The sequence below is a fragment of the Scomber scombrus genome, chromosome 15 (assembly GCF_963691925.1).
Source record: "Scomber scombrus chromosome 15, fScoSco1.1, whole genome shotgun sequence".
NCBI lineage: Eukaryota > Metazoa > Chordata > Actinopteri > Scombriformes > Scombridae > Scomber > Scomber scombrus.
Genome location: NC_084984.1, coordinates 16802662 through 16919644, shown reverse-complemented (window position 1 = coordinate 16919644; position 116983 = coordinate 16802662). Strand labels below are relative to the sequence as shown.

Genomic DNA, 116983 nt, shown 5'->3' with positions numbered 1-116983 from the left:
TCTCTCTCTCTCTCTCGCCCTCTCTGCAATTGTTTTACGCATGGGCCTCTTCTACCTTCCCCTCTCTTGGTTATCAGCATTTATGCCCAGAAGGTCGGATGGCAGCCATACGTGTTGTTTCTCTTGGAAAACACCAAAGATCTGAGTCAACTCCAGATGGATTTTGAAAGAAGATCACTCATTAAATAATCATTCTAAGTGTAAATTCAAACAATACAAATTGTTGGGGGAAGTACGGTAAATACAGAAAAGACTGGAACTTGGCTTCTTGCCTGTAAAGGATTGCATTTGCAAAACATCACTCATCTGCTTGATTTCCTGGTTGTCTGTGTCTGTGTAAGCAACAAGACAGAGCTCTAATAAATAACTCAAGGCTGCTAGAATGTGCTATTGAGCTATTGTTTGCATAACGATACAGTAATGGCATATTCTCCTCAGTTCGTATGTCATTACATCCCCTCAGATTCCTCCACCCTTCCATATTGGAATATCCCAGACCACCCAACCCAAAATCTCAAAACATGCAACAAAGAATAACTATAATTATGGGATTTTTCTATTTTAAAAAGGCCTGATCTTCACATAAATATTGATTTTAATCGTTAAAATCTGGATCTGCTTTGCTCTCAGGGGTTGGAGTGGCTTTTAAGTTGATTTAATTCTTTATTATATTTTCAACAGAGATTACTCAGTGAAGGGAAACATGGATAGAAATCTTTTTTTCAGAGCAAACATGTCTCAGATATTGTGGTTCTACTCCATCTATTGGGAGTATTAGTTTATAACAAGTCATGAGGACCAAAGCGTTCAATAAATAAGTAAGAGTCTATGTAATAGGCTAAATCATATGAAAAATAAATGTATTACAGCCATGACATTCTGGAGTAATCAAATAAGATTTAAAAAAACCTCAATAATTCATCTGGCTTCTTTTCATAATAATAAAATTAACTGCAGATCATTTTTATTGACTTTCAGCAGATTTTATTTCACAATGTAATTTCAGTGATGCCTCTTTCTTAGTCTTTGTATATCAATCAAGACAGACATTGCGACTTATTTGATTACAACAGCAACTGCAAATCACAACTGGCTTTGCCGAGTAATACCAGTTTATTCAATTAAATTATATCATCAAGTTAATGTATAGAAAACTCTTTAGTAAATCAGTGAATCTGTACATATTTGGATTACATGAAAGATTTTAGAAATACTTTCACACTTATTATCTTCACATGTTCTGTATTGGTCATTTACAAATGGTTTCTTAATGTTTAACCCTAATGGTTTACTATTACAAAAGTGATCTAAAACTATACTTAACATTTAACAGTTTTGAATAATAGCCATCATTAATTAATTAGAAAAGTTAGTTGATTGATACATTGTAAAAATCTGTGGTGGCCTAAAGGTTATATAAATCTGGGTGAGGGAAAGTGAAAGAGCAGCACTAGCCCCTCTCTCATTACCTCTGCATACGTGCCCTCCAGTGGAGCCTCTCATTGGCCAGACGATAATATGGTTGTAGCATGGGCAGCTGCATGTGTGTATTTGTATAAAACAGAGAATTGCGATGAGTAAAATGTCCATGGTTACATAAAGGCTAATTAATGATGGATAAGTATTCCCCTGATATTAACTCTCCCCTTCCCATCCATTTGAAGAGCACCACCCACAGAGGGGCAGCAAACACAGACCCTGCAGGTACACATGGACCCAGACTATCTCATGAATGGATAAAAGCCTTCAGCATGTGTTTTTAAATTGAGGCCACATTTTTTTCTGCGTGATAAGAGATACACTGTAATGGGCTGTGATGAAACATTAATGTGTGTTAATGTCAGTAATGGGTGCGGTCTATGCTCACTGCGTGCCACATAACTAATGACAGAATACATACAGTATACCTTCATCCATGTATGCAGAGAGAGAGAGTGGCACAAATTATTGATGTCTCCTCTCAAAATAGAACAGTAGTGAGCTGGATGAAATATAGGCTGTGTGACGTGAGCTATGCCTGCAGCGGAGTGATAACATTACCTCAGATACACTCCGAAGACCTGATTCTACAATGTTGTACTCTATATTTTGGAGCTTTTTGATTGGTTCAGGAGAAATGTATCACATGTGCCTCCACGTTTACCCAAAGGTCCACAGCTTTTTTTAAGTATTTGTTTGTGTGGGATCAAAAATGTGTAGCTGCTGAGATGGCAAGAACAGATGGGTCAAGGAAGACAACTTTTGCACATCGGGTGTGTCAGAGAAGACCATAGCTGACAATAGTGGAACAAGCAAGTCCAGCTAACTGTCTTCTGTGCTTCCAATTGGGGATTTATTGGGACCAACATTTCGGTAGGCAGACCTTCATTAGGTTTTAGGAAATGTTTAATTTCTCCAAAGTTGAGCCGTCCATTAGGAGACATTTATTCATTTTCCATACCCCTTATCCTCTAGAGTGACGTGGGGGGCTGGAGCCAATTCCAACTGTCACTGGGTGAGAGGTGGTGTACAAGGGTACCCTGGATGTATCGCCAATCCATCACAGGTCTAACATATAATAGATGAACAACCAATCACACAATTTAATCTACGTTGCATGTTTTTGGTCTATGGGAGGAAGCTGGAGTACCCAGAGAGAACCCACACAGGCACAAAGAGAACATGCAAACTTAATATCTTTTGGGTTTCTTCAATGCTAACTTCAAATGTAGTTGCACAATTCATAGTGAGCGAATTGATTTCTTGAAATGAGCTCATTGTCACTTGCAAGTAAGCAGGGTATCAAATGTAAGAACCAAAAACTGCTTCAACTTAAACATCAAGGAGCAGAACTTTTGCACACTTGTAGATAGACAGGTACGTCAGAGAAAACCATGGGCTGACAATAGTGGAACAAAGATTATTATTTTCTAGAATAACCTGATTAAGGTATATGTATCAAAATGTTGTACCCAATGAATCTCCTCTAATATCAAGAACAGAAGACAGTGTGCATGAGTTCTTGGTTATACTAATAACAGACTCCACACTTTCACCAACCTCCATCATATGTTGTTGTCATGGTAACGGCTGTTCTGACGGAAGAGCGCACGTGACCTGTGTGAGAATATAGTACAGGGGCTCAACAATGTGTATTCACAGCCTTTATTGATCTGCTCTGTCAGGCTCTGCCAGGCCAGGAGTGACACTGAAACGTGGGAGTGAACATCGCCCCCTGCTTCACACTCCTCTCTGTACCATGATTCATTATTTTTTATCACACATATCAGACTTATTTCTATTTATCTTAAATATTTAATGGTTTTATCATTTCAAGTGTGGTTACCAGTTTGTTCAGTGGCTATTTTTGGGACATGTATCAGAAAAGGCACAGGTGTAACTAACAGCATTAATGATGGCTTCATTCTATTCAAGTGTCCGAGCAAGCTATGACAGTCTGACAGTGAGTCAACATGCACATACAGCAGTGCCCTGAATCCGAGGCAGCAAATGAAATTCAGCTTTGATTGCATTTATTATTTGCATCTGTGCTTTTCCTTCTGTGCCATGTCATAATTGTCATCATTATAACAACATATGAAAAGTACTTAGTATTAGCATTATTTATCTTTGATTAGCAGATCTCTAAATTCTATTATTTTTAGTATCACTTACACTTCCAATCACCAAACATGATACTACATTGGAGAGCAAAGATGAAAAAATTCAGTAGCCTCAGAACTTGCGAGGTGAGACTTGAGGCGTGTTTTGCAGCTAAAACAATAATGGTTTAACACTAAAAGTGGCTGTTGGATGTTGCATTTTATTAATAGTTTGGCTTATAATTAAAATATTCTAACAGTACATTTGACCTTTAATGAGAAAGGGTTTTGAGTGTCTGTCCCACTTTACCTCATGAATTAGGTAAAATGGGACAAACATTAAGCCAAAAATTAAGTGGGACATTTTTCTGATGCATGTTTCTAAGCTACCAGGTGCTATAAAATCATAATTATCATTATTAGTCAAGTTACTGTGCTATTGAGTGGGTTACAGAACAATTGTATTTCATGTTTGTTTTTTAATTATTAAATTCACAAGCAATTAATTAAATCATGAACCAACCTTTTTCTTTTTTTTAAACTGAACATTTCATTAGTCTACAGTTTTCAACCAGCCAATACACCACTGTCCCATTTTAGTGAGCTAGGGGTTCTTGGTCTGTTTAAAGCTCCAATTTCAGTTTCTAGCATTTAACTTGGAAACACATTATTTTACAGAGATCAATAACAAGTTCTATAAATAACACTTCAGGTAGTCTTCAGTGTTCTTTGAAATCTACCAAGAAGTGATCCACAGTCAGGTGAGAAACAGCGACACCCAATGTCAGATCGTGGGGGTTGCAGCAGGGTGTTTCACTCTGCGGGCTGCTGCTGATGGAGTAGGCGGATGAGGCCACACTCATGGCCGTAAAGAACTGTTTGTGCCTGCCCAGCCAGCATCGGCAGCGTTTGTAAAGGCGCTTTGTGCATCGCTAATCCGCTCTGATGTCACGGTGCAGGAGGAGGGGCTCCGATTAATCCCAGCAAATTGTCTGAAGGGACAAACCGAGCCAAACCAAGCCGATCCAAGCGAGCAGGCACTTGGGGGAGAGAGAGAGAGGGGGACGAGGATGCGTGCTGCAGCGATCGGACCCGGGCCTCTCCTCCACTGACATGCAGGTAAATGAGCAAATGTCATGTCCGGTAACGGGGTAGACTGGGTTTAGTAGAGGGCAAAGACGGTGGGAGAGTGCGGGCAGGTTGTTTTTGCTGATGGCTGATCCGACACCTGCGGAGATTTAACCTGTTCCGTGAGGATGGAGAGAAGGAGACATTTAGACAGGTGACAGTACATCTGCATCTTCTTATGCATCTTTTCTTGTAGGCGCTGTGTAGGATCCAGTGAAAGAGGCTGTATGTAATTCCCACTATATGAGCGTATTACAACCAGAACATTCTGATCACTTTGGGAATTGCACCATCGACTAAAAGCGTAATTTAAACACTATAGTAGTGGGCCTACTAGACTGATCGCTAATTGATATAATGAGCTCCAATCCCAAAAGGGAAGCTCTCAGTTTGACCCTTTTTAATATCATAAAATCGTTCAAGGCCATGGGAGGGATTTAAACCTTCAAATACACTTGACAGTTTGTATGTGGATTAATTCTCTCCCTCTGGATGGCGTAGTTTACATGTAAACACCATGCAAGCAATAAGACTATTGATCCATCAACATGGACCATATGCTTTCTGTATGAGTGTGTCTGTCTTGTGTGTGTCTGTCACTGTGTGTGTGTGTGTGTGTGTGTTTGTGTGTGTGTGTCTGTGTGTGTGTGAGACAGAGAGAGGATGAATCATGCGCTCAAGAATAGCAAGGTGTAGTGAATCCCTCAAATTGAGGACAGTTGCATCTAATGGCCGCTGTCACTGTGCATTAGTCTGCCAATTATTTTGTCCTTGTATTGTTTATATATATACGCAAAAATGTCAGACAGACAGTGAAAAATGTCTGTCAGATTTTCCCACAACCTAAGGCGATGTCTTCAGATCATTAGTTTTGTCTGACCAACAGTCCAATCCCAAAGATACTCTGTCAGACATCACATAAGATAAAGAAAAGCAGCAAATCATCATAAGTGGAAGGCTGGAATTAGGTAATGTCTCCCATTTTTGCCTGAAAAACATAAATGTGTAATTGATTAGCAGAAGTACTGATCAGTTTCTTGTTGATTGAATAGCTGACCATTTCAGCTGGGATTTAGGTAACTAGTGTGGACTGTCGTAATAGCAGTTTTAAGGTTAGTGTAGTATTGTGGTATGGGTTTGGGCTAATCACTGCATCACTATCAGTCTGTTAGTGTTTACACAATCATTTCAGTTTCTCACATTGTAAAATTATGGCTCAAGATCACAAAGTGTCATTTCTGAAAGTCTTAATCTAAATCTAGTTTTAATATAAATGGATTGGAGAAATTGCATCTTGCTCTCGTGGTAACTGTACTGGTTTTAAGTGTTGCACGGGGACTGCGTGTGTATACCAGCTTACGGGGACGTCATGGGATTTGCTCTGAATTTAACATGCTCCTCAATAAACAAGCAATCAAATAAGTTATATTTTATTTACATGGTAGCTTTCTCAGCTCATTTGACTGTTGAGGGTGATTAAAATGAACAGGGAATTTTCATCATACTCACATGACAGCTGAATGTTTGTAAAATATCATCATAGTATTGACATTGTCTTAAATTTGATGGTCATGTGTCACATTTTCGGGCATCTTATAGACTAAATGACTTATCGGTTAATTAAAACAGTTGATAGATTACTCAATAATTATAACAATAGTTAGAGACAATACTAATTCAAAAATATTCTGACATTGGTTATTGTCAATGTTATCCAGTCATGATTTTAGGCCTATACTGTAGAAGGCTGAATCAATATGAGAAGTGAAGGTCCCTCTAAGTACATATGGCACGTGTTGTTGTCAGTGTGTATTTATCACTATAAGATCAGCGAGTTAATGGGCTAGTAAATCCCCCTCCCTGCAGCTTTCACTGCAGCCTGACAGATGGAAGTGCAGTGCTCGGCTCACAGCTCTGCAGACTCACTGAAACGCTGCCAAGGGCCATCTGCGACCCGGGCAAGCCCTCCATCCTGACACTCTCTCCAGGGCACCCAACCTCTGCCATCCAGTCCTGAGCTCTGGGCAAAGAGTGACATTAGCCACCCTGGGAGTCCGCCCTCACTCCCCCTGCTGCGTCTCTCCATGTTCCCGCCTGTGCTTTGTCCTCAGATTACAGGATCAACATTAACCTTTGCCCTCTGTGTCCTCTCCCTCTGTCCACTGTCTTCGATTTTTTTCAAAGTCTAAAATGTATTTATCTGCACATGTAAGGTGACAAGCGCATCAGTAAACCTTCTGCCGCCTCTTAGTCCAATATGCAACGTGATGACTCATGAGCAGTTACGAGTTTATCATAGTGTCATTGCTGGTTACTAGAAATCCACTCACATTAATGCAATGTATCCAAAACACTGCAAATTACCTTATTATAAAGACAAAAACTAAGATTAAAGAATCTAACTAAGATTCAGTCCAGTGTTCACTTATAAACATGTGTAGAACATCTTTAAGAAATATTCCTGAATCAGTGATGTTATATTCCCAAGTATGTTTTAGAAAGTGATGAATTTCATAGTTTTCCATTGCACAGCTGTCCTTAAAATGATAGGAAACAAGTTTAAGCTTAATTCCATTTTAGTCCCATTTTTCACAGATTTTCATTAGACAATTACATTTACTCTGTACTCTACTCAAGATTACCCAAGTGATCTACAGTAACTGAGATATTCTTAAAGCCCCTGTTGAGTACTTTGCTAACATAAGAAATCTTCAAGAAAAATGCATATAGTCGCATACTTATGGGTTCTTGTGATGACTGAAGTATGTTTTTTTTCCCATTACTCAGCTGTCCTTTGTAACAAAAGTGAGAGAAAACACTAAAGTGAACCGCCTCCTCAGACAGGTTTTACTTCCATCTGTCTCGGATTTTGCTAGAAGTTTGTTATAATCTCAAGATAAACAACAGTTTCGTGTACAGTATTTGAGATATGCAGCCCCCATTATGTACAGAGCTTAGTTAAAGAATTGTAAGGAGAAAACTTTTACATTTCATGCATACAGTCATACATTTATGGATTCTCATGATAATTAAGGTCAGATAAATAACTTGAAAGCAGCTTTAGTGAAACATATGGAGTAGAAATAATAAGAAATGCTTTAATGTGTTTATGTAGGCTACATAAACAATCTTTAGCCTTGTTTTTCTTTAAATCAGACTGTAGTTTTCTTCATTGGTGACCTTTTCTGAAACAATTTTTTAATTCTTGGAACATCCAGTGTCCTTTTCTCAGCTTGTTGACCCCAGACACAGTTTAGACTGTGATAGGAGATAACTGATAGATACCCTGATAGCCTCGTCCTTTTAAGTAGATATCAAAAACTGGCTTTCTCAGTCATAGAGGGCATTTATTATTCAGATTGCTGCCCTATCCATCTCTCTCTGTCATGTCTTATCTGATACCAGAGAGATGTCCCTCCTTGTCCTCCTGTCTTGCCTCCTCCTTCTTTTCTCTTCTCCCGTCGTGTGCCATCTGCCAGCTGCTGGTGGACGGATGAATGTGGCGCAGATTAAAGTGCACTTCTCAACCAGATGAATCCCAGAGGATTTAGGTTTTTGCTATTAGAAGTATAAAGACAGGGAGTCCCCGGTCTGATACTCAATATGACCTTTGTTGTAGTTTGTGTGTAATCTCAAACTAGAGAGATGTTAGTTTGACAAAGTGTGAAAAACAAAACGACAACACTAAAGTGACTTCTGGAATAATCTTCTTTATTTCACCAACGTGTTTCAGCACTGGGCAATGCAAACTTGACGAAAGCAATGTAAGTTAAACCTGCAGTGTGGAACTTTTGTCTCCTCCTTCTGGAGGAGAGAGAAATTACATAAACACATGTCATTGCTAAAAATACCGCTTTTTACGTCAGCTGGTCCAAGCCCTGGTAACGTGCCGTGGTTGGGGTGCACTGAGGGTAGTCCATCCAGGTGGACAGTCGCAAGCCAACTGTTGCTGGTTGGCGTAAAAAACTCATCACTATGCAGGACAGTTGCCACAGCTACTAGATTTAATAACTCTGTATAGTGCATAATATAGAGATTTGGCGGTGATAGCCTCAATTTGCATTGTATTAAGACATTTGGCAAGATCTTGAATGTAACAGACATTCATTTATACATAAAAGTCCCACACTCCAGCTTTAAATACAGTGTAGCCTCACTTTCTGTATATATTGCCAGAAAGCAGGATAATTTTGATCTTCAATGTTCACCTTAGAAGTTCATATGACAAGTCAATTTAGATTTGCGAGAAATTAAATGCTGATGTGATTTTGACTGGTCAAACTGGAAGGAGGCGGGTTGAAGTTGGATAGAGGGTAGCCTCTAGTTGTGTTGGCTGCAAATAACAGCCACACTTTTTACTTTCCAGTTAATCAATTAAAGGCCTCAGTATGTATCAAAATAATTAGCTCGTGTGGTATGTCATCCAGTTGTCTAAAAGCAGAAGTGTTTATATCTGTCCTGAGTGGCCACACCCAAAGGCAGGGAAGATAGCCTGCCACCCTTCTGCTGCATCCCAGTGCCTCCCTGATCTCTTTCCAAGAACCCAATTTATATAATTAATTGCCCAAAGACATTGGCATACCCTTTTGGACAGACTGTACTCGAGGGCGTTCATTGTCTTGTGCTTGGTTGTACACATAAAAGGAAGTAGATGTGTGAATAATGAATATAGAGAAGTTCAGACCCTGCCTACTCTCAGACCTCCCCACACCTGTTCAGTATCTCAGGTTCCACAATTGGAAGACAATTTGTGAACCACTTTGTAGCATACTGAGGCTTCTATAGTGTATTTTTAAAAATGTGAAAAATTTGAAACAGTCACTATATCGCTGTCCAAAGGTGTTGTCTACAAATTGCTTGTTTTTATCTCAAACCCCAAAGATATTCAGTTTACAATGATATATTACAAGAGAGAAGCAGTAAATATTGACATTTGGGAAGCTGGAACCAGAGCATTTTTGACATTTTTAGCTATGTTAGCAACATGGCTCTCAGGATGGCAGCCCAGTCTGTCGATCAGTGGGTCTATCACTTTGGTCCACACTACTGTAAATTAAGATGATGAGCATGGTAAATGTGATACCTGCTTAGCATCAGTATGTTAACATTGTCATTGTTGCCACATTAGCATTCTGGTGTCATCTGATCAAAGGATACAGTAGGATACAGTAAGATTAATCAAGTGTTCAGTGCCTCGTCTCCATATGCAGTGCTTTTTAAACGTCTAAGTCTGTTTTCGAAAAGACCTTCAACCCTTCCTTGGACTACTCGTGTGTGATTTGACTGTTGACTGTTACATCCTGTCTCTGTTTCTTCCAGACTGTGTTGCTGTATGAGCGGGGTTTCCTTGGAGACGAAAGGAACATGTTCTGAAAATTGGAGTCAGATCACACCACAGCCATGAGCCATAAATATCAGGGAGAGGCAATAGGGGAAGCAGGTGAGGAGCACAAGGCGGCCTCAGTGCCTCAGAGGAGCCGTCAACCCAATGGGACGACACCCGGGGAACCTCCTGTACGTCGATCCTGGAGGCCATGTCAGATGCTCAACCAGGATGGGGAACCGAACCCTCATCATCATCACCATCATCACCATCACCATCCTCCTCACCACCACCACCACCCACCCACAAGTCGTGGGCCCCCACGGCATCGCCGACGGCCTACATCAGGACAAGGGCAGGGCCAAAGCCAGGCTCAGAGTCCTGGTTTTGTCCCGGAGGTGGCTCCTTCCAACGAAAGTCGTGACAATGAGCCTCGCCCTGTGCAGCTACCCCGCCCTGCTGTCGCCCGTTACCGCCGTCATGGTGACCCTAACCCCAGGTTCAGAGGTCACAGACAGAGGCAGCCAATCAGAGAGAAACAGGACTCTTCACCTGATGCAGACAAGAAAGAAGGTCCAGCAGATGAGCAGGTACAGGAAAGCCTACTAGAAAATCCTCTAAAGAACCAGTTGCAGGACAGGGGATCTCCTCACCAGACTCCCATCGCTGTTGTCACGCCCACCCACCTCTCACCAGGTCCAGAAACTTCTAACATGCAAGGAACTCCTCCTGCTGAGGTGGAGGAGGACCTCCAAGAGTGTCAAGTAGAGTGTGAAGAGGAGTCACAGGAAGTTGAGGAGAAGGACGAAGAACAAGAACAGGCAGAGGATGATGGAGACCAGCAATCAACCCCAGGTCACTCCAGCTGCAGCCATGACAACATGCAGACAGTTGATGAAGGAGCAGAGGAACATGCTGAGAGGGTGGAGGAGGATCAGGAAGAAGGAATGGATGATTTGGTGGAGGACATTGCAGTTCAGGGAAGTGAAATTACTGATCTCTGCTCTGACACGGAGAGCGCTGCTTCGCTCAGTATGGACGGACCTCTCCACAGTCCGCCACCGCTCCACTCACCCACTCCTCCTTCCTCCCCTGACGCTCCACCTTTCCCCCAGCTGGACCACTTCAGTGAGGACAACAGTATGAGCCCTCTGCCTGACCATGACCTGATACCTGAAGAAGAGGAGGAAGAAGAAGAAGAAGACGAAGAGGAAGAAGATGATGAGGATTGCTCTGAATCATGCTCACTGTCCCACTCCACTTCCTGCTCTGAATCTTATCCAAAAACCTATGCAGACTTTTATACAGAGTCCCACCAAAAGTCTTACTCTGAGCCGGACTTCGAGTCGTACTCGGAGCCAATATCCCATCCTAACTCTTTTCCTGAGCCCCTTAAGACCTCCTACCCTGAGTTACACAGAGAACCTCGCAGGCATTGTGGTTGGAGGACTGAGGCCGATGAGGCGCAGCAGGAGTCCCACCAAGAGCCCTTTTCCAGCCATAGACAGGAGAATGTACTAAAAGGTGCTCCAAACCCCTCCATCAAGGGCTCCCATCATGCCCCAAGGCAGGGCAGAGACCGCGGTTCGCATCACTCCCCTCTGGACCGCTCTGTTGGCTGCCGGCTGCACCACTATGACGGTCAGTCTGATGGAGAGGGGAACAGCGCCAATCAAAGCCCCATTCCCAAAAGTCGTAGGCATGCTTCCAGACAAGCAGAAACCCAGGCTAGGAGCCCCTCGTCTGGGCAGAGCAGCTCCGGTGAGGCCCAGGAAGAGCGAAACATGTTGGGTGTCACGGCTGGTGAGGAAGGTACGAAGGGCTCAGGAGACGCCATCAGCCTGGCGATTAAAGACATCAAGGAGGCAATTGAGGAGGTTAAGACGAAGACAATACGTTCCCCCTACACACCTGACCAGCCTGTGGAACCGATTTGGGTGATGAGGCAGGAGGCCAGCCCCACAGAGGATATATACCCACTGCAGCCATTGGTGGGCCATGTTAGTATTAGTTCTTTCATCATTGATGCTTCTTATTCTGTCTTTTAGTGAAAAATGTTTCGATCCGAAGGACTTTCTGCACTGTCATCAACATTTTTTATTTATTACACAAAGAAAATCTATATTTTAAGCCTCAGTTGGGTCTCCAACACCTGTTTAATTCCTCTGCACCTGATGTTGGACTTTTCTTCATCAAGCAATAAATACTTTCAGTGTGGAATATCCTTTGGGAAATACAAGTCTGAGTTGCAGTTTTATGGACTCAGCACCCAGACTCAATGAAAGAGTAGATGGGTTAAACACAGTCTTTGACCAGGTTGTGTGTTGTCCTGTGTTCCTGTTTTGTATGGTTTACAGTTAAGAGGGTCTCCTCATATTAATGGCAGCTCAGAATAAGATTCAACTTATAGTAACTGTCAGTCCCTCACAGTAAAAACCTTCTAACTGCATATTATTGTAATATTTGCCAGATACATAGTCCTACTTTATTTCAGCATCACAGATAACTTTGGTTTTTTTGAAAGATGCATGAGGCCATTAAAGGAACAATTCAATGGACTTATTCTCTTTCTTTTAAAGAAGAAGACCAATCAATTTCCCTGTGGTTAGTTTAGCTTAGCATGAAGACTGGCGGTAGGGGTCAACTACAAGCCTGGCTTTGTCCACAGTCTGCCTGCTGTATTATTTACACATGTATCTTGCTCATTTAGCACATTACATGTTTTCAGGGTTACATTTTGAAGTTATTTCTTAACATTTCTATGAGCTATTTCTATTAATTCCCCTAAATGTTGAGCTACTCCTTTAAGTTGTGCTGATGAGTGATATTGCCCAAGGAGTTTGGTCAGCAGTGCAGTAATAAATCAATTTGATTTGATTGCTTCCAGGAAGTTTTACTAGAAGATTTACATGCCCACCTTTAATTTCATTTTCTGTTACTTGGATTCATGCCCAAATCCTGAATCATGTATTGTCTGAATAAGGTGAATTGTTTTAGATGCATCACAATTTTAAAAATGTGATATTTTCTTTTATTTTGTCTCTGTTTCTTCCTCTCAGTCCTCTCCTCAGTCCCCCTCTCAGTCAGTGTCCGAGTCTCCGTCCCGATACGCTCCAGTTCCAGTGCGGGAGCCGGTTAGTCCTCTGAGAGCCGAATCATCCAGAGCCCTTCCTCCCCAACATTATCAACAACAGCAACCCCAGCACAATCATCATCACCACAAAGGCCACCAGTCACAGCAGCAGCAGAGGGAGACTGCGAGGCCGCCACAGACGTATGCGCAACCGCAACCTTATGCGCACATGCCGCCCAATCAGCATCAGCATCAGCATCAACAACGTCAACATCAACAGCACCATCAACAACACCATCAACAGCACCATCAACAGAACCATCAACAGCACCATCGACAGCACCATCAACAGCATCATCAACAGCATCAGCAGCTTCCACCTCAACAGCCACGGCCACAAGTACAGCCACAGTCGCCCCCAAAGCAGCCGTCTGTCCAGGAGGTGAGAGCTGAACCTGCCATTGTCCATAAGTTATGTTATGCAGACATCCCAACCTGCAAAAAGTCATTTAAGGGTGGTCCGTTCCGGGGTGTGTCTGTGTGTGTGTGCACTGGGTGTATAAGGACACTGTGCTCTCACACGCGCTGCATTGATAGTCACACAAACACACACACACAGTCACTCACTAGCTCCAGATTACGGGAGATTGGATCTCATTTGCGGGCGTCAGGGATCCGCTATCAATATGCAGGAGACTCCTGGAACTTCTGGGAGAGTTGGGATGTCTGTCTTATGTATAGCTTAATATCATATTTCAGTGAAGCTTAACAGGGCCCACAACTGCAGCAATAACTGATCCAGCGTGGATGGTTTATATAGTTGACATTAATTTGACAATGTTGAAATGATTATATACATCATACAAAATCACATATACGATAATCAAATTTGATTCATCACAGTTAATGTGCTGTGTTCATTTTGCTAGTTTTTGTTTAAGATTTGCCTGTTATTAAATTAGAACACAGAAATCCACTCAAGCTCCTTAAGCCCTCAAAGAAGGTTAAGAAGAAACAATCATACAACTAAACGTACTTAGAGAAAAGCTTTACATTCTTGTGTACTGATAATTTTCCCCATTTCAAATCTATGGACATTTTAAAAATTGTGTGGTTTTGGTAGAGACGGTGATAAGACTTATCTTCTACAGTGTGTTTATCGCTTAGCAGCTAAATGGCTGACAGCAGAATTTAAATGAGTTGAGAGAGAGAACTGCAGTGTGTGAGTAGAAATAATAAGGATTGTGATATAGCTTTTTTCTTTTTTGTGTCTTTATAGATTCGCAGATCTCTTCCCCCGTTTCCCACATTTGTGGACGGTAAGTGAAAATCATACTTTCAAAAGACAAGAATTGTGTCTGTTTATCTTTCCAATTTACCAATGGTGGCTGTAGTGGAAGATCAATGCTGTATATTCCGCTTTCAAATTTGTACATGTAGTATAAAGGTACTTTATTTGTCACACATACAGTTGTACAGTGAGATTCAGTCTTTGCATTTAACCCATCCTAAGTATTAGAAGCAGCAGGCAGCCACTATGCAGCACCCAGGGACCAACTCCAGTTCTATGTCAGTACCTTGGTCACGGGCACCGACAGGAGAATTAACCAAACGTGTGTATATGCATATGTAAGTTTATATGTTTACCTCATGGGGTGCGTTTGGTTACCACAGTCCCAGGACCATGTGACCCCGAAGACCTCATCGACGGGATCATCTTTGCAGCGACCTACCTGGGCTGCACCCACCTGCTGTCAGAGAGGACGCCTACAAAGAGCGCCCGCATGCAGCAGGCACAGGAGGCCATGAGCAGAGTCCGGGTGAGAGCCAGAGTCTGAACTCTAAAAATACACAGTTTTTCTGCTTCTGTCGACAAACGTATGCAATTTTAGAGCTTTTATCACCTTGACATAGAAATAAAATGTATAATTTCATATCTCTGAGAATCATAATCAAAATAACTCAACAGCATTTTCTTTCTTCTTATGTCAGCTATGTTTAAAAAGTACAAAACATGAAGTCTTAGGTCCGAATTTAAACGGAGGGACAAATTAAAGGAAAAACCTAAATAGATGAGTGGAAAAAGATGCTTCCACACAGGTGCACTGTATGGTACAATAAAGCAATTAAAATCCAATCATGCTCTGCGGCAGGTGTAAAAGCAACATTACAGCTTGTTAAACTGTAAATTAAGGGTTTACGCTCTTAAATTAATGTTACTAACAACAAACATCAAACAGCTCAAAGATGAGAGCCGCTGCTGTTTTCTTAGACATGAAGACACATCAGCAGTAGTGCATCTGAGGTTCACTTCATATTTGGGTCTTTTCACGTCAGAAATCCTCGCCCGGGTGACACAGCCAGCGGGCAAAAAAGTCCCCGGGTTCGTGCACAGCTCATCATCCACAGATCACTGCTCCTGATCCACAGTCACACAGGCTCCTCTCCTCAGCTCCACTGCATGTTATATAAACGGTATTTCAGGGCTGCGAGGCCCCCAGAGACTGCAGACTCCCGCTTTCTGCTCCCGTCACAGTGCATGATGTCAAACACTCATCACACGAGGGGTGAATACTTTTTGACTTTCCATCACAGCCATCAAACTAAGTATAACAGCGCTTATAAATGTGGCTCGTCTCGTTTCCTGATGACACAACGTAAATATCCAGAGAGGATATTCGCCAAACCAAAAAACGGGATTTGCACAGCCTGTGTGAACGTAGAGTCAGTTAAGGGGTCAGCGATGTAGAACCACTGGAGTATGAGAGATGAGCAGTTAGACGTGGCCGTTTTGGAGAGGCGTGCGAAGAAAGTCAGAGGCAGGAAGATGACGAGCTGAGCTGAACGCTGCTTTGTGGCCGTTTGACTGACAGATCCGGTACATCGTCTCCGTTAAGATCTGAGAGGAAAGAAACCTACAGTGAAGGAGAAAGTTAGAAACTATGTAATGATGAGAGGGGATGAAGAAGTCATTTTGTTTTCTTTTTTAATATGCTCTTTGTTGAGCTGATATCTCACTTAAGAGCCTGATATTAGTGCTGTTTTCTTCCCTAATTTAAAATCTGTAAAGCTGCTGTTTCTTGTATGTGTGAGGTAATGTGAGGCTGTAATTATATTGCATAAACATCGTTTTTTAGGCTTGTGCATATTGGAATTATATTGTTAGATTTATCCAGTTATTACAATGTTTCAAAGCAACCTCCCAATAAAAACTCAAAGAAACGTCTAAATGTAGTTAATTTCAGGTGATCTTTGGTAACATTAAATAAGTTGGGTTCACAGTGAAAGCTTTTACCTTCACATTATAATGCATGTATTGTGAAGCTCATGCAGGAAGTGATGATTGAGTATCAGTAGTGGCTTTATGAAACAACAAAATCTCATTATGCAAATGAACAGAACATTAAAATGTATTAATGAGGATTTGTCACGTCTGGCTGAGACCCGATCAGATGAATAAGGCCAGTATAAACCAGTATAAACTATACCGTCCTTTTACATGCTTTATCTTGTTGACTAGCAAAGTAATCACCTACAGTATACATCCAAGAATCACCTGGGTTCATTAAGAGTTAGAAAATGAGTGAAACTGCCTCTTTATGACATTAATTGCATGTCGGCATTTTCAGTAAAAGAAAAATGTGTAAAACTTCCCTCTGATTTAAACTGAAAAGAATAATAAAAATATATGCAGTGAACTTATATTAGATAATAGTAAATAATAACAGCAGCATGATTGTAAATGTTCTGCATATTCATAAATGCAGAAAAATGCATTTACATGTATAGAATATATAAATAAGATATTGTCAGTATGAAGCATAATAATAAAATATTTAGTTTTAAAATGTCTATAAAGAGCTGAATTAAAAAAAAAGTTAAATGAATAAATAAATAAATAAATAAGTAAATAAGTAAATAAAACGTTTAACTATTTGCCATTAAGGTAGTCCACTTGGAAGATGATCATTTGAAGCTAACAAACTGACAAACATGCAGATATAAAACACCAATATAAAGGTAAATTACACCAATATTTAAACAGGTAAAAACAAATGATATAAAAGTCTGTCTGTAAATCTCATTTCAATGACTTTATCATTTAACTCAGAGAGGCAGATTATTACACAGGTCGTCTGACAGCTATAAAATGAACTGAAATACTGAAGCTGACGTGACTGCTGTTAGCTGAGTGATGTACAGTGACGTGCAGCGCAGGTCAGGAGTCAGACTCCAGCTGGTGATGATGATGAGACGCACAGCCTGCAGAGCCGCTGAGCAGCGTTGTGTGAAATGAGCCTCTGTGAACCAACACACGCACACACACACACACACACACACACACACACACACACACACACACACACACACACACAAACACAAAGCGATTTTCTTGACCGCGGTAAATAAACACTTGTGAGAAATATGCTTCAATAGAGATCTGATTACAGTGACGCCTTTCAAATACAAGTGAGATTATACAAGCTGCTAATGTGTCATAGTAAAGCGGAAAAGTCAAAATGTTAAATGATGACAGATAAAAACTGCATCTGATTATTTGCTCACTTAATGTGAACCATAACTTGGCAGAGGTCGCTGATTTACTGGAAAAGTCTGTTCTTAATTCAGCCAACATGTTCAGGCACAGAGCCTTCATCAGTTTACTGTTTAATCAAGGCTGTTGTCATTACGTCATGTACTGATAGCTGTCGGTGTAACAGTACAATCTGTAATCATGAACAGCAAACAACTGAAATACAATGAGACAACAGTTTTGAGATGAATTAAATGTGGGTTATTCACTTTGGGTGAACTGACCTTTTAGAACTGAGGGATCTGGCTCCAAGTGTGTCTTGAGTGACCATTACATCATTTCTGTTTGCAAAGACCAAATTTATTGTTGTTTCTAACCAATGGGAGGACATGTATCCAAAGCTGTGCTCAATAACAGGATAAACAATTATAATAACAGTGCATTGTGTGACCCCTTATGAAAATCATAAATACTTGTGCTACTGATTTGCTCTAGCACCGCTTCTTAACATAAAACAAATCTAGAGTTAAATGCAGCAATCCCCCTACAGCTGCATCTCCCCATTGAGAAACATTGTACTCATTTACGCATTAACTTAATTCATTATTTAAATCTCCTGACACGCCAACAGGATTGGTCATAATCAATGTTAATTAATGTTCTGTGTTCTTCACACCCAGAAGGTCACACACACACACACTCATACCAGGTTCATACAGGGAAATTGTATTGGAGTAAAGCAGTCGTACTCCTGATAAACCCTGATCTCATGAAGTTGAGCAGCAGAGCAAAAGTACAAACTGTAGGTGTGAACTTGATGAGATGGAATAAACTACTCAGACGAAATATAATTAAATGTTTAGTTTCTGAAGTCATTTTTTTTTTAGACAGACAAGTGAAAGACTTGAAGTTATTTTCTGGGTTTGGGTTAATTTCTATTCCAATTGCTGATTTGAAGAAGCAAATGGATTAAGGTAACGGGAAATACAGGAAAAAACAGGAAGTGGATTTTGTTTTGTTAGTTCATAAGAAAACGGAAAAACAAAACAATGCATTTCTTTATCCTGTTTATCTTTATCTTTATCCTGTTATCAGACAAGTTGAACACAGCTTTGGATGGAGGGTCCCCGGGAGGCAGCAATGCACTTCCTGTGTCTAGTCTGTCAGAAACAGGAGGACATCGGTTTAGTAGGTGGTCTTTCAATGTGACCCATGACACATTGCCTTTCCACTGCTAAAACAATGTAGCCACATGTGGCCCAGACAACCTCCAAATGTGGATCTCAATGCGTCCTCATTAACACCTGTACTTAGATGATCTGAACACCTGAGATGCATGTTAATGACAGGTGTAAATTGGGCGAGTGAGGCTGTTTCTTTTAATAAAAGAGGCTGGCCTCCAAAAAAAAAAACTTGACTTCATGTTTTAGTCTATAAATATATTCAGGCAATTTATAAAAAAAAAAAAAGAAGTGTTTTTACTTTCACTTATTTCATTTACTTTCTTACCAATATTACAATTGCAACTGAAATCGCCATTATTGTCACTAAACTTCTGTGTTTGTGGTCTACATAGTGTTATCCAAGAAAAATGTGCCCCAATTATAATCACAAACTCATACCAGTTTAACCAGTACATTATGACCAGAGTTCTCTATCGACAGTACATCCATCATTAATACTTGACAACTACTGTTCTAACTGCTAACTGCCTGTCCGGATATAATGCAATGCAATTGACTAAAACACTCACCACTCTATTTAACAGTGGAAAGACACAGTCTGTCTTTTCAAACACATTAATGATACAGAGTGTTGTTTGTCTAGCTGAGTGTAAGCAGCACAAACACGCATGCAGAGAGCATATTAACCCGGCAAACTGCCAAAGATGAGATTTTGTGTTTTAAATCTTTTTCACAGACAACATTCTGACATGTCACAGCAGGAGAAGCACATGATTAAATTAATGATTTAATCTAAACTCCATTTCGTTGCTTCACTTTCACGGTCCTGGTATTGTGCGTGCTGGCTCAATGACACACTGTCATGACAAACCGGGACACCTGAGTAGAACAAAGCCATCATTAATGTTATTAGGAACATCTGTGCTTTTCCTGCTATGACATGCAAACATGTCTGTGGCAGAAAACACATATTCACAACAACAGTAATTAGCTACAGCAGTTTCACTATAATAACTTGAAATCACTCAACACTGAATATAGCTTTCAAAAAGTTGCCTAAATGGAATAAACTGTAGTGTCAATCCAGGTAAAAGCTGCAATCCTTTTTGATTTTTATTCAATCTGCTTTAATCACATCTTTACTGATGTAGGTGAGCAGACGGGTGGATTTTAAATCCTGAAACAGCACAGATGCAGTTTAGAGGGTAAACGGGGGCACAAGTCAAGATTCGGAAACGGGAACCCTGAGCCGTGATGAGACGTCTGCCATAAAACACACAAGGTCGCTTCTCTTCCTCCGGGGGTCGCTTGTGTCACATAGATGAAGGAGGAACTTTTGATAATATTTGCTGCAAAGGCCTCTGGCAGCCCGCTGTTGTCAGATGTGATAGACAGTAACATCACTGTCCTCCCACACACATATGCACACATACAAAACATACACCTTTAAGGTCTTTTTGTCCTTTAATTTGGCATTTGGAATAGAGACGGTCCACAGAGAATGTGGCGATCTGTTTTTTTGTCCATCCAACCTGAAAAGCTTTTTTCTGGAGCTGTTGTCTTGATTATTCTTTCTCTGAGTCTGTGTTCTGCTCTCTGATCACTACAGGCTGCTCAGAAACAGGCGAAGAACAGGAAAAAGGTAGGTTCTCTTTGTTCATTCACTACCTCTGTGACTGTGTCAGTTTCATTTCAAGCAGGACGTGTCTGTACAGATGTTTGTGGCTGAATGTTGACAAGGACAACATCAGTGTGCAAGTCTTTGTCTTTGTACAAAAGGCCTTTTGTATAGTGTTTGCTTATATTTTTGGTTTTCCTCTTGTCTTTATTTTTTATCTCCAGTTTCATTTTTGTTTGTTGCACGAGATGTTAGAATTTAGATGTGATGTGTTTCTACAGTAGTGACGCAGACTCTGTTCTCTTCCTTCACTGCTGTTCGTCAACCTGTTGCTTCCTCTGTTCACTTCCTTTATTGTCTATGCAGAGCCCCGACGGTGAGGGTCCATCTACCGCCGAGGTGGATCTGTTCATGTCCACGCAGAGGATCAAAGTCCTCAATGCAGACACTCAGGTATGGAAATAATAACTCCTTACCTTCTCTCATCAATCGATACATCATCACAACCTTCTGTACTGAAAAATTTGATAATACAAAGAGAGACTACAGTTTAGATTACCTCAGACGACTCAAAAGCATCATAGTCACATTTCCTCTGGGGTTAATTTAGGTTACCTCATGTCTGTGTTTGGCCACCAGGAGTCTATAATGGACCTGCCATTGAGGACAATCTCCTACATAGCAGACATCGGTAACATGGTGGTGCTGATGGCCCGGGGGAAGATGGTCCGATCCCGCAGCGCACAGGACAACCTGGACAACACCGCCGAGCAAACCACCATGACCCACGATGACAGGCGGCTGTACAGGATGATCTGCCACGTCTTCGAGTCTGAGGATGTGAGTGACTGAAATAAAATTTGGTACTAGTGTGTCAATGTCATTTATTAATATATGAATCATGCATTATATTGAAGCCCAAACATAAGAAGACCCCCTCCCTCCCTTTTACATCACCTGTTATTGAAAAAAAGATAAAACTTACTTTCATATCATCCTGTTGGGAAAATAAGACACTATTAATCCAAGAAGAGTCCTAATCTTGGAAGCCTTGTCTCTTGTAAAAATGAAACACTTCTATTAAAGCAGATTGTAAATTCCACATTGATGTATCTCGTCTGACAGTCACACACTCTCTTCTGTCAGGCTTTGGATGTGACAGCAGTTACTCTTTGCTGTTTAACAGATGTTTCATTCCTGCAGTAAAGAATATAGTAGTATATAGTGTGTGTATAGTGTATAGAATAGTGTGTTTAAAAGACACTTAACAGATTTAAAGGCCCTTGCTAGCTTAGCAATATTAAAGCTACAAACAACCCATAATGTAGCAGGTGTTTCATTGATACTCTCTCGATTCCTAAACATGTAATTGCATAGTCCTCAAATATTCAGGCTGGTGTGGTAATATTCTGGCACTTCTGGGAAGCATGTTAGTTATGATAGTTGTCTTGCTGGGAGTTAGGCGGACTACAGAGGGCATGATGGGACATGTTGAGCCTAGCTTAGCATAAACACTGGAAGCAGGGGAAAACTGAAGGAAGCCTTCAGCACAAGTGTAAAACTATACCGTCCTTTTACATGCTGTATCTTGTTGACTAGCAAAGTAATCACCTACACATCCAAGAATCACCTGGGTTCATTAAGAGTTATAAAATGAGTGAAACTGCCTCTTTATGACCAGAATACTAATATTCTCGGTGCAGTCAGTGGGCTCAGCTGTTATTGGTTAGTAAAAAGCACCAAAAATTGCTTTTAAGTGTCCCTTTTTCCAAGTGTAAGTATCACAACTTCGGAATTGTTAGCTAACACTAAGCTAGCAGTTTCCACCTGCTTCCAGAGCTTGTGCTAAGCTAGGCTACACACAAGAGAGCCACCTGTTTGTTTTAGAAGCACAAAGTAACTGATTCACATTAACAACTAACTCCTGCAAAGTACAGTAAGCAAAACTTATGGATGAAAAAATATTCACTGTGTAGTTTGAGAGAGACATTGAGGCTTTTAATTCTTACATAGGACAACCTGTCTTTATTTTTATTGATTCGTCCATCATTCTAATCAGTACCAGTAACATTGTACTCAAGTTCTAATTACCAGGAACAATCCTTTAAGACTTGGTTTGAAGGTTAAGGATAGAATTAGCTTAATGTTGGGGTGAGGGTTTTCTTAATGGGATGTAACTAAGCCTTTTAAACATGAGGCTTGCAGGCAAAACTCCCACAGGGACTCTGAAGTCCCCTTGTCTGTATCTTTCAGGCCCAGCTGATAGCTCAGTCCATCGGTCAGTCTTTCAGCGTCGCCTACCAGGAGTTCCTCAGGGCCAATGGCATCGACCCCAATGACCTGAGCCAGAGGGAGTACAGCGACCTGCTCAACACTCAGGACATGTACAACGACGACCTCATCCACTTCTCCAAGTCAGAGAACTGCAGAGATGTGAGTGTGCCAGCAGGTGGCAGCAGAGTCACAGGAGTTTTTTTTAATTTACTTGTGGTGCTGAAACTGAGATCATTTTTTCAATGGGGACATTTTACTTTCTTTCTATTTCACATTATATATTAATGACTTTTTATATGTGATTTTGCACATATAAAGATCACAGTACAGGTCAAATCATGCATATTTGTTTCCTTGGGAAGACAAGTAATTTAGATGGGAAAATCTCAATAAAGCACTTTTTGTATTTTAGTTTGAAACTGGTATCAAGTGTTGAAATAGAGCAGTCACATTGTCATAAATATTTGCATACAAAGGACAAAGTACTGGATTTTTTCTGCTCAGTTTGCTCTGTTAGTTTGCCTTCTAGGGGTTCAAATGAGCAGCTGGTTTTGTAGTCACAGCTGTGTGACGGTCCTGAAAAAAAGCCATATGGTTTTAAAAAAGTCTCCCAAACCCCAGTACGATGCGCAACCTGGTCTAACCTCAGACCTGCCTCCCTCTTCGCTGCATGTTGGAGCAGTTGGAGCTTGAACTGGGTGCAGCATTACTCAAGCATGTTGTTTGGATTGTGTTCTTTCACCAAGAGGTTTTAACAATTTAAATTTTAACAGTGAATGTTGATACATTTCCATAATTTATCCAGCAGCAGGAAAGTCTGTACAAAAATGGCCCAAAGTGATGACGTAACTGCTGTTTTCTCTTTTGTGACTCAGCTCAGTCTCTGAAAACAAAGTTGGGCTTGTTTCCCGGCAGGTTTACATTGAGAAGCAGAAGGGGGAGATCCTGGGTGTGGTGATAGTGGAGTCTGGCTGGGGCTCCATCCTCCCCACTGTCATCATCGCCAGCATGATGCACGCTGGTCCGGCTGAGAAGTCCGGTCGACTCAACATCGGAGACCAGATCATGACCATCAATGGGACGAGCCTGGTGGGTCTACCGCTCAGCACCTGTCAGAGCATAATCAAGGTACTGAAATGTTCTATTCTGAACTCAAACCTGCTTGATCGGCTCACTCAGAAGAACCTTTGATTTAGTTTATAATTACAATTTGGTTTTCTTGGCTGTAGACTCTTCATCTTGTAACTATCTCATATTGTTCCACTGTATATTATTGTGTCTGTTTAGCTTCCTGTAGATAACTTGACTCTGTTCTTCCTCAGGGTCTAAAGTCTCAGTCCAGGATCAAGATGAACATCGTCAGGTGCCCACCCGTCACCATGGTGCTCATCCGCAGGCCGGACCTCAGATACCAGCTGGGCTTCAGCGTCCAGAACGGCATCGTGAGTATCGAGACTGATCACAGAAGATGAGGTCGTCCTCATTAGTTTATAAGAAGTTTTAATTTAACTGTGCTGTAGTGACCCTTCATACACAATCAATGTAAAATGAAGCAGTAAATACTACTGTGGTTCTATATCCAAGACTTCTTTGACCTAAAAGTGAAAGAAAGGAACCAAAGCACCCTGATTGATCTAGAAGAAAGCACTTTTTCTGCTGCCTTGTTCTTATAAGTGTTGGTTTTATCAGCAGCATACATTTATATGTATGTGTTGTTTTTGATGATGTTCAAAGACACATTTACACATTTATCAGCTTTCACAAATTATTTAAAACATCATCACATCATTTTTCTGCTGCTGGAATGAGTCACGTCCCCCCCTGTGTTTTGAACTTTGGTGTGCAGATCTGCAGCCTGATGAGGGGGGGCATCGCTGAGAGAGGAGGCGTCCGTGTCGGTCACCGCATCATTGAGATCAACAGCCAGAGCGTCGTGGCGACGCCTCACGAGAAGATCGTTCAGATCCTGTCCAACGCCATGGGAGAGGTAGGAGGAGCGCTCAATGTCTCCTTTTGAAATCAAGATAACACATTTCTGGAATATATTTAAAACATTTGACATTTCTTCCAACGAAAGTTTTTTTGTCAATTTAACACAACACTTACGTTAAGAACCTTCCAGTAGCTCAAAGGATGTAGCAGAGTAATCAGTATAATAGTTTTTCTAGTCATTGTTTTGCATTTTTTTCAATATTGTACCAGAAAAAATGAAATTGGAAAAAGTATTATTCATGCATGAAAAGAAACCCTTTCTTCAAAATGTTGATATCTCTTTTCATGTTTCTGCCTTTTTAACCCTCACATACTGCCCAGGGTCAAATTTGACCCATTTATACATGTAAGAGCAGTAAAAACACCCTGAATACTTTTGACCTTTTAGACTACATTTTGATAACTTCTCCTAGTGTGACCCAGTGCATACAAAAATGAAAATGTTTCAACTTCTTAAGAATATTTGTGTGCAGCTAGTAGGTCTGCCATGAAATCTACTTTTGTTGGACGAATTTTTTAACTGTTACATTCCTCACATTTAATATAATCAGTTGAACTTATGTTCCTGTTTTATGCAACACTGGACCATTATATAGCATGATTGTAAATGTTTTTTCTCTATCGACGTAAAAACTGAAGAATACATTAATTTGTGGTGCAGAAATGTGTTATAGACTAATTATGAAGGGTTTGAATATGAACAGTACTTGAGGGTTAACTCCAATCATTTCCTTTATCTTGTGCTTCAGATCCACATGAAGACGATGCCTGCAGCCATGTACCGTCTGCTGACAGCACAGGAGCAACCTGTCTACATCTGAGCACGGCTCTCACGTTCTTTTTTTTTGCACCACGTCGACTCTTTACTACCGTCCATCCATCTTTCAGTTTGTTTGAATCCCTTTCTCCCTCTCTGTCTATCCCCTCTCCGTTTGATATCACTTGACTTGCCTTAATCTGTACAGTACACTGTCAATGTAAACATGTACATCTACAGTATGACAGCAGGAGGCAGATTATTTCACTTTAGGCCGAGTGTTAATGTGACGTGTTATGTTTGACCAAAGAGAAATCGTGGATTTTATTGTGTATATTTAGGTGACAAACAGACTTAAAATATTACCTTTGGTTTTAAATAGCTGTAATATCTGAATGTACTCTAATGATGTTGGACCTATAAGTTGTCAGGGCAACCCAAAACTTTAAACTGGACAAGTTCAAGGGGGAATGCATGTACAATTCTGCTGAATAAACAGAAGAAAAGAAAGCGAGAGGTAAATTGTGGTTTGTTTGTTTGTTACAGTTCCAATCCAAATCCAAATTAAATGGATTATGGTTTTCTATTCATTTTACTGCCTCAAAACCAGCTTATATTTTTAAATGTTCCGAGGGAAAAAATAACATGTTGATGTTTTTTTCTTGGAGTCGTGTGGATTGTTCTATTTGTTTAAACTGAAGTAAATATGTTGCGAGATGGATGAGTGACGTCAAAAATGCTCCAGAAACACCTCAAACCGATGTGGACTGCCCTTTACGTGTTAAATCTTAAAGCATTTAATCTCTCCAAACTGCTCCAACAACAAAAGTAGAACTTCACACTTCCAAACAAACATAATGTAAAAAAAAACTATTTATTTATTTATTAAAATTCCCATGAGTCTGTTCCATAATACTCAGGAGATCACAAACAAAAAAAGAAGAAAAAAAGGGAGAAAAATCACAAACTGACACTTTAAAAAGAAACTGATCAACCAACGTGATTGTCGTCACCACATCCCCGACACGCTCGTGTACAGAGACCTCAGAGGCTGATTTGAGCGTGAATTCAATATAAAAACAATTAAAAATGGTATTATCTCTGGTTACAAGCAGCTTACGTCCACCTCAGAGTCTGAATCATTGTCAAACATTGTAACAGGTGAAATCTTGAACATTTACCAGCTCTGTCTGTTCCAGTTGAATTCAATACAGAAATGCTGTGCAGGCAAATTCACCAAACACACAAAGGAGGAAACGTTTTCTTGTCATTTTAAACTAAACTTGTAGTGATTAGATCACATCTCATAATTAACAGAGATGACTATGTTTAAAAGATCCTCATGTTGTAATTATGACTTCATATCTCATAATTTGTACTCATTAAGACAGATTTCATGAATCTGGTAATATTCAGATCCTTTGAAACTTAATTATTTATGTGTTATTATGACTTCTAATCATTTTTCTTTGGTGAAGCGGATGTGCTTCCATACTAAAGAAGTTAGACGGTAAATTAAAAAAGAAAGGTTTCCAGTTAATTAAATCTAGAACTATTTTATCTGTCTCCATAAAAAAGTCACCTGTCTTCTATTGTTTGGTCCACATTATGGAACATGTTTCTATTTGAAGCAGTCTGATGCTTTTGTCCATTAAGAGCTACAAGGCACTTGAAAATGTGCTGCTTCCCCAAAAATGCACACATATATCACATAGCGCACTGTATATACAAATGTTCAGTTGGGAATGTAGAGATGAACAATTCATCAGAAGACTTGACATGAGAGTGAGGAAGAGGAGGAGGAGGAGGAAGTCCAACACCCACCTACTAACAGAGCAGCTGCTGACACGGAGCATGACCCAAACTGACACGCTAATTTTAACATTAGTGTTGAATAAACATGCTTGTTAATAGTGTGGAAAAATGTTATAAGCCATACATGGCTCATTAATAAAATGTAAAACCCAAACAGTCCAGATACACTGTGCAATCTGCAGTGGTTTGGGTGCAGCATGGTGTCATGTATTACCTGTTTTTATAAGGTTTTTCTAAAACATAAATACTCAGAAATCTTTAAAAAATGCAGGTCTTTGAACAACAACACGGTTCTGAGTTTCTAGAATCCTCAAAGACTCTTCAAATCATCTGGATGAACAAATATTCTGTCTACTGCATATTTAATAAACACTTCTGTTATTATTACCCATTGTTGAAGTTATGACTTTCTACATCTAAAACAAAGATGGTAACCAGACGTGACACACATTATTTTCTTGCTCAATTTGTACAAAAGTGAAACAAAATTTGAGTTATATTTGCCTATATTCATATTATTTTCATAGAATATATCATGATTATTATTTTCTTCTTTCTAAAAAGCAAGCAAAGAGACACAACAGCAGCTTCCAGGAAAGGAAACAGCAAGGTGACACTTAAACTACGTTTTTTTTTTTCATGTAGTGAAGAATAATCATTTTTAATCCCTGAGGGATTTTTGAGGATTCTGGATTATTAGTTATTCACATGGTATTTATCTTTCAGAAAAACAGATGCTTAACTCTGTGACTAAATAATTGTGATATGAGAGGAAGTAGAGCTCTGTATTTAGTGTAATGAGAGGAAACAAACCTCACTTGTAACAAAAAACTCTTCAGACACATTAAAAAACCAAATATATACAGTGAAATATCAGGTCTGAAAAAAGCACAAGAGAAAAAAAATCTCCCGTTCTTTTTTTTTTTTCGGGACGGGTGCGAAGGTAAAAAAAAAACAAAGAAACAACACAGTGTACTTGCACTTGTACTATCCAGGCTGATCAAACACTCTCTGTACAAACTTGTGTTGAAAAGTGTCTGAAATCAGAGTCTTCCCAGGAATCTCACTGCACATGCAAAAAACTTCTGAGAGTTTATATCGAGATGAGGCTGCATCACCTGTTACCGGGGTAACGGGTGCTGTAATGCTCATTGCATCAATGTGGAAGGACTTGAGCGGTCGTGTTGTGACGATGTCCTGACTATGAACCTACAGCTCAGTGTCTTTGTATTTTTGGTGATTGTAGTAGCCTCTCTTGTTCTGGTCGGCCAGCTGTCGGCGGTACTCGGCCTCCTCGTCTTCGTGTCCTCTCGTCTCCGAGTACGGTGGCCTGGAGGGAGTCTGTGGCTCGGGATTGGAGCTTGAACTGATGACACGAACACAGACAGCAGTCATCCAGCAGTTTATCTTTTATGAGACAAATGGATAATAAGCTACAACATCTTAATATAAAAGTAAATGATGAGGACTGATGCTCTCACCCTATTGGCTGAGGACGGTTGAGGTTGGGTTTTGGCAGTTTGACTGGGATGGCGTAGATGTCTGGATGCTTCTGGGCAATTTCCAACTGTGTGAGGAGAGGAACAAGACCCAGATATGTCAGAACTAATATAGAAAAAACACACAAGACATCCTGATGCACCCCAAGTAACTACAAGAGGTTTTATTAACTCTCAAGTTCTTAAACACTCAAGAAATCACAGAAAATTAAGATATTTTGAAGATATTATTAGATTAGTAGAGAACTTTTTAAAGTGACAATAACACATACTCGAGCATTTTCTGCCTCCTGCAGCTCCAGCATCCTCTGAGCTCGGGCCAGGTGGTCCATCTTCTCAAAGGCTTTAATCTAAAAGGAAATAAATACATCTTAACATTAATATTCCTTTTTTATTGATACATAATAGATGCATCTACATGGTGGTATGAGTCACATAAACTCAGACTGGCTGTTAAATGAAATATTCGAGTGAAGGTGACACTGAGGAGTAAAAACAGTTGAGCATCATCACAATGGATACAAATGAGTGATTTAAAAAGAGGACAACAAACACTGAAGGTAGAATGCAGACATGTTCAGTTACCTGGTCACCCATTTGCTATTTCATATTAGAAGCAAGGAAATTGACAGAAGAAGAAAGTTGGATAGAGAAGTATTAACATATCAGAAAAATGATTTTAAATGTTGGACGAGTCAGAAAAATGTGCAGTTTAACATATTAAGGTGAATCAGTAATAAAATAGCAATAAACAATAAAATAATAATAATAATAATACTAACCTTGCCCAGGAAGGACTTGTTGGCGGGGTCCGCCTCCTCCTTCCTCGGGCTCTGCTCCTCTGCCGGCTGGTTCAGACGTACGGTGGGCTTCAGGGCCACAGGAGGGGGAAGCGGTTTGTTGGCTCCGACCGCGTCGCTGCTGATGGTGCTGCTGGAGTGTGAGTCATAGCTGCGTGATGAGTCAGTCCGAGTATGAGGTCGCACCTGACGGAGGAAAAAGCCTGTTTAGTATATTCTGGTCCATTTGAAATGTTTCGGGACAATCCGCTTCTGTGTCCTGCGCATTCAAATTAAAACTTGCTCCAGAATTAAACCCACCAAAACAGGAAATGTTCACCTCCAGATAGAAAAACTGAACCGTAACCTGCCTTTTAAAAGTATGTTTAAATATTAATATAATATTTTTCAAAGTTTAAAAACGTCAGCCTTGGAAATAAAAAACTACTTCAAATAAAAACCTTTCAAAGGGAATGAAACATGCAAAATGTTAAAATTTGGAATTTACATTACTCCAACAGTTGTTTGTATTTCAATTTACACTTGTGTGCAAGTTCCTTTCTTCCTTTTCTCAACTCCAGAAACTGATCTATAATCTAAATTTGACAAATTTCATTAATATTTCAAATAAAAGGTCTATTTAAAAATGAATATGGGGCACTTTGATAGCCAAGTGGTTACACCACGCATTCTGCATAATCGCAGCGTCCCTGGTTCGACTCCCTGTTTGTTGTCAGCCTCTTTACCATCTACTGTCAAATAAAGGTAAAAAATGTTAATAAACATTACTTTTTCCCCCCCACCTGTTTCACTCAGTTTCAGCTCTCCATGAAAACATGGCCAACTTTTCTTACTCAAACCAAGTGGATAAACTAGGTGTTTTAATTTGCACCGAGCTATAACTTAGCTTTTGCAATGAGGACACAAGTTTATCCAGGCATGACTGGTGGTGGCAGTGGGGCAGTTAAGTTAAAAAGACAACCTTTCTCTTACCACAAATCAGCTGATCTCACACAGCTGTTATCTTGAACCTCTATTTCTGTTCTGTTTTAATGTTTTCAGGCGATCACTTGGGACATCTTGGGACGGACTGTTTGGTTAGATTAGAAGTAATATTCTACTAGTTTCATTGTCTGATAACAGAAACAGAAAATTGTGAGTTTGTCTCTATTAAAACAAGGTGTAGATGATGACAGGGAGAAGGGCACAGAATGGAGGTTTAATGTGTTTAGTCCTGCTCCAGATGTCCAGATGTTTGCTGTGATGCAGTTTTTTTTTTGGTTTTGTTCAGTGTGAATGGAGATCTTTACCAAAATATCCTGAAAATCTCCATCCACATTCTAAATCTTACTGTAGCTGTACTTTGATTCTACTTTATTTTTTGGGAGGGGGGAGTCGGGATTGAGGGCAGGTTCTCACCTTCGGGGGTTCAGGGACAAACGCAGGGGGAGGACTGGGCCCTCTGTTCAGCACCTCTCTGCTGCCTGCCCTCCTCATACGACCCCGGGGTTCAGGGTGAGGCTTCTACGCACACACACACAAAGACACACCAACACAGAGACACAGGAGGGTTGAAAGGGTCAGATTACACCTACACACACACTTTTAAAAACAACAAGTAATCAGTAGTGAAAGGGTGGACCCCAGCCCACCTCGTCTGGCAGCACGGGCTCTGAGGATCGACTGATGGCCGACACAGGCTGAGGTTCGTCCAGCGTCTCGTCCAGCTCATTGTCGGTGTACGCCCCGCCCTCGTCTGCCGTGTCTTCGTAGTCGCTGGTCAGCCGGCTGTCCATGCTCAGGTAGTCCGCGCTCATCGCCGACAGGTAAGACATGCGGTCGTCGTGGAGATCCAGGTCCTCCTCTGAGCCGTCAAGCTAAGAAGAAGAAACAACACAGAGGAAGGTGACTACACCTATCCAACCAACGCGTCACAGCAAAATTCATATTATTATGTGATGCAGCAATATGTCAGTCACACATAATAAGACTCACCTTGCCCTCACACACCCACACAGATCTGTCCTGCTGCTCCCGGATTGAATCTTTCATGCTGCCGTACCATGCGTCATGGGCTGAGTTCAGGTCGATGGATGCTAAACGTACCCAAAAACAACACGAGTTAGATTGGAATTCATCTACAATGTGTCTGTGGTGCTTCAGGTGGCTGCTTTTACTTGCTCATTCTTATTCCTATTTTCAGTCTTAAAAGCTGTAAAGCATCTTTTAACACCTACAAGTGAAAAGGTGGGTGCACGTCTTCCTCAGTTTGACGGACTGCTCGTACAGTTTGCGAGCGCTGCGGCTGGATCCGGGAGCCAGGCGGTTCCTCATGGTCTTGACGCCTTGCTTGCTGTCTGGGTTCATGAAAACGACGATGGGGTACCACTGGGTGTAGTTCAGGGTGTCCACGGCTTTGGGGGTCACGTCCAACAAGGCATGGCGGTCCTGAGAATAAGAGGAAGATGTAGTTGAATGTTAGATAACAGCTTTTTCATCCTGTGATGATGCTTTTTTTTTCCTGTTAAGAGAATACGCACCTGTTCAATGATTTGTCGAATGGTGTTTAGTCTCACCACTCCAGAGGATTTCTCGGTTCCTGCATCCTTGGGCTCCGTTTCTGAAAGAGGAAATAAATTATTCACAGAGCAGGATGAAGTATGTGTGTAACAATCTGTTTTTGTTGGCGCCGACTCCAGAAATACCTCCAATATTCAGTCAGTATGATATTTAACAGCACAGTTCAATGAAGTAATGATGTAAGCACTTACTGGCGACAACAAAGTCGTCTGGCATGTCGTTGGCCAGTTTCTCATTCACTATGTCAGAAATGGGCCCAAAGATCACCACAGGTCTCTTGAAACCAGCTGAAATAAAACAACAGAGAGGATGCAAGTTGAGCTACAGACATCCAGGAAAAACACAAGAAACTGCACAGCTGCCAGTGGATAATTTTTTACAGTACCTTCACGTAGGACCACCCTCTCGTAGGCTGGGAATCGTGTGGTGACCGGAGCAGCTGACAGGTCCTCTCGGCTCTTGCGGAGATCTTTCTTCTTTGCCGCCCTTTGACCTCTCAGCCTCCAGAAGTCTCCTCTGTCATTGCCCGATGCGGCCCGGGCAGCGTTCTGGACATTGGACATTTGCTCTGCTCTGTGATGTAAAACAAAAAGGAGCTTTGGTTAGCAGTGTGTCTTATAACCACTTCCGTTTAATTCAGAAAGTTTCACATTCCCATGATTCTTAATGACATTTTTGATTTCACCTGCTCTTGTTTGGGATGATCCCTTTCTCCAGCAGCTGGTTGTCTTTGTCCGTACGGATTGCCAGCCAGTTGCCCAGCTTGCCGTCGTAAAGAGTGTCTGTCACTTTGAAGATCTCTCCTCTGGTGAAAGGAAGGCTCTGAGGTGCTTCCTTCTCATACTCAAAGTGGGTCCTGATGAAGAAAGAGTCGCCTCTGCCAGATGCTAAAATGTCTTTGTACACTGAAACAGAAACCCAAAAACCATTATGTCATTCTGAGAAATAAGAGCATGAAACATAACTAAAAATCAAACATGACTTCTAGGTATTGGAGTGGATTTGGTGTACCACAAGGTTTGATCCTAGGCCCACTGCTTTTCTCTATCTACATGGTGTATCTGTGTGAATGTATGCAAAAATCTAGCACACATTTTTATTGAATTGTACCAATGATGTGAAACAATGAAGTGAATGAGCAAAATATTACTCACACATGTATGTATGTGTGAGTGGAATGGACGGAACGGAATGGATGTGAAACAATGGTGTGCAAACAGTATGGTTATGTGGCACAAGTATGAACCAGTGGACTACCAGTGGACACCTTATCTTTTTTAACATTCTTCTTATTCATAGTAAAAGTCTGTATTAGTTTGATTAGCATGCATTTACTCAGCATTGTTTAATCTTTGGTATTCAAATGCATATGTTTTTACTTTATTGGTATCATTTTAAATGTTTTATTGTACTGTTATCAAACTTTTTATTATCATTTACATTTTTGGCCTAACTTTCTTTTCTATCTTGTTTTGTAAAGCGCTTTGAGCTGCATCTTTGTATGAAATCTGCTCTACACATACATTTATTAGTATAATCATCAGTATTATTTATGCAGCACACAGTACCTTCAGGTTTGCTCTGAGCGAGAATGGTTACATCTTCTCCTTTGGGAACCTCCAGGAGGTAGAGGACCGCATCCTCACGCACCATACCTCTGAAGTCCATGTTGTTCACCTGAGACAGACATAACAGACAAGACATGCCATTCGGAAACAGTGAAATGGTATAGATGTCAAAACAACCTGAGACACAACACACAATTATCAGTTAAAGGTCCAATCTGTAAATCTCTAATAACTTACATTACTATTAATACATTTGGAGTGATAGCAGCTTCTAATCTGGCCTTTGGTATATATTTACTACACAAATTTTGCCTTTAATTACTTTACATTTACATATTAAAAAGGTTTGTCATCATGATATGTTCATAGTACCTTAATAATTAGTACCTACAGCCTAGACAGAGCCCTACTAGAGATCCTAATTCACATTTAATGTCTTGTGCTATTGGGTCATGTGAATGATTTTTTTTTTTTTTTTTTAACAGATTTTGAATGCTGGGATAAAAAGCCACCTCACCTTCATGATCTGATCTCCTGTGCGCAGACCCTCCTGCTCAGCTGCGCTGTCCTCCTGAACACCAGCAATGAAGATGCCCACATCGTTTCCTCCCGCCAGCCTCAGACCCACGCTGTCACCTTTCTGGAAACGCACCATCACTGTGTTCGGCCTGGATGATGTGAGCAGGATTTCATCATTCAGTCGCAAATGAGAGGGAGAAGAAAGAATGTCAAAGTCAGTTCTCTAAACTATGAGTCTCTGTCCAGGGAGAGATGATGCTCAAATATAACTTTATAATTCATGATGTACTAACCCGTATACTTCTTGGTCATGTATACTTGGCTTAAGAGGCACCTTTGGAGGAACGTGAAACTTTGGGCCTACCGCAATTGCTGGTGCTGGAGAAACAGTAAAGAAAACATGTTAACATTTCACATTAACAGGTGTATTATTAAAACTTTTGGATTTTCGGAAGCAGAAACCTGTTTACCTGGTGGCGTTTCTGCTCGTGGCTCCTCCTTCTCTGACTGCAGCGGGGGCAAGTCCTCCACCGCTCTCTCCAAACCTCTGAATGGTGTTGGCATGGCGCCCATTTTTGCCAACCTCTTAGGCGGATCCTCTCTAGAACAGTGAGAAATTCTATTTATTAGAATATGTTTTATCTTTATTAGAAACATTTAATTCATGAGTATCACTGTGGCAAATTCTCTTATTTGATGTGATGGATTGGCGAAGCTTCGTGAAGCATGAATCAACATAATCCTGCATTATCCTGATTTTCTTTCTGCTGTATTTAACAACACAGGGATAATAAAATATCACTGGAGATATCTCAGTAAATATGGACTCATATTTAGATGATCAAAGACACAAAATAAATGACAAACACAAAAATAAGAAAAACACAGTAGTACATGAACTTTCTAAGAAAAAATCTCTTAAAAATCTATTTTTTTTATGTTGCTGATTAAGAGATTTCAGTTGTTTGTTGTTGTGTTGTTTACATTTCTGTAGCTCCTGAGCACAATTAAGCTCTAACACAAGCAGTTAAATCTTTAGGTGTGAGTGAAGGTTTAACAACAGTTTACCTGGGCTTCTCTCTGAGCCTCTCATTGGAGGAATGGGAGGAGAGGTCGGAGTGGTGGCCCCGCCTGTCGTCCTGCGGAGAGTAGGAGCGGTACGACTCGATCTCAGAGATATCTGCAAAACAGACAAACACAAAAACACAAACAAACAAAAAAAACGGATTGAAAAATATAACTTTTCTGAAACTTTTCTCAAACTTCAGACTAAAGTGTATCTGATCCTGTATTGAAAATAATGAATCATTCATTTCTCCTTGATGCTCCAGTAAATGTTTTTCATTACATAACAGGGCTTTTACACAATTTAAATGGCCCACAGGTCATGCAGTAGAAAAATACACCAGTGCCAGATGAATGAAGGTCAGATCACTGCACAAAATGGAGTAAACCCACTAATTATATGTGTTAGAGGATCTTGATCATGACTAAGAGCACTGAAATGCAACAGAGAAAAATGTTTGATTATAGTAAATGAAGTGATAAATAACATCACAGGTGATTTGAGAGCTGAAAATTCTCTCTCACACACACACACACACACACACACACACACACACACACACACACACACACACACACACACACACACACACACACACACACACACACACACACACACACACACACACACACCTATTGTTGTCAGAGACCTTCACACAGAGGGATCCTGGATGGCAGAAACCAGACAGCTGCTGCAGCGCGAACCTTAACATAATGAAATTCTGTCATATCCAATAGTAGGATTATGGTGGTGGATTAGATCACCCTGCCAAAGGCGAGTAAGAACACACAAACACACACACACGCACACACAGTCCCAAAACCAGACAAAGTGGGTCACACGTCTTCTGGCTATTCCCCCCGCCTCCCTGCAGATGTTTGGTGCGTGAACAATCCACTCATACCACTTATCCAGATTGGCCCCAGCCAATCGCAGCTCTCCAGCTGGTCATGTGACATTAAAAATAGGTATAAAAGAGTGAGTTATCATGAAGGTGGAGGATTAATCATGATCATTTGGTGGATGTGTGGTTAGCTCACTGTTTTGTGAAATGTTTGTATAAAACATGTACAAATTTAAATAATACTAAAAACTGACATGTGAGTAAAAGCTTTATTGTATGAAGGGAAAACAGGTTTGATGGGTAAATACAAAACAACAACAACAGGCAACAACATTTCGGCATTTGAAGTTCATATGTAGTGGTTTTTTTTTTAAACATGATGATGATGGCCACATGCCACGTTTGCCTTTACACTGGGTAGGACCTGCTGCTTTTCAGTTTCGAGTATCTCTCACCATCGAGCTCTGAGTCGCTGTCCACCATCGGGGGGACACGGATCAACACCTGCTGTTTGTCTCTCTGCACCACCAGCTGCAGCTTCCCGCGAGACTTTTCGATTAGTTTCCCCGCGTCGCTGAGAGACAGGTTTTCTGTCACTGTGCCGTTAATCTGACAGAGAGGAGGAAATTAAAAGACGTTCAGGTACTTATTGCTGCAGAAAGTACCAAAGAAACAATACTGCAGTGTAGGAGCCTGTGAAATTATGCTTTCGAATAGTTTTTACAGATAGAGAGAGAGTGATCATGATGAAGATGAATCAATCCTATTCTGACATGAGACTCTTTCATGACTTTGAGGACACTACCTTCAGTATTATGTCTCCTTCCTGCAGGTTTCCATCTCTGCTGGCGAGTCCAGTGCTGGTCATCTCTTTGATGAAGAGCTGGCTGCCCAGACGAAGGCCGTACTCTGGAAAACAAGAAAAAAAAATGATATAATGATTTAATCTGTGTAACATTATATTAAAAAGGTACAAAATACATTTATCATACTAGACTTTGTTATAAATAGACTGTGTGTGACTTACTCGCACAGATTCTGTTATATGAAAAGGGAATTACTTTAGTCTTGTGTCAAAGTTGGCTTTATCTTGGGGTTGGAGATAAGTTAGGGTTCAGGTTAAGTCAAGGGGAAATGGGGGAGACATACTTCGAGACAAACTGAACCTCTTAATGTCACAGAACCTGGTAGGTCACAGAATTAGGAGTAACGACACTTTGTTCTAAAGGTAGTTTTCAACTATTTCTGTATAATTTAGAAATAATTTCACCCACCATCCCCTCAAAACAGGTCTTACTAGTTTTTGTGCTCTTGATTCTTTATAAAAGATGCTGTTTCCTATTTTGAAATGGTGGCTGTAAAATAAAACTAAAGTGTTAAACATGGAAACAGTTTCCAGATGAAGAGGAAAGAAGATTTGGCTGGACTGTCTTGGAAATTAGAAGTTTAACCTTTTTTTTTGGAGAAGTACCAACTTAGATTACAATAACTCCTCACCTTCGTTGGGCTGGTTCTTGAGCAGCAGCACGTTCATAGGTTTCTCCAGTGGCTCGTGGTCCCGGACAGGACGTGGCATAGGGATGGGCATGGCGACGGGTGATGGTGAGCGGTCCAGGCGGTCCCTGCTTCCGCTCCGCTTTATCGGCTCGTCGTACTTCCTCGGGTCACTGGGGAGGCGTTCCCGTCCCCGTTCGAAGCTGTGGTCGCGCCCGTGGCTGGGTGCCGGGCTTTGGTGGCGGTCCAGTGCTCGCTCGCTGCGGAAGCGCCGGTCCGGGCTGTACTCGCGGTCAAGGGTTCGCTCGCTGCGGTAGCGCCGGTCGGGACTGTGGTCTCGATCCAGCGCTCGCTCGCTGCGGTACCTTCTGTCTGGGCTGTAGTCGCGATCCAACATGTGGTCGCTCCTGTAGCGGCGATCCGGGCTGCGTTCTTTATCCAGCATTCGACCCCTGCTGCCGTCTCTCCTGGGCTGCCGGTCCGGGCTCAGTTCTCTCTCGGCGCTCCTGCCCCGCTCCCGCCGGTCATAGTCTCTGTCGTAGTCACGCTCGCGTGTTTGGTAGCCAGAATCCACGTAACCTCTGCCGCCTCGATCCCTGTCCGGGCTGTGCTCGCGCCCCCCACTGCGGGCGCTGTACACGCTGCGGCGGTCCTGATCGTAGTTGTAGTCGTCATTGTAGTCGTTGTTGAAGACTCTGTCATCGGGTGATGGGGGACCATTCAGAAGATTTACTGGAACCTTCCTGGGCCTCTTGACTGTCTGTTAGAGACAAAGAACAAAAGATTTAGATTATGCAACTTAAATAAACACTCATTTATTATTAAATGAGTAACAGAAAACAACAAACCAAATCTGTAACTTACTATTTTGGCTACTTTGCCACACTTCCTGAGGGTGTTCACGGCGAAGGAGTGGATGGCTCCATCCATGGGGATGGCGTTCACCTGCACCACTCGATCATTCTCACTAAACGCAGAAAAACGGAAATGTGAATGTTCAATTCAAAGATAAAGACAAAACTATTTTAGAATTTAATGTGAACTTTGAGTGAAAGGTGGAACATTAATGGCTTTGTGGGTAAGGTCTATAATATGTTTGGCGCAAGCAGAAAAATAAATCCTTTGATCCAGTATTCTTAGAAATTGTTGTGGTGTTGTGAACATTAGAGAAGAGATGAAATCCTAAAAAATTTCTGGCTAGCTTTTTATTTTTTGGCCTATAAAAGAAAAATAATTATTATTTTGTCATTCAAGGACTTTACTGACCCAAATATTTACAAGGGATCATTTAAGTGCTTTCACCACTGAAGGGGGACATGAAGTGTTGCCCTAATTTAATAAGAATGTATTCAACAACTTCATAAAAAAGTAATTTTGTTTGTCAGTAATGTAGCTGGTAAATAATTTAACTATTTTAAAGTTTGCTGAATGTAGGCATTCAAAGTAAAAGCTTAAAATCATTTATATGTAAACCTGTTATCTGTATCTGTAGTGAAATCTTAATCTCTCTTTTGACCTTCCTTTTAATAAATTTCATTTTCTCTTTTGTCTTTGATTAATGTAACCGTTGCATTGAAAGGTGCCCAGAATAAGCCCCTGTGAGGATCTTTTGCACTTCACCATCACATCGTAAGCTGCTTGTATGTATATAATCTGTATTACTTGTATACGTGTAAACTAATAAAAATCTAAAATCTAAATGAAGACCAAAAGTACGCACAACAACAAGCCATCAGCAGGTCCTCCTTGCAGGACGTCGGACACCACGATGGACGTCTCGCCACTTTCATCGTTGGGGTTGTCTCGTCCCCCTGACACTGCGATGCCAAAGCCCATTTTCGGATCCTGAGAACAAGAAAAAACATGTCAATCATGTGGAGTATCTATATATTCTGTGTCACAGTGTGTGTGTGTGTGTGTGTGTGTGTGTGTGTGTGTGTGTGTGTGTGTGTGTGTGGCCTGTAATCCCTGTGCTGTATGTCAGCTCACACTGTATTATCATGGCTATATATGCATTGTACATGCTGATTAAAGGGATTGTGATTACATGTCATGTATAACGATGCAGCAGGTCTGGGTCTGTGAGTCCATATTCTGTAGCTCTGTGTATTGTGTGTGTGAGAGTGAGTGAGTGAGTGTGTGAGTGAGTGAGAGAGAGAGAGAGAGTGTGTGTGTGTGATTAAAATCCATGCTAATCCTTGGCTTTATAATGTTCCCAAGTGTTAAATGTGAATGTGTGTGTGTGCTTGTCAGTGTACTGTGCACACGCACACACACACACACACACACACACACACACACACACACACACACACACACACACACACACACACACACACACACACACACACACACACACACACACACACACACACACACACACACACACACAGAAGTGGAGGCTCTTCTTGCTTCTTTGGGACTGTGTTGGAGCTCTGAGTGCTTCTACGTGTACCTGCCACTGCTCCAGTTTCCCCCAGATGAGATTAGGTCAGAGATTTGATGACCCTCTCTCTCTTTATCCCCCGCCCTTCCATCTGTACTTAAAAAACGCACAATTCACCACTTCCTTCTGTCTGTAGCAGATGGCCCGTCGGGAGGCGGAGGGAGGGTGAAAGTGGGAGCGGAGAGACGAATTGAGGCAACAAAAAAAAAATCAAGGAGCACAGAAGAAGACATGAGCAGTCCTAAATATTTAAAAAGATACTCCAAAAGGTTATGTTCCCTGTTATAAAAAAAATCTGTGGTGTAGAATCTAATACTGTCTCCAAAATGTCATGTCAGGATATTGGCCTCTTTTTTAAAGCTGGACCAAAAAAAAGCATGTTTGACATTATCTGATCTTTGAAAAGCTTTCATGAGAGGCTGGAAAATCAAGAAAAAAAAACATTTGATTTTTCAGTTAAGGTGAAACCTGAAAAAAAACCTACACCGGTATAAAAAGGGTTTAAAAATGACAGAAGAGAATGTCAAGCCTACCACTGATGATGGGATTTAATGGTGTGAAACAGGTTGTAAATGTGTGTGTGTGTGTGTGTGTGTGTGTGTGTGTGTGTGTGTGTGTGTGTGTGTGTTCTAGTATATCTGTTGTGCCCACGTAATAAATGCAGTGACAGAATGGCTCTCACACACTGCTACTTCCTGTTACTGTATGGGAACCAGCATGGACATCCTAATGCAATATTTATTGATTCTTCAGGTGCATTAACAGTATGATATATAGTTCAGTTATTAATGTGCAGTACTTGTGTGATACTACTTTTTCACTACACTGCTGAGCTGCTGACTGTCACTTTAAATCAATAGATCAGACCAGATCAGACCTATCAGGCATGTTTCAGTTCCCAGAGTCTGTTAGAAGGTAAAGCATATTACCTTTATTACTCAGTACCTACATGACTTTGCCAAAGTCAGAGTTAAAAAACATTTTTATCATACCAAGCACTCACTTTTCTTGTTTAAACTGCAGGATTCAGCTGCACCTCTTAAATCTCCTCTAAAAAAAACCTCCATGTTTGTTTCTGCATCTCATCTGAACAATTTAAAGTAAACATAACACTCACAGGAAGTTTATCTGCTGATTTGACCCCACATTTTTACAGAGTTAAAACTGATTTTAATGTAATAACAAACTTCTGTCCAGCCACATCCGTTTTCAGTTTATACTGCTTGATTGTTTTCCTCTATACAACCCACCTTTTATGTCTGTTTTACTTTTCTTTTACTTTTTTTTCTTTTACTATTATTTTTCTTTTCTTCTTATCGCTATGTTCCTTTTAATATCCCACCTCACATTTCTGGTTTTACCCATTTTATATTTCATAGTGACTTTATTTTATTATTTATATTAATTATTATATTATTTATTATTTATTATTATTATATTTTATTTATCTTTGATTTTACTTGGGTATTCTGAATTATTACATTGTGTTTCCTCATTGCAGATTCATCAGTTATGATGTTTTATTGAGTCATTAATTATCAAAATTATTTATTTTTTTTGTTTAATTTTTTCACAAAATAAAGCACTTCGAGTCACATTACTATGTATGAAAAGTGCTATAAAAATCAAATTGATTGATTGAATATACCTGCTGTATGTGGTGTTTAATATTTTTTTCCATGTGTGCTTCACATGTGTGTGTATGTGCTTACAACACTGTATTCTGCTGCCAACTGTAATGTTAAGTCTGCTAAGTTATTGATAAATGAGTCTGTCAGTTAATCGATTAGCCAAACAAAAGTAAATGTTTTGTTTTTGCCAGCCGTCAGCAACTCCCATATGTTTAGTTTACACTCACAGAGGCCTCAAAGAACCTGAAAATACTCACATTTAAGAAGCTACAACCAGAAAATGAAAAGAAGAAAGGACTAAAAAAAATGTTTAATTGATTATCAAAATAGTTTTCTGTCAATCTACTGACTGCTGCAGTTCTATTTTTTATGTGTTTGCTCCAAAAATGTTTAAAAGATTAATGTCTGTTCTTGTTTTATCCTGTTATAAGTGCTTCAGTGTTTTTCTGCTCTTTGTCTTTTTAAATTTGTTCACGTCAACCTGCAGATGAAAGTGAGCCAGCTGGCTAAATGTGGCACATTTACATGATAATACTGTCAATTCACGAGCAATGTCCTTGATAAATAAAGCACGTCTTCTAACAAAAAAGCAGTCCAAAAAGCAGATGAATATTGGGTGGTATTATGTAATGAATATATCCATAAATCTTAGGTTTGAGGTTGAGAGAAGCCTCATGGACTCTTGCTGTCTTTTTCTTAAACCAGGTGAGAAATATTCTGAGGGACACAAACAGGATAGAGAGGCAGCAGCAGCAGCTCATTTAATAAGACAGAACAAATAAAAGAATAAAAAGTGGATGTAAAAAGCAGAGTGACAGCTGGCTGTGCTGGGGTTAAGAGTCTGCTTTTTTGGCTTCAGTGGGGCGCAGCACGAGACAATGAGTTCATCAGGATGATTACCTAAGCTCAACTGGTTCTGCTCTGCTCACACAGTCGCACACGTGTTTACTATTCACAACAACGTAGAGCCTCATTCACTTGGCTGGTGGGGAGATGTCATATTAATGTGGTTAAGTGTTTTTATTTGTACTATTTATTTAAATGTGTCAGTGGCACAGAGGGTTGAAAACATGAAAGTACTCACAGCTGATACTGAATGTCTGGTCAGATTTATAATGTTTACTAATTCAACACATTATTTAAATCATAACTTTGCTAATGTTTATTTAGGTAACGTTCTTGAACAGCTGCTTGTGTTCACACATTTAATACTTTTTAAAATGTATTTTTAATTTATTATTTATTTATTGGTCGAGGCAAATGGCTGCCCACCTAGAGTCTGGTTCTGCTTGAGGTTTCTTCCCTTTAAAAAGGGATTTTTTCCTTCCTGTTGTTGCCAAGTGTCACTCATGGGGAATTGTTGGGTAGAAATGAAAGAGTACAGTCTAGACCTGCTCTGTGTGAAAAGTGCCTTGATTTGGCGCTATATAAATAAAGATTGACTGCTTGAAATTAACTGAATAAGGATTTTTCAAACAAACATGAAATATTGTCAAATGACAGCCCTCAACACAAGTTAGCAGATTACAAACATGTTATTTAAGTTTGTAAAAAAAATTACAATATTAATCTTTTATAAATTGTCTAATTTAAAAAAAAAGAAGATTATTTTTATTGGACTGTATTTTTATGTTTAGCTGTAAAGCACTTTGAGCTACATCCCTTGTATGAAAGGTGCTCTATAAATAAAGTTTATTATTATTATTATGAATAATATTATTAATAACATTATTGTTATCCTTTCTCTCTTAGTCTAAACATATTCATTTTGTAACAACATTCATTTTAATCATAATATTTTGAGAGCTGTAATGGGCAAAAATGTGTATTTTTGCTTAATAACTGACAAAAAACTATTGTATTTAAGTTTCTGTCAACTGGTTGATTGATTAATTGATTAACCACTTTAGAGCCATGTCAACCATATGTGACACACAGGGCTGCAGGCACTATTTATACAATATTAACAGAAGTTATAAAATACAGCAGAACCTTCTAAAAGTTCTAACAATTAAAGCAACAAGTATTTTCTTTACTTTACGAATGTAAACCTGCATTAATTTAATTTGTATTAGTTATTGGGGATATTTCGACACCATGTCTGAGCAAACACAGAGCAACTCTAAACTTCATCCGGTGTCATGTTTGTGTCCGACATCAGGAACCATCATTCCCACATTCACTGTCCTTCACTTCTTCTTTGATCTCCATCAACGCTTGAAGGAAAAACTTTTCACTTTAACTGTTATACGCTCAACTTTCTTCACTGTCTAGTTACTAACTTTATATGTAGTGTTGGGTAAGTAGCATACAATGGTTTTAAGAGCTTTATCAAATATTCATTCTCTTTTTAGTTTAATTCATTCAGATTTAGAAAAGCCTAGATATAGTTGATGTTTCTGTGTTTGTTTTTTAGTGCACCAGGGGCTCATCTGACTATTGTAATTCATCATAGCTCATTGCATAAGTTCACTGTGGCTGTGTCATTAAGAGACAGAGGAATGTGTCTCTATCATCTGTAGTCGGTTTGCTCTTTACTCTTTTAACTCTTGGTTTCATACATTTCAGTCATTTTCATTAAAAGCACTGACATTAACATTCTGATTTTATTGTTAATATTATAAATATATTCTAAATGAGCTGTGGTGCAGATGGGACTCACCCTCTGCAGGGTCACGGTGTACTGCTCCCACACGGTCTCCTCCATGACCGGGTTCTGCGGAGAGAGAGAGAGAAAGAGAAAGGAAAGATTACCACGGGTGGTTTCGTTCCGCTCAACAGATTATTAATATATTACGTGATGTAGCGACAAAGCCAGTTAATTAGCCTGCGCTGTCATTGCACAACTAGGAGCTCCCAAAAGAACAATGGCGGGTCCTCTGCTGCTGGGGGTGTTTACGACAGGTTTGACCAAAACAACGACAACAAACTTCAGGCTCTCGTTGATTAAAAATTCAACTAACATCCGTCTGCTTTCTTTAAAACGCACTTAGAATAATAATAATAACAATAATAATAATAATGATAAAGGATTAACGCTCCCAACTATAGGCTACATTAATAGACATTCAAATGTAATACCTGCTTAACTTCATGAGAGGTAACAACCAACATAGGGACGACTCAGCAAAGTCTACAGCTGCAACTAACAACTAGAAGAAGAATACATTTATCTATATGCCAAAACTTAAAGATATACAAGCGATCCAACAGATGTCTTTAAATCAGTTTTGTATTCAAACACACAATCAGATGAAACACACAAAAAGAACCAAATCTGAGTATTTGAGAAACTTAAACCGGCAAAACTGTTTAAATTAATTTCCTGTTAAGCAACTAACAAATAAATCATATCTGTGTATCAGTTCTAATGAAGGACAAAGTTCTGAAATCCTAAAACACAGATCATGTCTCAATTTCTGTAGTAAAGTGATCATAATTGTAATAAATAGTTACTTTTCTGAAAGTCTGACTCCTCTTTTTAAAGCAAAACTCAACTTAACTCAACTTAAACGTTCACAGAAACACAATAACATTAACAAACAGACACTTGAGTCCACATTAGAAGGTGCGGCTGCATGGTTGACCCACAGATCTTATCAATGAGCCAGAATGCCACTCACGAGTCCCTGCAGGATACGTATGGTCTTGACCGCGTGGGCCCATTTCCTGTGCAGGCTGAGGACGGTCTTCATCGTTGGGCGTTCTCTCAATCACTCTCACTCTCTCTCTTTCTTTCCGCGTCCTCTCCCTGTTCACCACCGGCGCTGCTCTGGCGGACTGATGTGCGCCACAGCCTCCTCCTCCTCCATGGCCACAGCTGCACTCACAAACTACCACCACTAGCAGCAGCAGCAGCGTCTGCAGCAGCTCTCTCCCTGCATCTGCCTGCCTGCCTTTGACGTAAGAGGGATTCTGCTGGCCTACATTCAGCACAAATCCCACCGTCTGCAGACAGTGTAAACACACGCGCGCACACACACACGGGCGTCCTGCACGGGCGTGCAGTGATTAAACTCCGGAGCGCTTATACACAAACGCTACAAATCTCACAACGCATTTCGGGGTTAGTTGCTCTAACATACATCAGAAACTCATCAAACTTTTACAGATGTTTCACACATCTGCAAAGACAAACTGACACCGAGACATGGACAGAGTGTAAATCTGAGCTGTAGCTGGGGTTTTAAATTGTTTGGGTTTTGGGTTTTTTTGGGTAACTTAAGTGGAGCGTTGAAAGCTCTGACATCTCAGGTCAGGCTTAGTGAAACAGGGGCACAACTTGGCACCTTTCATAACCCACTTTTACCATCTTCTGACTAGATCCAGATGTCCAGCAGCAGCAGAAGAACAGCAGAGAGCTGACAGGACTGTGTGAATGAAAACAGAGAGATGTTTTCTTTGGGCACTGATATTAAACTATCCTTCTCGGATCGAGATCAACAAAAATCTGAGTTCTTGAATTGTCCAAACAACCAACGACACACACGAGTGCTCACCAGCTCGACTACAACAGAAGAACTTTGTAGAGTATGTACTTGTTATGCTCATCTGAAGTGAAGAGTTTGTTGTATCAATAAAGATAAGAAGCGTGTCAAACACGGCTACTTCTCTTCTTGTTAATTTGACATGTCTCTGCATCAGAAAAAAGACAAAAACAAACTGTAACAGATGAGACACATTATCTACTGAAACAAAGATAATTACTCAGCTGGTGGGAAGCAGCAACAAGAAACTACAATGTACCGAGAGTTACAGCTGCAGTGAAGAAAAGAAAACGAAGAAGAAAACGAAGAAGAAGTGCTTGAGGCGAGGCCAGAACGGTGTCTTCTTGTACAATGAGATATGATTGTGATGGGTGTTTGCAGGCAGGCCTGCTGGATAAGTCCTGGTCTCCTGAGTTCGGGCCATTACATAACAAAACACAAATACGTTTGCACTAATGAGGAGAGAAGTTGAAATACTGGGTCATCCTCACCACGACGTGACTCACAAAATAAATTATTTAGAGAAGGAGACAAGTCGGTAGATTTTAGTCCAACTCAAGAAAAATACATTTAAATAAAGTCTGTTTGATTAACATTTAATAAAATACAAAGGTATTTTTTCTTGTTCTTTGTGTAAGTTGATTCAGATTCATTACTGAATAGGAAAGAACTTGTTTCCACTAATACAAATGTATTTTCATTTTCATTTCATCTATTGCTTTCCTTTTCCGGTCATTGTCAGGTTTTTCTTTGATGACAAAAAATCAAATATTAATAATTATAGTTACATAATTTGATAGTTAAGTATTTATTACAAGGCAAAAATAGTATTATTTATACCATACAGGATGTTTTTGACTTGGTTAGAGCTCAACAGATATATCGGTCCGCCGATATTATTGGCCGATATTGACCTATCAGAGATATGTTGTCCTATATGTGCTGATATTATTTTTTTTTAATTCTTTAAAGTTATATAGGCAGCATTTTAAATATATATTTGATTCTTTTTCTTAATTCAAATTTGATATATTCGTACATGTTTTTTGTTTATAGCTATTGATAATTATTCAATTCTCAGTTCACTCTTTTTGTTTACTGATGTCACTTAATATCATATGGTTTATACCCAAACTGTAAAATGTGTCTCCATTACATATCTTTGTCACAAGTGATGAGCAAATCTGATGAATCACTGTAAAAAAGTGTGTATTCATGTATATATTCTATAAATATATATCGGCTGATATATCGATATTGGAGTTGTTTTACTCCATAATATCGGTATCGTCATCAGCCGCAGAAATAATTGAAATTTTTATTAATGGATAGCCCCTTGAGATGAACCATCCAGTATGAGTCGGGCTCTAGACTTGGTAAACAGTAGGGCTGAAAATAACATCACAGTTTCTCAGAGTCTTAAGTCATGGCTTTAAATATCTTGTATACAATAATACAAAAGCAGCAAAGCCTCACACTGAAGAAGCTGCAACCAGAAACAGTTTGACATTAATAAAGTAAAAAGAACTCATATTATTACATATTAATTTTCTGTTAACCACAAATTAAAAATTAAACTTTCGACTATAGTTCACAGGTTTCTGTCTGAATATTGTCTGAAATGTTGCAATACTGGTTTTAGTACTGATACCGAGGCAGAAACTGTTTTGCGAAATTGTTGCCAAAATGTGTCATTGTACTGAACTTTTACTGACGTGAAGAATGCAGCTACAGATCTGTGGCTTCTAGATAAGAGATGTAACATGTGGAATCAAGGCTGTACTATTGTTTAATATCTGTTTGCCTGAAAGTAGTTTGTGACTGTTTAAGGGGAAAGTGTGTAAATATTTTTATAATTGTTACACTGTTTTCACATAAGAATCCCTGTCTGCCCTCCTGCTGTAATCCAATGTCTCTTAACCCTCATCCTACCAACATATTTAACATTCAAGGACTACAGACTGGGGGAGGACCCCAAAAATAAACTACTGTAAGAAACAAGCATCATAGCAAAATGTTAACTTATTTCAAAAACAAAACATTATTAGTTATATAATTAATGTCATTCTGAAAAACGATTATCATTTTAAGAAAGTTACAGTCAGTTTGCACTTTGTGTAAAATGAAAAATGTCCTTTAATGCAAATCACAGCTTTTATATCAAGTACAACCCTCTACAAAGCCTGCAACGAACAATCACACACTACCCCCCTGATAGTGTGTGATTCTTTGAATTAGGACACATTGGTGTTTTTAAAAAGCACTAAACAGATAACATTGATATTGTGTCATTTGCAACCTGCTGACTAAACAAAGTCATGAAAAATAAAGATCGTCGTGAATAAAGCACCTGTGGGATATGACAAACAGTATTTATTCTGGGATGTGAGTGGACCCCAGTCAGCAGGATTAAGGTTAAACTCATAACTAGCCCATAATCCAGCAGCAGACAGACAGATCGAATACACTGCTGGCTGCTGCTGAACTGATGAGTTGTACTTGTCTGCCTCCTACTGGACACACAGCTGAACTACACCGTGAAGCAACAACACACCAATACACGTACAACTGGAAAAAGTTGAGCGGGTTAGTAAATTTGGACATTTGTTGCCTTGAGTTTATAATATACTACAGACTACTACACTGTCAACAATTTCAGAGAATAACTTTTAAAAAAAGGGAAACAAAAATGTTGTTTTGACCACCAAAGGAGAAGACAAATAACGTAACGCGCACTATAATGAACCCATTCGGTCAAATACACAAAAAAACCCGACACATTCGCAGGAGTTATGGGGTCAAAACAGTATCAAAGCAATATGTATTAACTTTTAAACGTATTTCTAACGTAGTAAACTACACGTTAACGTTGATGTAGCTTTCAACAGCAGGTGCAGCAGGATGCAACAGGCTTCAACCTGCTTTTCCCTTACAAGCGTTAACATAAAAGCACTGTAACACGAGCAAGTTATATCAATTTTATTATATTTATTAAAACTTTGAATGTAGCTTTGTACTTACGGTACTAACGGTGAAATACTGAGTTGCATATCTGCTCAGGGAGAGCAGCCCCCCTCCGTTCACTGGCATCACGCACTTTGAACTGTCTGGCTGCTGAAGATTCAAACTAAAATGAGTCCAGTTTGATATTTCCAGTCGAGTTTAGGCCAAAGTGTAGAAGAAACTGAGGAATTCAAAGCGTAAAAAGTCTACAAGTCTCGTGTATTTCACTAGAAATGTCGCAGTTTACTAACTAAAAACATGAAGTTTGGACATCCAGGGCAAAAATTAGCGCCGACTACTCCTAGCTCGGGTCAGATTATACCAACATGGGAGCAGGAGGGGGGGTTTAAAAAGAACAACTGAGATAAACGACAGCAAACTAAAACAAGGTTTTACAACTTCAACCTCGATGGCTTTGTAGAACGATTTATTTTCTTTTTAGTAATAACGAAACGTTGATAACATTGTAGATACATGTAGAGAGAGGAATTGCACCTAATACCGCTGAGATGGATCCGTCCAAAATTCTCATTGATTTTTAGGGAGCCTGCTGTGAGGCTCCCAGACACACTGCACAATAACAGAGTGTATACAACACACTGGAGGAAGTCATAGAGACAGAAAATAATCCGAGTTGATGAAAGAAATTCATTTCAAATGTATTTTGGATTGAATAAAACATATTTTGGGTTGCTCATATTCAGAAAAACCCCCAAATTAAGTTTTATTGTGCTTAAAATATTAAAAGCACTTAAGAATAAAGTCAACAACACATAACAGATTAAGCCCATGCACATAATGGTTCTCCGGAGCAACCTGTAATACCAATATTTTGACAGGAAAAAATGTAGTTTCTGATATATCTATCTCTTAATCTCCTGCCTCTGCTTTATGGGATTTGTTTTACTCAGACTGCCGCAAACACATAACATGACTGAAAGTATTTATACACTCAAATATCGCAGATAATGTGATTGTTAAACATGTCATTCTAAAATCATGAGCATTAGAACAGCATCTACTCTTCTATCACACAGTGCTAATTTGCTAATGCCACAAGAGCATTACTGAGGTTGGCCACTGATGTTTGGCGCTAAGGTTTGCTCATCCCAAACATGTTGGATGGGGTTGAGGGTCAGGGCTCTGGGAAAACATCCCTTTATGGCTGGCCTTGTGTATTGTCATGGGGGGTATTGTCATGTTGACACAAGGTCACCAAACTGTTCCCACAAAGTTGGAAGCACACTGTTGTCTAAATTATAACTGAGCCCTGTAGTTTTAAGATTTCCCTTCATAGCAAAACCAAACCGAAAGGACACAAAAGTATGTGGACAGACTGTACAGCTATGTGAAAAAATGTAAGGCTCTTATGAATGAGTAGCTAAAGCAAAGGTCCATGTGCAGCTGTTCAACAACAACCTATTGTTGTGTGTGTGTGCGTGTGTGCGTGTGTGTGTAATACTATCCATTGAAGCCTGCCTTGCCTTTATCTGGTATTTTACCAGCACGGGACAAATCACAGATAAGCACGCCAGCTGACCCCGAAAATGTTCAAAATATTTAATACCATGTACCACTAAAATATTTCCTTTCAAAATCTACCCTTTTAACAAATGACAGACTATTTTCTGCAGCTAAAAAGGACAACACTTTATCCACATTTTTAATACCACAGCAATGCCATACAAAGGATATAATAACAATAACATTTCAGAGGGAATAAATCCTATGATATCAGCTAAGCAAAATCACAACAACACACATTGACTGAAGTAGGACTTAAAATAGGCCACCCTAATGCAAACAGCCTCACTAGGCTGAATAATTTGTGTGACATTGTTAAAACAATGAAGTTTCCAGGACGTGACATGTCTCTCTGGTTAATCATCATCCTGGATGCAGGAGAGGTCACTAGAGCGTACTTTTATTCAAATCAGGTCGGAGAAAAGAAGTCTGGGAAATACTGAGTCATTAAACCTCATCTACCTCCCCAAATAGTCAGCGTGTCAGGACAGAACTATTTTTGGATAACATGTAAGGAAAAAAGCCCCCAAAGAACAAATGCATGCATTTTTCAGCTTATCTAATGAAGAGAATATGACAGGGTTTCATAAAATAAAATTTCATGAAATTCTCATCAAGACAGAAACACGCAAAGTCAAAATAAACCTGGGGTGGTCTTCAAATTCAAAATTAAATACAGTATAATAAACGCTAAAGTTTCAATACATTAGCAACCTCACAGTAGGGGGTCATCAGGACTACACATGACAATGTAGAGAGACATGACATCACTCACACAGCATCAGCATTTAGCATCATGTAAATAACTTACCATCATAATAGCCGAGTAGCTGCGTGAAGAGAGGCGGCGCAGGTACAGGTATTTGGCTTCTCTAGACCAACACAACTTTCGGTTTGACTTGAGTAGATCAGTGCTGGTCTGGTCCGAACCAGGCTGTTCCCTTTGTACACAGAGAGAAACACAAACTCTTAACTACTAGCGTGTTACACATACTAATAAAAATAATTCAATAAGATCCTTCAAAACCTCACATATACTTGGTGGAAGTGACATGTAGTGACATGAGTACAGTGTTATTACCCTTAATATTAAGGAATATTTTTCAATGCATGAGTGAGCTTTACATTTTTAAATTCAGGAGTAGTTCTGAAAAATTATATAGGTATAGGTAGGTTTAAATGTTGTGTTTTGTACTACTTAGCCAGTAAAAACAGTCATATGATGTCTTCTGGAGAGATTTGTCAAGTCTGGAGAAAGAACCCTAATGATATCAAAAGTGATGTCATCAGTGCTGTCTCAGTTTACACAATTTCAATGGAAAGCCTGTGTTACAAAAGATGTGGCCATTAACCAGGCAGGGAGGGTCTAGATGGACAAGAGGAAATGAGTGAGAGACAAAATACCCCCCTGGACCTAAAAGCAGGGACATTGTGGTTCCTGTGATCTTAACTTGTAAGTCACAGGGTCACCCTTTTTAATATTAGTAATGTGCCTTGTGAGATGAAACGTGAATGGATTTTGGAAACCAATCAGACGTCACCTTGGCCTGTGGGTTCTTGTGACAGACATTTTTAATGTAAAAAGAAATGGTAAGCCAGAGACTATATACTTGAACAGACATTAAAAATGAAAAACTGACAACTCAATGTCTGACTGCTAGGAAATGTTAGAAACCCAAACATTTAAAAAAGATAAATCGGATGAATCGGATCGGATGAAGAAAAGCAGAGCTACAAATGGTGAGTAAAATGAGCCACGTGTTTCATAGAACTAAGCCATCTGTTTATGGCTGAGTAAATCCACATTCACCTGTGGAGACCATGCACACTCACACAGATACTACTGAATACTGTTAATACTATAATCTGTAGTCTCCCTTTAAGAGCACCATCCCTAACCTTATTACTGACAACATGTTCAAACATGAGGCATTCTCTGCTGAGCTGAAACAACTTTTTTTCTCAACTTCATGGCAGCGAGTCAGAAATGAGGTACCTAACGCATTCAAATGGTCTGACTGGATATAGTCAGATATTGCAGCGTTTCTGTGAGTGAGGAAAAACAGATTGCCACTGCATGACTAAACCTGCTGCCCTTCACACATTAAACACAGACTTGTAGATTCAGGAAAAGCATGAGGAAGGGCTTGGTATCCCCAGCTACAAATGAAGTAATCCAACACCTAGCTCACTTAATTCCAAGACAAAGAAAAATATTTGTTTTAAGATGTAGGGCTGGGCACGGCCGGATTAATAGAATGTTTATGTACCCTAGCACTCGAACAATTCAGTTGTGCACTCCTATAAATTTTGGGGACTCACAAGAGATATTTCAAAAAGAATGTGTGAAATCCGTGCAGCAGAGACCGAGACATCCTGTCTCTTAATCCATAGTAAAGGTCAAGATCCAAAAACTGATGGATCATATATTCTCCAGCCATACAATGCAAATCAGCAGTATATTTCATTGAACTCTCCCTGCCTGGTAAATTGGGACCAAACCCTAACCCTACTTAGACCAAGCCTCTGGTCAATTAGTTGTAAGTACTCTAATGGCGCTTTTCCACTACACAGTTCCAGCACGACTCGCCTCGACTTGCCTCGGTTCTTTTTGCGTTTCCACTAGGGATAGTACCTGGTACCTGGTACTTTTTTAGTACCTGCTCTGGTGAGGTTCCAAGCGAGCCAAGCCGGTACTAAAATGTGACGTCGACACACTGCTGGCCGCTGATTGGTCAGAAGAGTTGTCGCTGGAAGAGTCATGAGCCGTCCCACACAAGAATAAAACCCGGCATTTTTAAATACCGGCAGCAGCGTTACAGCCATACGGCTCAATTTTCTTGCTTTGTGTGTGACAGAAAGCCACATACAGCAGCAAGTACACCACTGCCTCAATGTCCTCCATTGTTTATGTGTCTTGTGTCGCGTATAAAACGAAGTCACGGCAGTTTTGCGGAGCCGTGCTATGACGACCCCGCCCACGTTGAGTAGGTACTAAGGTCTGTTCTGAAACCGTACCGAGGCGAGGCGAGTCGTGCTGAAACTGTGTAGTGGAAAAGCGCCATAACACTGAGGTTCAACAGATGACATTTTACATGTTTTACAGGTGATGCATTTCACAAACTGAAATCATACTTTACATAATGTCAGTATGTTTTTAAATGTATTATTAGAATAATGAAAACAGAGAGCAAATCCACAAAAAATCTGCAAAAATCTGCAGTAATCAACCATTGGAAACTGACCCGGCCCGCAAACTGCAACGTTTTTTCTTTTACAAACCGTGTTTACTGAACACCGGTAGGGTCAGTGAGCTTTTAATTAACTAATCAGTGAAAATAGGTTTAATTTAAACAAACTAAACATTAAAGGGGGGCCTACTATGTTCTTCCTTATTTTCAGTCATACATATGATGTTACAATGTCAGATATTCATATTATGCGTGGCCATAGTGTCAAATAATGAGGTAAACGTATGTAGTAAGTAATCCCTGTAAGAACCAGCTTCAGACTTCTAACACTTTTCATTGAACTTCAGCTAATTGACGATGACAGCAGGTAACAAACCATACTCATCTGCCAGCAACATGCAAGTAGACAATGGGCACAAAATGTGGAAGAACACAGAAACCGGGACATGCACTAGCTGGGGCTCACAGCTGGACATAGCCAGAGCTTTGGAAGATGTGCTGGAGCTGAACAATGAAGACAAAGACAAAGACAAAGAGTCAAGTTATATAGCTCCAAATCACAACTGATTGTGCCTGACAGCATTTTCAGCACTGCTCTGACCTGGCAGTGGTTTTTGAATGGTCTCTCTGGTCCTCCTTTTGAACCACTGGAGGAAAATGACTTCAAATATCTGTCTCTGAAGACAGTGTCATTGCTGACTTTGGCATCTGCTACACAGGTCAGTGATATTCCTGCACTTTCGGTGCACCCTTCATGAGTATCACTAAAACCCAACTCTGCCTTTGTGCCCTCGGTGGTTGGCTCATGCTCCCCCATTGACCTTATGAAGTTCTCTTCACCGCCTTTTTTTTCTCCTGGCGAACAGCGGTTGCAAATGCTGTGTCCAGTTTATGCCTAACGCACCTATGTGGACAGAATTAATCCCCATATGGGAAAACCTTTTACAAAGCAACGGCTCTCTCATTTGGTTGTGAGGGCACCCTCACCGGTATGCGCCAGGGACTGCAGGCACCAGTGGGCCTGCAAGCTCATTCCACTCATGGCCTGGCCACATCCTTGGCCTTCTAAGCTGCTTACTTTTGTTTGGTTTTATAAACTGGACGTCTCTGTGTGGTTCGCGCAGTACTGGCCCCTAGACCCTCTGGAATGGTGTTTGACTGCTTGATTGCGGGTGGCCACTGAGATAAGCTTGTCTGGCAACATGGGAGTCTCCATATCGGATAGTGAGACATCAAAAACCAATGCTATGAATGATAACTTTGGGTTGCTTGCATAACCCTGGTTCCTCAGATTAGCATGAGCTAAATGTCTCACCAAACAACCCTTCTTACTGAGGCGAAGCGAGAAGAGATACTTATTTTGAATGACACCTATATCAAAGCATAAGCTATTTTAAAGGAAGTTGGGGATCACAGGGAACTACTTGACACGGATGTCACAATCACCAGCCAATCAGGATTGACGTACTGAGATAACTGCTTTTGAGGAATACACAGGGGGCGTATGCCATAGTTTGACATCTCATGCTACTATGAAAACCAGGACTTACACAACTAAAGTTTGTTATGTTTATGGTTGACAGTCCCCAAATGAGGGTATTAAAAAAGCTACACTTTTTTCATTTACTTCTAGAGGTATCTACCTGGATTTATTTGCGCAGATTTTGAGATACCGATCTCTGAGATGTCTGCTTCTACTGCTCCACCTGTGGATTATCCATTGGATTATTATTTCTGAAAAGACACAATGATGTTGATGTAATTACTTAAAGCTGTGAAGACCTCAAACAAAATCCCCTTCACCCCCATTGTATTGGGGTGAAGAAAGACATCTCAAGATCTTGACAAATAAAATCAAAACTGTCTACACTACTAGATACCTCTAGAAATAAACAAGAAAATGTTTTGTTCACGTGAGTCAACAGACCCTTTAAAAACATATTTTTCAAAATCCATCTGTTGCTTCTCTAAGCAAGACACTTATTTCTGAAACATTGCCAGGATTTTGGAATTAAAAGGTACAGCAGTTGTTACAACATGCAGTACAATACTACTATGCACAAGCTCTGTGCAGGTTTAAGATAATGACACACAGTCACACATAGTCACACACGGTAATTGAACTCACCCTGGGGGTCTCCACAGTTTCCTGCCTGGTGGCAGAAGCTCTCGTTTGTTTAGGGGTACGATCCCTATAGCTGCCTGCATGATCGTGATGAACTTCTTAAACTTCATCTTCTAATTCTTCTCTACACAGAGAGCATTACACACGCGGCACGGCTCTGACTGCTGTTACACTTCATGATCCATCCTCTAACAAAGTGCAAAATGAGAAACAGACTCAACATCTCCACATGCGTGCTCATCTCTTTCTGCACCATCAAGACTACAAAATAGTCCTTTGTCCCCGCTTCAGTGCATCAGTCTCTCCATGACAACGAGCCACAGCTTCAGCACCCGGAGCGGTGAGATCCCTGTAGTGTGGCTACAACAAGTCCTATCCTCTACCGCTGACTCTGGCAGATGTCCTTTTCGCGTTCCTGAGCGAGTGAGGATAAAAGGAAAACAAATGGCCACGTTCCTGCCAGGCGGTGGGCTGGCCGAGAGAGGATGACAGCACGTCACTCTTACATAATTCTGGAGCTTCTTTGGACATTACACTAATGAAAACGCAGCCCTTGCCACCATTACCACCACCATTGCTGCTGATGCTGCCGCTGGGATAATTGTGGTACTAAGCCCTGACAGATCATGTATGCTCCCCGCCCCCTTCTCCTATAATCCCCCCATCCAAGCTTAGTTTTCTCACCATTTACACCCGGACAGACCCATCCACTTCCCTCTCACATCCACACACACACCCCATCCACCAGGGCTAACCCCTTAGGGAGGTTTATTAATGACAAGACTACTGCTTACACATTTCCAACTGTAATTAATCTGTACTTCAAGATCTGACTGTGCACAGGGACAGCCTTGTGAATGCAAATCACGTTTTGAGAGCAATGTCGTGATTATGTACATGCTTCATTTGAAATCTGCTCTCACTATTTTCTCCAGCTGCTTTTGTATATTCTGAGGAATTTAATGTTACAAATTCAAAAATGATCCAGTGTTGGCATTTCTCTAGACTCTTTGATACCCTTTCATAATCGCATTACTGAATGAAAACAAATGATGTGCTAGTCCATCTCTACATTATTTCTGAGTTGTATATCCTGCATGTGGAAGTCAGCCCCAAGCCCATTGTTTCCTACTGCACTTACATTTTTAAAAATAGGTCACATGTATGTAGTTATATTTTAAAGGCTCAGTAATGTCCTAAGACAGCTGGGCATTGTAGATTTTGGCAAACGCTTCATAGCAGGAGTAAACTATGCATTTGTTATGGACTATTTTCAGCTGAGGATTAATATACGTTTGTTCTCTAGTGAATATTTATGTGAGTGGGCTTGACTCAAATTAAACCACATTGGCCATACACATGGTAATGCAAGAACATGTCACCTAGTGTAAATTTGGCTTTTTAATGCGTTTTTAGTACTTGCAATACAGCAATGGAGCTCTGGAGGAATAAAATGTATTAGGCTATCACAGTTAGCATTCATTGCTCGTTTGGGTCCACTCATGGGATTTGACTTAAGAAAAATACAGAATATCACCAGACTTATGCCACACAGATTCAACCAATCAACAGAATAATTGTTGGCTCTTGCAAAGCTTTCAGATGGCTTCTAATCAATACATACAATCAAATTCAGAACCACCAAATACTAATAAAAAATCATTCTCCACAAGTAAACGTTGTTTGACTTCCTCAGGTTTCTTAAACACGTCCTTTCTAACAGAACTTTTGCCTGGGTTGTGTATTACTTCAACCAAACCAAATGAACTAGTTGAATGCTTCTGAATAGAACAAAACGTAAACATTTAAATCAATAAGTTCTTATTTACTTTAATCACAAACCAACAAAAATGTAGACAAATTCTGGGGCACCCTAGTAGCCTACTGGTTAAGACACTTACTGTACCACATAATATGGTCTGATTCCAGCCACAGACCTTTCTTGCATTTTATACCCCTCTCTCTACTCACAATTCCCATGTCTCTGAACTATCATCTACCAAATGAAGACCGAAATGTCCAAAAAATTATATCTAAAGGATTTTTGGAGGAGTTTTTGGCTAAAGTTGTGGAAAGTTAAGCCATTTTAAGCCACAATCATTTCAAAAATAGGAAGGACTTTCTAATACTTTCCATCTAAGGTCATTTTTAGACAAACAATAACAGTGTTAGTGTCTGAAGGCAATACAACAGGACACGGGATCATTTTGAAAAATGCCTGATGTAATAATGAAGATGGGGTGCAAATCTAACCTCACTTGAAAGCTGACAGTGTGCTTACTACATACTATAAATGACATGAAGAAGGAAAAGGTCAGGCTGTTCACTATAATTTACAGAATTTCTCTTGAATGTGTAAATGTGTCCACTCCTTCTACATTACAAACCTTTCTAGATGCAATGAACAACAAACATCATGTGTTAAACTGTGACTTAATTTCTCTTGGATCTCAAAAACAGCATTTTTTTCATGGTCAAAGCGGCTTACCTTCACAAAAGTGAGAATTTATAAATTTATAAAAATAAGATACAGTATGATGCTTTAACTTGCAGTTTGCAATGCAATAACCTTTTTAAATTATGTTTTGCATTAGCTGAATACTTTTGTTATTACTGGACTTCCACAGAACATCTCCAACTCCTCCCTGCTGATAAGGAGTGCACTCCTCCACTGAAACACTCATGTGAGCCCCAGGCGTGCATGTCACGCCACAGCACAGATTAAATGTCTGTATCTTGTCGTCCTCGGGTCACCAGCTGACAGCAGGCTTCCATGCCCTGAGAGGTTTGAAACAAATAAATAAATAATCTCTGTGGCCTCTTGATCAGCTGCCAGCCAATGCAAACTCCGGACGGGATTTATATTCCAGCAGCTTGGATGTCTGGATTACGGCTCTGGATGGTTGTGCCATGAGAGCTGCTGCAGATTTCACTGAGCAGCAGAAATCCCTCTGAACTCCAAGGGGGGAAAATAAAATACCAGGAGCACAGCAGGGGAGACACAAAAATAACAAGCGGCTATTTTTGACAAAATGTTGGGTAACAACAGCACAAAGGAACAAGAAGAAAAAGGAAGGAGAGGGGTTTTTTAAGTTCAGTCTGTCTGTCGTCTTTGTCAGAGAAGCCTAGATTAGGAGCCTTGTCTGGTTTGAAAACACCAAGGAGACCAAACCTCTAAGCTGTGCATAACTCACACAGCAGCATGCCATTCACAGGCTGTTTTTATCATAATTCAGCACCTTACAGTAATCACACTGCCCAAACTCTATCCTGACAGAGGAGAGAGTGTATGTTTGTGTATGTAGGATACAAATACAACATGGATGAGCATGCACAAACATGACACACAAAGGTAAACACCTGTGTACACCTGGTGCTTGCTGTGTAAAGGTGTCAGCAATGAGTCCTTCACACGGCAGACATTTTCATCTGTCAAAGTAGGAAAAGCACAGGTGTAAATACTAACGTTAATGACTCCAATCCATTAATTGTCCCAGTAAGACATATTAGTGAGTGAGCATGCACAATACCAAAGCCCTGAAACTGGCTCACCTAAATCTAATACAGTTATCATTAATATTATTTACACCTGTGCAAAATGTCTGCAGACGACATGTATGGCAAACACTGAGCTCTACAAAACACTTCATCGTCTTTCTGCACATTGTTTTGATTTTTCAGTCATAACTTTACTCTTGATTCAGTATCACACGCGGTCACATCCTCTACTGCTGTGGCAGTGATTTGGTTTTGCATGGATGGTTGCACAATGGTGACTTGTACTTGTTTCCTTGTCAAGATATGATGTCTTACGTATTAGGATCAATGTTAAGCTTCTTTTACTCTTTTTGGCTCTGCTACATTTTCATAACTACATAAATAGTTTAATCTTTTAAACTTGGGAATTGTTTATTATGCATATATACATACACATACATACACACACACACATCACATAGCAGACCTGCATTAGTCAATAAAGTGGCAGCTATTTTGATAATGGAATAATTGTTTTAGTCCATTTTCTTAAGCAAAAAACAAAATATTCAGTAGTTGCAACTTCTCAAATGTGAGAATTTGAAGCTTTTCTTTGTCATATGATGATAGTAAACTGGATATTTTTAGATTAAGACTCTCACCTTAAAATTATAACTGCATTTTTCTTTATTTTCTGACATTTTATAAACAAAATGATTGATGAATGATAGTCTCAATAATGAAAATAACTTGTAGCAGTTGCAGCCCTAATATAAAGAGCTGTACTCCTTTTAAAATGTGTACTTTATTTTAACTTCAGCAGCAAAATTATGTCCAAAAAAGCAGCTTGACATACTGATTACATATATATATTTGTATTATGGTGGTTTTTTTTTTTTTTTTTTTTTTTAAATATTATGAATCACAAACCTCACAACCAGCACTTGAACAGCATCAAACCTACAGGTTGGAGCTTTTACTTTTTTAAAAAGGCTCAGATTTAAAATATGAAAGAAGACGGAGAGTGATTCACTCTTGAAGCTAATTCCTTCATCACGGCATGTCTTCACTATTTAATGGACTCTGAAAATGCTTTCTATTTTCTCTTCTTTTCCCACAGGATGGGCAAATGAAGCGGGAGTTGTTTGGTCGTCTTAATGCTTTTACATAAGCAGTTTGTTTCTCTGCCCCTTGTCACGGCCCCACGTGTTGTAGTAGTGCTGTAGTGCTGCATTACTAAGGCTCGAGACCATTATGCAATGTGCATATGCAGTGCATGTGCGAGCCAGATGCAAGGACACATGCCACTCACAAATCTGCGATGTGTGTGTAGATAAAGAGAGAGGGAGAGATTGACGGACAGAGGAAAGAAAATCAGTGAGGGCATGTGCCCTGCACAACAGGTATAATCTGCATCATTTGGGACATGAAGCAATCTAGAGACGCAAACTCACTAAGCACCATCAAAAATATATGTATATGTAGCAGTTTTGCAGAGAACAAATGTATAATCTCCCTGTTGCAGGTTTTTCTTGTCAAAAGATTCCAAAGCGAAATGCTGCAGCTGAGGATTGAGAGGACGGCTCAGCTTCAATACTGAACACCAGTGTGTCCTTCACTGCTGAATCCTGCCAAAATGGACCCGAGTTTACATTCCATTGCACACAGATTACACCTGGTTAGTTTTTTTAGGTCGATACTGATATTTGTTAGAATCAATATTAGCTAACAAGACAGCAGGACAAAGGGCTTTACGGTGCCTACTATTATCCTGTCATTCATGGAGCTGGATCATTGAAAGCAATTTCGGGCTTTTGATAAGGGAGACTTTTAAGACATGACCATTAAGAGCCAAAACCACTAAACCAGCAATCCTTCAGTAACCTACTTTACCTCCTGACAAATAGTCTACACCAGTAAATATATCTGGTGAAGACTTCTTTTTTTTTAAAGGAAGACATTCAAATGCCTAGGGGCTCCCTGTCACACTGTTTTTACTGGGACACTGAATAAAGTTGTTGTTAATGTTATTAGTAACACCTGCTCCTTTCCTATTGTTGTGAAGAAAGCCTATTAAGCTGATTATGATTCATACCAATGCCTAAAATAAAAACAAATATAACCTGAAAATGCTGTTACACATTTTTGTTTACTGTAATTTATCAGTAAGAGTAAGACTAAATATTAAAAGCATCATATTTCTCAGTATAATGTAATAGGATACACCCTTTTCAGGGCAGACATTTGACAAGTTGAAACAGGAAAAACAGCTGTGTAAATGATAACATTAATGATGACTGTATTCCATTTCGGTGAACTAGTTTCAGGGCTCTGGTATTGTGCATGCTCACTCAACATAGCTCACTGAGACAAATCATGGAATGAAGTCATTGTTGTTTACACCTGTGCTTAACCTGCTTCGATAAAGCAAAATGTCTGCAGTGAAAAACAGCAACATTAATACAGCCTCCATACACACCATTGACCTAAGGCCTGGGAAATGTATTGATATTATATCTTTATCATGATATGGGACTAGATATCATCTTAGATCTTGTTTATTGTAATACTGTCATAAAAGTGTTTAAAGGTTGCATTACATAAAGGTAATGTAATTTTCTGAAGTTACCAGACTTTTCCAGCTGTTTTAGTATTTGCCTTTACCCACTTAGTCATTATATCAACATTACTGATGATTATTTATCAAAAATCTCATGAATAAATATGTATATTCAGTATGAATATTTTGTGAAAACACTGATAGTCATCCCTAGAATATTGTTGCAATATTGATATTTATTATTAAATATTGGAATATTTGCTTTTGTCCATATGACCCAGCTTTAATTCACCTTTATTGCTGATAAAGTGAATGTTTAACCAGTAAGTGCTGTAAGATAAATACTGGAATAAATGACAATATTTCCCTCTAAAATTGAAAATGTAAAAGTGTCACAAGAAAGGAAACACTGTGAATTCGCCTGGAGATTACTTCAATGACGGTAGAATTTTTTACATTTCTAGTCGCCTGCTGTTAACTGAGAACAGCTTTAAACAAATGTGGCTGCTCGATACACAAGCTGTTTGTCTCACTTACAGTAAAACACACACAGTAACAGTGAGTGCTCGAACTCAACGCAGACAGAAACAGGCCTGGGCACACTGGGGCTCACATTTCACGTTTGTTTAATGAGAAACTTTCGGCTTAAAAACACAAATTAAACTCTGTGGTCACTATTTGGCGCAAAAAGTTGCCTAAACATGAACGTTTTGAACTATTCAAATACTAAACGATAGTACAATGCCCTAATATGGCTGTGGCGCACGGAAACACGGTGGAAACATTTCGACATTCAGAGCAAACACGGAACTACTTACCAGGTAAAACTGCGTCTAGTCCCTGTTTTTTGTCAATCCCCAAAGTAGAAGCGAGTGTGAGAAAGGCAGAGGTGAATATTGGCTTCAACTGGACGAAATTTCGATTAGTATTTTGATTTAGCCAGGTACCAAAAAAACGGCGACTTCCTGGTTCTCGCAGGTATGTGGGCGTGGTTTTGAAACTGCAGGTGTGTTGTGTGTACAGGTCGTGCTGCGGCCTAACTGCCTGGGCGCGGAAGGTTTTGTCATTTCCCCTGAGTCACCCGTCCTGTAACCTTTGCAACACAGTGACTCAGTTTACTCTGCTCAATGACAGAAACTGAAATAATTACTTGACCAAAAAAGGTAAATGGGAAAAGGATGTGACACTCAAGACATTGCACAAGGCTGCTTTTTCATTGTAGACTAATGGGAAGTAGTATAAGTGCGGTAATGCTTCATGTTATTAACCCTCAGTAATTTATGCATAACTAAAATAGATCCTCAAAGTAGACATTTGTTGTCTGCACCGTCAGATTATAAAGATATAGAACTTGAGTGTAAAATAAGTGTTGGAGTGCTAAATCACAACTTGGGTTACACTACAGTGAATTAAAGTCAAGACTAAAAAAGCAACAATTTCATGTTTAAAATAAAATAAACATTCCAATAAAATAACAAATAAACATATTAAAGACAGTGAATTTTCACATTTGATTTCTTACATTTTACGATGAAACATATAATAACGTGTGAAATCTCATATCTGATCATGTGAATCACATGAAATAGAGCAATAGAATTACATTTTCTGTCTTTCTTTCTTTCTTTCTTTCTTCAAATCTACATAAAGAAAGAGTTATTATATTGAGAATTATATTGTAAATATTTGCCTGAGTATACATACATAGTCTATTAATGTTCACATTAGTCGAAAGGAAAATAGACTTTGTTCTTAATACTAATATGAAGTTCAATTTTGCCCTCCAATATATAAGCTTCAGTATCTCAACTTACTTGACTTCTACCTACAAATCACTTTTAATGCCAACACAATTACTGACTGATGGTGAGTGAACCAGATGATCCCATCTCTGCACACATCTGTTATCATGTTACTGTGCTGCTACCCACACAGGGTACATGCACATGTTATAAATGCAATATATAGTTATTTAAAATACACAGCATTATATGTGCATTTTTCATCAATAAGGCGCAAATGTTAAGTTCCACAACATGTAAATCCACCAGTCAGGTGCTACTTACTTTAAAAATCACACCGACTAAATGTACTTTGTTAATTTTTTCATCGAGTGAGATTGACATAAATCCTTTAAACCTGCAGTGTTGGCTTCACACTCTGCTCAGTAAAACCATCAGAGGGAGAAGACACACACATAGGATTTTTTTGTACATTAGAAATGAATTTAACAAGTCAGATAGATTCACACAGAATGAAAATACAATCATTTTCTTTACTCTGACGTTTAAATAATTCAGAAACATGGTAAAGTCAGCCTGTTAACTAAAAATATGACTTTAATATAATATAGAGAAAAGGACACATGATACATACATAAGAAGTAAAGACACACCTTAACTTTATCATCCATTGTAGCATCTTAACACACTTGACTGAATCATTGCTGTGCCCCCTTGTGTCTAAATAAAATATAACAATAGATGGCAATCTGGTTTTGTAAAACATTGAACTTATATATAAAAACTTGATAGAGTTAAATTAACACACATTTACTACTAATGCCAGAGCAACAATTAACTGTTGGAACAAGAAGGGGGAAAAAAGAGTTACCCTAATCCTAACCCTAACCCTTTAAATATACAAGAATACATTCAACATATTTTCAATTTGTTCATTCACTTCAGTTTTCTATTAAACAATGAAACCACTGACTGGATTTATGTGCATATGTTTTTGTGAGTTTTTTTTGTAATTTCCTTCAATCACAAAAAAGAAGAAGGGGATCAACATAAGGACATTAAATATTAATTTATTTCACAGATATAAGTTCAAAATATTGCTATAACACAGTTGTAGGCCTATAAAACACATTAAAGCACTGATTTCAAAAGTTTTAAGGCATGTTGACAGAGAATATGAATTGAAATAACATACAATATGCTCATTATTTACCTCTGGGATACAGAAGGGTTTATAACAGCCATTAGTTTTATTAAAGATGAAAGCTGAATCTAATGGCACTCTCTTTCCTCAGGGATCCAGCCGCTGAGAGATCCTCAACATTTGTACAGAACGTCCAAAAATAAAAGCATAAGAGGAGAAGGACAATTTTTTTTTCTTAAGCACTGTTGTTAAATTAGCAGCAAAGTGCACAGTAACAGGAGCAAAAGAAGCAGCTTCATAGTGTTTTAACACACGGTGTTCAGTGATTTTTTTTAACACACATAAACACATACTGTATCAACATCTGTTACCAACAGATGTTACTACTACAAAAGAACCAGTGATTTGGCACATTTACTTTGACCTGGAAAGGAAAGTCAGAGGCACAGCGTCACAGCGGAGAAACTGACATGAACATTTTACTGTCTGTAGTTTGTGTCACATTTACACTGCTGGAAGGTCTTGATGTCTTTGAGGTCTTTCTCCTGTAGCGATACAGCCGGCGGGAGCGAGACATCATTTCTCATTTCTCCTCACTAGAAAACAAAGAGGAGTATTATTTTCATCCTTTGTCATTTAGATAACAGAGGACAACTGCTGATGTTAAGAGTCTGTATGGGAATGGGAATTTACAATCTAGGCAATTCTATTACACATACAATGGGTATGGGTTTAAGTTACTGTTTCACTGTATATATTAAATGTTAAATGGACTGTACTTATATAGTGCCTTTCTAGTCCTTCAACCACTCAAAGCGCTTTTACATTACATGTCACATTCAACCATTCACCCATTCATACACACATTCATACACTGATGACAGGGGCTGCCACACAGGATGCCAACCTGCCCATCAGAGCCTACATATAAAGCCTTCATATTAAGCCTACATTAAAATTAGTGAAGCAATTTAAGTTCAAAAACGAAAAGCTATATATAACCTAAAATAACATTTTTGCATAGTGTCATATAGTACTTTTTTATAATAGCTGTGGAGTGAAGTGACAGTGTTAACCTGCAGAATGTCACTCAAAAGAAGCTCACAAAAAAGTATTTTGACATTTAAATAATGCTTCACGCAGTGGTCGATGGTCTGAGTGAATAACTACTCGTGCCTTGTGTTTTAGTTCTGTGCCATTTAAAGGACCACGCCACTGTTTTTGCATGATTTAGCCCACTTGTTTAAAGTAAAGAAGGCGGACATAGAGCACACTGATGAGCGTGATATGCAGTCCACACTAGATGTCTGCGAACCCAGTCTGAACCTGACAAAGTACCAAGCTGAGGTATTTTAAATGTAATCTATTAAGAAATGTATTTTGACCATTCCAATCATCTGTGTTCATGTGTGTGATAATTACACAATGTCCAGTTAGGAACACATAGGTGACAGAGTGTAGCCAATGCAGCAACAGGGCAAAAAAAAAATTTGGTCTCAGGTCGGGTTCAGGTCTCCAATTTGGATATACAAGTCTGGTTTACTAATTAGGTCCAAAAAATGAGGCTGGGTTTGGGTCTCAGTTTTAGGCCCAAATCCAGCCTCATTTTTTGGACCTAATTTTTCTCACACTTCTTCACACTGAATATTTCGAGCTTTCCATTCTCTGACAAACATCCATGAAGAAAAACAGGCTATATCTAAAATTATAAATATGATCAAATCAATGAATTCCACAGAACATGGCATCTCCTTCATTGTTTTTGATGAGATGTCTTATTCTGGTACCAAACCCTTTACATATTTTCCCACTGTAAATTTCTCAAAATGTGTAATGTATGTTTCATGTAAATAATGAATCACTTTTTGGATTATGGGAGTATGTTTGTATTGCATCATCGCCTTTCTGTTGGTATAGCTGTCAGTTTTTGGATGCATATAATATGTTTTCCTTTGCATGGATGTTTGAGACTTTGCTAGTTTAAATATCAGCTCATTTTATTGGGAGCTTGAAAAAAATGCTTTTCTTCAGCACCTCCAAAACATAGTATTTTATATTTCCTGGTGTATTTTTCCTTCCTGCCTGACAATTGACAATTGTCTGTTAAAGGGACATTTAACAGTATTTATTTTTCATTTCTTACCACCTTATTGTATGGGTCAGAAACAGTTGGCAACATACAGACCATCTATTCAAATAAACAGCTACAAAAGAATAATTAGGAGAACAAATAGAGGCTGGCAGATACGTTCAAAGTCTTTCCTTTTCATCCTCACTATAGAGTTTGAATCCTACTGTCTTCTGTCAAGAGGCTTTGAGATTAGATTAACCCCGACGTCTGCGGGCTTCCCACAGAGCCTGAGTGAAACTGCTTAATGTAGGCTGACGAACAGCTTCATATAAGCCTGAATGAGGATTTTGTGGTTATGTAAGCGAAATGCTGTAGAAAAATTCAGGGAATTCAAAGACCTTAGGCTTTCACAGGCTGACATGGACATGAGGACTGAGAGGGAGTGGAGGGTGCAGAACTCAGCTTAGTCATACAGTCTAGACGTCACACGATGCCAATGGTGTCTCTGGGACCCAAAAGCTACCAACCAAAGAATAAAGTTCCAAAAAGACGAGAGATAGCATGCTGGGAGAGTGGTGAGTGACAAGTAGAAAAAGTGTGTAAAGGATAGTAAGGGCTTTAGATAAAGGTTAGTTTGTTATGATTCACTCTTAGTCCACATGTTTCTACTAAGTCCAGTCAGCTTCTGCTGCAGCAGCTGAAACTGACAACACTTGCAGAAACAGTGTCTTTGCCCACAAGAAAAGATTAATGAAAAAATCAAAAAAGTAGTTTATGGATCATTTGCTGCTTACACTTTATGGATGCTTGGACACAAACGACTGATCAACTCCAGCTGGGTCGCCTGGGTGAGATTTTGTGAGGCTGAAAATGCAGAGACACCCAGTGACCCCTAAGTTCATTGTGATTGGTGTACCCAAATACACCAGTACCACACAGTATGAAGGCCACTGTTGGGGATAAAACATCTGAGAGTGAAGCTGAAGCCTAATTTTATGAGAAAAAAAAGAATATAGTTGTATATTTATTTATTTATTTTAAATATTGTTATAATTTTGGGGGGAAACTATTAATATACTGTTAATGAACAAACCATTTTAGAATTGTAATTAAGTAAATGGGTGACAGCAGTCTTTTCGCTTCTTCTGTGTATCTGTATCTATTGACGGTGGCTCGTAATCAGGGTTTTAGGACCTGATAACTCCCAACATTTTGTCCCCCATTCAACATATTAAAATAAATTACATCATTTGAAGTTTTTAAACTCCAGTGAGCAGTGGGATTGTGACTTTTTTTCACCAAATATTACAACTTTAAACTCAATTTTCTTCCCATAACTGTGTCTTCCAATACTCTGTTGTACACCAGTAGTAAAAAATTGTTGGACATTTTGCGATGTAAACTTGTCGGTGTCTTTAATTGAGAAGATTGATACCACTTTCATGTGGTAGCAAACCACAGCCAGCAGCTGGTTAGCTTAGCAACTGCTCTGAGCCAGCTAGCTGTTTCTTTGTTCCCAGATGGTAAACTAAGCTAAGCTAATGGCTGCTGGCTCTAGCGTCTAGCCTTATATTATATATTATTATAATATTTACTATATCTAGTAGATATGAGAGTGGTATCAATCAGCTTCTATAAATCTTGACAAGACAAGTGTATTTTGCCAAATGTTCAATTATTGCATAAAGGTAGCTTTTTAAATTAGCACAAAGGAAAAGCAAAAGTACATAAAAACAAACAGCAGGGATTCCGCAGGAGAAGTTAGAATCACTAACGGGCTTTACAATTTATCAGTATGGATACTTGTAATTTATTATATTTAGACTGTTATTCATGATGGTCATCTGTATTTTATGGTATATTGTCCAAAAGTTGTTTGATAATAAGATTAATATTCTTTGCTTGTCTGGTTGGATATGAATGAACAAAAGAAGTTCAAATTTCACTTAATGGGTGTCTTGGTGACTAGCAAAGTTTTAGCTACTCAGCCATAGTATTTGCTGCTTGCTTGTCCCTCCTTAGCGCTACTTTGACTAAATTTACATTTTTGTACCCTCCACTCCCTCTCATTTTTATTTACATAAATCCTACACTTCAGAAACCTATAGGTGATGTCACATCCATTTTAATTTATTTTTAATCTATAATAATAATATTAAAAATACATAAAAATCTTACAGTAACAGGTGAAGGTTCAGATTAGTTTGATTAGAAATGTGTTATTTCTCTTGGTGCTGAGTTCCACAGACATGTTAAGAGAAATATAGAGAAACAGACTAATGTATCGTTGGTTTTGTTGGTTGGCTTTTTTTTAAGGGATTTGTTGATAGTAAGAAAAATACAGAAGACCTTGTAATTGGAAATGTTTTGCATGTAGATCATAAAACAGAATATTTCATACCAGGTAGACATCCAGTTCAGATTCTGACTGGCTTCGGCTGAGGGACGGCAGAGGATCGTCCAGAGCGATGGTTGAACTGGAGGCTCGTCTGTATTCACTGCAACATAAATACAAATAAATACAGTGTAAATAAGTATATAAGTACTAAATGACCGTTTTCTGCTTGTGGCTCCACTTCTGATGATATTCATGATTTCACTCAAGACTTACATTCACTCACAATTGAAGAAAGCCTCCAAACTCATGTTTGCATTACAAAATGACCCATATGACTATGAGCTTCATTTGCTTGAGTGTTGTCTGATCTGCCACTTCTGTCATCAAGGGGTGGTCATATTTAAAAGACAACAATGCTAAATCTTGGAGATGGGATGCTGACAGCGCTCTCCTTTGATTGTGAGAGATAGCAGTCATTATTCACACAACCACGGGGGGTCACTTATTTACAATTTTTAAGTGTTTAAACAAATGACTAACACTGGTGTTTTTCTGATGAGTCTCATATATGAGCTCCCTCTCAACCCAACTAGTCAGTCTTTTTAAATTCTATGTACATCTTGATCACATTGGGCCTTTTTTTTAAGAAGAAAGATTTAAAAAACTATAAAATATGTATCTAACTACAAAGCTGTTTTCTGATGTCAAGTGATGAAACTACTTTAACTTTTCTCAATTCCCAGAAAGCTGACTTGTAAAGAAGCCACACATGTATGCTACCTGTTGTCAATGTCCTCTTCATCATTAAGGTCGCACTCAAAAGAAACAGTAGTCCTTGGCAGAAGATCTGGCTGCTGTGAGGAACTGTAAACTGCTGGGACAAGCAGACAACAAATCAGTGAATCAAATACAAGTTTGCCCTAAAAATGACAGAAATGCCTTAATAAAAAGTATTCAATTAATCTTACGATTTCCATCCAGGTTATCCATGCTTTGAGCTCTCTTCTCCGCCTTCTCCTCCTTTTGTGGGGAAAGAAACTCCTGAGAGGCTGACTTTGCTGCATACAGGGAATTCTTCTTCCTCTTTGAAGACGCTCCTCTTAGAGCTGAAACACACAAAGGAGGTAAGTGTTAAAAATAAACCTGACTGTTTATATAGGATACAGAATACAAAGGAGTTATGTTAGCCGAGTGACTTACGATGGATCTTTTTGAATACGGTTGAACCCATGAACTTCAGAAATCTGTCTGCATAAAAACCGGGCCTGTGAACTGAAACCTTGTCCTGAAAAGGAAACAAAGCTATAAGTTATACACATCCATACACACAGAGACAATGAGGAGGAGGGGGACAATCTGAACTTACATACCCCATCATGTACAAGAGCTTTCCAGGAGTGTTCCACCTTCTTAATGAACCTGAAAATAACAAATATCAATTAAAAACATCATCTGTTTAATTATAGTCATAACATAGCACATATTCTGTATGTCCGCCTATGGAGTCTGGAGTGAACCGACCAAATAATCCTACATTTTTTCAATTTTAATTTGAATAAATGAACACATTTTTAAAAAAGAAAACACATAACTAAAGTGACTATGAACTGTAAATATTAAAGCAGGACACACATTAATTGTGAAATATCATATGGCAACACATTAGTAAATGGTAATTCAATTTTAAATTTTTATCTTAACCAATAATTTAAATACAGAATATAAAAGCAAGCAAAACTATCATTATAACCTTTTTATTTCAGAATTTAAATGATAATTTCATCAGTTAAAGGTGCAGTGTGTAGAATTTAGTGGGATCTAGTGGAACAGAATTGAATAAAATATGTATAAGTATGTTTTAATTAGTGTATAATCAGCTGAAAATGAGGACTGTTGTGTTTTTGTTACCTTAGATTTAGCGTTTTATATCTACATAGGGAGCAGGTCCCCTTCCATGGAGCCCACCATGTTTCTACAGTAGCCCAGCATGGACAAACCAAACAATGACTCAAGAGAGGGCTTTTAGGGCACGCAGGTGGTTGAGTGGTTAGAGCGCATGCCATATATACAGCCGCCCCCGGTTCAAATCCTGGCCGAAAGGTCCTTTGCTGCATGTCACACCCCTCTCTCTCTCCCATGTTTCCTGTCTGTCTACTGCCAAATAAAGGTGTCTATGCCAACAAAATCTTAAAAAAAAAAAAGAAAAGAAAAGAGCATTTTTGACAATTTTTATGGCCACCATAGGTTCTCCTAGAGGCTTGGAAAAGAGGTAGAGGTTCAGGGGTTTTCAGCTAGTTGCAATCTGCAACCTTACCACTAGATGCCACTGAATCCTACACAATGCACCTTTAACGGCTATCTGTTGTAAATGTATCCATTTATTAGTTGATTATAATTAAATACTGAAACAGATTATAATTAAATACTGAAACAGTATTTACTTATAAGTAATGTCTGCCTCAAAACTACTAACAGCCTCTGGTCAAATGTGAATGTGTCTGTGGACATTTACTAAAAGTAAAACTAAAGGCTAAAAGTGACTTGCAACAAAACCCAAACACATTCCTGTGTGTGTGTGTGTGTGTGTGTGTGTGTGTGTGTGTGTGTGTGTGTGTGTGTGTGTGTGTGTGTGTGTGTGTGTGAGAATGTGTCATACTGCAAGCTCACCTGTAGGACTGCAGGATGTCAATAATTCCTAAAAAGATGAGCAGGTTCTCATCTTTATGTCTGGCAGGAATTCCACCCAATCTGTAATAAAAAGATTTTGATGGTTTTCAAAAAAAAATTATAAAATCTTTGTGAAAAACAACATCAGTTCCTCTTCAGGGTGCAGTGTGTGACAGCTTCTCCACAGTTGTTGCAACAGTTAAATGAAATATTCAAAGCTGTCGCACACATGACACATGTGAATTTTGTAATTTGGTTGCTATGGCGACACTATCAGGACAATCTTGCCCACATTTGAGTGTATGTTATTTGGACCGTGTCAGACTGACAGAAAATTTCACAACACTGAGTTTTTGTTCGTGGGAAAGCAGTTTGTGTAAGAGGACAGAAGAAAAAGCAGAAGAAGACACTTTTTAAACTCAACAGAGAAAATAGCAGGTGAGACATTGGAGAAAAACAGACACACCTCCTACAAACAGAATTGCATCAGTAAAGCCATCACTCCATATATCAAATGTTTATTTCACTATGAAACACTTTGAATTTGTTTGGAGACCCTTTGATTTGTAAGTGAGTAAAGAAAGTGTTACTTTAAAAATGACAGTCTCCTTTACATTCGTTATGGTAATGCTTTTGCACACAGCATTAAATCATCCATATGGCAGTGATCTGTTTGCAGGTAGCGTTAAATATCATTCCTAAAATATTTACAAAAAGATGCTTAATGTGCAAAAAGTTTTCTCACGTTTCGTCATCTGCCACTGGTTCGGGGTCCTTCACGTTCCCCTGGATGGACTCGAGGGCAGTGGAGTAGAGGACTTTCTGTCCTTTCCTGCTGTCGCATCGGTTTCCCCGGTTCAGTGGCTTCCGGTCCAAAACGTGGATCCCCAACAGGAGACTGTAGTCCATGATCTTAAAGCTCTCAAGGACCTGATGAAAGATGGAAACCCATAAGTAGGCAGTAAGAAGTTAGATATCCTGGTATACGTTTTGTTACCTGACCATCATGTATTGAAACTAAAGGTTGCTGTTTATATTATAATCTTGTATCATAGAATTTGCTCCAGTTAATTATCACTGTGTCACCATTAGAAGGCATTTTTTAACATTAATGACCAAATTGTTAAAATATACTAACATTTGTAGTATGCAGTTGGTATGTTAGGTTATAATTATTAAATAATTGTAAACACACTCTATTTTGAAATGATAGAAGGCATGCATGTCCCTCCTCATTAACCCCAACACACGTTCATTTATACTGAAAACATGGTTATGGCTATGTAGTATGAAATTGGGAAAAATGTCCCAATGGCAGTAAACAGTCTCAAACAGTTATTATTGCTGGGTATTATGTCTAACTCTTTTTTCTACAGATGCAGTCAATTTAGTGATGTGCATCTTATTAATGTGATAAGGCATTTGACTGGTAAATAACACATAAATGTACTTTTTAAACCATCCACAGAAAACGTCTCTTAAAGAGCCCCCTCAGACATGATTTAGGACATATACAAAATAATTAGTTACCCGGTAAAACAGTTCTTAAAATTGCTTCATCTCCTTCTCACTATAAAAAAATTCAGAATCTACAAATATGCAAACATTTGAACTGCTTCACCCAATATTTCTCTTACTTCTCTGTAAAGTACAGTAAAGCCTTTCACAGTGTATGTGAACTGGAGGCATCAAGTTTCCACATCACACTTGTGTAAGTTGTATGCAGGCCTTCAATTGGCTCCAAACTAGTTGTGATTTCGCAAATCTTGCTCGTAAGTACACGCCTTTAACTCAGACTTTAGATGAGGTCATAAAAACTTTTCACTATCAGCAACCTTCAACTTTCATGAAAGTGAAAACAGCTTCCAGTGTCACACTCTGCATGTACGTCGTTCTGCACAGCGAAGCTCAAACATTCAACTAAAGTAAGAAGAAGAACCACTTTGCTGACTGGAGGGCTTCAAAACATAAGCAGGTCCCAGTTAAAGGGGCTAAAACTGGATCTGGGAGTTCAGTCAAACATAAGCCTCAATCCCTGTGACCAAACACTGATGTTATGAAATAACTCACAAACAAAAGAGGCATTTAATACGCACTGAGTTACCTAACACACTAATTGCCCAGTAAGAACACAGTACACTCAGATGGGCCTGTTTGTGCTCCAGAGTCCAGCTGCTCAGCCTGATCATATGAGTCAGGTGCTCCTCTCTGCTGGGTGTTAATCCCCCCTCCCTCATCAAGTGGCCACTGTTGGTTCACACTAATCAAATACCAGGCAGGCACTAATGAGGTCATCATAACAGCTCAAGACTGAACTGTACTGTGGGGGCGTGAATCATAGAAATGGGCTGTCATGGTTGCATAATGTTATCGAAGTGGTGCGCTGATCACCTGCCGAATTCAGCTCAGGCTGCATTGAGGAAAGATTAAAGCCACAAGTGAGTGCTGCAGTGAAATGTTGATTACTTGATTGGAAAGGAAACATTTTGATCATACATTTATCACTTAGCATTGCTGCTTATCTGTTTTTATATAATTATCCATGTGTTTTGGACTATTCTTGTGGGGGGGAGTTTGCAAATATTTTTTGATATATATACTTAATTTAGTCTATATTTCCACAGATTTAACAGTTATGATAATAATATGTACAGGTCTAGACGTATTCCAAATAATTTTAGATATTATATATTCATGGTATATGAATTTTCCTTTTGCGCAACTCAGGTCAAAATGTCAAATTCAGCACGAGATATCTTACAAACAAATGAGCAGATTTCCATCAAAGTTTTGTATCAAATTCCTGCCTCTCGGATGACAAAGACCTTTAATTTAATAATCAAATTTCTTTACCTCCAGCACCACCACTACCTCAGGGCTAATTTTAAACGTTTACTTACTAGGAATGCTCCAAAAAAACATAAAAATCACCAGTAGATGATTTAGATTGTTGTTGTTCTGTCCAATACATTTTGAAGTATAATGAACACTGTAGTCTCTAGAATCTTTCATTAAACAAATACTTTGTGTTTAAGTGTTTAAATAATTGAAATATCTAACAGGATTTTGTGAACACACAACGTTATTAGAAAGATAACCAAGTAAAAATAATGATTTCTCCACCAAACGTCTGTAATTCTGCTTGAATTTTGAAGTATGCACTTTCCCTAAAACGATTCTGAAGTTTAAATTAATCATAATACCAACATAATATCCCACTGTGTGAATAGATAGAAGATTTTAACGTGAACACACCCGACAGTCCCTCTGTAGAGTCTTCATCAGGCAGTTGTAGGTGTCCAGGTCGAAGTGCAGACCCTCGTGCATCTCCTGGAAGTCCAGGTCTTTGAAGGTGGGTGAGGACTTTGTGCGCTCTTTGCGTGAGGCACGGCGTTTGTACGAGGAACCCTTCAGGTCGTACTTGTAGTGCATCTTCATGGCGCGCGGCAGCACGTTGTTCATCACCACCACGCGGAGGGTAACACCGCCTAACTGGATGCAGTAGAGGCCGTAGAATTTGGGCAGCAAAGTCCTTGGGTTCTGATTCAGATTCTGCAATAACGAAGACAAAGCAGGTTGTTTATTCAGGGTAAAATGTTAAGTATGATGTTGAGTTTTTCCATCCATAAAAAAGCAAAAGTCATAATGTCTTGAGAATAATATTGGGATCATCCCAAAGTCTCACATGCTATCCCTTTGCTTTGATATCAGTTTAAACCATGAAACCTCGATTCTTTACGTTAGACATGGATCCATAAAAAAGCCAATGAAACCAGTGCAGAGGAATGGAAGTAAAGATCAGTACTTGTCCAAAATAATTAAATGAAAAGCCTGAAACAAAAAAGGAAACTGCAACTTCAAAAAAATAACCACAAACAGGCCAGAAACAACAGCTGAACAGTAAGTCATCTGCAAAATTCAAGGACACACCCACACAGGAAAACCTGTGCTCTCTAACCACAGAACCTGCTCAAAAACAGGAGAAATGATCATCACCCAGCTGCATGTAAATGCACATCTTTAGGGTTACTGCAGTACATGTATATGTATTCTCAGATATACTGCCACATCCATGTGTTACTCTAGTTAATCTAGATTTAGGAAATAACAATGACATGTAAGCCTTCAAAAGCTGTACATGATCTTTTTCTTGTTGTTATTTTTTAGTTATTTATGGAAAATTTCTAAAACTTTTGCAGCAAACAATGTTGGGAACTTTAAAAAACGTGGATGAAAGTCTTCTACTGCAAAGTGAGTTATGCTGTATAGTAGAAAATATACAACAAGGGGAATTTATGGCAACTGCAGTCAAAACAGATGCATGAAGAGAGATTGCAAACAACATCAAAGCCAGATGCATGTATGAATCTTGTTTGCACCACAGAGGAAGGTGCAAGAAAAGTGATGTAACATCCTATCAAAAGCGCATCTTGAGAAAACCACTTACGAGACTGCAGCAAGCTAAAACTGCCCTTCTCTGAATTATACATATCGCTTCATAGTATCGGTCAATGTGACTCTGAAATTGTCTCTTTTTTTTGGCTTGCAGCCCATTTTTAAACTACCATGTGACATGTATTCCTGCTGCTTGTTTCAAATTATTCTGCTGATCAATTGGTGGCAATAACAGGCAAAGAAATGAAGTAATGCACCAACAAAGGCTGGGAAGAGGAAGATTGCCAAACAAGGATGTAAAAAATGCAGGATTTAAAGGTGCAGTGTATAACCAGAAATTACAGATTGCAACCAAATGAATACCGAACCCCTCCCATTCCAAACATGTAGGCAGGTATGTCCAAACTATCTTATCAAGGGCTGTGTATCTGCAGGTTTTTGTTTCAATCAATCAAGAGCATATGATTCGATCAATTAACTGTCTGAAGACTGAGATCAGTTGATTAAATGAGCCTGGTGTGCTCCTGCTTGGTTGGAATGAAAACCTGCAGCCACATGATCCTTTATGGAATAGTTTGAACATGCATGATTGGGGAACCTACAGTGGTCACGAAACTTGTGAAAAACATGAAAGGCCCTCTCTAGAACCAGTGTTTGGTTTGTCCATTCTGGGCTACTGTAAAAACATGGTGGTGCAACATGGTGGCATCAGTGGATGAGGACTCACCCCCCATGTAGATGTAATGAACTCATTTTAAGGTATTGACAGCACAAGTCTTATTGTTTAAAACATAGTTATGAATATTATATTTCATTTCTGCCAAGTCCGTTGCTTTATATGCCACTAAATTCTACAAACTGCACCTTTAAAATAGGAATTTCAACAGTGTTTTGTGTGGAATTAAATGTTCACAAGGCAGCTTTAAGTCCAAATTGTCACTTTTACCTTTAACCCTTTGACAAAAATATATGCTGGTGTGCATATAAATATAGAGAGAGTGTTTGTTTACCATGTAGTAACCAGGAAGCAGCTTTTGCAGGAACTCAGCCTCTTTATGCTGCACAGTCTTAATGATGAACTCATCATCGCTGGTAAGGTAGAACCAGGAACTGCTGGCACCGGGGTTGGTGAGCTCGATCAGAGGCTCGTTGCACATGGAGTACTGAAATTCAGAATAACACAACAGTCTTACCATAACAATGTGTTGCAATCATATCAACTGAAACTTCCGACCAAATGCTGCTGAATCAGAATGATGAAGTGAATTCAACTGGGCGTCGACACTCACCAGATAGTCGTCCGGTTTGATGCCAAACAGCTCTCTGAAGTAGCGAAAGGCCAGCGGTGCGTACGTTTTCAGACGGAAATCTGGGAAGTGATGTGCTGGGGTCATGTTGCTGCCCTCACTGGAAGACAAATAAAATGTATTGAAGTTAGTGTGAGAAAAACATCAGTAGCTGTTTGCAACATATTACTGCTGAAATGTATGGGTTGCTTACTAAAACCACAAATATTCATGTTGTGTCTGAAAAGGACTTCCCTATTTTTATTAACATACACGATACATCTGTATACTGCTGTTTTTGAGGGATAAAGGAAGGTTAAATATTTGATGCTTTGTTTTATGGACACATAGGAACTGATCTGTTTTTGTAAATTCTTAGCAGGCTTCCTGGAAAAACACAGTATTCAGTTGGTACACTTCCTATAATTGTATTCTAATTCATTGCTAGTGTAATATAGTGAGTCTAGCCCAGAGAGCACTAACTAAACTCAAATAACTGTTTTAGAACATAGTCCCATTTGCACAGATAAAGAAATACCAATTATTAAGGACTTACAGACCTGTAAAATAAGCCAAAGCAAATATAATAAGGCCTGTCTAGGTCAGCTCACTCACATTGAAAAAAATGTTTGCTAAGATTAAGTGATTAAAAGGAGACACATGTTGTTTTTTCGGTTTTTCAAATGTGAGAAGAACAAACGACATGCCCATTAGCCACCATTGTACTGACGTGGGCATAAAAACAAAATTCTTTTTCTTTAATATAGGTGAATATATGTGTTAGTGAGTGTGTACCTGGGCAAGAAGACACTCTCCACCACAGAGAAGTCCTGCATGAGAACATCTCTGTCTGGTTTGGAGCTGCGGTTTCCCACTGCATAGCCAATCCCCAGCTGAATAGCTCCTTTCAGGGCAGCAGCTGTGGGCTAACAAACCATAACAAGGATGAAAAAAAGACATATTTGTAAAAAAAAAAAAAAGAAAAAAAAAAAAGAAGAAAAAAAAAGGAAACTCTTTTCCATATTACCAGGCCTACAATTCTAACCAAACTGTATTCAATTCTAAGATGTATAAACTGTGTCTGAAATGTCACATTGACAGGTTATTTTGGGGTTGGTTTCCGTGGTTGTACGTTGATACAGCCATGCTTTGCGCCTAAAAGGTAACACCAATACAGTGAAATAAAATGCAAAGCCAAACACTAATTTTAGAATGTTCCATCAACAAAATGTACTGCACTGAAATATCTCTGTAAGCCAGAAACTGAAGCTGATCAACCTAATCACCTCGTTATTCACCACCGCTCTGTTCCCTCCATCACCATACAGCTCTGTTATATAACGCACATGTGTTACTCATTGTTTTACTGATATTTCTCATCATTATTTATACTGTATATTCATAGAACTGTACTGTGTGTCCCATGTGGCCTTAAAAAGCCTATATTTTAAAACATAAAACTTGATATCAAGGATTTTGTAATAGTAAGCGTCACATTCTTCGCTCTCTGGAATGAATTTCATCATTAACAATGACATCCTTACCTTTTTATGATCTTTTGACACTTTAGACGTTTTGGTTCCACTTCCTATACTGTCAGAGCTGGCGTTTGACATCTTTTGGACAGAGAGAACTTGATAAGAGGGAAGCTCGGATGTCGTTCCTCCAACTGTGAGGCGGACTGAGTTCCTTTTTTACTCTCAATGATGACGGACGCTGTGATTTACCTTGAACGAACTTTACCGAAACTGCATTTTCCAGGTAGACCGCTCCTGTAGATAAGGTAGAGAGAAGAGCAGTTACAAAGTGTGAAGCATTTGAATGTCCAAGCAAAGCACATTAGTTAGTAAAGAACTTACAGAGCCTTAAAGTGTGCAGACCTTTCAGTCTGGGGCACTGCTATGTTCTGAAGGACCTTCAGTGTTTGTGTGAGTCTTTAACTCTATAGTCCTTCACAATAACCCTTGATCCTAATTAAGAAGGATTGGAAAATCATTACCAAATCCCCCTGTTTTATAACAGTACATAGAGGGAACTCAGTACTCAAAAGGAGAGGGTGATGACCAAAACAGAAAAAAAGAAGTGGAAAGAACAAATAAACAGTCAGCTGCTTCATGAAGACATAGTCTAGCTGTTGGCATTTGCTACTGAAATATTGCTGATCTATCCACTAGTTCATAAGAATGGTAACATTTACTTCTGTTTTCCAGTGAAATTAATTTTTGTTTCTAACTTTTTGGAGCATGAAAGCTGATCCAAAAAGTTTTAGAGGGGCATATATTTAAAACCTAATATTTTTAATTAACCCTCTTGTTGTCTTCCTGTAGACCATGGAACTTTTGTCCTTCCTGGTCAAAATTGTTCCAGTCTGGTTTGACTGTTTGTAAAACATATGGTATAAATTATCATCCAAGACAACTTCATGCCAACTTCATTCCAACTTATTACCACAGGTTTACATATTTTTGGAAATTATGGGCCTCATTTACATGAAATGATATCTCATTTTTGAGTTAATGCCTGTTGTCTTGGGTCAAAATCGACCTGAGATCAACAGGAGGGTTAAAATACCGAAATGAAATACCAATGTATGCAGTATACTAGATTCTAAAGGTACTCTACGTCACATTGGACTGTAAATGATGTAGAGTCGACCAATTAATGTCTACCAAGTACAGACAAAAACCCAAAAAGGATTCACTGTATCATGATTAAAACCATATCATCTGCAATTTTACTGTATGTAACTTCGATCACAAAACATATGCTGCAACAACGAGCTGTTATTAGCAGCTATAAAAGATTTGGCAGTCAGCACTTTGATAATATAACACAATTAAGACTCCACAAAGGCCAAATCATTGTCCTCACTGTATGTGGATCAGTAATAAAAACTGCTAAATTACTTATTAAGTCAATGATGTCTATGATGAACATCTACAATGAAAATGTTCTGTCCCAACAGCGACTACAATTGTCAAAACTCAAAATGACTGATGGACCAGAGGGGCTGATGTTGGTCCAAAGCTGATATAATTATTTATTCAAAGTCAATAATCAATCAATCATGTCAATATCAACAGTCTTAAATCCTGGCAGCAGCTAAATAAAATAGGTGAATATACTCACACATACGTACTGAATAGTTTGTTATTGTTTAGGCCCTGTATAGATGCAAACATTAGTGTACCAAACATGAAAAGTTACATTCCCACCGAAAAACTTTTTGCATCTCAAGTGAAGCAGCAAAATCCAGCACAGATCTGACAGACAAGCCGACAATGTTTATTTTAAGAAACTGCTTCAGGATGTGGTATTGTGGTCTGAATCGAGGGGAATGAAACTCATGGGGAGGGAGGGGCGCATTCATAAGAAGGTTTGTTTCTCAAGCATCTGCTTAGCAATTCTCCAGGTTGCAGTATTCAAATTAGAGGTATTTACACCAAAAGGCTTTGCGATTAGCGGCGACAGTAGCGCATGGGGTTAATTATACAGTATGTACGCACAGTCCTTTGCTGGTTCATTTCAGGTTTCCTCTGCTGAAAACACACCAAGTGATGTAACAACACAACGTGGGTGTTAACATATCGGATTAAGAATTCATACGTGCATTAGTGTTCTAACTTCTGCATAGTTTGCATAGCATGGCTTTCTACTCAAAACAATGACAACAAACAAAAAACTCTCAAAAATGCACTAGAAATGCTAAAATAAACATGCATATAACAAAAAAACAGGAAAAAAACCCAGTCAACTGTGGATGTAAAACAGGTAGTGTTTGGTAGACTGTAACAAATACAGAACTGCAAGGTCTTAGCTGTATCTGAAGATGTAGATTTAACTTGGACTGCATGTCATAGCGTAGTTTAGTTTAGTTTAGTTCTGTCTACATTTCCAAGAGTTCTCCCCGGCCATTTAGCATTATACTGTACAACATAATGGACTGTTCTTTAAAAAAAATGTATGAATGAAGTGATGCTAGTAGCTGCCAACGTGGCCTGGAGTTGCTAATCTGAATCAGATATGAGGAGTGGGCTACAGAGGTTTAGTCATCTCACTTTTTTCTAAACTTCACACCCCCTGATTTTATTCACTTTCACTCTTGTAAATCTTCAGCCCCAATCAACACTCACTCAAGGGACACCACGATAGAGCAATTGAACAGACATTTCCCTGTGGAACCACAAAATGCTTCATACCACTTTAATTTCCCCACTTACCACAGGATGGTATTGCCCAATGCCTGTAAACATACTCTGATGTTTTTTGGTGGACTTCCCCTTTAAACATGCCGCCTGTTTAATGTGTATTAGTCAGATTAAGACATCTACATAAAGGTTTTGCATTTTCAGGTTTAGTTTTCGTGTCTGTCCATTCATTTACTTAATTATGTTTTTATGGTGGCCAGCATGCTTCATTTGATTTATGATATTAAATTTAGATCAGGTAGGTTATTCTTAGCAATTATACTACAATCACATCAGCTGAACTGTCATAAATAATAATTACCATGATGTAAAAGCATGATTTGTCGGTTAATGATCAGTTTTTCAGTTATTACATAATCCCCAACCATTTTAATAACTGATTAATAGATATTTGAGTATTTTCTGGTTTCTTTAGCTCTCTTTGGAAACAGTGGTCAACAATTTTCGCGTTTTCTGACATTTTAAGAATGACACAACTAATCAATTAATCGATAATGAAAATAATAATCATTAGCAGCATTGATCATGAACCCTGAATCCACATCCCTCTAAAATAGTTCATTCTGAGCCTCACAGGTGTCACACAGGTATTCATCACAGGTGTGTTGTTTTAGACACATTGTTCGTTTTAGAGAAGTGTGCGTGTGTGTCTATGTGTGTGTGCGCGTGTGCGTGTGTGAGATAGAGACACCTGTCAGGCTCAGGTGAACACAGGAGGGGGGATGATGTTTTAAACCTCTCTCACGACACGCTCACCGCGGCTCTCTCTCTCTTTTTTTTTGCATACATGTAAAACAAACGGCGACCTCCTCCAGTTTATGATTTCCGACATTTTACTTTCTGTCTCTTGACACTGAAGGGACTGAAGGGAAGTGGAGCTATAGTTTCCTCTTCTGATATCATCACCAACTCATCTTCCTCATTCTTCCTCCTGAGCGACGCACAGACTGCCAACACGCTGTCTGGCAGTGTCATCATCATCATCATCATCAGCATCATCATCATCATCATCATCATCATTATTATTATTATTATTATTATTATTATTATTATTATTCACAACAGCAAATAAAATAAGCACGTACGATATACTTACAGCGGTGTGTCATTCACGCAGTAAACTGAAGTTAAAAGTTAATACAAGTTGGTCTTTCTCTCTTTCTCTCAGGATGACGTTGACAGGAAGAAAAGCGTGGTCTGATGATGAGAAATGAACGCTGTCTGCCCTCTTACCTGAACAGCACACACCGGTGTTTGTGATAAAAAACTCTGTGGCAGGCTGACGATGGTGAGATGAAATGTGAAATGCTGCTGCTGCGACTAAAGCATCCTCACCACTTCCTCCCTCTCTCTCTCTCTCTCTCTCTCTCTCTCTCTCTCTCTCTCTCTCTCTCTCTCTCTCTCTCTCTCTCTCTCTCTCTCTCTCTCTCTCTGCTGTCTCTCTCTCTCCGCCTACCTGTTGTGTTCCCCTCTGCCTACGTGAGTTGTACTTGTTAGTATTGCACAGCCTACAGGAATCAGAAGAAAAAAACTGTTAGAAAGGCCTGAGTTCACATTTAGGTATGTATTTGTGTTTCAGTTTGATAATATTTTAATTTGTTTCATGTCTTTATGTGACCTTTTCAAAGTGTAAAACGTATAAAAGTGTATTATTAACCTTCCAGTTGTCCTCAGGTCAGTTTTGACCCGGGAGGACAACAGGTGTTAAGACAAAAATGAGGTATAATTTAATTTAAATGAGGCCACTTGACTAAAATTTCCAAACATATTTGTAAAACCTGTGGTATTAAGTAGGAATAAAGTTGGCTATAAAGGTATAACACAGAACTGGGGCATAATTTACACATTATCCTTTATAAACAATCAAACCAGACCCAGTCAGTTTTGACCCAGGAGGCAACGGGAAGACAGCAGGAGGGTTAAAGACACCCTATATAATATTTTAAGACATATCAAAAATTGTTAGAAGAGTTATGTGTCTGACATGGTTTTTCAACAAATCCTTAAAATGGCATTTTCCCCTTTTCCCTCATTAACAATTCAATAATCTATAAACATGTGGATATATTTCATCATACATACTCTGCTTCATATTTCCACATCACTCTTTCTTTATTTGCAAACTGGAACAGGACTGGCTTCCAAATTAGTAGTAATGTCACAAATTGTGCTGAAAGGTGCCCTCCCACGTCGCTTTCAAGTGTGTAGGAGGATCAACACTGGCAGTGAAACTTGAAAAAAAAATTACAAAGGGCCGTCTCTAGTGCCAGTGTTTTTATCCATTCTGGGCCTCTGTAGAAACATGGCAGTGCCCCATGGTAGGCTTCTTGCCTATGTAGATATAAAGTGCTTATTCTAAGCTAACAAACACACAACAATTCTTATTTTCAGGAGATCATACACTAATTAAAACATTCTTATGGATATTATATTCAATTTCTGCCAAGTCCGTTTTGCTTAGATGCTGGTAAATTCTACACACTGCACCTTTAAAATCAGATTTTCAGTGGGAACAGAGGACATTTCCCCCTTCTGCAGATGACTTCAGAAACAGTCCTCCTGTGTGAAGCTCAAACACTGAAACATTTGCCCATGTCATTCCAAATGTATTTAATTTTTTTGGGGGGACTTTTCCCTAATATTTGCCTTTTTAATGAAATATTGCATACTTTTACATCTTTTGGTCTCAAAATGTAGTGTTTAAATTGAATGAATAAAGTTTAGAGAAGAAATCTTTCTCATCACTTGGTGGAGCTGCTGACCTGTGACAAAACACCCTAACCAGAATGTTTAAAAGCCCGCAATGTTGGGAACTACTGTAAAATATCGAAGTAAAATCTCAATCTAGAAAGTAAAAAGGAGTAAAAAAGTTTTCCCTCTCAAAATTAGTGGAGTTCATTTATAAAGGTCCTAAAAAATGTACATTTACTTAGTTATTGTCCACCATTCGGTGTTTCCTCTGAGCTCTGAACAAAAATGACTCCAGTGGAGAAAGGATAAAAGTTATATTACATTATATTACAGAATATGATGTGAAAATGTGCCTTTTTTGTAGGATAGTCATGAGAGTACTTTAAATGTTGACATGCACAGAAGCAGGCCTATAAACATAAATCAGTGTTTCTTTCTGACCTCTGGGGAGTGCTATTGCAGCACTGGCACACATGCCAAACCGTCTCCTTCTATACCAGCACTGTGTCATATTCAGTAATAATATGAGCTGCTGTGTATCGCATGTTGCAGGAAATCTAAACCACTCTGCAGGAATTAATAGGATTTTGTTCCAGTCATTGCATTTAAAATATAGATTTATTCATACAGGGGTTTTGGTTTGAATACTGCATGACATATTTTCAACCACAGTGATGTTAACATCTATAAAGAGATGTTCTGACTGTGTAGTCTGCTCTGAATCCCATGACTTCATACTTTTTCTTCATAAAGACAAACCTCCTGATAGCAGCCCGTTGTGTTAGCTGTTCAACCCAGTGCTTTACTTGTACTTACTGGTATATAGTTAGTCCTGACACACACTCCCTGCACCAACCCACTTCACTTGTTTTTATTTTTGCTTTTTGAGTTCAAATTTCTGTTCTTTCTCCTCTCGCTTTGTTTGCTTTGTGGGTCCTTCCTCATTTTTTGTACTCGCTTTTGTATTGTGATTATTTACTCCTGAAAACAATTTGTTTTTCTCACTGCCTTACTTCCTCTTTTTTTCTCTCTCCACAACTCTTTGGTTGTCTCTCTCTTGTCCTGTAAGTGGGCCAGAGTTCGAGTTGTTGGAGGTTTGTTTGGGAACACCAGAGGGGACAGACTGCCTGCTCATTGGCGGTGACTTGAGGCCATCAGATACCAGCTCGGCCCTCCAAGATTCAACACATAACCTTTGTCACATTTGGCTGAAAGACAGCTGTGAAGGTGCAGAGCTGCTGGCTTGGGCTTGAAGCTGTAAGATTTCCAGTTTATATGATCATATATGGGAAAATCTTTCACCTCTTCTGCGGTAGAGACTTTTATCAGATCTAAATGAGTGTCATTTCCTGCAATAGTTAGACCCTATAATGAGGTGTAGATATTTAAGGCTAGCTTGGCCCTAATCTTATACAGTTCTGTTTCTGTTTTTTGCAGTTTTGTAAGTTTTAATATGAGGATCCCAGAGTGATTCAAATATATAAGTGCTTATCATAATAAGGTCATGGCTCTGAATCCTTTAACTGTTGTGCCAAAGGGATTTTGTTGAGCTAAAATGTGTTTTTTTTTCTTTTAAATGTATTTTACTTAAAAAAAAAAAAAAAAAAAGAAAAAAAGAAAAAAAAAAAGTAAAGAATATATGAGATATGATGTATGGTATGGATATTAACCCCTCCATAAATCCTCTTTTGACATTTTTCCTGTGATATTTCTCTATCTTAACCATTCTCTAACAATGAATGGATTAGTGAACAAGCCTACTGGGACAGTAACATGATTTTTCATCAGAGAACCAAACAGTCAGTTTAATGTCATGTTTTCTTCTTCACTTGATTTAAATCCAAGTCTTTTAATATTGAGTATGTGCCAATATTGAGTCAGATATTTATTTTTAGAATGGTTTTGTGTTGGTTATGTTTTCCTTCAGTAAATAACATAGCTGGATAAACACTCATGCTACAGTGAAGCTACAATCAACTGTAGTTATGTCATGTCAATTACAAAATCTGCTACCTCAGTCGTGACCAAGGATAACGTACAAACAACTTAATTTCCAGCCGGTTACCTTACTGTAGCTTTAAGAATTGCTTGGATTTAATGTAATTTCATGAAATCTCGCAAAACAGTTTAAACTACTTTGAGAAAAGACGTTTCACTTCTTTTTTCTTTTTTTTGGGCACTCTTTAAAAAAAATAAAAAAAATAAATCATTTTTGTAGAAATATTATTTCAAATGTGCAAGTAGGAGCAAATTTTTTTTTTTTAGTTTTTTTTTGCAGGGTCAAACATTATCTATAACTCCAGAGTATCTTGAACTTAACATTTGACCTGTAAGGACATTTAGATAAACATATCCAACAATGTGAGGTTATGTAATGGTTATGCCATTTTATGTATGTAGACTGGAATATCTGCTTGTACAAACACACACACACATATATATGTATATATATATATATACATATATATTTTGAAACCTGCTAAAAGAATATTCAACTGTCTTTAATGGACATTATTCAACATTTTTATAAACCACTTTCATCATGCATATTACTGTGTTCTTCCATGGCACATAACCTGAGTGTACAGTTCAACAAACAATCAGTTTGAATTCATTCAGCAAACACATTAAAAACACAAATTAGTCCTGATTTTGATTATTATAATGATACCCAGTAATCCCATAAACAATCTAAATTTTGGTCTCTAAAAATGTAAAATGTGGTTATTCTACTATAACTATAACTATAACTTGATTAGAGTACTTATTTTTTAGATGATTGAACGCTAAGCTGCTGTTAGTCTGAAGGTTCCTCTGACTCCAGTGAGTGTCTGTTTATTTAGGTGTATATCCGTAAAATATCTTCACAAGACGCATTACCACTGCTGTCAACCACAATATTGTGGAAATCAGAGCCACAACAACATGACTCAGGAACAGGAACATTTTATTTCTGAATAAAGTCACGTCTCACTGAGGACAACACACAAAAATAACCCAATTGTGTATTTTGCCAATCTGGACAAACAGGACGACTTGATTGTGGCGCATCTATTTGTGAGTGTCAGAGCAGTTTATTTTGTCAGCTTGAAAAAAATAGTGAAAAATTATTGCAGCTTGTGAGTGGATTCGCTCAGAGTTACTGTGTTGATGCAGCTGTGCTCATTGGACACAGTTGGTGTCACAATCTGCCTGCAGCACTGCTGGGAGGTTCTCAGACACCTGAAACAAGCACACAGGGACAAGTCAGAAATACAGTGAAGATGCTTTATTGTATAGCCATAGACAACTACAACATACTATAGTGCAAACACAAGGCTCTATTAAAGCTCTATCTTTAACTTTAAATCATTTCTATAATCACCTACACATTTAATGAGCTATGTGGCAATTATAAAATAACACAAAACATAAATATTTCAACTTTTAATACTAATAATAAGAGTAATTCTGCTACTATTAATAACAATGATGTGAAACTGTGTAATGTGATGTGAAACTCTAGATGGTGTGTTATACATTTTGGACTAAACATTTTAACCATACATTGAAAGTCAAAGAATTGCAAGCAAGAGAGCAAATTCCATTCATATAGAACTTCATATACAGCTTTAAAGCAAAAAGGAAGGAGTAAAGAGGTAGATAAGACCACATCCGAGACCAATATGTATATATGTATGTTAAAATACAGAACTAAGCTTAAAGAAGAAAATACCTGTTTCTCCAGGTTTTCAATGTGCTTCAGGCGTCTGTCAATCATTCTATCTCGGGCTGAAACCTCAGAGGTCAGACTGGCAAGCCGTCTCGACTGTTTATCTACGATCACCTATAATATATCAAAGATATGAAAGGGCAGAAATGGTCAAATCTATCACTTCCACTGAAAAATTTGAAGCAACTACAGCACATCAACTACAAAAAATACCAGAAAAGTCTATTGTTACCTCATATTTGATTGTTATATTTAATATTTAAAGTTTTAGACACTACTGTCCACATACATTTGGCCATATAGTGTATCTGTAAAAGGTTTTTCTGGGATGAAAAACAATTCCTTCCTTTCACCTGCAGTCATACTATCTATAGTATATTCTACACCTGTTCAATAACGCAAAACTCTAACAAATTCCTACTTCCCCTCTTAGTTATGATTTTTCCTACTTCCCCTCACCTTCATGGCTCTGATATTGAGCTGTCTTCGACCCTCTGATCTAGGCTCGGTCAGGCTCTTCACTCCCTGGAGGATCCGGTTCATCTGTTGCTGCATGGCTTCCTGCTCCGTCTCCAGTTCCTCCATCCCTTTCTGCAGATCTCTGACTGCCCTCCGCATCCTGTCACCCCTGGCACTCATCACCTGCAGGTCCTTCCTCACCTGAAGAACAATACATCATATCACATTATTCACAGCAATAAAATGTTTCACAGTATCTGTATGCACACACAAATATAGAGGATGAAAGGAAAGGTTCACTTGAACAGCTACTGGTTGACATGGTCCATATTTGCCATATTTATGTTGAAGGAGACAAAATCCACACGCAAAAATGCTTTCTTATGTTCAGATGAAGATAATAAGAGGCTTCTGAGTGAATATCTACCAAAGACACTGACTTGTCAGCACTGAAGTCCCTCTTTGTGCTTCCATGGAATGTGTTTTCTTCCTGAGCTGCACTTGAGGTAATAATGACACAATGAAAGAATGTTGTTCTTACTTAGGAAAGAATCCACAGAGGCCTAATATTCAGGGCTGTAGAATGGACTAGAGGAGTGATTATAGTTACTAATCACTATTTCATTGTACAAAGGGGCATGTGAGCATTGTTTTAAGACAGACTTAGAAAAAGAACAATGTGAACCCAAAAAGTGAATAAAAATGATGAAAGTGAAAATTAAACATTTTTTTAAAAATCAATAAAAGCTGAAAATCTACTAATGTCCACAAAAGTGAGCCTTGAGCAGACTGCTTCAACAGTTAAAAGCATAAAAACTTGTGGTTAGTGGTTATGGTATTTGAGGGTTTTCTTTATTAATCATTTTACATGCATTACCCACAATATACACCACATAAACATCAAAAAACAAACCACATCAACCAGAAAAACATCAAAACAGCAAACATGATCAGATTATTATTGAATAAATATTTTAATAAGCTCCACAGTACTTCTAATGACCCATAGTTTTCTTGTACAACTGGAACTGCTCTGTCCACACATAATAAGTCTAAAAAGTGGATGTGGACTATTTAACCCAGCAGAAAGAGCTTAAATGAAGTGCCTTAACAAGTGGATACAGAACACAGTATGATACACTGTTGTGTTGATAAGGGCTTCAAAGAGGTTAACATTTATGAAAGAATTATTCTTTTCAAATGTTAAAGTCAAAAATGTATAAGTGAAACAAAAGGTTGTGGGTTTGTGGCTCAGACAAACAGGCCAAGATTTGTATTGTCTCCAAAGTGAATGTTCGTTTTGTATTTGATTTTTCAGAAATGTGGTTCTTCCTCACCTGCCTGTGAGTCCGTCCTGTCTGCAAACTCTGCTTTCGGAGGCTCTCCAGACTCCTGGTGGCCCCGTCCAACTCTGTTGCCACTCGCTCTCCCTGCTGCTCCAGCTTCCCAGCGTTCTCCTCCACCCCCTTCAGCAGGTGAGCCAGACCCAGCGAGAGCATTTTGAGCTGGGACACAGGGACCTCACCTGACTCCTGTGATGCAGAGGGATCGCCTGGTGGATGGTCTCGGCGGGCCTGACAGAGTCCCATCAGCACGAAGGACAGCTGCAGCATTCGACTCACCCTTATATTCCTCATATCATCAGTTCACTTTCAGCAGATGGATGGGACTGAAGATCTGGATCTTAAATCTTGAGAGCCCACAACCAGATCTGATCAACATAACAAGATCTGTGGACTCACACAGTGGCTACTCGAAAGCTCATGCAGAGATGAATCCACATCCGCCAGGCCTCTAGAGTCCTGATGTGCCTCAGATGTTCCCTTAGGAGGTCTGGAGTTCAGAGTGTCGAAGAATAGAGGGATGAGGAGAGGGAGGAGAACCAGACAGTGAGACAAGGAGGGAGTTCCCAGACTGACGCCTGAACTATAAAAATTAAAACCAGAGTTCTGAATATTATATTTAAAAATACCATACTTTTGAACAATCTATTCAACATTATGATTTAATAGATTTTATGTGGGCAATACACCAAAAACAAATGTGTTTATTTGTGATTATGTCCCACATCACATATCCAAATGGATTTCTGTGAGAAGGATTAACACAATTCTGTGGAACTAAAATCCTAATAAAGTTTATAAATGGAACTGAAAGGCGCAGGTGTACAGTGATCAACACCTTCCTGAACTTTGGACACTTAATGAGCCTGTTTTGCATTTATATGTAAAGCAAGAGAGAAAGTAAAGCAAGAGAGACATCTGCTGGTCGTCTGAGGAGCTGCAATCAGCTTCTTTTATTCAAGGAGTGAATTCAGTAAACAGGATGTCCTCCCTCCCCTGTACGACAGTACCATTGAGAAAGCCACATTAAACCTTTATCTCTCTTCATGTTTCCATGATATTTTGTGCAGACCTGCATGGTCTGGGAACTTGGAAATTCTGACTTCTGAGTACAATAAGAACACACCATTAAGACCATAGCCTGTCTTGTCATCATGTCTTTCCTCCATGTTATTTTTGTTCTTATCAGTCTTGTCATCAATGTTTCTGTGTAATTTGTCTATTTGTTGCCCCAGGGCTCCTTTTAAATGAGATTTTAATATCTCAATGGGACTTCGCCTGGTTAAATAAAGGATAAATAAAAAAAATAAAATAAATAGAGTGTGCATAAAGATGATCACAACTTTGGGCCAAAGTGAACGCTAGATTACTGGGAATACCAAGTGGTGCACACAGTGTTAACATTGGCTACCTTAGCTAAATTTTGCTAACAGGGCTGAATTTAGAGATTGAGACCATAAAGACTCCTTGAAAACAATTATTGACTTAGTATTGCTAGTGTTGAAGCTTTTTGGGTGGGAGTCTAGCTGTTGCTTGGTTCAGACAGAACGTGAAACAAATTTCAAAGGTGATGCACTTGCATAAGTCAATGGAAAAAACATGATTATATACAAATTTGGTGCAAGTTGACATGAAGACATTTAAGTTTAAGTAGCTAGCTAGCTTATATCTCTGTATTGGGTAATCTTGACCAACACTGAAATGTCCAAAGTTGACTTTATTAAGACTTGATTAAGAGTGTTTTTGTTGACTGAAAATTCAGTTTTGAAGTTCGAAACATGGACTTTTGATCTAAGTAAGAAAACTAGCTGACAAAATTAACACAAATCCACTTTGCTGTAGGTTATATTTTCTGCAGTTCCTCTGGGTTTGCATTTATCAAACCCTGCAGTCTAATCTGCTGTTCAGTACACCTCACAGGAAATGATAAGACACAGAGCCACACAGGATATTTACATTTTTTTTACACTTTAAATCTTATTTTCACAGCTGTGTCTATCATTTCTTACTGTTTAATTTTCTACTTTCTTTGACAGCTTGTCTAACTTTGAGGAAAGTGTGACCCATTTCACATAACACAGGAGTTATATATTTGTGGAGCTGTAAAAGCTATATCAGTAGCTATCAGTTGTACTTTTTTTTGTATTCCTCTCTATTTATTATTTACCATCATGCATGCCAGTAAAGCTGATTTGAATTTAATTGAGAGAAATGGGGTACAAAACATGACTTCCTACACACAGACTAAGGCTGAAAGAGCTGCTTTGTACCAGTGAGGGGCGGACTGACAAACCGTCCTTTGAATTGTTTTGGATTTGGCAGGCCAAATTCACAAACGACACTATGTCAACTCATAAAGCCTGATTTATAAATGAGAGAAAGGCAGCCTCAGCCCACTGTTTCCTCCTGCATGAGGCACTCTGGACACAGGAGCAAGCTGCAGGAAGGAGGTGCCACTGCATGAGTGAGGAGAACTGCGTTAGGTTTACAGTAAGTCAACATGGTTTTTACTATTTTAAGATACATTTGAGTCATTTCTGATCATTATAATTAAAGATTGAGAGGAGTACAATGTAATAACAGTTTCAAGATAATCCAATCACTGTTGAGTTGTCAGATTAACTTCTTGTATCTCCAAAATGCGAAAGTAAACTAAACTTTCTTTAAGCATTTGTATATCCAGTCCATGTTTCAGTTGTTTTACAATTGCGGAGCATCACTGAAATGTCTTTATCTTTCTATTTGAGCATTAGAGCAGCTGGCTGTTTTTCATCTTGAATTAAAATATAAGACTAAACCTAAGATGACTCACTGGTGAGAAATAAAAAACAGATCAAGGTTGTACTCAAGCTGTCAGTTTTACGATGCAATGTGGTAACAAATGCTAGTTTTAAGTTTGTTTTTTTTAAATAAAAAAAGCAAAAAAACAAGTTTTCTGTTCTTATGAGCAGGAAGCCTTATGGAAGACAGGATACAGTAAAACAAACTTTAAGCGGTTGCATTACATAACTTGTTTATAGGACAAAAAGAAAAAAAGGAAAAAAAAGAAGAATCCAACCTGTTCTAGCTTTGGCTTCATGAGGGCAACATATTACAAATGTTACATTACTCAATAGCTCCCTTGTCTTTATGTTAAGTACTTTAGGATAAAGACCGGATAAATTGTTTCATTTAAATCATACACATTAACACATTAAGTTCTCGCTCCAGATGATGCGTAAAAATGGTCTTGTCAGCCATAAATCGTGTCCTGGTTGCCATAACATTGATTGTGGATATTTGTTTACTACATTAAAAGGTGTTCATATGTAAAATGTCATATTTCAACTTATTCTGTGTTGAAAATGTCATATCAATGTCAATATCATTCATCATTCCTGCTGCTCAGAAATGATGCAGGTGGTGAAATGACATTTGGTTACAAATACCCAAGATTTGATTTGCATGTTATGCCATGAAAACACCTTGTGACTTTGTTCCTGGTAGTGATGTTTCAGAGTCAATGAGCTGTGGAAATTGGAGCACAGGCAGTGGGTTCATTCAGTAGGTCAACCACACAGGATGTGATGCCTCATTTGTGATTTTAGAAGAAGTGGGCATGCAAAGACATAAATGCTGCTGCAACTTGGCCAAATCTTTAGCACACAAACATCTTGTGTGTGCATGCACAAAGGCCTGCATGCATGTGTAGATCCTGCCTGGATGCATTCATTGTATGTATGTGTGTGTGTGTGTGTGTGTGTGTGTGTGTGTGTGTGTGTGTGTGTGTGTGTGTGTGTGTGTGTGGGGGGGGGGGGGGTCTTAGCTGTGTGTGGGTCTTAGCTGTGTGTCAAACACTGGCAGGGTGAGATGGAGCGCAAATCAGTGAGGTCCCAGCACACAGACATATGATCAAAGCACTGTCACATGATCCCGAGGTGCCAACAGGGACCACTGATGGGTGCAGGGCTGCTGGTGTTCTGCATTCAGGTTAAGCCTTCAGGGTTGGTGAACACAGAGAAACAAATGAAAGGCATGCAGTGTTAAAAATGGGTTTTTAAATACAAAATACACTTAATTTACAGCATATTTAGCAGGAAAAGAACAGGTGTTACTAATGACATTAACAATGGCTCAGTTCTACTTTACTGATTTGTGACAGTGAGCCAGTTTACACAATACCAGGACCCTTAAAGTGAAGCAGCTAAATGGTATTCAGTCAGTATTATTTACACCCATGGCTGTAGCTACCATTGAGGACACCGAGGTCATGTCCTCGGTATTTTTTTTCTTGAAGTTTCGTTTAATCGTGGAAGTGAAAATAGCCGACGAGACAATTATCCTTGCATCAACGGACCGTCATGTGACACGTACTTGAAGATTCCGCTGCCATGTCAAAGCTAAAGTATCCGGCTATAGCCAGCGGTGGAGTGAAGCCTTGAAATCGCCAGAAATAAGTTGTCTACATTTGTGAATTGGACTTGACCCGATTTTGCAAACTGTTCAATCATTGGATGAGCCCTTTTCTCCCTTTCCCAGCAGGCCGTGATCCATTCCACATTTTAAGAACAAACAAAGAAAATAATATATTGCAGTTATACTTTTTAAATATGCAACCATGGAAGTTGTAGAATACTGAAATAGGAGTTGATTTAAGTTGCAAAATTGGAATTGATGAGAAAGAACTGGACCACAAGAATGACCATGACTGAAAAATGCACAGCAAGAAAGCAGTATGAATACATCATGGATTGAATGATATAGTCATATAAATTGTGGTCTTATTTTTGACCTCGGTATTTGAAAAATCCTGGCTACGGCCTTGTTTACACCTGTGCTTCTCAGACAGTTACATGTCAAAATCACCACCTGAAACAGACTTATGATGATTCTGGAGCTATGGTGAGGATGGGAAGTGTGTCTGCATTGTGTATGGTTGGTAATGGGATTGGAATGTGAATATAGGAACCAAAGAGAGCCAATGAAACTAGACAAAATGAAGGTGAAACAAACCAAAAAACGCATTTTGTATCGATTAAATATCTTGCCAGTGACTGCATATAGTTAAATTGCTAAATCCACTGCAAATAATCTATTTTGTTCGAAATTAAACGAATAGGTCGACATTCTGGGATATGCGCATTTTCACTTTCTTGCCACAACTTAATGTAGTAAATTAATTTCATGATCAATATCATTAGATTAGCTTAGCATCAAGACTAAAGGCAAGGGAAACAGTTCATCTTGCTTGGTAAAAAATAAATAAATAACTAAAGGAACTATTCCTTTGATGTTTTATTTTGAAAATGGTAATTTACAAATAAATGTAAGAAAATATATGTTAACATTTAGATAGTGTCATAATCAAAATATTATTTGTGATCAATTATTTATAGAGCACTTATCAAACCATTGTGCAAGATATTTTAAATGGATATATTTAACAATAACACACAATCACATAATATAATTTATTGCAAGGGAGGTGCTACAATGTTTTTAAAAGTAAGTGATAATATGTTACTGCATATTCTCGCATGTTACTACTAATAATGCAAGAATGCCTGTTATATCTATTGTGACAGTGGCTTTTACCCATTACCTCATTAATACTGGTGGCATGTGCTGTGGCAATCCAGGAATGCAGAGCTTTTCTTCCACCAAGTTGCCCTAATACTTCTCCTACAATCCTCCAGTCACCGGGTCTCCACCTTTCATAAAAGGCCCCACCAAGTCAAGCGTTATTTGAATTGGGCTCCCAGGGGTTTGGAGGTCAAAGGTCGGGCGCTGAACAGCTGGCGAGGGTCACATGCCAAGATCACGCTCGGCATGCCCTGCCTCTGTAGATCAAACATACAAAGTGAAACCTCAGCTAGCGGGATCGAGCGTGTTATTGTAGCATGATTCCCATTAAATAAGCTCCAGCGGTCACACACACTGCTAAACCCTTGGCATACAGCTGCCCGACCATGTTGTGTTCACTTTTTTAGCGTGAACTCTCTCAAACTGTGAACGCAATGTCTCGCAGGGATTGAGTAAGAGCTGAAAATGTATTATGAAAATCATTTATGTGACATGAGAAACCGGGATGAATGACAGCTTTAAAGAGGCAACTGTGAAGTGCAGCCATGATCCACAAATCAACACTGATGATTTATGGTTGAAGAGATACTTTATTCAGCGCTGGCTCTGCATTTCAATAATCTTCCAGCACCTGACAGCGATTCTGTGCTCAGTGCAAACAATCATGCACACACACCCATTCTGTCACCAAATCTGCTTTCTATCAAATCAAAAATATCTCTGAGGTGCAACCATTTCTCTCTCTGAGTGATACAGAGACACTAATTCAACTTTTTATACCAAGCAGGCTGGAATACTGCAGTGCTCTCCTATCTGGTCTACCCCCATAAAATTATAAATCAGCTACATCTGATTCACAATTCTGTAGCTCGAGTGCTGACCTGGACCACGAGATTACATTGGTTACATTGGTTGCTCTATAGATTTTAGAATGATTTTACTTGTTTTTAAAGCACTTCATAGTCTTGCACATGTCTCAAATACTTCAAATATATGAAACAGTACAGCCCCTCAGGTCCTCTGGCACCTACCTCCTTAGCCTGACTTTTGATTAAGAATGATTTTAAGAGATTGGTCCTCATGCAGCAACATTCTCTTACATTCCTGTTAAGAGAAAAAATAAGAAAAGTCAACCCCAGATGCAACAAATGTTCTTAAACACCGAAAGCTGCTCTTACCCAGGTGTGCTGAATGACGAATCTGTTCTTAAAGTGGAGACGTGTAGCAGATTGTTTGTTATAAGCACAGGTAACGCCCCGTAAACACTATATAAGGGCAGGTGTTGTGGTTGTGCTGTGTGCAAATAATCTGGCACATGTCCAAGAATCATGGATCCTGTTAACACCTGGAATTTCAACATGTGTTTCAGGTGATCTGATCACAAGTGGACAGCTGTAAATAAAGTGTAAAAACTCATTTTGATCCAATCACTCAAAACGCTTGCTTCTATTTTTATCTTTATTTTTATTAATATTATTTTTTCCTTATTACATTCTCATCATTTTATTTCTCATGTGCATATTGTTCTACTGTTAACTGTCTACATTTGATTTATTGTATTGATACTGATTGTATCTTTACATAAATACATAATGAGCCAAACAGCATTGTTGCATTAGCTTCAGGCTCAGACTGATAATACGATTACAGCCTGAAAGATCTCTATCAGCCCTGCAGGATCATGTCTTCACTTGCAAATCAGCCAACGTCATCATTCCCACCAAGTATTTAACATGAGGTCATTTAAAAGTTCTTATCGGTGAATGCATCCATCACCATCACATATGAAGACACCCATCAATACTCATTAAAAAAGTTTTGAGGCGAAAACTTAAATGAATCAACCTGGCTTTGCATTGAATTGTTCTAGTGGGAAAGTTATTTACGACTTTACTTTTCTCTCAGAGTACAGCTCAGTAACCTCCTGCTGAGGACATGTGTTGCCACTTGGAAACTTGTGCTTATCGTTAGATGGTGTAGGTGGCGCTCCCTCGCACCGCAAGTCCTCCGTCAGGACCAATAAAAGGCAGTGATGGAAGCCACAGTCTCAGGAGAAAGACAGCCAAGCACAGATGGGTTTGACTTGCTGGTATGTGGCAACAGTATTGTTTGGGAGTAACAATGCATGCTCACCATATACTTATTCAATGCTTTTAAAATTAAAAACAACCCAGAGTTCATTTGATGGCACAGTATGTTTCTTCACCATAAGAACACTAACTGTAACCCAAACCCTTCTAGCCTCAATCCCTGGCCCCATTTGGGACTGTCTCCCACTGAAAGGCTTAGCCACTAGTCCTCATCCTTGAAACCTTTTCCTGAGTAAAACAGAAACATACAGTTTGAAAAGACTTCAAATTGAGTGCAAATCTCGCTTTTGTGTGTCTTTTCCAAGCAAGTTTTCCACTGTGGCCTTTTCTCTTTTTTTAGTTCACCATGCCGTGATAGGCTGACTGCCATTTGTGGCAAATGAGAGGAAAAAACACCCACTCCAACACAAGTTGGTAAGTTGGAGCTATTCCTCCATTCGACACATGAGACAGCAATGAGACAATTGCAGCTAGAATTTAAAGGTATACTACGCAGGATTTGTCAGTTGGAGTTTGTAAATACAGAATTCAAAGTTGGGCCCCACTCCCCAGATTAACAAGCGAGCTGAGAGCAGCGAGAGAGCAGTGGTCCACGTGAGCTAGAGAGTGAATGAAGAGAGTGAGCACCACTGGCGAGAACTAAACCGTGAATTAGATAAATACGCACAACCCTGAAGGAATGCTGACCCTGAGCTTCATGTTGTCCACTGTGGCCACTCTGCTCTGTGTGTGTAGCTCAGCTCCCCCCTCGGTCAAACAGACAACACAGACCTGCTGCTCTTTATATAGTCATGACACAGAGACAGAGAGCAGAGCGGAGCAGAGGAGAAAGACGGAGACAACGATGTAATCTGGTTGCTATGTTACGAGTCCTGACCTCACACCCTGTGTGCTGTTATTGGCTGGGGGCTACAAACCTACTGCCCAAAGGTTGACGCCCAGAAACGTCCTTAACACAAACCAATAATAAAATACAGGCAGAAGGCAGAGTCTCTGCAGATAAATACACCATCACACATGTCTGGTGGGTCATGTGTCATGTGATGATTGAGAGGGATTATTTTTGTATGAGATGATACATTGTTTTTTTTTAGGAAAATCCTGCCTAGTGTACCTTTTAAAACAATAATTATTTTTTTTAAATTAAGGCATGCAGTGGAGAAAGCTGAAAAACTAAGAAGTGGTTCAAAATGGGCCGTACTTAATGTAAATCGTACAATTTTGAAGACTACTTCCAGCAGTGGATTAATACACTTTTGGAGCTGTAGCATTTACATTATCAGGACAAAAAACATGTTACCCATACATACAACTATGTTACATGTTTAATAGTTTCTGATGTACCAGGTTATTCAGTTCATTGTTGGTTTTGGTCTTTTTGTGGGTTTTAGCAACGATTAGAAAAAATCTACCAGACTAATCCTTTCAGATCCTGCAGTAGAAAAGGGTTAGTGGTCACATGCAAGCTAAACACTTTTCAAACAGTAGGCAGTAAAGTCCACTAATGTTTACATTTTGAGTATTTATCTTACTATTGATGTAAAGGAAATCTTTGTTTATCTCCCTCCTGTGTTAAAATAAAAGTAGGCAACAGTCAAGCTAACAAAAGAGAAAAGAAGCATGAGAATCAATGACTTCTGAAGCATGTGTCCCCATTTACCCTCACACCTGCCAAGAGACTTGACCAACCAGCAGAACGGGGTGGTGATTACCATTAGTTACTATCAGAGGAGCATGCTGTCATTTTATTTCAGAGCCAGACTTCCTCAGCCCTCTCTCAGGAGTTCCTGATATAGGCGTAGCAGTTAATGAGGGAAATACCCAAAGTTAAACCGAGCATGGGAGCCTGAGAGCCTGAGGAGGTGGAGCGGGGGTGGAGGGAGGACCGGAGGGACTGGAACGTGAGAGAAAAGGTAGCAAGAGAAAAAGAGAGGGATGACTCTACAGAGAGGGAAGGAGAGCTGTGAGTTTTTCCTGGAGGACTCGGTCGTGTCTTTGCTGTGGCTGTGTGGGTCCCTGGCATGATGATTTGGGACAGAATAGAAAAATCACATTGCCAGGGATTACTACACTGCTACGGTGTCCGCTGCTGTTGCTGGAGCTGCTGAAGGAGGATAAGTGTTTTCCAATTTCCAGGAGAGTGTCACACTTTTTTCCTGCCTTTTTAAACATCTCTAAGAAGGGAATTCTTCCAGCTGCCAGTTCGTGGATCACTCCAAAAGAACAAGTCTTCTGAGGCAAGATGAGTGGATTAGTGTGTTTGTGTTGTGTCTGCTGTTTCTGATCAGGTGCAGAGCTTAGTCGACTGCTGAACAGGGAGTCTTAGCAATTTGTTCACAGTGGCTAAGTTCTTCACTTGTTATGAATTTGGATACAAACATCTGCAGCTACTTACTCACTGGAACTTTATATACTCTTGTCAAAAACAGTTAAAATTAAAGGTTTAATTATATTTTTTTATAATATAGTTTTTTTCACAAACAATGAAAACTAAAGCAGAGGATCTTGTGCTCAAACTGTAAAAAGTGAGAATCTGGGGATTTATTTTGAACGTCACTTAAGTTAACTTTAACTCTTTTTGTCATTAAAGGATAAGGCTGATGTTTTTTAGTAGTCTTTTTTTATTGCCAACAAAAAAAGACCAAAACCCACAATTATTTGATACTACTAATAAGTATTGTCTTTGTAGCAATGACAAAAGCCAGATACATCTTATTCCTCTGAGCTCCACTGTTGTCCATAAACCATTAAAACATATCAGTTAGCCACACTGTTTCACTGGCTGACATCATTATCGTGAACATATAAAATATGTTTTTGTGGTCTGCTAACAAATACTTAGCAGACCACAAAATGTGTATTAATACAACTGAAAATGCACCATGTCCGAAGTTGGAGTAACATTGGCTAAAAACGGCATTGCTCAGCTGTTTGAGGGGAATTACTGAGTTTAAAGAAAATGAAAAAATATATTTGTACTTGTTTAAAACATAAAAGCACAGGCACAAGCACAAGTGCTTTTAAAAGATTTATGTCCTGATTAGGGACCAATAAAATAAGGCTAAATGCCACAGCCATAGTAGGGAAATAGGAAAGTATTAGGCACTAACACATTGTTGGTTTTGGTCTTTTAATGGGATTTGATGACTTTAAGAAAAATTTAGACAGACAGCAGCCTTATCCTTTACGGGGTACTCACTGCCTGACAACACTACATTCAATAACGGCCACAATCTCAGGTTTGATATAAGTCTACCCCTATTCCTGGAATAAATCTAATCTTGTGGTGAATTTGATGCAGAGTATGGACTGTAGGAACATTCTTGAGCTATTTTAAGACCTGTTAGTGGAAGGGAACCCAAATTAAAAGTGACAGTACAGTCGAAAACTACATTTTTCTTAAAAGAGAATCAAAGAGCCAGTGGGTCTTGTATTTAAAATACTTCATCAACGTTTTAGAGGTCCTATGTTGATAAAGTATGTTGGTAATGCTTTTGTAAGTTATGATTTTATATGCAACTTAGAAATTATGGATACTTGTTACTACAAATATATATATGAAGATGAAGACATGTTCCCATTTGTCCAGTGCATTTACAGGTGCATTAGCATCTCGGTTTTAGATCTTATCCTGATTTTGATCATATTCAGGATATTAATAATATTACATGGAACATAAGAGACCTGGATATTTAGTCCCCTGTGACTAACAGTATCCAGATTGTGATCATCTGTGTTCAGCTATGTCTTAATTCCTCAACATCTAAGACTCTCATTCCTCTACCAATAGAAGGATAAGGTGTTTACATGCCACTGCATCCTGATTTCTATTTGAGTACTTCATGTAGAATATCCAGATTTCTCAAAACTGGGATTTGATGTTTACAGTTACAACACATAACTGGGAAGGTTTTGAGTATCAGTCAGAGGTTTGGACACAGTTTTCTATTCCCTTGAATGAGAAGGTGTGTCCAAACTTTTGACCGGTATTCTGTATGTGTATGATTTAGCAGTGATTTGCAATAGATAAAAAATACACCCACACAATTTGGTTTTGGAAAAATAAACACAAAGAAAATGGGCTTATCACACACACACACACACACACACACACACACACACACACACACACACACACACACACACACACACACACACACACACACACACACACACACACACACACACACACACACAAAACACAAACGGTTAACCAGCACACCTCTCAGTTTCCCACCAAGCCTGAGACTATGACAAAAAAAACCAAACATAATGGATAAAAGGTTGGGTGTGTAGGTTGGAACAGGTTCAACCACTCTAAAAAAGGAGTATGAGCTAATTTGATTAGGCCGCTGGGGACAAAAAGGTTTGGAAACGCAGCAATAAATTATCTACGATTATCTCAACAGTGTCAAAACAAGGCAGATAACGCACTGCATTTGTATCTGTGGCATGTTGGATCAACTTTAGGGTTGTCACTTTCATCTAACAAGATCCACATGTGAGTCATGAAAGGCTCTGATCTGTCCTGTCTCTGCCTTTTATTGACATCTTATTTTTTATTTTATCTGACATTTATCTGAGCTTTTGGAACTACTCTCCCTTTGTTGTCAGAATAAGTTGCAATTTGCACTGTTGCCAGTTGATCTCATCCATTAAATATTTCCAATTAAGTGTCTCATAAGTAATCAGAGGATTATATTTAATGACAATGCTGCATTTACTTTTCCTTAGGGCTGATGCTATCGGATAATATCATTATGTAAAAAAATATAAATATTATGAAGTTTGGTTGCGTGCAAGGTATTACAATGTAGGTAATGTGTTTTCTTATGAGCATTTAATTCCTACCATGTTTTATTTACCATGCAGAATTTCACACCTGTCTTGGCAAGCTTTGAATGGCGCCACCAGAGCGACACATCATGTGGAGTCTTTGGCCAATGGGCTTGACAGCACTCTGAGGAAACATCTGGCCTCCCTCTTGTGCCTTCTGAGCTGACAGCAGTTGAAATCAAACACACTGGCTCAGTTCAGCAGGAACAGGAGTCCCGTCAGCACTCAACATGTCGTGAATACCAAGCAAAGGATCTGTGGAGACATTTCAAAGAGGAACAGTACAGTGAACATTGCATCATGCAAGAGTTTCTGGATCTGGATTGAAAACTAACTAGGATATGGCTATTGTATTGTATTAAGGAAGGACTGACATTAGACAACAGAGGAATACCTTTCCCCCCTAAAAATTCTCACTGTGTTTGGTATGATTTAAGGATAGTTCATGCACATGTAATACTATTTAAGAATCAGCCCATAAATGAAACTTACTTAATGTGTTTGCCTTCATACTAGTGGAGTCTGACTAGTGGAATCAGGTGTGTTCACCACCCTCTAGTGTTTACAATGCTGAAGTACAGCAGCACTAACATCTTTAATGCTAATAGTTATAGTTTCAAAATCAGAAAAAGTTGAAAACTTCCAGAATAGACCTAAGCCACCAAAATTAAGCAATAAAAAAAAACTGCTTGATTTGGTTGATATTGCACAAATAAATAAATACGAGTTATGAATGTACTTTAACACAAGTGGTTTTGGAATTGTTTGGTCAAGGATGTGATTGAAGATGCTGCACAAGAACATGGGAGCAATATGAAACATGTCAGTTGAGTGGAGTAGACAAACTGTTGATGAGCATATTCTGTAAAATTCTGTAACAACGTCAAACGTTATATTATAGTCATCTGTCATCTATATAACTATAATGGTGCTGCTGCCCACTTGTAAATTATAAATAAATAAGTAAAAATTGATGCCCACATCAAACCTTGCAGTACTGATTCTTCTCCTCTAGATGGCAACATGTAGGCTATACCTACAGGACAAGCATGCTCCCATAAATTACTCAAAGAAGAAGAATAGGGAAGCGCAGTACCTACCTGTGCATTTACTAACGAACATGTTGAGCCTGGACACTTTAGAGAGACAGATATCTGCTGTAGTGGACACTCTGGTGGCCGTGGCGGTGTCGGAGCTCCGCAGACTTCTGAACGAGTGCTCAGCTAACGTTGTGTCCGCTCAGAGCTGCACGACTCCGGCTGTGAAGACAGAGGAAGAGTGCGTAGTGGCTCCACCGGAGGAGAGACAGCAGTTTAACAGAGCTGTTACGGTAACTCACTCGAATACACACGCATTATTTACGTGACAACGTGCAGGTGATGTCAGTTATGTTATGGGTTGTGGTTATGAATACATCGACACAAGTTTTAATGAAACTGCGTTTTGTATTCTGTAGTGTCAGCGTTTATGTAAAACTACATTACCCATGAATCTCATCGGCTGTTTATGAATTCACTGAATATTACAGAAATATCTGCTCACAGTTTTATATGATGCTTCTACTATTTTGACCAAATATTACATTGACAACAAATCCATATTCTCAAGCAACTTTTCAGCCCTGACTCTCCATATCAAACAATACATTACTTCTATATGTAATTGTAGGCTACAAACAAAAAAGCTGTTAAAACATAAAACCTCTGTAAGCTTTACAATATATTCATTTAACTATTTACCTTGGGTCCCCTGGCATGTTTATGACTCAAGTTATATACAAACTTAACTTGTTGTGTACTTTCAATAAAGCGGTTTAAAAAATCTATCTATCTATCTATCTATCTATCTATCTATCTATCTATCTATCTATCTATCTATCTATCTATCTATCTATCTATCTATTTGGAACATCTTGATTTTCTTCTGGACTTTGACAGTGTTTAATATGATCAATGAAAGTTTTTGCACAACTAACACCAACTATGGACTCACAACAGTGTCATAACCACAACCTTTGCCAACATCACTGCAATGAATAATATATCATCAACCTGTGGATAATTTAGGTTTTGTTGAAAATTGTTCCTTTCGTACAGTCAGGAGTCCAAAACCTCAATGATGATATTAAACTGAGAAAAGCAGCATTTGAGAAACTTGAAAGCATTGTTGCATATTAGATTTCTTAAATGTTCATCAAGATTGTTGTGGATTTATTTTCGTTTGCTCAGTTAATCAGTTAATGAGTCAATCACCTAATCGTAATCAACATTCTCTTCATTCTCTCTCCCTCATGACTGACCAGAGCCAGTTTGCAGCCCTCCTGGAGACATGGACCAAAGGTGCGGTTAAAAAAATATCAATGATTCTCAAAGTGTCCACATGTGAAGCTGAAGGTAGTCCTGCAGCAGAACAGAGGGCCGGGCTGGTGGACAAGAAGAAGCAGTGTAGCGTGACACAAAAAGAAGGCAGAGTGTCTGTGCGCAAAAATCGTGAGTTGGAAAATGACTCAAGTGGAAGTGACATTGCCATTTTTTGTATACTTAACATGATAGCATATTTTTTGTGGTTGTAATTACAGAAGTGGTGGTGAGAAGTTCTCGTCGGAAGATAGAGAACAACAGAAAAGAGAACGACCATCTACATAGCCAAGGTATAACATAACATTATTTAGAATACATACAATACTGCTTTATGATGAGGACTAAACAGCAAAGCAGTTTTATGAAGGGGTCAAATGGCAGCCAAAATCCATTTCTGTTACATCAATTTTAAGATAATGAGTCATACATTACCCCACTATGTACAGCTTGACTGTGTTTTTAGGAGTTTCTTGGCATTGTTATGATATTAGTACAGTTACTAATGAACAGTTAGAAGTTGAACAGGATGGAACACATAACATACAACATGACCACAGAGAAAGCAGTCATTAAAACATGTTTAAGCTGTTAAATCTTAATGTGAGCTTCATTGACATTCATGTCATGTTTTTGTGCTTTCAGCACAGAAGCAGACTGGAGAACCAACAGTAGCAGCAGCTGATGCAGAGTCAGTGACTAAACCTGGTAATTACTGCTTCTTGATTTTACAAACCATCAGAGCAGATTTGTGTGTGTGTGAGAAACAGAGGGAGAGCAAGCTATTATTTTAATCAACCAGGAACAAATTATTCATTTACAACATTCACACCAGACACAATAAAATAGGACCTGAGATGTATAAAAGGAAGCAGCCTGAATATTTAAAAACTATTCAAAGTCTAGTGTGTGTTGTAGAAAAAATGCTGTTACAAAATGGAGGACTTTTTTTTACAGAGTTAGGCAGGATCAAGCCTACAAAGTAACACATGTTGCAATTTTCTTAATTTGTGGGACTACATGGCCTTCAGCTCATCACACACATACACACAGCAAGAGGAAGAGAGAGAAAGATCTGTTAGAAATAAAACACCAAAACAAATAACAAAGGAAAAAGGTTCATAATATATGTCTGTTAAATGTTGAATTGAAACTTGTTGTGTGTTAGCTGTTTGCTTCCTGCTTAGTTTCATATCCACTTTTCTTGTTGCAGCTGGCATAGCTACACATGAGGAGAGTGTTTCTGTATCACCATCTGAACCTGACAAACGTAACTCTGAGGCCACGACAACAGAGCCGGCCTCCAATGCCAACAAGGAAGACGTCGTCCAAGAGGACACAGACTCCACTTCAACCAGCACATCTAAAATGAAACAGATGTTCAAATGTCCTTCTTGTGTCAAAACATTTGCTCTGAAGTGTCTGATGGAAAGGCACTACCTGACTCACACCAAACCTCACCTCTGCTCCGAGTGCGGCAAGCGTTTCGCCGGACTGCACGGGCTCAACGCACACTCGAGGCGTCACACCGGTGAAAAGATTTACAAGTGTTCGGACTGTGGGACAAAGTTTGCTTACAAGTCCACTTTCAACAGACACATGCGCCAGCACAGCCTCAAGCGATCTACCACCCACACGTGCACGCTGTGTGAGAATCAGTTCGCCGGGGTGTTGGCGCTCCAGCGTCACAGGTGTTGCGCCCTGGAGAAGACGTTTGTCTGCTCGCTCTGCCCAGAGACCTTCAACTGCAGACGGAGTTTGGCAGATCACGAGAATCTACATCCGGGAGACAGAGATTTCATCTGCGAAATGTGCGGCGAGAGTTTCCTCTCGTCTTCGTCCTTGACCACTCACCGGGTGACTCATATGCAAAAGGAGAACTACTGCCATGTGCACGGCCTTAATTGTGGCGGCGTCCTCAAAGAACACCTGAGCAAACACTCTGGAGAAAAGCTTTTCACGTGCGAGGTATGCGGCAAAGGCTGCAGTCACCGGAGTGCCCTGAAGCACCACATGCTTACCCACACGGGGGAGAGGCCGTACGTCTGCGAGACCTGTGGCAAACGCTGCGGACACGCGAGCGCGCTCCAGAACCACATGAGGATCCACACTGGGAAGAAAGCGGGGCAGCAGCCGGTGTGCGATACGTGCGGCAAGAAATTCCGCTGCATGGTCAACCTCAAATACCACATGAGCGTCCACACGGGGGAGAAGCCGTACGCCTGTGAGCAGTGCGGTAAGAAGTTCAGCAACCCCAGCAATCTCAAGGTCCACGCACTGATTCATTCGGGGAAAAAGATGTACGTCTGCAACATCTGTGGAAGGAGGTTCTCTCAATCCAGCAGCCTCAAAGTGCACAGAGGGATCCACACGGGAGAAAAGCCGTATCACTGCGTGGTCTGCGGGAAAGCCTTCCTACACAGTGGCGACTTCAAGAAGCATCAGAGGGTTCACCTGCCACAGGAGACAGGTGGACAGTCTGAAAAAACTGCAGTGAAAATCTAAAACGTCATAGATTGTTGTGTCTATATGTACATACACTGGAGACTGGATTGGCAGCGCTGCAATAAATACTGTGAGGCAATAGAAGTTTGTCGTTGTGGTTGTGTTCCCCTATCGCAATCTTCGTTTCAGGTCAATAGGATGGTTTATGGCATTACAGTGTCAATCTGTTTGTCGTTGTTGACCCCATCAGACCAAAATCATGGGTATTCATATGCATTTACACTGGAACTGGAACTAAATTGGTCAATTCCAAACCAAGACCAAATTTACACAACCTTTTGTGGTAAAGGGTGTTCACATACTTTTGGCAATATATTGTATACCATAATAGAACATTATTGCACACCACTAACTGGAGATTTACATTGTTCTGAGGGCTGGGTTTTTTTGGACAAAATGAAGCCAAAATATGAAAACAATGTTATTAAAAAAAAAACTGTCAGAGGATAAAATGTCAAAATATAACATATATTTTGAAAAGTCGAACATGTCTTCAAAGTTTGTTCTCTGTTCTCTGTGTTGTCTTCATTAGCAGCTGTTCTCGGTTTTTCTCTCTGGTTTTACTGGAATCATACAAATTACTCCTATTTCGGTAATTTCCCTTGTCATTAAGCACAGGAAGGGAAGGATGGGGTTAATAAGTTTAATAAAGAAAGAAAAATATGGAAAATGATTTAACACGTCATCATGTCAGTGAGTCAGTCTGAAAGCGCCAGGCAGACCAAGTGACTCAGAGGAACATTGAGATATTGCTGCTTTTTCATGAGAAACAGTGGCTGAATTAACACTGTATGAATATCTCACCACTGAAATAAACTCATTAAGATGTAAGCACATGATGTACACTCCATGTGACATTGTTGCTGTGCCGCACTTTTGAGCAAAACCACATCACGTAATTCTGAGTCACTTCAAATGTCTGTTTACTACAAGAGGTTGTATAATGATATCTGACTACATCAACATTGAGCTGGGAGGAAATGTTAAGATGATGTAGAAAAAAACCTTAATGAACTGAACATAAAATCTAATGTTTGAAAGAATATTAGTGAAATTAGAGGAGAAGATAAAGAAACAATATTATCATTACCTTACCTTAAATGTTGCCCCAGATAGAAATAAAAACTGAATCATAAGAAAAAAGTGATTTTATGTAGTAAACAGGTGCGGGAAGTACTTATAGCCTTGATTAGAAAAAAAAACTTTGTTTAGGTCCCCTGAACCCTTTAATTAACAATGTAAATGCCATTAAATACAAACTCAAGAGTGATCACATCTGTCCCAACTGTGTGCTCTCCTCTCTAATAATTGAAACCAAAACTTCCAGGAGAACACCTGATTTCACTAAAGTGACCACAAAGGGAAATATTGTGAACATAAAAATGCCATAAAGCATGTATTATGTATCAAATGAAAACTAGAGAAAGCTTCAGAAGATGCTCATGATAAGACACCAGAATCCCAGAATCATTGGTAAAACACAAAAATAATGTTCTTGTGGACAGATGATGTGTCACCCCCCTACGATCTGACTCTACATAGGAGATAAGAGATTACCTTTCACATTTTTACAGACTAATTTAACTGTTTTGTATCTACATGATTATGAATTTCCAATGTTTTGATGTTCTATAATAAAAATGTTACAATTGCACTCTTTTAAATTGTCCACTAGGTGGTGGTAAAGGACCACATACATGACGCTGCAGCTCAACATTCAGCTCAACTGGCACCTGAGAAATAAACACTGTCAACAAGCATTTCTTTATATACTCACCCATTGAATATCCTTTAGAATAGAAATGTATGACCCACACTGTTGTTAAATTCATTTTCAAGGGTGGATGTGACCTCGCTGAGAGGCTGTAATCCATGTTCTGATCAGCAGGTTACGGGAGATTTGAAAAGGGAGATGGTTTAGACTTGTTTTTTTTAAATTTTTTAGTATACATCATCTTTGTTTAATTCATTCATTCATCAAGCCAACCTTTACCCTCAGAAAGACTTGTTAGGGTAACAACATCCCTCTTTGTCAAGCTTTTTTAATTCAAAAGTTAAAAAAAAAAAAAAACAGAAAGAGCAGGACAAAGACAACAACAATAACATAAAATGCACCAAAACACAACAATAGCAATTCAAGAAATTATACAAAATCAATAGACCATCATCATTTGAAAAACACATTTTACAAGAAGCTTTGAAACTTGATTGGATGTAATCAATACTCCTACCCTCCTCCCTCTCCTCTCTCTCTTGCTTTCTTAAAGTTGCTGCATGTAGACATAAAGTCAGCTTGAGCATGATGTGTGACAGTGTCCTGAAATGAAAGCTTTGTCCTCGTACGACTCGTTCAGTGAAGAGCTGAGTCTTGCTTGCGGCTGCTGCTGCACCAAGTGCTTCCCTGTGTGACTCGTCTCATGCTGCACTAAGCAGGTCACACACTGCTAATACCACTTTATTGCATTTAGTATAACCTTTAGGCCAGCCGTGCTTAATTCTGCTAAGAATTCAGTGTTTTTATGGAGATTAGACTCCCACTGATGCTGAGGTGAAGCTCTCTCTGCAAGAATTGTTTAAGATAATCTGCAAAACATACAATATACAATGATTGGTTTATTATTAGCTCTTTAAAAAGATTGTGTAAAGACAAAGTGATGTATGTATACAGGATAGGCCCAAGTTGTCAAACTGTCAAAAAATTGGAGGGGTTTGGGAAAAGTGATGGCAGATATAAGAAAAGGCAGACACCCCTCAAGAGAAACCGTGCTTGTTTTATTTTTAATTCAGTGTGCTACTTCCTGCTTCATGGTAGAAGTTACTGCTAAAATGAATGACTAACAGTCATATCAGCGATGGTTGTGAAGAAACGTGCATCAAAATAAAATTGTGAATTTTGCATAAGTATCATGACGCAACAAACGCAGCAGCCGTTCACAAAATCAAATGCTATCTGATTTGTTTGATCTGCTACCAAAATCTTGCATCAAATGTCTGGTCTGATTGGTAGTCTTGTTTATGTTTTATTTCATCATTTATCTACTGATTCATTTTGCCAATTTTATTGTTTCCATTCTTTTTAGGCAGAGTTTTGTTTGCGTATACACAAATGGCATGATGAAGTAATTCACTTATACTGCTCTTCAGAATTTTTTGAATTTTATTGGAACTAATTTTTCAAAAAGAGACATTTTGGGTGTCACAGTTTTTAAAGCTATTCCTTTTGTGATGATTGTACCAAGTACCCTTAAAGTGATACTGATAACAATTGAGTACTTTCTTCAATACCCATCATGTGAATAGAGGCATTAAATTGCATAAAATGCAGCCACAGACGGGTTGTAGCTGCTGTATCAGTGGGCCAATCACATGTAGCATTAAACTGAAGCACACTTGTGTTAATTGACTGTTAGCAAGTCTGTACATATAGTCATATTTTCTAGATCGATTGCAGGTATGGTTTGACGGGAGATATTTCAATGCTACTTGGTATCGATTTATTTCGGTCGATACCTCAAAGGTAGCCCTAGTATAGGAGAAAGTCTTTTGACTCAGCGTGTGTGTCACCTGATTCTCCAACACAGACTGTGGTCACTAAGCTAAAATCCTATCACAGTTCATAGCTGTTCCTGTAGGTCTGAGTCGCAGTGGTCAACTTTATTTCGCCATTGATCCATTCACATACTGACAGAAGTTATTGCTTCAGTTTAGATAGAAACAGCAGCAGCGTCGATGCATGTTGCCGTCTGCCGGACCGACCCACAGCGACTTTCATTTCTTGTCCACTGTGGCTCCTTATTTCTTGTCCACTATGGCTCCCTATGTGATGTCTAATTGTGATTAATGGAAGACAGTTTCAAGGGTCACTACCATGACGGTCACTGCAGAGTGATGAAGTGTAGTGACATGAAACAGGCAATCAGCATGCAGTGGTAGTTTCCTCCTGATCGTTCGATCCAAGGTCCAGATTTAGTAGCGAAGGTAATCTTACCTTTGCTGTCAGAGCTCCTTGACTCTGGAGGGACCTGTCTGTAAAGGGTTTTCTCTGAAGTCTCCTTTAAAGGTCCAGTGTGTAGAATTTAGTGACATCTAGTGGAATGGACTTACTAGAATGTATGTATGAAAGTTTACGAGTAATTTAGATTAGATTAGATTATTTTATTTCGAATGTGTAAAACAAGAAAAAAACAAAACAAAAACAAAACAACATATATATATATATTAAAAAAAAAGCAGAAGCAGTGGTCTCACTGAAAACAGTGAACTTACAACTAACAGAAAACGGAAAACATGATGCAATGCACTTTCAACCACATCCGAAAGGGAGTGGGAAGAAGTCAAAACTTATTGAATCCCACCCCTACTTCCTAAATCAATGCTTGCTAGCTCCTAATTTAATTACTAATTCATAACATCATACAATATCTTACTAATATATATTATATGTAATATCAATATATACATCTATATTTACTCTTATCAATATATAAATCATTGCTAAATTTTTCCAAAAAAATAGCTATATACATACATACACACACATATACATATATACATACATACATATATTCATATATACACCTCCCCATATATACATCCACATCCACATATGTACACATCCATACGTAGATAGATATACTTACATACCCACACATACAAACAACATGCACCTAAGTCAGTTAAACACCTCCATCCCTGTACCTCATAAAAATAATTTCTTTATACTTCTTTTTAAACTGTATTATGTTTGGACATTCCTTGAGCTTTAGATTCAGACTGTTCCATAATCTCACCCCGCAAACAGAAATACAAAAACTTCTCCTCGTCGTACGTACCCTAACACAGTTGAATTTAAACAATCCCCTTAAGTTATAGCAACCATCTCTTTCAGTAAACAATCTTTGAATATTTCCTGGTAGTTGATTATTTTTTGCCCGAAACATAATTTGTGCAGTTTGTAATTCTACCTGGTCTGCAAGTTTTAGTATATTTGACTGTGATAAATGATAGAATGGACAAAAACAATGATTGAATGAATGATAGAATGGATAAAACAATAGATGGATAAATGATAGAATGGGTAAAACAATGAATGGATGAATAGCAAAATGGGTAAAAATGTTGTATGAATGATAGAATGGATAAAACAATGGATGGATGAATGGTCGAATGTGCAGTAGAATGGATAGATGAATGCATGGATGAATGGATGTTGTAGCTGGAGAACTGGGGCAGGCTACAGATCAATGTGTGTCACCTGACTAGGCATGTGACTGTGTGAGACAAGAAAGATATCAATCAATTGTGGGGCCACAGCTCAGTGACATGATGACTCTGACCTTGGATAGACACCATTAATTAAAACTCTGTCAAGCTCTTTATCACTCGCTGCTCCCCCTCATGTGGACGGCCCATCAGTCAGCAGCAGCAGTCAGCTGTCAGCACAGAGCGGTATAATGTGCGCGTTCAGTGTGCTTACATCACTGCATTATGCAACATTATCAAACATATGTGGGTGGAATTGTAAACAGCAGTTCCAGCTTAGAGTTGAGCTGGTGTCAGTGATGATGTGGACTCACAGCTCACACACATAAAATCAATGCTGAGTCTGCAGGAAGTGAGAAAAATCTATCAAATGTGGGGCTGCACACAGTTTGTAGCCTGGAAACCTGGATATTTTTTCACATGTGGCTTACAGTTTATGCACAACAAAGGTCTGAATTTAGGTATTTACACTACAATTGACAACACTCCATTACAATAAAAGTCCAGCATTCAAACTATTATTTAACCATGGATGGTTCATGAGACAAAAGGGCACAGACATGTCAATTTCTTAGCTCCCAGCAAACACTGGTCAGACAGTGACACTGTGTCAGTTGTGAAAAAGGTCCTGGTAGGTTGATAACAATTATGATATGCACAGAAAACTGAAATCTAAAGCTACAGATATTTACATACAAGTGTCAATTTATCTTAGGTTTAATTTTAGATGTTGAATGGTTGCATGCAAACCTTTCCACATTCAATAATGGTGTGCCTGGACACCACAACAAAAACCCTCAAAATACCTCCCAGAAATGTGCTGTGGTAAATGGACTGCTTTTGTATAGTGCCTTTCTAGTCTTGTGACCACTCAAAGCGCTTTTACACTACAGGCCACATTCATCCATTCACACACATTCATACACTGATGGCAGGGGCTGGTGTGCAAGGTGCCTGCTCATCACAAGGATCACAAGCATTCACACACACACACGCACACACACACACACACACACACACACACACACACACACACACACACACACACACACACACACACACACACACACACACACACACACACACACAGCTTTCAGGAGCAATTTGGGATTTAGTATCTTGCCCAAGGACACCTTTATATATGGAACCAGGAAGCTCGGAATCGAACCGCCAATCTTCAGATCAGCGGACAACACGCTTTACCTCCTGAGCCACAGACGCAAATACTGTAAAATACCTATATGCATTTTTTCATACTAAAAATTGTCTTCAATGTCCTTAAGTTGTGACATGGTTATAGCAGACATTCTGAAGTGATATAAAATGAACTCATATTTATGTATTTTTAACTGCTACCACTGCTACATAAGTAACATTTTTATACAGATTATTTGGTTTGTTACAGGGATATCTATTATAATAAGAGCCTTATACATCAATCACCTGCCAGACTTGCCTATAGCATTGTCTTTAGCAACAGTTTAACAATGATACAAGTTTTATTTATATAAAAGATTAGTGACTCACAAAACGTCATCATTTAGTCTAATTAATGTTTGATATGAGAAGGTCATCATCATTGGGCCTTGTGAAAATATACCTAACTCACCATGAGAGGCAATTAACAAACTACTACACCCACATTTCTCTAGGCCTAGATAAGGAAAGCTCTGTTGGAGCGGGGCGGCAGTGGAGAGAGCTGTCACTCATAGAAACTCAGAAAAACTTTACTGCTAGTGAAAAGCAAACAATAGCTTCAGGATTAAAAGACAGAAAATGCAGATTTGGCTGGTAAACATGTCAATGGTGCAACTGTTTGGAGCCTGATTGTGAATCTTGTGTACAGCCTGCATACCTGTTGCACCACTACCATGCAGTAGGTCCATAACAAAATAAAAAGTTGGTAAATATGTACATCTGTGAAAATGAACTTAATAAATCTCTACCAACAGACCAACAGACTGCTGCATGTATCAGCCAAATCTGATGGCATCACATTCCAGCTATTGTATAAGCAATTGTCATCTAAAGGTGGAAACAGAACAATTTAAATGTATTAATTATTTCATACCATTTTAATGATAATTTATGAATTACCTATTAATTTTATAATTAGTAAATAAATTTCATATTATTTGCAATGCCACATTTTTAAATGTTGTATATTTAGGCCCAATCATAAATAATTTTAATATACTGGATTTGACTATATCATTTTTAAGACTGTGGGATGTTTATGATTTTTTTTGTATGCATGGTTTAAGGCAGTTCTGCATTGTTGGCATAGTAAGAAAATATTCAGGTAAGAACATATTGATAAACCCTGGATTTGTCCTTAAAACGTTTGTACGCATACTTAAAGCAGATTTGTGAATCAAGCCCATTGTCTTTGCACACATCACACACACATCTTTGCATCTTAAATATAAAATTAATTTTTTTACAATGCAGCAAACCAATAAGAACACCACACCAAGGACACAGTCATTCAGAATCAATGCTCTTGGATCAAATGTGCGGCAGCAAATGATGCATTCATTTTTTTTCTTTCTGCGGATTCTCCTCATGAAAGGAGGGTTCATTTTATTGACTGACAGGGTAAGGTCATAGCAGGAACGCCACCCCTGGGCCTTTAAAGATGGAGTGATATTTCATGGGAAGAAATCAAAATAAGGCCTCTAAATGGAGCCTTTGGGGACCGAAGACCCAGCTGCACTATTGACAGGAGCTCTGTCAGAGACGAGAGCCGGAGAGGGATCAAGTCTGACATTCTGACGGCCATTTAGCTGATTTCCCACTCGACTTACGTTCCCCTCATGAAAGACATTTCATTTGTTATCTAAGCAAATATAAGAACATTGTCAATGACTGTGGGAAGCTCTCATTACAGATAAGAATTCTGCAGTTGGATTTTCCAAACATGGATAAATGAATATGTAGTGAGTAGGATGTGGCATACAAAACCAAATTTCAAGAATAATAAGGATTCTTAAATAAAAATGAAAACAATTCTCCAATATAGGCGTAATACATACAAAACAGCACTGTGTATCACACATGCCATCCTCATGTTGTCCGATCACACAATGAGTATTGCGTCACCTCAATTTTTCAATTTTGTAGGGTATTCTCTACAGACTTAGATCTAAATGAGCTCAGCTGCACCTCATCTGACTTGCATTAAGTGCCACCAAACAAGATCTGTTTTTATGTGCGTTACACATTTCTGGAAACCAAAACTAAAGCTTTGATCTGCTGAATTTGGTATTTGGGTTGAGGAAAGGACTTTTGGGACTGAAGTTCGGATTCATCCCACAAAAAGGTGGCTTTGTATATGACGAGAGCTATGAAATAGTCTGATAATGTCGACGTGTGTTCTTTTAACAGATAAAAATAATTTAACGGTCTACTTAAATACTACTGGTTGCCTCATTCACGTCGCACTGGACTGTAGCAGCTGTGAGCCATTAAGAGTCAGTAAAATTAGCAGGAGGCCGCTGAGGGAAACAGAAAGGTAGAGTCGTGTGAGAAATAACAGGTTGTTTCAATATTGCTTAGTCAAGAGAAAAGTGTTTGATTCTTTTGAGTTTTCCAGTTGTGGGTGCTTTGCAGATCTCAGGGCACTACCATGCTAACAAGATGTCAGTGTATCAAGTGGTAGTAAATACATTTATGCTTCATCATCCTCCCAAAATATTAGGCTGCATGCTAAATAAAGCTGATAACTTATGATGTTTTTTAATTTGCTTACTGTGATAATTGTGTCAATTTTACAAAGGTACTGTTTTTACAAAAAATACAAAACATCTTCATATGTAGGTTGTTAGGCACAGTAGTGCTTTGAGCTATATGCTAACATCAATATGCCACCAAAGTTATTACAACTATGTCTGAACCAGATATCATGACAATCCATCAAACAGTTGTGGTGATATTTCAGTCTGGATTAAAGCTGTGGACAAACAGACTGACAATGCCACATATGGAGCCATACTAGCTAAAAACAGTGTCATGAAATACTTCCTTTACTAAATAGAAATGTAATGCAGAAGTTTACTTATTGATATGTGACCTCAAATAACTCATTTGTCCGTACAGTAAACTTATTTCAATACCTCTATCTTGTTATTCTTACACTTGAAATTTTGTTAAAGTATGTTTTTATGTTAAAGGATGTTAAAGATACACAATGTTGTCTTTTACAACAAAACGTGGTTATCCTCTTCTCTTGGTTCAAAATCTG

General features: G+C 39.0%; 5 protein-coding genes across 7 annotated transcripts; 2 read left to right on the top strand and 3 right to left on the bottom strand.

Annotated features, from left to right (window-relative positions):
* The first annotated feature begins 10109 nt into the window (after positions 1 to 10109).
* Positions 10110 to 25528, top strand: LOC133995758 (amyloid-beta A4 precursor protein-binding family A member 1-like). The gene is made up of 12 exons (XM_062435230.1): positions 10110 to 12023; positions 13092 to 13547; positions 14385 to 14424; positions 14780 to 14925; positions 20433 to 20465; positions 20808 to 20894; positions 21081 to 21281; positions 22695 to 22874; positions 23631 to 23843; positions 24038 to 24157; positions 24562 to 24702; positions 25457 to 25528. Exons 1-12 carry the CDS (start codon positions 10110 to 10112, stop codon positions 25526 to 25528), a joined length of 3603 nt encoding a protein of 1200 aa, XP_062291214.1.
* Positions 25529 to 26325: 797 nt separating this feature from the next.
* On the bottom strand, positions 26326 to 49495 carry tjp2a (tight junction protein 2a (zona occludens 2)). 2 transcript variants are annotated; one of them, XM_062434250.1, is made up of 24 exons: positions 49214 to 49495; positions 44368 to 44421; positions 39349 to 39473; positions 38493 to 38595; positions 37632 to 38388; positions 36940 to 37043; positions 36590 to 36743; positions 35293 to 35404; positions 34695 to 34825; positions 34518 to 34602; positions 34223 to 34373; positions 33706 to 33814; positions 32823 to 33042; positions 32523 to 32710; positions 32329 to 32424; positions 32098 to 32177; positions 31795 to 32005; positions 31553 to 31653; positions 31210 to 31434; positions 30977 to 31081; positions 29561 to 29764; positions 29051 to 29128; positions 28761 to 28846; positions 26326 to 28645 (listed from the first exon to the last, which is right to left on the bottom strand). In XM_062434250.1, the coding sequence occupies exons 1-24, from the start codon at positions 49280 to 49282 to the stop codon at positions 28489 to 28491; spliced, it is 3705 nt and encodes a 1234-aa protein (XP_062290234.1). In that variant the 5' UTR covers positions 49283 to 49495; the 3' UTR covers positions 26326 to 28488. The 2 variants fall into 2 exon arrangements, with proteins under 2 accessions (XP_062290234.1, XP_062290233.1); XM_062434249.1 differs by lacking the exon at positions 49214 to 49495 and adding an exon at positions 45329 to 45763.
* A 14914-nt stretch (positions 49496 to 64409) lies between these two features.
* On the bottom strand, positions 64410 to 83238 carry pip5k1ba (phosphatidylinositol-4-phosphate 5-kinase, type I, beta a). Of its 2 annotated transcripts, none has more exons than XM_062434424.1 (15): positions 83020 to 83238; positions 79260 to 79487; positions 78511 to 78641; positions 77719 to 77836; positions 77440 to 77592; positions 75290 to 75586; positions 72780 to 72964; positions 72035 to 72115; positions 70738 to 70786; positions 70568 to 70652; positions 70336 to 70473; positions 70148 to 70241; positions 69431 to 69527; positions 67824 to 67893; positions 64410 to 65554 (listed from the first exon to the last, which is right to left on the bottom strand). In XM_062434424.1, the coding sequence occupies exons 2-14, from the start codon at positions 79329 to 79331 to the stop codon at positions 67855 to 67857; spliced, it is 1539 nt and encodes a 512-aa protein (XP_062290408.1). In that variant the 5' UTR covers positions 79332 to 79487; positions 83020 to 83238; the 3' UTR covers positions 64410 to 65554; positions 67824 to 67854. The 2 variants fall into 2 exon arrangements, with proteins under 2 accessions (XP_062290408.1, XP_062290409.1); XM_062434425.1 differs by having other exon boundaries at positions 70148 to 70238.
* A 4471-nt stretch (positions 83239 to 87709) lies between these two features.
* Positions 87710 to 90422, bottom strand: LOC133995757 (uncharacterized). The gene is made up of 4 exons (XM_062435229.1): positions 90123 to 90422; positions 88786 to 88986; positions 88330 to 88440; positions 87710 to 87836 (listed from the first exon to the last, which is right to left on the bottom strand). The coding sequence occupies exons 1-4, from the start codon at positions 90420 to 90422 to the stop codon at positions 87777 to 87779; spliced, it is 672 nt and encodes a 223-aa protein (XP_062291213.1). The 3' UTR covers positions 87710 to 87776.
* Positions 90423 to 103710: 13288 nt separating this feature from the next.
* Positions 103711 to 107597, top strand: LOC133995343 (zinc finger protein 883-like). Its single transcript, XM_062434699.1, has 5 exons — positions 103711 to 103946; positions 104919 to 105105; positions 105195 to 105266; positions 105619 to 105681; positions 106187 to 107597. The coding sequence occupies exons 1-5, from the start codon at positions 103737 to 103739 to the stop codon at positions 107476 to 107478; spliced, it is 1824 nt and encodes a 607-aa protein (XP_062290683.1). The 5' UTR covers positions 103711 to 103736; the 3' UTR covers positions 107479 to 107597.
* The last annotated feature ends 9386 nt before the right edge of the window (positions 107598 to 116983 follow it).

Bases quoted from the DNA above. Each gene is read 5' to 3' on its own strand.
- LOC133995758 (XM_062435230.1), top strand. From the start codon at position 10,110: ATGAGCCATAAATATCAGGGAGAGGCAATAGGGGAAGCAGGTGAGGAG. The intron at 14,425-14,779 runs GTAAGTGAAAAT...TGGTTACCACAG, and splicing joins GTTTCCCACATTTGTGGACG to TCCCAGGACCATGTGACCCC. The intron at 21,282-22,694 runs GTGAGTGACTGA...TGTATCTTTCAG, and splicing joins ACGTCTTCGAGTCTGAGGAT to GCCCAGCTGATAGCTCAGTC.
- tjp2a (XM_062434249.1), bottom strand. From the start codon at position 45,400: ATGAAGACCGTCCTCAGCCTGCACAGGAAATGGGCCCACGCGGTCAAG. The intron at 37,044-37,631 runs GTGAGGAGTTAT...CTTGTTTTCCAG, and splicing joins CAAGAACCAGCCCAACGAAG to AGTACGGCCTTCGTCTGGGC. The intron at 35,405-36,589 runs GTGAGAGATACT...TCTGTTTTGCAG, and splicing joins CAGCGACTCAGAGCTCGATG to ATATCTCTGAGATCGAGTCG.
- pip5k1ba (XM_062434424.1), bottom strand. From the start codon at position 79,331: ATGTCAAACGCCAGCTCTGACAGTATAGGAAGTGGAACCAAAACGTCT. The intron at 77,593-77,718 runs GTGAGTGTCGAC...TCTGAATTTCAG, and splicing joins TCAAACCGGACGACTATCTG to TACTCCATGTGCAACGAGCC. The intron at 67,894-69,430 runs GTATGAAATATT...CTGCATTTTCAG, and splicing joins CTGAACTGGATGTCTACCTG to CCTCACAAAATCTCACCCAG.
- LOC133995757 (XM_062435229.1), bottom strand. From the start codon at position 90,422: ATGAGGAATATAAGGGTGAGTCGAATGCTGCAGCTGTCCTTCGTGCTG. The intron at 88,441-88,785 runs GTGAGGGGAAGT...GATATATTATAG, and splicing joins TCAATATCAGAGCCATGAAG to GTGATCGTAGATAAACAGTC. The intron at 87,837-88,329 runs GTATTTTCTTCT...TGCTTGTTTCAG, and splicing joins TTGAAAACCTGGAGAAACAG to GTGTCTGAGAACCTCCCAGC.
- LOC133995343 (XM_062434699.1), top strand. From the start codon at position 103,737: ATGTTGAGCCTGGACACTTTAGAGAGACAGATATCTGCTGTAGTGGAC. The intron at 103,947-104,918 runs GTAACTCACTCG...ATGACTGACCAG, and splicing joins AGTTTAACAGAGCTGTTACG to AGCCAGTTTGCAGCCCTCCT. The intron at 105,682-106,186 runs GTAATTACTGCT...TTCTTGTTGCAG, and splicing joins AGAGTCAGTGACTAAACCTG to CTGGCATAGCTACACATGAG.